The 133548-nt window shown below is 52.9% G+C and overlaps 5 protein-coding genes across 12 annotated transcripts; 4 read left to right on the top strand and 1 right to left on the bottom strand.

Moving 5' to 3' along the window:
- Positions 1–1719: 1719 nt before the first annotated feature.
- On the bottom strand, positions 1720–24416 carry SSC4D (scavenger receptor cysteine rich family member with 4 domains). Of its 3 annotated transcripts, XM_045543078.1 has the most exons (11): positions 24221–24416; positions 21540–21738; positions 19991–20026; positions 19448–19753; positions 18691–18768; positions 17782–18096; positions 16622–16699; positions 15976–16050; positions 15550–15861; positions 14674–14751; positions 12967–14006 (listed from the first exon to the last, which is right to left on the bottom strand). In XM_045543078.1, exons 2-11 carry the CDS (start codon positions 21736–21738, stop codon positions 13690–13692), a joined length of 1794 nt encoding a protein of 597 aa, XP_045399034.1. In that variant the 5' UTR covers positions 24221–24416; the 3' UTR covers positions 12967–13689. The 3 variants fall into 3 exon arrangements, 1 of the variants encoding a protein (XP_045399034.1); XR_006733406.1 differs by lacking the exons at positions 12967–14006; positions 15550–15861; positions 16622–16699; ... (4 more) ...; positions 21540–21738; positions 24221–24416 and adding exons at positions 1720–2611; positions 3447–3574 and having other exon boundaries at positions 15976–16261; XR_006733407.1 differs by lacking the exons at positions 12967–14006; positions 14674–14751; positions 15550–15861; ... (5 more) ...; positions 21540–21738; positions 24221–24416 and adding exons at positions 1720–2611; positions 3447–3574 and having other exon boundaries at positions 15976–16261.
- Positions 24417–35483: 11067 nt separating this feature from the next.
- Positions 35484–46387, top strand: ZP3 (zona pellucida glycoprotein 3). Of its 2 annotated transcripts, none has more exons than XM_045543076.1 (8): positions 35484–35588; positions 40992–41110; positions 42010–42113; positions 42190–42367; positions 42468–42585; positions 45491–45582; positions 45666–45802; positions 46165–46387. In XM_045543076.1, the coding sequence occupies exons 1-8, from the start codon at positions 35532–35534 to the stop codon at positions 46368–46370; spliced, it is 1011 nt and encodes a 336-aa protein (XP_045399032.1). In that variant the 5' UTR covers positions 35484–35531; the 3' UTR covers positions 46371–46387. The 2 variants fall into 2 exon arrangements, with proteins under 2 accessions (XP_045399032.1, XP_045399033.1); XM_045543077.1 differs by lacking the exon at positions 35484–35588 and adding an exon at positions 38772–39182.
- A 25881-nt stretch (positions 46388–72268) lies between these two features.
- On the top strand, positions 72269–105842 carry DTX2 (deltex E3 ubiquitin ligase 2). Of its 5 annotated transcripts, none has more exons than XM_045543069.1 (11): positions 72269–72445; positions 73591–73755; positions 83822–84177; positions 86140–86776; positions 92922–93022; positions 97694–97834; positions 100412–100485; positions 101875–102033; positions 102947–103108; positions 104329–104418; positions 105197–105842. In XM_045543069.1, exons 3-11 carry the CDS (start codon positions 83910–83912, stop codon positions 105422–105424), a joined length of 1860 nt encoding a protein of 619 aa, XP_045399025.1. In that variant the 5' UTR covers positions 72269–72445; positions 73591–73755; positions 83822–83909; the 3' UTR covers positions 105425–105842. The 5 variants fall into 5 exon arrangements, with proteins under 5 accessions (XP_045399025.1, XP_045399028.1, XP_045399030.1 ...); XM_045543070.1 differs by lacking the exon at positions 72269–72445 and adding an exon at positions 72576–72639; XM_045543072.1 differs by lacking the exon at positions 73591–73755.
- A 2186-nt stretch (positions 105843–108028) lies between these two features.
- Positions 108029–113279, top strand: UPK3B (uroplakin 3B). The gene is made up of 6 exons (XM_045543075.1): positions 108029–108533; positions 108709–108858; positions 109142–109367; positions 110492–110571; positions 111386–111515; positions 111973–113279. The coding sequence occupies exons 1-6, from the start codon at positions 108440–108442 to the stop codon at positions 112130–112132; spliced, it is 840 nt and encodes a 279-aa protein (XP_045399031.1). The 5' UTR covers positions 108029–108439; the 3' UTR covers positions 112133–113279.
- Positions 113280–128637: 15358 nt separating this feature from the next.
- On the top strand, positions 128638–132681 carry UPK3BL2 (uroplakin 3B like 2). Its single transcript, XM_045543068.1, has 6 exons — positions 128638–128754; positions 130093–130245; positions 130448–130667; positions 131215–131291; positions 131547–131667; positions 132386–132681. The coding sequence occupies exons 1-6, from the start codon at positions 128673–128675 to the stop codon at positions 132492–132494; spliced, it is 762 nt and encodes a 253-aa protein (XP_045399024.1). The 5' UTR covers positions 128638–128672; the 3' UTR covers positions 132495–132681.
- The last annotated feature ends 867 nt before the right edge of the window (positions 132682–133548 follow it).

Genomic DNA, 133548 nt, shown 5'->3' with positions numbered 1-133548 from the left:
AGGTAGGTAGAGGTGGGAGGGGACACGGAGGAAGTGAGTGATCTGGTCATTCCCGGGAGTGAGAAGGAGTGTGGTCTCTGGGGACAGGGGGTGAGTCAGAGCCAAGGCCCTACCGGAGAAGTTGGAGAGAAAACAGCTTCCAGGTGAACTGCCCAAGGCTGCAGCCATCCATGCTGGATTCAGGAGCCCGGGAGACAGCAGACGGAATACTGGAGACCTGGTTCCACTGATAACTTGCTAAATACCCTTAAACAAATTCCTTCTCTTCTCTGGATCTCTGTCCCTCCTTTGCAAAATGAGGAAACAATGATCCATCAGCCCAAAACAAAGTGCTTGGGTTAGTACTAAAACCTTCACATTTTCTTGGCTTTGGTGAAATTATCTGAACTCTAGTTATCCTGTGCCGATCAGAAGTGTTCAATGAGTTGGACACAGTGCCTCATGCCTGTGATTCCAGCTACTCAGGAAGGTGAGGTGGGAGGATCACCTGAGACCAGGAGTTCGAGACCAGCCTGGGCAACAGAGCAAGACCCCATCTCATATAAAGAAAAAAGAAGAAAGAAAGAGAGAGAGAAAGAAAGAAAGAGGAAAAGAAAAGAAAGAAAGAGGCCGGGCCCAGTGGCTCACGCCTGTAATCACAGCACTCTGGGAGGCCATGGCGGAAGGATCACTTGAGCTCTGGAGTTTGAAACCAGCCTGAGCAAGAGTGAGACCCTGTCTCTACTAAAAATAGAAAAATTAGCCGGGCATGGTGGGAGCACCTGTAGTCCCAGCTACTGGGGAGGCTGAGGCAGAAGGATTGCTTGAGCCCAGGAGTTTGAGGTTGCTGTGAGCTAGGCTGACACCATGGCACTCTAGCCCCGGCAACAGAGCAGGACTCTGTCTCAAAAAAAGAAAAGAAAGAAAGGGCTCAATGACATTTTGGGGATTTCCTAGCCATCAATGACATCATGGGGCTTTCCTGGGTTCCGGGGGTGGGGGAGGGGGGGACAAATAAAAAGCTTCTCAGAAGCACCAAGGTTGGGAACCTGAGGATGGGCTAGATGCTGCCCATCAGATTCTTTAGCCAAGAGGGATTTTAAGCAAAGGAGAGATGGGGTCAGATTTGCATTCTAGAACAGTCACTCCAGCAGTTGGGGTAGAGGGTGAATTAGATGGGGAAGAGACCAGAAAGCTGCGGGGGAGGTTCCTGTAATAGCCTGGGTGAGAGGGGTGGGGGCTGAGTTGGCTGTGGGAGGAAGGCGATGTCCTGATGTCTAGGAAATGCGTGGATGGGACAGTCCCATTCTCTGAGATAGGGCGGGTTTAAGGGAAAGACGAGAGGTTCAGTGTGGGAAGCGCAGAATGTGAAAGAGTACGCCAGAGGGATGCCCAGGTTGGGGCTGGAAACAAGAGCTTGAGTTCTCAGTGGGAGGGAGAATCTTGGGCCCCAGCAGAGTGTAAATGAGAAGGGGGCGGGCATTCGTGGGGGGCAGCAAAGATGGGCCCAGAAGGAGACCTGGGGTCCACGTGTCACAGGGATCATGGGAGGATGTGGCCCACAGCGCCCCACCACAGCACCAAGTGCCCCCAGAAGAGCCACGCAAGGACAGAAGAGAGGGACTTTTCATGCGTTGGGGCATCTTTGTTGACCTTGGCAAGTGCATTTTGGAGGGGCCCAATTATAGTGGTTCAGGGTGGCAGGGGCAGAGAGGTGAAGAATAAAGATTTGGAGACAACTGTTTTCAACCATCATTTAATGGTCAGATGAAGGAGGGAGGAGCTGATATTGTGGTGGCTCAGGGCAGGAGGAAGAGGAGGGTTTCCTTAGGCTGGAAGAGGCCTGGGGTGGTTTAAATGCAGGAGCCTGGGAAGAGGGAGGCCGGAGAGTGAGGGGTGGGGTGGAGGGCACAGGTGGGCACTTGTGGTGAGGGAGGCCAGGGGCACTGGAGGAGGGTCCACTGAGGTGGGAGGTGAGTGGATGGACTTCTGAGCAGAGAGCAGGGAGGTTCCTGGGACCCTGTTTCTCTGACAAGCAGAAGCTGAAGTCATCTGCTGAGTCATGGGAGGAGGAGGGGAACAGGCTGGAGCACAGGCTGGAGCCTTGCAGGAGCCTCCGGAGAGGGTGGGGAAGCGAGCTGGGGAAGGACTGTCTGTCAAGGACCAGCTGGGCCTGGAGGCCACGTGCCTAGGGGCGCCCCCATCTGCCCTGCCCCTCGGGTTTTCTCCCGTGGCTCTCAGCAGCATGGATTGGGAGCAGAGAAGGTCAAAGTCAGACCACCCAGAGCAGGCTGTGTGACCAGGGGATAGGGAGCCCAGGATGTCAACAGAGTGAGTGCCTGGACTGGCCGAGGACCAGGCTGGGGTGGGAAGGGAAGGAAGAAAGGAGGTGGTCAGGGGCTAGAGGCCTTGGAGACACAGGCAGAGGGGACAGCAGAGCAGGGTGCCAAAGGATCAGGAGAGTGGAGTGTCATGGTTCTGGGAGGTCCCCCAAGAGCCACAGACACCCCAGGGATGGGGGTGCCGATGTAGACTGGAGCTGAGCCCCAGGTTCGAAGAGGTTCATGCTGCGATGCTCTGGCGGGGGACACTGTGTCTGTGCATGCTGGACTCCCCCAGGACGAGGAAGGGCCTGGGGAAAGAAGAAAGCCACAGTCAGGGGTCAAAGGCCTTGGGACCAGGCCATTTGGACAAGGGGACAGCTCCCAGACCTGAGCCTGAGAAAGGGGGTTTGCCCAAGGTGTCTGGGAGCAGCAGCTTGGCAGGTAGGCAGCTAGCAGCCTGGGCTTTCACATCTTTCCATTCTGCCTAGGACAGGGGCCCTGCCACCCTCGCATCTTGCTCAGTAACTCTGATCTCTGGGTGGCACTTCCACTTCTGTAAGATGGGGACAATTTGGGACTCTTGGGCTTCATAGTGAGGGAAGAGGAAGCCAAGGGCTTGAACAAATTAGAGCACAACTGTGGTATTCCCCTTGTCATTTTTTCTTTTCCACTCACTCATGCAGGTGACTGAGGAGAGGCACGAGGCAGAGCAGGGGCAACTGTGATTCCCAGAGGTTCAATGTCCTGAGGTTACTCCTGGGACAGGGGAAAGATCAAGGTGGGAAACCGAAGGTAGACAAAAAACAAGAGATGAGAAAAGGGTGATGACAGAGAAACAGACACACGATGGTGGGGACATAGCCCCAGAGACTGAGAGAGAGAGACAAGGATCCGACAGAGGGACAGACAGGGAGGCAGATGCTTGAGACAGAGATGGGGAAAGAAAGTGCTGAGCAGCCTGGCCAGGTGCCCAAGACTCATCCCGGAAGCTGCTGGGCTGGGCCCAATCAGTGCAAGATGGATGGCTGGGCAGGCAGAGGCCACCAGGCCAGGCAGCGGGGCCGTCTGTTCTATCTGCACAACCTGCTGCAGAAAGTCCAACCCAGTGACCCTGTTTCCCCACAGACAGACTGAGGCACGCACCTGAGGGTTTCCTCAAGGGCAGAATGAAGTCATAGAAGGTGCTGCTTTGGAGGCATGGACCCCAGTTCCGCCTCCCACTAGCTGTGAGGTTTGGCAGCCACTGAGCTTCTTGCAGTCTTCATTCTCATCTGTAAAACAGGAACAACCACCCCCCAATCCTCAGTGACCCCGACATGTCCTCACCTACCCCACAGACACATGGACCTAGGTGAGACTGGGGCACAAGGGTGTCTTTTAGGTCCAACAAGAACTTGGAGTTAATAAATGCCTCCTGTACCCAGCATCCTTTGGGGAGAGTTTCAAAAATCCAGCCAAGCAGTTTGAGCTGAGGGTGGTGAGTAGTGAGAGTAGGTTGTGATCCCAGCTCCCAGAGCTGCACAGCTTATAAAGATGCCACCAATTAAGGGCTCCCATCCACCAGTCCTTTGTCCCCAAAGCCCAGGACTGAGCCATTACGCTGGGTGCCAAACCCTTCTGCAATAAGAAAGAACATGTTTCACTGCTGTGTCCTACCCATCCAAGGGATCTGCCCCAGATGGTGGCCCCCCACAAGTGGGCTGGAAGAGACCCTCCTGATCACCAAGGCCACCCGTGACCTGTCTTCATCCTGCCTCTGCACCATTCATTTGCCCGTTCATTCATTCAAGTGTTGAGTGTCTATGAGGTGCACAAAGTCTGGCAGGTGAGACAACTAATGACAATCAATGAGAGAGCAAACCCAGGGAGGGGACATGGCGGGAACCCACCTCCCCATCCCTACCCACCATATCCATGGCCTTCAACCCAAACTAAATGCTCTCTCTTCCAGAAGGCTTCCCAGAACTTCCATTAGGCATGACCTTTCTTCTGCCTCCAAGGCCCACAACATTCCTCCTCTAAAGCCCCCAACTCTGGGGTCTTATACAAGAGCTAGCAATGTATATGCATTATATCCCTATAGACTGTCTCCTCTTTGGGGGCAGAGCCCATATCCTGTCCATCTTGGCATTCTACAGAGCCCAGCACAGCAGCAGGTGATCAGAGTTCCGAGGCTATATACTATATGTCTTTGAACCTCAACGTAGTTCAACAAATGCATTATAATTTTAAGCCTCAAGTTTCTGCACTTGTAAAGTAGGGACAATAATTTTCATTTCCCAGTGTGGCCAGGTGGATCAAATGAGATATTGCATGCAAAGTCTCTTGGCAAGCTGCAGGCTGTTAAGCTCTGCACAAACGTGGGCTGTTACTAATAATATAGCAATCTTGAGACCAGAGCTGGACTCAAAGAGGCAGGGAGCAGGCATCCCTCTGTCTGCAGCTTCTCCTCTCCTGCCTAATAGTGATGCAGGGACTCTTTGAGCCAGAAACAACCCAAATGTGGGCAGCTGGACTGCAGAGGAAGAGAAGCCAGTGAGACCCCAGATACCCAGGTTCCAAGTCTGATTCTAGCTCAGAGTGGGTGACCTTGGGTGGCAGTCCCTTCTCAGAGCATCAGTTTCTCCATCAGCCAAGTAGGAATAATAATGCCTTTCTGGCAGCAATGAGATGAGGCGAGGCCCTGGCGAGAACAGGAACCCCCACGACAATGTCCAAATATCGTGCAGTTATGGAGCCAGAGTGAAGTCTGCAACAACCTCTCTGCAGACATCACACTTTCCCTCCCACCCCCTCACTGGGTCAGGCAGCAGCCCCTCTCCCTGGAAGACTGGGCATAATTTCTGGCCCAGAGTGGTGCTCAAATATTTGTTGAATGAATGAGAGAATAAATGACCAAAGAAACAAATGGGGCCTCAGGGAGGGAGCCTGAGCATTGGAGGTCTCTACGGACAGGCCGATGATTCAACAATTCCTCCTCTTCTTGCTGTCTCTACCACAACCAGCACAGTCGAAACCATCAGCATCTGTCCTTTGCATTATCGCAGCAGCCTCCAAACTGGTTCCCTGCTCCCAACTTATTTCCCTACTATCTCTTCACAGGACGCCTGATCTTTTTAAAATTCAAATATTAAGTCTCTCCTCTGTTTAAACTGTCTAGTCAGTTTCCTAGTGCACCCAGGAATTATCATGCCCATAACGTCTAATGAGCCTACAAGGCTCTCCTCCCATCTCAATCCACGATCTCCCTTGAACTTCTCTTCTAGCCATGTGATTCTTGTTCCATTACTCCAATGAGTCCAGGCTCCATTTTGCATCATTAAAAGTTTACTTTCTTCCAAAAGCAGCCCACTAGACTAAATTAGGGGCCCCTGCGACTTGCCCCTGGTTTAGCACCCTCTGCTCCACTGCAACTTTCATCATCAGGCTTTGATGTAACCATCGGTCTGTTTCCCGGCAGGACATTAAACTCGAGAAGAGCAGGGGCTTGGCTTGCCCTGGGACTGGCACGGGGAAGGGGCTCAAATACAGGTTGAGCAGCTGAGTGAGCTGGAACGTAAGAAAGCCTGTAAGAGTCTTTGAGAATAAGAAAAGCTCAAACTGACCAGGAAACATCATGCGAAGAGGCTGTAGGGATGGGTGGAGAGGGGCAGGGCCCTGTGGAAGGCAGGGCTTCAGGACTAGGCCTCAGAGAGGCACCACCCAGGAGAGCACCTTCATGGATGGCTCAGCAAACCTCTGAAGTCCAGAAACTATTCTCCCTGCCTTCTACGCCTACCTCTCAAAAGCCCTCCCGGCCAACTCCGGAGACCACACAGGCCACATCCTCACTGCGACCCGACCTCGCACCCCCACGCCTCTGCCGGGGTGCCTCTGCGCAGCTGGTCGTTAAACTCTGTCTAGTGCGCATGTCTGCAAGTGTCCAGGGGCCTCTCCCTTTCTAATCCCGGTTTTATTGCAAATTGGCTTTACGATATCAGCAGGCCTCTCTGGGTTAATATTGTCCTCTGAAAACTGGAGTAAAGACCACAGCCCAGCCCTGTGGAGGGGGTGGGAGGAGACAAACGGTCTCTGTAAGCTGCAATGGCCGCACGGACTAATAAGGTCGCCTTCACGCCAGGCTCTAGGGGGCCCTTCCTGACCCTTCCTTCCTGTCCCCGCGTAGGCCGCAGGGCTCCACGCCCAGGGTCCGGCCAGCCCCGCCCCTCCAGTCGCTGGGCCCCGGGTGTCCCCAAAAGCCCCGAGGGGCGCGGCAGGATAGGCGGATTCCTGAGAGGAGGGGGCGTCGCCTTCGCCTTTGGCTCCGCCCCACCCGCGCCCTGCAGCTTGCTGTGATTGGCTCCGCCGATCCCATGCTCCCCAATCAGAAGACAACCTCGGGGCCAGGGGTGGGGCTTCGGTTCCCACGCGGGGCGGGCTCCCCCTCGCCGTCCTTTCCCGAGCCCCGCCCCGCGCCGCGCCGCGCGGAGGCCATGACTCAGCAGGAAGGCGCGGCCGCCTGGGCCGGAAGGGCCGAGTCACGCAGCGCCCTTCCCAGGCTCCGCGGGTCTACGCCATGGGTTGGGGGCGGATTTGTGGGCTGAGGTGGGGGGTCCCGAAACGTGTCCCTGATCTTTTTGTGTGACTCCCCCCAAAGGCCTGACCCTTCTCAGGCCTCTAGTTTCTCTTCCGCACAGAGGAGATAAGAATAAACACTTCGTGGGAGGTCATGAGATAAGACAGTAGGAGGAGCTTTGGAGTTTGACAGTTCAGGGTGCAAATCTCAGCTGTGTGATCCTGGCCAGTCCCTCAAACCTCATCTGTAAAACTGGAGAGTGATTTTGCCTCATCTCTCCGGCGGTGTCAGTGAAATGAGGTGGTGGACACAAACGGAGAGGGGAAACAAACCGACTTCGGTTCACAGGTGGCTGCAGGATGGGGAAAGACAGCTTTGACTAGCGAAATAAACAGGGCAATTTTCAAAGGCTAGTCCTCCCAGGCGCTGGACAAGATAGCTAGACAATTCTGCATTTTGAAAAAAGAGCAAAAGTCCTATGGATAAATCGGCAAAGGACTTGAACAGACCATTTCTCCAAAGAAAATAAACAAATGGCCAATAAGTACATGAAAGGATTCTCAACATAATTAGTCATTGGGAAAATGCAAACTAAAACCAGAGATACCACTTCACACCCACTAGGATGGCTAGAATTTTAAAAAAAAAAAAAAAAGGAAAATAAGTGTTGGTGAGGGTGTTGGAGAAATTAGAACCCTAGTTTACTGCTGGTGGGAATGTAAAATGGTGAAACCACCGTGAAAAACTGTTCGGCATGTCCTCAAAATGTTAAAACAGAATTACTATATGACCCAGCTACTCTACTCCTAGGTATATACCCAAGAGAACTTAAATCAGGTTCTCAGACAGATACTTGCACATGAATGTTCATAGCAGCGTTATTTGTAATAGTCAAAAGTTGGGAATAATCCAGTTGTCCATCAACATATGAATGGATAAAACGATTCCATATGATGGAATATTATTTCACCATAAAAAGGAATGAAGTACTGATACATGCTACAGTGTGGATGAACCTTGAAAGTATTATGCTAAATGAAAGAAGCCAGACACAAAAGACAACATACTGTATGATTCAATTTCTATGATATGTCCAGAATAGGCAAATGCATAGAGACAAAGTAGATTAGTAGTTGCCAGGGGCTGAATGGAGGTGGGGCAGAAAGGGCGAGTGACTGCTAAGAGGCATGAGGGTTTTATTTGAGAAGCGTGATGAAAATGTTCTGGAATTGGTGGTAATGGTTGCACGACCCAATAAATATACACTTGGCTCTTGGTATCCATGGGTTCCACATCCTTGGATCAACCAACCATGGATCAAAAGTTTTAAAAAAAGGCCAGGCACAGTGGCTCATGCCTATGATCCCGGCTCTTTAGAAGGCTGAGATGAGAGGATCACTTGAGGCCATGAGTGTGAGACCAGCCTGGGCAACATAGTGAGACCCTGTCTCTACAATAAATAAAAAAAATTAGTGGGGCATGGTGGCAAGCTATTAACAATACAATAATATAAATAAAAACTACAGTATAACAACTATTTACATAGCATTTACATTGTATTAGATATTGTAAGTAATCTAAAGACAATGTATCCTAGCACTCTGGGAGGCCGAGGCGGGCGGATTGTTTGAGCTCAGGAGTTTGAGACCAGCCTGAGCAAGAGCAAGACCCTGCCTGTCTCTACTAAAAATAGAAAGAAATTATATGGACAGCTAAAAATATATATAGAAAAAATTAGCCGGGCATGGTGGTGCATGCCTGTAGTCCCAGCTACTCGGAAGGCTGAGGCAGGAGGATCGCTTGAGCTCAGGAGTTGGAGGTTGCTGTGAGCTAGGCTGATGCCACAGCACTTTGCCAGGGCAACAGAGTGAGACTCTGTCTCAAAAATAAATAAATAAATAAATAAAGACAATGTAAAGTATACGAGAGGATGTCCATGGGCTATATGCAAACACTATGCCATATTACGTAAGGGACTTGAGCATCCATATATTTTGGTATCTGAGGACGGGATCCTGGAACCAATCTCCTACAGATACCAAGGGACAACTGTACTAAAAAACCACTGAATTTTATGCTTTAAAAGGGTGAACTTTATGGTATGTGAATCATATCTTAATAAAACGTTTTTTTTGTTTTTTTTTTAAAAAAAAGCAATAAGCAAAAATGTGAGAGTCAGAGAGTTTACAAACTAAGGAGGAGAAGCAGGGAGGTTGTAGGAGAGAGGGAGGGTCCCAGCCCTGGGGTAGGCGATTGGGGTAGAGAATAGAGAGGGAAATTACCTGGGAATGTGCATGTACATGCCAGGGTCTGGAGTGGTGATGGTGGTATATGTGTGTGTATGTGAATATACAAGGGCCTTTTAAAAACAATCTCTAATTTTCAATTTTCAGTTATTTGTCGGGCCCTTGTTCCAAATCATCAGCCAAGTGTGCTATACACCCTACCTGGAATTTGTGGTCCTTTCGGAGTAAAGGGCTCAGCTTTTTCCTTGAACAGGAAAAAGGAGAGTGAGAGAGGAGGCAAAAGCAGGCAGGAGACTTAGAAATCAGCAAAAGTCAGGGGTGCGTAGTAGATTCTAAGTTCTCAGAGAATTCCTGAGATTTTTGGTAGGGATGCTGGGTATTTTATTGAGAGATGCCTTCAATTACATCTTCAGGGGCAAGGTACACTCATCAAGTTGAGACATGAGAGATATTTAAGAGGCTGACATTTGAGGTACCTGTATCACCTACTTTCCAATGGATTGTCATCACCTTTAGACTAAAACAACTCCCCCCATAGCCTAGAAAGCCCTGAGTGCTCCAGCCCTTACCAGCTGCCCTGACTCGTCTCTTAACACGTTCCTCTTTGCTCTAATCACAACGCTTTCCTCTCTGGTCCTTCTGCCAGGCTAAGTGTTCACTGAAGGACCTGGAATGGTCCTTTCACAGCCAAAAGGTTCACGGCCAGCTCCCTCTTGCTGCTCAAGCCTGGCTCAAACCTCACCTCCTTCGATGCCTTTCCTGACCACCCAATCCCTACCACAACCATCTGCTTCATTTTCTTTCTAGCACTGATCACTAGCTCAGATTATCTTGTCTGTTTGTTCAGTGGCTTGTCATTCATCTTCTCCTCTTGAAGGTCACCTCTGTGTCATGCAAACAGGAAACCTGGTCTAGATCTCTTCTTGCTCTGTAGCCCCAGAGCCCAACACAGTACTCGGCGTAGTACCCAGGTGCTCCAGAAATATTTACACGTGTAAAGGCAGCAGTCTGATGAGACACAAGGGTGAGTGTGGTCACCAGGGAGGGTCAGGGTGTGGTGGTGACTCCCGGTTCAGACCAGGAGTGGGTGTTCATGAAGGCCTTCTGGAGAAAATGAAAGCTGAGCCTTGAAGCTAAATAAGAGTTGGCCAAGGGGAAGGGGGAGGAGAGAGTGATGTGTATTCCAAGCAGAGAGAACAGCATGTGCAGGGGCCCCATGGGAGGAAGCCCAGACATTAGAGGAATTGAAAGTAGTTCATCCTGGCTAGGGCCTGGAAGCAAGTGGCTGAAAACACAAGCAGAGCCAGACCATGCAGGACATTGTAACCTGAGCTAAAGCGTTGAGGAAGTGCACTGGGGAGCTATGGTAGGGGTTTGAGCAGGGGAGTGGCACCATCAGATTTGGAAACATGAGAAAGCTCACTGTTCCTGTGGTTTGGGGAATGGGTTAGACAAGGAAACAGTGAAGAAGCCATGGTTAGAAATGTAGGAATGGAGAGAAGGGGACAGATTCCAGCAGGGCTTGGGAGACAAAATCATTAGGACTTAGTGATTAATTAGTTGTTGGCGGCAGGGATTATTGAGGCTAACACCCAGGTTCCTGGCTTAAGCTAGTGGTTTGGTAGTGCTACTTAGCAAGCAGGGAAACTCAGGTTTAGGTGTAGGTGACAAAGTTATGAGTGAGACAGGCTGAGCTTCAGGACAGAGCAGGTCACTCAAAGTCAGTATTGGACTAGTAAACAAACCCCAATCTCAGCACCTTAAACAACAAAGATTTATTTGTCCCTCACTCTATCCATCTTGAGTCAATGGAGGCTTTGCGGTGACTTTCACTCTGGGACACAGGTTGATGGAGCTTCCACCGTATGGAATGTCACTTGATTACCTTGAAAGAAGGGAACTTGGCAAATTGTGCATTTCTTTGGCTGAAGCATGTCCTAGGGCCATGCCTCACTCCGCGAGGGCTTGGAAATGCAAATCTGCTACATGCCAGCAGGGACGACTGGTGATACCGGTGACCAGTCTTAATGGGCACCCAGAAGCTTAGGTTCCAGTCCTGCTCCACAGTGCAAACTTAGACAAGTCATTTCTCCTCTCTGAGCCTCAGTTCTCCCTGCCTGTAAAATGGGACAATAATACTTCCTTCACAGGGCTGCCGTGAGGATACACTGAGGGAAAGTTGAAGAAAGTACAGATGGCTTTTTGTGGGTTCTGCATCTGTGGATTCAACCGTGACTGAAAATACTTTTAAAATAAAATGGATGGTTGCATCTGTACTGAAAATGTAGATGTTTTTTCCTTGTCATTATTCCCTAAACTATACAACTATTTATGTAACATTTAAATTGCATTAGGTATTATCAGGAGTCTAGAGATGATTTAAAGTGTATGGGCAGATGTGAGTAGGTTCTGTGCAAATACTACATCGTTGTCTATAAGGGACTTGAGCATCCTTGGAGTTTGGCATCCTCACCAGGCCCTGGAACCAATCAATCATGGATACCAAAGGACAACTGTACTTTGCTTAGGCAGGCAAGGGAGTCCAGGGGTGGGAAGTTGTGATGTTTCTCAGGACAACAGAGAGGCACAGTGGTGGCTGGAGTGGCTATGACCACAGAAGTGGAATCTCTGAGTGCACTGGGGACCATAGGGCAGCTAGAACATCCCTGTCCCCCTGCCCCAACTCTCTGAATTCTTACACTTCCATACCTTTCATCTCTCCAGCCCTCATCCTTTCAATGACTCAGTGAGTCTCAGAGAGCTCCCTGACAAACGGAGACAAAGCTATTACTGCCAGGAGTCCACAGAACTGGGAGCCAAAGTGTCTGCCTCACTCCTTGGCTGAGAACCAACCTCACTCCCAGGTTTGGAGCCTGTTTGAGGCAGAATAATAAACCCCAAAGATGTCCCCGTCCTAATCCCTGGAGCCTGTGAATATGTTACTTGACATGGCTAAAGGGATTGTGCAGATGTGATTAAGTTAAGGACCTTGAGATGGGGGATTATCCAGGATTATCCAGGTGGGCCTAATATAATCCCAAGAGGCCTTAAAAGATGGAAGAGGAAGGCTTAGAGTCCAGATGAGCTGACGGAAGCAGAGGTCAGAGTGACGCAATTCCCGGCTGGATGGAGGTCACGAGTGGGTGTGGGGTGGGACAGCCTCTAGAAGCTAGAAAAGGTAGGGAAATGGATTCCCCCAGATCCCCCAGAAAGAACACTGCCCTCCTAACACTTTGAATCTAGCCCAGGGAGGCCCATTGCCAACTTGTGACCTTGAGAACTGTAAAATGACAAATCTGTGTGGTTGTAAGGCACTAAGTTTGGGGTAATTCGTTACAAGTAACAGGAAACTACGGAGCCTGCAGGCTGGACCTAGTGGGAGGCTTGACACTGGACAGCTGACACTGGCAAGTCATCCAGCCTGGGGCCGGGAGGGAGGATCGATCGCCCACTTCTGGGGTGAGGCCTGAGCAGAGGCAGAGTACGTGTGTGAGGGGCCCCAAGGGCAGCCCTGGACGCCCCAATGCTGGTTTATCCTCCTTCATCTCCCTTTCTAGAAGGCTCCTCTCTGAAATTTTTTCTCTTCAACACCTTGCCATGTGACCTTGAACAAACCCCTTCCTTTTGCTGGCTCCAGATTTCTGTATATGTGAAGGAAAGGGGAGATGGGTTAGGGGACTCTCTGGGGGCCTTGGAGGCCTGACACTGAGTCAGTGTTCCCAGGGAGTGACGAGCCTGCTGAGAGCTCTCGGGTGATGCTAGTGGACTGCCCTCCATTCCAAGCCACCTTCCTCCAGAGAGTCCTGCCCAGAGCCTCTCCTGTTGCCACAGAGAATGCACTTATGCTCAAACACTGACTTCATTTACAAGACAGGGGGACAATGCTTTATTGACTTGGCACCTATGAATGGGTGGCTACAGGCCCCCAGGGTTCTTTGCTACTGCAAAGTGGAGGCTGTGTCATGGGGGCAGCTTAAATCAGAGATGCTGGTTCCAGCTGCAAGGAGGGGCCACTGTCCCTGCTTTGGCCCCTCCAGTCCCCTTGTCCAGCCGAGCACCATCTGAGTCCAGGCCCTCACAGAGCAGGGCAGGGCAATGACCCAGGTTCTTCTGCAGCTCCTAGGAGTCTAAGGTAAGAGCTGTATGCCCCTCCTGCCTTCCCTCTTCTCAGGGATCCCAAAATGGGCTGAGGGCAGGGCAGATACCCCATTTACAAAGAGCTGCTGAGCCTCCTGGAACTGGGTTGAGGAAGGCACTGTCAGGGGTGCTGTAACAGGAGCTCCAACAAAGAGAAGAGTTAGGAGTCATTTTCCCTCCCCTCGTTTTTGTTTTGGCTGAGCAAAACATGGGAGCTTTCACTGAACTGGGCCAACAATAGCTGATGACAGGCTGAGGTCACACAATAGGTTGAAGGGGGTACAGCCAGGCTGTCCCATGCAGGACGATACTGGGCAGGCTCTCTCCCAGGCAAGGGGAGGGAGGGGCAGAGTGGACTGCAGTAGTCACACGAGGAGGGCTTCCTGGAGGAGGAAGGGCAGATCACAGAAGACTCCCGAAGAACAGGTGGTCTGCACAGCAGGCTGGGTCATGATGGCCGGCACAGGACACTGGCATCCTCACTGTGGTCACAGTTGTGGGCATCCCAGCGAATGTGAGAGCAGAGCAACAAGGTACTCTCGTCTCCACGACACTTGACATTGTCCAGGAGGATGGGGCCTCGGCCTGGGCCAAAGTGGGCCTCGCCAGGGGCTGCCAGGGCCTGGCCACAGCCCAGCTGGCGGCACAGGACACCAGCTGCCCGCAGGTCCCAAGCGTCATCACAGACAGTGCCCCACCGTTGCCCTAGGAAGAGTTCTACACGACCTTCACATCGGTGGGCTCCATTGGCCAGACGTAGGTGCCCTGTTGGGGGACAGGGCCTGGGGCTAAAGGGGCTGGCCCATGGTAGGCCACCCCCAAGCTGGGCCAGGACAGGGGTCGATAGAGGAGGCAAAGGGTGGTGGTCTGAGACACAGCATTGCCCTGGGAGCCACTGGATGAGGGCAGACAAATGAGATTAAAATAGGATGGGAGTCAGTCCAGACTACCGTCTCAGGACTGGAAGAAACAGTGCAAACACTTGTTGCGTGACCCGTCTGCTGGGTGCTTTGTGTCTACTCTCTCCTTGGTCCTCTGTTCATAATCCCAGTACCTCAGCCCCAGCCCAGCTGTTTAGAGACTGTGATTATGTCCTGTGTGTCCCCTGAAGGTCATCGTCATCTCCCCCCAACCCAGACTTCCTGAGCTACATTCAGAATTCTTTCATTGCTCTCCTCAGGCCAGGATCCTCATCCCCTCATTCTGATAACTGCCTCTAGAAACCTCTAGATTTCTCTAGCTTAAAGCCCACCTCCTTCTTTCTGGACACCATATTCCTTAATGAGGGCTGAAACCAGCACAAAAGGACAAGGGTTCCAGGACCAGGTACAAATCTGCTTAGCTTCATAACCCAGACTGTGACGCCCCCCCAATCCAGGTCCTTCCTATCCTGGTGCCTCCACCTCACTTTCAGGGAGCTGTGGGCACCTACCGTCCCTGGGCCGAGGAGTGGGCACCCGGGTGGTCTCAGAACCGTCCTGCTGGACTTGCAGTCCCAGCTCCTCTGGGCCTGGCTCAGTAAGAACAGAGAAAAAGAGGCTGTCACACTGGGGAACACGTTGTTAGGGCCAGGTGGCATCCTACCCTCCCCAGGGAAGCCTGTCCCAAGGACTGAAAGGACTTCACAGGATCCTGAACTGCTCCCCGCGCCTTGGGTCAGAAATGGGGTCGTGCTTCTTTGACCCTGGGGCCCAAAGCAGGGCCCTGTGTAGCCTGGCCCTTTGTGGCCAAGCCTACAAGAGGGGAATGTGGGCCTGCTAGGCTGGGGGCTTCAAATAAGGGTGAAGATATCAATTCCCACAGCAATCAATGAACAGGAGCATTAAACATTTTACAACGTCCTGCAGGACTGCAAACACCCCCTTCCCTTTGACTCCTCCCAAAGGTCACACGCTAGCTCTGGGAAGGCAAATCCACTCTCTCTGCTTAGAGCTTTGCGGGGGCCTGGACTCAGCAGGGAGCAAGCGGCCTGGCCCTTTACAGATGCGACCTCAGACTTCATCCCTCCCCAGAGCTGGGCCCGGCTTCAGACTGCGCCTCGGTCCCCACCCCTCACTGCCGCAGCGCGCGGCCCTCCCAGGCCCCGCCCACTCGCCTCTGCAGAGGGCACGCCCTTCCGGCCCCGCCCTGCCGCGCAGCCGCACAGCGCGTCGGCCAGCGGGCGGCTCCTCTGCGGAGTGCGCGTGCTCCCCAAGGCGCGCTCCCGCCGCAGTGCCGCAGAGCGCCTGCCCGTGCGGCGCGGCCCCGCCCGCCCGGGCCAGAGCCCGCCCGGCCCCCGCCGCAGTGCGCGCTCCCGCCGCGGCCCCACCTGCGCAGAGCGCGCCCGCGTCCTCGTGGTGGCCGCAGTTGTGCTGGCCCCAGCCCAGGTGAAAGCAGTCGCTCAGACGGGCCTCGGTGCCTGCACAGCCTACGTTGTCCAGCAGCACCGGGCCGCGGCCGTAGCCGAAGTGGCCGAGGCCCGTGGCACCCAGCGCGGGCCCGCAACCCGCCTCGCGGCAGGCCACGCGCGCGTCCGCGAAGTCCCAGTCATCGTCGCACACGGTGCCCCAGCCCCCGGCGTACAGCACCTCCACGCGGCCGCGGCACGGGCCCGGGCCGCCCACCAGCCGCAGCCGCCCGCCTGCGGGCGCACAGGCCCGCGGCCAGAGGGGCTGGGCTGGGGCGGCCGGCTCCCAGGCAGAGCCCCGGCCCCACCCTCTCCCACCCCCCGCGGGACCCGGGCGCCGCCACTTACTTCGCTTCCCCGCGGGCCCGGCGGCTGTGGTGGACAGGGTCGTCTCCCGGGAAGGCGGGGCGCCAACTCCTGTAGCTGCGGAGACAGGGCATCTGGAGTGTTTGGAGGGGACAAGAGGCCTCGACCCTGCAGCAGGGCACGGGACGCCAACTGAAAGACCGCAACTGTACTACACCCACGCCCACACTCAGCCGCGGTCCCAGAGTCACCACGTTGTCTGGCGTGTGTTGGGATCTCCAGGAAACTTGTTTGGAATGAACGGAATCCTAATTCCAGGTATTATTGTCCTAATTCGATTCCAGTGATAGTTCCAGCCCCAATTCCAAAGGCACTTCGAACCTCAATTCAACCTTCACCTCAATCAGCCCCCTCACAAGGCCTCTCAGCTCCCAATCTCAGCACCATCCCAAGTTTTACTTCATTGCTTTGCAGAAACCTCTGACTACCTCTTCCAACCCCAGTGAACTTTCCAGAGCTCTGGGTTTCATCCTTGCTCCATCTGTTCGTCGTTCCCTCACCCACCCCTGCACCAGCTGGCCAGAGCCCTGGCCTGTTAGTCAAGGTCCCCTCCTGTGGACCAGGGCAGCCTCGCCCAGCCCCGCACATTCCCCTCTACCATTCCAGCCTGGAGGGCTGGGCCCGTTACCTGCTGGCTCTGAGTGCCAGGCCCAGTCCTCTCTTGTGGCCGAGGGTGGCAGTGCTGAGAGAGTTGGGAGCCCCAGGACTAGAGCGGGAGAGAATGGGACAGGGTCAGAGGCTGAGGCTCTGGTTCCCAGTCAGCCCTGTGCTGTCGGGAGAATAGGAGGGTCTCCCTGGAGAAGATACAGATTTTACTTTCAGGGCGAGGGCTCAGCCCCCACTGGGGTCCAAGGAGGTCTGCCCCACTTTGACAGCGGTTGTAATTTACTTGTGCTGCACAGGTGTACACTTGACGGTTTATACAGGGCTCTCACAGACAAGCTTTCATTTGTCTCCAGTGTACAGTGTTCTGAGAATCCCATTGTGTCTAAGACACGGACAAACCAAAGGTCTTGCCCATCAAGGGAGGGCCATGCACAGTCCTGAGGGGCTTGCAAACAAGACTCAGCCCCCTCTTACAGATGAAACAGGGCTAGAAAGGACAAGGCGCACGCTCAAGGCTGTGCAGCAAGGTGGCTCTTCCAGGGATAAGGCTCTGCCTCTCAGGGCCTCGGTTTTCCCACCTGTGAGCTGGGAAGCTAGCCTTGGTTCGCTGTGAGTTAGCGGTCATGGGCAAGCACTTTCTATCTTGTAGAGTGGAGTCCATCTGTGAATTGGTGTTATTGGCTCTATTATTTCTATTTGCCGAGACCTCCGAAATTGGAGAGGACCCAGATGGGAAGAAAATACTATTATTAGAGCATTAGGATTACAGACGGCGGTGCTAGGTAATTCTGCTACAATTCGAGAATTCTGGTGTATTTCTCAGGCAATTCTAGAGTGTTATTTCATTCTGAAATATTCCATGAACAGTACTTGGAAAATTCTTGAGACATTCTTATGGTCCCGCTATGTATTTCTGTATTGGTGGCACTAGTGCAGTATTGTTACATAGCTGTGGCGCGTACCTCAAGGAGTCCTGGGATAGTCTGAGGCACCTCTAGAGCAGTACTGAGATATTATAAGGAATTGTGGAGCCTTCCTGGAGAGCTCTGGGAAGCACCAAGGCAGCCCACTCTCCCCACCCACCACCTGCCTAGGCAGGGCTCAGCCTGCCTTTCCCAGCGCCCGACAGGGCCCGCCCCTCCCGCCTCGGCCCCGCCCCAGCCCCGCCCCCGGAGCCGGCACCTGCGCAGAGCGCGCCCGCGTCCTCGTGGTGGCCGCAGTTGTGCACGCCCCAGCCCAGGCTCAGGCAGGCTGCCAGGTGGGGCTCGCCGCCCTCGCACTGCACGTTGTCCAGCAGGATATGCCCCGTGCCAAAGCCGAAGAAGGCGTTGGTGGTGGCAGCCAAGGCCACCCCGCAGCCCAGCTGACGGCAGACCACGGTGGCGTCCGGCAGCCCCCAGTCATCGTCACACACTGTGCCCCACAGGCCACCATGCAGGATCTCCACTCGGCCCCGACACGGGTTCGCGCCCCCCACCAGGCGCACGCTGCCCTCACCTGGTGACGGGGGCGGGGGCAGGCGTGTCTCCCACAGGGCCTCCCTGTGGGTGCGATGCCACCCACCCCCTCCCAGTGCAGCAGGCCCTCCGCACACCCACAGTGCTCGGTGCCCCAGGACCTAAAACCAGAAGCACCTGCTCGCCACCCTACCCCAGGGCACTGCCTCCTCAATCCAGATTGGGGGAGGTTTATGGGGTCACCCCATCCTAAAACCACTCCCTTCCCATGTCCCTCTCTCCTAGCAGCCTAGGATGTGCTGCTTCCTCTTCTACCACTGCGGACGAAACCCTCACCTTTCAGAGTGCGGCTCCCACAAGTATCAAGCCACCCCCCCGCCCCCCACCCCCGATCTGAAGGCTGGAACGCTCTTCCACCTCTGGACTTCCTTGTTTCTTTAACTGTCCCTCTTTTAGCGCACTTTTCATTTTCTTGTCTACATCATGGTCATTCTTGTGCAGGTCTAACTCTCCGCGAAGATTAAACTCTGGCCCCTGACCCCACCTTGCTCACTTGCTCTAGCCTTCAACTTGCCATCCCTCTCGTCCCACTGCCTAGGGTGGGTGCACGTGGTGCCCACATGACCCTACTTACCTTTCCCATTCTGGGGAGTTGTAGGGGGCGCTCTGCTGGTTAACACCTTCCTTGTTGGGGGCTGCGTGAGCAAGAACTCTGGGAAGGAAACGGGGTGGAAGGGAGGATACAGGGGTATTTCTGTTCTCCATCCTCACACCCATAGGGTGTGTGAGGGCCAGGGTCATAGGACCCTAAAGTGTCTGCCCCCAGGGCCACTAGCCACACAAAGGGTCACAGCCAGGAACCCTGGGGTATGAGAGGGGAAGGGGCCACCAGAGTCCTGAACCCCTCTGAAGCATAGTTCTCAAAGCAGTTGATGTCCGTTGGAAACTGTCAGACATGCATATTCTCAGGCCCCACCCCAGACCTGCAGAATCAGAAACTGGGATGGGGCCACAAGCTGTATTCTCATGAGACCTCCAGGCAATTTTCTTGAAAACTAGAACCACTGCTGTCAAGGTCAGAACTCCTCAGGGTATCTGCTGCAGCTCTGTGACACGTGGAGTTTATGGCCAGTGTGACCCCAATCATCTGGTTTTAGAAATGGCAGGGGGGCCCTGCATGGAAGCAGTGGTGCTGGCTTTCTTGCGCAGTGAGCCAGAGGCACTGCTGCGACCCAGGCTGGGGCTCTTCCCTGCACCAGGCAATGCAGCCTGTGGCTCAGTCTTCTGCACAGAACAACATTACCCCCAGGAAGTCCCTCCCATTATCTACCCTACAGTCCTGCTGCCTGCCACAGTCTACCTGCCCTCCCGGGTCGCAGGTCTCTGCTCACCATCGCACAGGACGGCCACGTCCTCGTAGTGAAAGCAATTGTGGACACCCCAGCCCCGGCTGCCACACTCGCTTAGCGCAGCTTCCTGCCCGCGGCACTCCACATTGTCCAGCAGGATGGGGCCTCGGCCCTGACCAAAGGCGAGGGGCTGCGGCACTGGCAGTGCCAGGCCACAGCCCAGCTGACGACACACCACATTGGCGTCTACCACGTCCCAGTCGTCGTCGCAGACGCTGCCCCAGGAGCCGCCGTGCAGGACCTCCAGGCGCCCTCGGCAGCGGCTTGGGCCCCCCACCAGCCTCAGCTCTGTGAAGAGGGTTGAGCTGGCACCAGGGGAATCGCTGGGCCCAAACCTATGGGATGCCCACTTTGCCATGAAGCCGTGGGAGCCTTGGGATCATCCCTTCTGCAAAATGGGGAGACTGTAGCAGTCCCTCTGAGTGGGGGCATCTAGAGTCATGGAGGGCTGGTGGTCTTCTGTCTGAGCGGCTGGAGCACCTGGGGGGCAGGTGAGGGTGAGGAAGGGCGGGGCGGGGCACCTACCTGGAAAGGGCAGTGCAGTGGGCTGTAGGGCGCTGGCTGAAACAGAGTGAGGAAGAGTGTCCGCCCCTCTGCCCGTGCCCTCGGCTGCCTGGTCCCAGGAACACAGCCTCCCTCCCACGAGGTCCTCACGTCCCTCCCCTTGGACTTCACTGCCCCTGCTTTTCCAAAGCCCCTCTCTTTCCCAGCCTGTCCCGACTGGCCTCCCAGCCTCCCGAGCGTCCGCCTCTCGAGCCCAGGCCACACAGAGAGATTTGCCTGAGACAGAGCTGCATGTCTCACTCTACTGCCAAATCCCTTAATGACTCCCTGTTACCTGCAGGAGTCCCGGCCCCTGAGCTTGCTCTACAAAGCCTTCTAGAATGTTCTGACCAGCTTGGCCTTACTTCTTAATCTCCCGTACATCTTGTCTCCAGGTCTTTAACCAGTTCTGTTCTGGCTTCCCTGCACGTTCCAGCCCTGCTGATTCTTTAAGACCTGGGAAGCCCTCCTGGAGCCCTCAGCCAGATGTGCTCTCTGTTTCCTGTGAGTCCCTGGGCACTAGGTACACGCCTCTTTCAGGGCCTTCTGCCTAGTAATATGGCCATGCCTGTCTCATCTCTGTGTCCACCAGGGCTCCCTGCTCAGAGCTTGGTACCCAGCAGATGGTCAGTAGCTCCGCCTTGAATGTGTATAAATTGGCTTTGGGATTCATTGTGATCCGCCCCCCTTCACAAAGATTTACCTATATGAGTCCTGCATGTGTGTGCTCAGTGCTTTCTGTAGACTAACTTGCTTCATCATTAGGACACTTTATGAGTTAGGTAGGAGTTCGTGGGTGGGGCACCTTCAGGTTTAGGGAGGTTAGGGAACTTGCTCAAGGCCACAAATAAAGTGTAGAGCTGAGAGACCACCCAGACAGCCACACTCTTCCTCACCACAGTTCTGAGCACCAGGCCTGAGAAGGGAGGTGGGGAGGAAACAGGGAAGGTAGCCTAGCAGGGAAAATTGAAAACCCGGAAAAAGCCCCTCACTTGTGCGCAGGGTATTACAATTATCAGACACTTTCACAGACATTACCTCATAGAATCCTTAAACCCACCCTCAGAGGCATGTACTAGTGTACCCATTTTACAGATGAAAAACTAAGACTAAGGCATGTACTAGTGTACCCACTTTACAGATGGAAAAACTAAGACTAAGGCATGTACTAGTTTACCTATTTTACAGATGAAAAAACTAAGACTCCGGTTTTTCTTTCTTAAATTAAGATAGTTCCCTTGGTCAATTGATTTCATCTGTTTTGCCAGCTGCCTTTCCAACGGCCCCTTGGTGAGCCCACCCCGTCCCTCCTTCCCTGTGCCCACTATCCCCTAACTGCCCACTCCCTCCAGTACTGAGCTCTCCACTCCCCAAACTCAGACTCTGAGCTTTCGTCAACCCTGGGCAAATGTCACAGCTGGAAAGAACCTCAGAAACCAGCTCATTCTCAATCCCCCTCCCGCTAGAATTTTACAGCTGGGACAACTGAGCGCCAGGAGGAAGTAGCAGGGACTGGCAGGGGCCCACTCACCCAGTGGCAGGAGGAGGAGGAAGGACAGGGCTGGGGGGAGGGGGGAAGGGGCAATGCTCCCATCTCCCGGTCTCCACCCTCTTCCCTTCTCATCCCGCTGGAGACTGATTGGCATCTCTGCCTCCTTGTGCGTCCAGCCGGTGGAGGGTCTTTCAGATGGTCCCATCAAGGGGCCAGGGAGAAGTAATAGCTGGAACATCTGGAATTAAAGATCCCAAGTGTTTACTTCCAACCAGAGGGGCCAGCTTCAGGGGGAAATGACATTTCCACTTGGGTTTGGCATTCTGAGTGGTGGCAGTGGTGGGGACAACAGCTGGGAGGTGAGAATGATGGCACGTGGACAGAGAGGATTGAGGAGTTGGGTTTGGCTGGAGCTGAGGATATGTGAAAAGACAAGTGGCGTCCAGTTGAGAGCATTGGATGGGCCCAAACCGTGACCGGCTCAAAGGCTCTGGGTTTATCCTCCAGGGCTATGCCAAGGTGGTGTTGGTGACACTGGTAGCAACCCACTTAACTGTGGGGAATACACATACACATTTGTTGTTTTATTTTCATTGATTTTTTTTTATATACTTTCTATTGGGGCAAAGGACTCTGGCTTTCCATTTATTGGAACAATATAAAGTTTCCCTTTAAAATTAATTTAAATCAAAAGAAATGAGTCAATTTAAGGAAACAAAAATCAGAGTTCCCCTGCCTCACCAATATGCAGAAATGGTGCAGGAAGGTTTGAGAGAGTAAATGCCATGTGGGGTGCTCTGCCCTTTTAGGATGATAAGTCCTTGACTTTTTAAAAAAATTTTGGATTGAGGTATAAAAGCAAAAAAGTGGGCAGGGCAAGGGTGGCTCACACCTGTAATCCTAGCACTCTGGGAGGCCGAGGCGGGTGGATCGTTTGAGCTCAGGAGTTCGAGACCAGCCTGAGCAAGAGCAAGACCCCGTCTCTACTAAAAAAATAGAAAGAAATTAGCTGGACAACTAAAAATATATAGAAAAAATTAGCCGGGCACGGTGGCGCATGCCTGTAGTCCCAGCTACTCGGGAGGCTGAGGCAGGAGGATCGCTCAAGCCCAGGAGTTTGGGGTTGCTGTGAGCTAGGCTGATGCCACGACACTCCAGCCCGGGCAACAGAGTGAGACTCTTTCTCAAAAAAAAAGTACATAAATCGTGAGCAAGAGCTCAAAGAACATTCACACCATGCAACCAGCATCCCAGAAGCTCCTGCAGGGGCTGGCATGTCCCCTTCCCTTGCAGACTCTGGCTGGACACTGACACAGGGCGCGGTGGATGGCCACGCCTGGGAGAGATGGGAGGCTGGTTAGAGGCTGATGCAGTTGTTCAGACCCCAGGCCATGAGTGGCAGAGAGGAAGGACAGGTGAGCTGGCAAGACTGGGCTTCCATTGGTGGGGGGCGAGGACAGAGGTACATCCAGTTGCCTCCCAGCCCCCTGATGGGGACTGTAGGAGGAGGCAGTGGAGAGGGTGGTTCTGTTTGGGATACACTGAGAGTGAGGCACCCAGGGACATGGGTGCCCGTCCCAGAAGGAACTCCCCGTTGCCCACCCACCCCCATCTCTCCCTGGCTCTGCCTCTGTCCTGGCATACAAACAGTCTCGTTGGGGAGAGGATGAAAACCTATCTAGATGCAGACACAGGGTTTTCAATACTCCATTCATGTGGCCCAGTACAGCCCCCAGTGGAATAATCAGCTTTTGTCTTGCCTCTGCCTGAACTGGGGACAGCTGGGAGATGGGAGTTGAGCATCGTGAGGAGGGGGAGAGCCATAGTCCAATATTTTCTGGGCGGGGGACACATAGTTATCTGGGCCTCCCCCTACCTCCTGGCTTAGGGGCCACCCACTTCTCAGGCTGCTGGGACACTGGCCCCCCCAGGTCAGATCAGCCCCCACCCTGTGAGTGTGAGGACAGACAGCTCCCAGAGATCCTGCCAGGAATCCTCAGGGTCCCCTACTCCCTTCCCTGCTGCCCTGGCCCAGGAGTGGGGAAGAAGAACCCTGACCCCACAGACCTCCACCAAGCCTGCCTCACCCCCCAGCTCCAAGGTTGAGCCCCTCCAGCCTGCTCCTGCCTCCTGCCTCGGGGACCCTGGCCAAGATGAGACTTCTGCCTTCCCTGCCCTGGGTGACTAGGGCTCTCGAAGCTCTCATGCTCCCTCTCCACCCCTTGTAAGTGCAGCCATCGCCCGCCAGCATGACACAGTGTTTGGAAGCATCAGCTCCACCATTTACCAGCTGTGTGACCTCAGCTCGCTAAGCCTCACTGTTCTCATCTGTAAAGTGGAGTTAGTAATACACCTACCTCTTATAGTTGTTGCTGGGTTAAATGAGCTAATGTTTGTACAAGGTTTAGCCCAGTGTCTGGTGCACCGTAAGTGTGGTGGCGATGGTTATTACTACTGTCTCCCTCTCTAGACTGTGGACCCTTGAGGGCAGAAGCCAGATCTTATTCAGTGGTATCACCTGGCACAGGGTCGGTAATCAGGAAGTGTTTGTTGAATGACTGAATGAAGTTTATGGCTGCAGAATTATAGAATGAAGCAGTCGGGGGGCCCGAGAGATTATGGAGGACAACTTCCGAATTGACCAGTGGGAAATGGTTGTCACACGCACATACACACACACACACACACACACGCCCCCAGCAAAAGTGAAGGATTCATACCTGGGGGGATGTTCTGGGCTCTTTCTGTCCCTTCTTCTATAGTCAATCCAAGGTTGAATCACTTTCTCGGCCCCTGGAAGTTTAGGAGGGGGAGGAATCTTCCAAATACAAATCAACACAGGCTTTTCTTCTTTTCTTTCCAAAGCTGGAAGGTGAGCAGGGGAAAAGTCCCTGTCCATGAAGCTGGCTGGTGGCCCCAGCCTGTCCCCATCCGACCTGAGGGGCAGAGGGAGGCAAAGGGAGAGTGGAGGTGGCCAGCACCACCTAGAGTGGCCCCAGAGAAAGGGCACCCAGGTAGAGGAGGAGTCACATGGCGGGGCAGGGCCTCTCCCTTCCTTCCCCCCAGCCCAGGGCTCAGGTTTCCGAAAGGCCTGGACAGTCTCCACCCCTTTGAAGAACAGCCAAGCATCCTAATTTTCTGAGAGGGCCCTGATCCAACCTGGGGAGTCCCCTTGGTTGTGTCCCGACCGTGCCTTGGCTGGGGGTTTGGAAATGATCACAGGGGCTACAACATATGGGGTGGGCTTCCCACGTAGGCAGGACCTCATGACCTCACTCAAGTGCTGCTGATTTTGCCTTACTATTTGGTTCTTCTTGAGTCCTGGTGCCTCTGAGCTTTTGTAGTTACAGGTGACAGAAAGTGACCGGTGGCTCATTCTGTAGTTTGGAGCTACGGTAAAGTGTTGTGCTGGGATTCCGCCAGCATCTTCTCTCTGGAATCACAAACTCTCTGGGCCTCCCCCCACCTCCCGGCCTAGGGGCCACCCACTTGTCAGGCTGCTGGGACACTGACCCCCCAGGTCAGATCAGCCCCTGTCCTGTGAGTGTAAGGACAGACAGCTCCCAGAGACCCTACCAGGAATGTGGAGTAGGGCCCCTTAGAGCCCTTGCAGGGCAGTTCCCAAACCTGGCTATGCATTCTCGTCATCCCAGGGGGCGGGGGTGATTTTTAAATACACATAGATTCCTGTCCCAGGTATTCCAATCCAGCAATTCAGGGTTTGAGTCCCCCTGAAAGTGTATTTTTGAAAAGTTCCTGGGGGAGATCACACAAGTTTGGGAACAAGTGTGGTCTAGTCTAAGGTGTTTTTTTTTGTTTTTTTTTTTTTTTCAAGACAGGGTCTCGCTCTGTCACTGGGCTAGAGTGCAATGGCATCATCATAGCTCACTGCAACCTCACACTCCTGGGCTTAAGCGATCCTACAGACACACGCCAGCACACTGGCTAATTTTTTCTATTTTTTGCAGAGACCAGGTCTTGCTCTTGCTTAGGTTGGTCTCGAACTCCTGGCCTCAAGCAATGCTCCTGCCTTGGCCTCCCAAAGTGCTAGGATTACAGATGTGAGCCACTGAGGCTGGCCCTAGTCCAAGCTTTTTATGTCTGGTACAGGTGGGAAGACAGAGGCCAAGAGAGGAAAACAAGTGACACAGCCCACGGGCCCTATGGGACTTAGGTTCTCAACTCCCAGGCCTGATCTTCTCTCTTTTTGGAAAAAGAAAACTCCGAAGGGAGGTCGCATCACCCTGACACCAAACCTACACTGTAGGAGCCTCTGTCCTCCCCTAGCCTGGGGAAGCTGCCCCGTGCAGTGCAGACTCCATTCCTTCTCCCCCTTAGGAAGCTTCGCTCCGTCTGCACATCTGTCCCTCATTCAACTGCCTTTTCCCAGCTGGATTTTTCGCATTAGCCTTCTAAGCATGCTCTTGTCTCTCTCAATAAAAGCAAAAAGCAGCAAAAACCCCTCTTCCCCTGTGTCGGCTGGATCCTCAGGGCAGACATGGCCAGGCCCTTGCATCCCTACCCAGTGCTCACCTCCACTCTACCTCTGCCGCCCAGCCCAGGAGCGAGGCAGAAGGCCCCTGCTCCTGCTCCTCATGGACCTCAAATCCCAGCTGACCCCAGAGCCCTCCGAGAGCCTTGTGATACCTGCCTCGGCCCCCAGCTCCAAGGTTGACCCCTCCAGCCTGCACCTACCTCACACCTTGGGGACCTTGGTCAAGATGAGGTTTCATCCTTCCCCGCCTGGCTGGGTTGCCCAGGAAGAAGGTGGCCTTGGCTCGGACGCTGCAGGAGACCCCAAAGGTGCCACAGCTGGAGGCTGCCAGCTGACTGTGCTCCTCACAGATCTTCCACCAGTTCTTTCTGGAAGGGAGATGTGAGCTGGGTATCTCCACGGTTGTCATGAGACTCTGCTTCCCTCTTCGGCGAGTGTCTATCCCTCCTCTGTCCTCCCCATTGCAGCCAAACTTCTCCAAAGAGCTGTCTGCACACACATCCCATTTCCTCTCCCCTGCCCACTACCCAGCCGACCCCAATCTGCCTGCAGTCCTCACCAGGGCATGGTGGCAACTTGCTGAGATCACCAGTGACCTCCATGTCATGAGATTCAAGGGACATTTTTCATTCCTTAGTTTGGTTAGGATACAGGCCCTGATGTTAGAACAGAGGGCACGTGTATTGGTCAGCTTTTGCTGTGAGAACATGCATAACAAACAGCCCCCAAATCACAGTGGTTTACAACAAACACTTTTCTCCCATGGCTCTTCACATTCGCTGGTTGGATCTCTTTCAGGCTCTGGGTGTGGTTTGGGTGTGCTCTATGTGGCTCATATTCTAGGACTCAGGCTAAAGGGGCAGCAGTTACCTGGGGTATAGTCCTTCCATCATGGCAGGCACAAACCCCAAAGACAAAGACAAACCACAGAAGCATACTGAAAGCCTCTGTTTGGGCATGACATGTACTCAATCTGCTCATGTTTCATTGTCTAATTAAAGTCACATGGCCACTCTTGTCTCTCAGTAAGTCAGGGGAAGCATACCCCTCCCACACAGGAGAAGAGGGGAGAGAGTGAATATTTGCTGAACAATAGTATAACCCACCAAAAAATATCCAGGGCTTAAACAAAATCCAAATTTATTTCTCTCTCTGACCCACAAGTCCTGGTAGGAGATCTGGAACTGGTATGACAGTTCATGATTGTTAAGGACCTGCATCCCTTCTCCTTAGTTGCTCAAGCCATCCTTAACACAGGGCTTCCTCCTCATGGGCCAAGATGGCTGCCCCAGCCTCCACCGTCATACTCTTACTTCAGCCCTGGTATTAGTCTGCTCAGGCTACTATACAAAATACCACTGCCTGTGTGGCTTAAACAACAGAAATTTATTTCCTCATGGTTTTGGAGACTGGAAAATCTAAGATCAAGGTTCTGGCAGGGTTCAGTTCCTGATGAGGGTCCTTTTCCTGGCTTGTAGATGGCTGCCTGCTGAGCCCTCACATGGCAGAGGGAGGGAGGGGGAGAGAGAGAGAGAGAACAAGCTAGCTCTCTGATGTCTCTTCTTATAAGGACACTAATCCTACTGGATCAGGGCCCCACCCTTATGGCCTCATTTGACCTTAATTATTTCCTAAAGGCCCTGTTGCCAAATATACTCACAGAATATATATTCAATTCAACATATGAATTTTAGGAGGACACAAACATTCGGCCAATGAAAAGGGAAGGAAGGGAGAAACAGAGGACACACTCCTTCTATTAGAGGTCATAACCACATTCCTTTGCTCATACTTCATGACTATAACTTATTCTTATAACCATAGCCCAGCTACAAATTCTTTTGCTGCCTACAAAGGAAGAACAGATACCAGGGACAACTACAGTTTCTGCCATAGTCCTTGTGTTACTTGATATCTCAGCTGCCTTTGGTACCCTATCAGTTACAATGCTTTGGACTGCAAATAACAGAAAACACAGATCAAAGTGTAAGGTTTTTGGATGGTTGGTGTTAGAGAAAGAAAGATGAGTAGAGTTGAAAGGGTTAAGTAAAGAGGTTTTGTTGGAGTGTTTTAGGGTGAGGGTAATGAGTTTTAAGGGAGAGACCTGGGTGAGGTTTTTGTGTCTTGGGAGAAATTAGGGGTTTGGGAAGTTGTAGTTGTTTGGGACTGCGGTAAGGGTATTTATATGTGGTGAGGGGTATAAGTGGAGGGGGATTTGTTTTTTAGGTGTTTGTTTAAATGGATTATTAAGTTTTTAGTAAGTAGGATGTCTCTGGGGCTGTAATAGGATGTTTTTAGGGTCGGGTAGACAGTGTGGGGGCTGGGTGTGCTGCCAGTCATAGGATGTGGCTGCGCTTGGTGAGGCCAGGTGTTTGTTCAAACAGAAAAGTAGAGCTGACTCACTGTTTAGGGCAGAGGGGTTTGTAGCAGGGGAGGGGGCTACACAGCTCCCCCCAACATTACACAAAGTAGCTCAAAAAGCAGAATTTTTATCACTCTAAACAAGATGCCCAGAGATAAATGGAGTGGTTGATTCATAGAAATGATGATATCATCAGGGACCAGGTCTCTCCTATGGGGCATTTGCCATTGTCGGTCATCAGCAGGTTGGCTTTTCCTCTTGGCTGGCTTCCCTCGTGACTCAAGATGGCAGCCTTGATTCTAAGAAACTCATGTGTATGACAATGGTCAGAGCCAGAAAAGGGAGGACATACCTACTTTGTGTCCTCCCCCCCCCCCTTTTTTTTTTTAGCAACAGGGTCTCACTATATTGCCCAGGCTGGTCTTGAACTCCTGGGCTCAAGTGATTCTCATGCCTCAGCCTCCCATGTAGCTGGGATTATAGGCACACAGAGCTACACATGGCTGTATATCCCTTTTTAAAAGCTAGGAAGACTTTCCCAGAAAACCCCCAACAAACATCGCCTCAAGTCTTTTTTTTTTTAAGACAGAGTTTTGCACTGTCACCCAGGCTAGAGTGCAGTGGCATCATCATAGCTCACTGCAGCCTCAAACTCCTGAGCTCAAGTGATCCTCCTGCCTCAGCCTCCCAAGTAGCTGGGACTACAGGTGTGCACCACCATGCACCCGGCTAATTTTTTCTATTTTTAGTAGAGATGGGGTCTCACTCTTGCTCAGGCTGGTCTGGAACTCCTGAGCTTAAACGATCCCCCACTTTGGACTCCTAGAGTGCTAGGATTACAGGCATGAGCCACCGTGCCTGGCCACCCCTCAAGTGTTCTTGGCCCAAATTCAGTCACTTACCCATTGCAAAGCATCACTGGCAGGTGGAAGGAGCCCTGTGCCCTGTCCTGGGCTGCCCTCTCCATCCCCACACTCCCTTTCTAGGAGACCTGGGACAAGCTCAAAATATGTTGATTTTTAGTATACTCAGAGGGTTGTACAACCAACACCGTTATCTAATTCCAGAATATTTTTATTACCCCCAAAAGAAACCTGTGCCCATTAGTAGTCACTCCCTATTCCCCCTCACCCCAACCTCTGGTAGCCACTAATTTATGTTCTATCTCGGTGGATTTGCCTATTCTGGACATTTCACATAAATGGAATCATACCATATGTGGCCTCTTGTGTCTGGATCCTTTCCCTTAGCATGTTTTCAAGGTTCATCCATGTTGTAGCATGTATTAATACTCTGTTCCTTTTTATAGCTCAGTAATAGATCACTGTATATATAGAACACCTATGTGAATAGATAAATTCCTTCTAGAATATAAAGAACTCTCAAAACTTAACATTAGGCCAGGTGCAGTGGCTCATACCTGTAATCCTAGCACTCTGGGAGGCCGAGGCAGGCAGATCATTTGAGCTCAGGAGTTTGAGACCAGCCTGAGCAAGAGCGAGACCCCATCTCTACTAAAAAAATAGAAAGCAATTAGCTGGACAACTAAAAATATATAAAAAAATGAGCCGGGCATGGTGGTGTGTGCCTGTAGTTCCAGCTACTCGGGAGGCTGAGGCAGGAGGATTACTTGAGCCCAGGAGTTTGAGGTTGCTGTGAGCTAGGTTGATGCCACAGCACTCTAGCCCCGGGCAACAGAGTGAGACTCTGTCTCAAAAAAAAAAAAAAAAAATTTAACATTAAAAAAAAAATCAATACAATTAGTCAATGGGCAAGACATGAAGAAACACTTCATCAAAGGGGACACACAGATGGCAAATGAGCATGAAAAGAAGTTCAACATCATTAACCATGGGGAGATGCAAATTAAGGCCACAATGAGGCCAGGCGTGGTGGCTCCCACCTGTAATCCCAGCACTATGGGAGGCAGAGGAGAGAGGATCGCTTGAGGCCAGGAGTTTGAAACCAGCATGAGCAACATAGCAAGACTCCATCTCTACCAAAAATTGAAAAATTAGCTGGGCGCAGTGGTGCACACCTGTAGTCCCAGCTACTTGGGAGACTGAGGCAGGAGGATTTCTTGAGCCCAAAACATTGAGGCTGCAGTGAGCCATGATGACACCAGTGCACTCTAGCCTGGCCGACAGAGCGAGACCTTGTCTCAAAAAAAAAAAAAAAAAAAAAAGGTGTCACCACACACCTACCAGAATGGTTGTGAGGGAAAATAATGACAATACCAAATACTAATGAAAATGTGGAGAACCTGGACTCCTCATATATCACTGATGGGAGTGCAAAATGGCCCCGTCGCTCTGGAAAATAGTTGGGCAGTTTCTTAAAAAACTAAACAAACACTTACCACATGACCCAGCAGTTGTACTCCTAGGCATTTATCCCAGAGAAATGATAACTTACATGTGCACAAAAACCTGCACATGAATGTTCACAGCAGCTTTCTGTGTAATAGCCAAAACTGCAAACGATCAAAATGTCCTATAGTAGGTAAATGGGTAAACAAGCCACAGCACATAACCCATGCCATGGGTGACTTCTCATAAAAAGGAATAACTATGGGTACATGCAGCAACTTGGATGGATCTCAGGGGCATTATTCTGAGTGAAAAAAGCTAGTCTCTAAAGGTCACTCACTGTTGATTCCATTTATACAATGTCCTTGAAATGATTAAATTGAAGAGATGGAAAACAGATTAGTGATGTGCAGGGTTTAGGGATTGTGGACTGGAATGGGGTAGGTGTGATTATGAAGTGGTAGCACAACAGAGGTCTTCATGATCGTGGAATAGTTTTGTGTCTTGATTGCATATGATAAAATAACAGAGCCATACATACATATTGTATCAATGCCAAGTTCCTGCTTTCGATATTGTAATTATATAAGATGTCATCATTGAGGGAAACTGGGGGGGGGTACCCGGGACTTCCCGATACATTTCCTTGCAACTTCCGGTGAATCTATAATGATTTCAAAATAAAACTTTTTAGCATTTCTCTAAATCACCACCTTGAGGTGTGAAAAATGGATTCTGACAAGTGGCTTTTCCTGGTATGAGAAGCTGCAGGTGCCCAGGGTTGATTTACTGATTTACCTTCTCAAAGATGCTTCAGGAGCAGCTGAGGTTGGCGGGAGAGTGGGGAAATCTGGTGTGTGGTGGGTGAGTTGCCACCGGGCTTCCACATTATGGGATGTGAGCCTCTTCAGCACTTCCGCCCCGGGGGGCCAGTAACACTCAAGTGTTTTGATGACTTCATTTAGGTCAGTGACGAAAAGACCTCCTCCTGCACGACCAGGCACCTTCTAAGCACTCTCCATATCCTTGGGAAATTTGTTTCCATAAATCTGACGAGAGCGCCTCCATCTCCCTTGTTCCATGGTGTGTTTATCTAGGTAAGATGGCGATGTGGTCATTCACTTGAGACCCGGTGTTATAAAATGAAAGTCGCATTGTGAAATTCATTGGCATTACCCATAAATGCAGCTTCCACAGAACACACGAAAGTGAAATCCAGAGGGTAGAAGAAGAGTGCCAAATACTTCCCCTTTGAGTCACAGAAGCTTCCTTCTTTGGCCTTTCTGTAGACAACTGCAAGGAACGTGCTCTGCGAAGCACCGGGGTGAAGGAGAGTTTCCTGGGACCAGAGCCAGGGGCCACTGTGTTTGTCCAGCACTTTCTTTCAGAAGCAGCAGGCCCAAGGGCTGCCAAGGAGGAACCTTCCCAAGGGAAAGAGCTCCCGTGTCCACCAACCAAGACTCAGAGGAACCTTCTGGTAGCATCTGCCACATTCTGAGAACCAGGCAGACCCTTCTGGCCAGAAAATTGCTTTTTTTTTTTTTTGCTTTTTTTTTTTGCTTGACTGCAATGTCTTTATGTTTTTAAATTTTATGTTTGTGGGAAAACATACATACATAACACAAAATTCACCATCTTAACCATTTTAAGTGTATAGTTCAGTGGTGTTAAGTATTTGCATATTGTTGTGCAACTAATATTCAAAAACTTTTCATCGTGTGTCTTAGTTTGTTCAGGCTGCTATAACAAAATACCATAAACTAGGTAGCTTATGAACAATGGAGATTTATTTCTCATGATTCTGGAGGCTGGGCAGTCCAAGATCAAGGCGAATGTATGTTCAGTATCCGGTGAAAGGCGAATGTATGTTCAGTATCCGGTGAGGGCCCGATTTCTGGTTCATAGACTGCCATCCTCTCACTGTGTGCTCACATGGTGGAAGGAGCAAACATGCTCCCTTGGTCCTCGTATCAGGATGCTAATTCCATTTCTGAGGGCTCTGCTCTCAGGACCCAGTCACCTCCTAAAGGCCCACCTTCTAATACCATCGCATTGGTGATTACATTTCAAGATAGGAATTTTAGGGGAACACAAACATTCAGACCATAGCATCTTACAAAGCTAAACTCTGTACCCACTAAACGACTCTCCATTTTCCCCTTCCCCAGCCCCTGGCACCCACCTTTCTACTTTCCGCCTCTGTGAATTAGACAAGTCTAGGAAACTCATATAAATGGAATCATATAAAACAATATTTGTCTTTTCATGACTGGCTTATTTCACTCACCATAATGTCCCCGAGGTTCATCTGTGTTGTACTATGTGTCAGAATTTCCTTCCTTCTTAATGCTGAGTAACATTCCATTGTATGCACGTGCCCCGTTGTTTCTCCATTCAAGTAATTATTAATTCTGCTTTTTCTTGCATCCCACTAGCAGCATCTATTTCATCACCAAGTCTTCTCAGCCCAGCCTTCAAGATACACTCAGAGCCTGACTTCTTTTCTCTCCCGCAATGTCTGTCTAATATAGTAAGACATTTCTCAGTGGGTGATTTTGTCCCCAAGGGGATATTTGGCAACATCTGGGAGCACTTTTGGTTGTCACGACTGGGGAAGGGGCAATGCTACTGGCGTCTAGTGGGTAGATGCTGCTAAACATCCTCTAGGGTACAGAGCAGCCCCCACCACAAAGAATCATCTAGCCTAAAGTGTCAACAGTGCCGGGTTGCGAGACCCTGCTCTAACGCACACCACCGTCATATCCTGCCTGGACCGCCCCCTAACTGGTGTCCTTGTTTCCATGCCTGCCCGTCTAGATGTGTTCTTGTGCAGTGACCAGGGCATGCTTTTGAAAGGTAAGTCACATCCTGTTTCTCACCTGCTCTCAACTTCCCATTAGAGTGAAAGGCCACAAGGCCCTTCGGGAATTGGCCGCAGCTGCCTCTCAGCACTCACCTCCCCCCCTCCCTCTCTCACTCATTCTGCCTCAGCCACACTGGCCTCCTGGCCATTCCTGGAACATACTGAACCTGCTGCTGCCCCAGGGCCTTTGCATTTGCAGTTTCTTGGGCCTGGAGCTCTCTTCCCCCAGATATTTTCATGACTCCCTCCCTTACCTCATTCAAATTTCTGCACAAATATCACCTCCTCAGAATGTCCTTTCCTGGCCACTTTCTCCAAAGTAGCAGTGCCCATCACTCACCACCCCCACAATCCTGTTCAAACAGTCTGATCCTCCTATGGACCCCAGAGCCACAGCCCTGACTGCAGAGGATGAGCAGGTGGTGTAAGCACCAGCCAGTCAAGTGCACACCTAGTCTCCTGCAAAGTGTTCACCTGGCCCTTTCCTTCTGGTTCAAGCAATGCAGTCTGTGCACCTTGACCTCAAGAAAGGCACACGGTCATGGGGCCTTTGTCCCAGGTCTCACTGTGACACGTCCATACCCACAGATGGCAGAGGATATGGCCACATCCTCTTCCCTGAGCCCTCCCGGCCCCATGCCAGCACAGCCCTTCGATCTATTTAGTCCCTGTCACCCCAGCCCCGGGGCCCACACCCTCCTGTGTGCAGTGTACGGTTGAAGCATCAATTGTCCAAGGCTTCAGCTCCTGAGGTTGGAAGAGAGGAAAGTCTTGGGAGAGAAGGAGAAGGCAACCCCACCCTTCCCAGTGGGAAGGTTAACCTTTCGTGCTAACGGGGTGTCATCACCTTCCCAGCCTTGAGTTACATTCCCTAATGTCCCCTTCCACTGGCAGGCAGGGAACATCTCTCCCTCCATCCTGTCATTGCTGAAGACTGATCACACTCTGTCCTTTGGGGTCCCCACCCTCCAGATCAACTACAAATTGTCTGACTTCAGGTCTTGCACCATCTGTCCCTCACTGACTTGGCCCATGTGTCCCTGGCCTGTTTCTGCTTTCTGTTGCAGCCACAGGAAATGTCCTGCTTGCAGTTTCCTCCATGCGCCATCTCTCGTCCCCCTCGGAGGGGTCACTCAGCCGGTCCACCAGGTCAACTGCCGCCTCTCCTCTAGGCTTCAGCTGGGGTTGCCTCCTCCAAGAAGGCTCTCCTGTGCCCCGACTGCACCCGGTGCCGACCCACTGCCACCAAGGCCCTCTGAGAGCGGGCTGCATTTGTCTGATGTCTCTGTGTCCTGTGAGACGGGGAGCGCTTCCAGTCGCTCCGGGCCAAGACGGGGAAGTGTGGTGTAGCCACAGGACCCTGCGAGACTCCAAGGTGTATCACACACCTACTCCGTTCTAAGTCACAGCAGGCACCCAACTTCCACTTACCTCCTCAGAGCTACAGTGTCCTCACATGCAGAATGGAGCTGCTCCTATGGGCTGAATTTTGTTCCCCTAAAATCTGTTTGTTGAAGCCCTAATTCCCAGTACCTCAGAATGTGACTTCTATTTGGGAATAGGGTCATTGTAAATGTAATTAGTTAAGCTAAGGTCATACTAGAATAGGGTGGGCACTTAATCCAATATGACTGGTGTCCTTATAAGAAGAGGAGAAGGAGGCCATTCGCCATGGCTCATGCCTGTAACCCCAGCACTCTGGGAGGCCAAGGTGGGAGGATCGCTTGAAGTCAGGAGTTCGAGACCAGCCTGAGCAAGAGCGAGACCCCGTCTCTACCAAAAATAGAAAAATTAGCCAGGTGTTGTTGTGTACACCTGCAGTCCCAGCTACTCAGGAGACCGAGGCAGGAGGATCACTTGAGCCCAGGAGTTTGAGGTTGCAGTGAGCTATGCTCTACCTGGGTCGACAGAGTAAGATTCTGTCTCAAAAAAAAAAAAGAAGAGGAGAAGAAACACACAGGGAGAAGATGACCGTGTGACAACAGAGGCAGAGACTGGAGTGATGCACCCACAAGCCAAGGAATGCCAGCAAGTGCGGCAAACCCAGACACTAGAAGAGGTAAGGAAGGACTCTCACCTATAGGTTTCAGAGGGAGTGTGGCCCTGGGGCCACCTTGATTCCAGACATTTAGCCTTCAGAACTGTGAGACGATACATTTCTGTTGTTTAAGCCACCGAGTTTGTGGTCTTTGTTATGGCAGGTAACATAGGTAAGGTCCCGTTAGTCTATGAACTTGGTGAGTTAGGGGCCATGTCTGCTTTTTTCGTTAGCGCATACTTGATGCCTGGCAGCTAGTAGTGTATACAAGAGTGACATTTGGAAAGAACGTGCTAGTTGTCCCTATTCTGTCCTCTACCGCAGCCTTCCCTCCCCAGTTCCAGGAGCCAATCAGGGTTGAGCGTTTAGTTGTCACAGTCATGCCACACCCATTTACTTTGATCTTTAGCCTTTTTCTTTCATTCTTCACACTATTGGAGAGTAGAGGCCAGATGCTTTGTAGAATTGCTTGGCTGACGGCTCCCCATGATTAGATTCAGCTTAGGAGTGTTGGCAGGAATCCCACAGAAGTGACTTGGGGTCCTCCCCACTGCCCCCCACCGGGAGTCACATGGTGTCAGTTTATCCCACTAATGGTTATGTTAACTTTGATGACATGGCTTAAGTGGTGTCTGAAAGATTTGGATTCTTATTTTATTCCACGTGTGGTCCATTATTGCCATCATTTATTTTGATGCACAGTTGTCCCCAGTTTGGCCAATGGGACCCCCGCTCCAACTGGCTCCTGTGTTGTCTGGTCATGTCCCGATCACTTTGTGAGCATTTTTTTTTTTTCGGCATAAAAAGATGTTCCAGGTTTACCTTGTACTTTCCTGGTCCTAATTCAAAATCAGCCATTTCTCCAAGGAGCCCTGGGTCCGGCTTTTAGAGGGGAATAGTACGATATTTAGCAATCGATACCTGGGCTCTAAGAAGTTTTTTTTTTTTTGCCCCACCCCGCCCCTCTAAGAAGTTTTAAGGAAAAGGCTTTGGGTGGACTTTCACACTGTTGGTGCATTCTGGCCACCAGGGGCAGCACATTTCAGAAAAATGCAAAAAACCTAGAATCTAGGATGGGCTGGGACTAGACTGGCCACCGCACTTCCACCCAGGGGTCTCTCTCTGGTCCTCCTTCCCAAAAAAGGAGACCACAGGCCCCATCCATACACTCCATGTGCATGCAGACTCTCCCATCCCCACCCCACCGGTACATGCCTTGTTCCTCGGAATCACGCACTGATTTCTTCCCATCTTGTTTGTCTGAAGCCCTCTGGGAGGTTAGAGGGATAGGAGTGATAAGAAGCTTCCAAGAGGCCCTGGTGTCCCATCCACAGCTCAGAGCACTCTATCTCCAGCACTGTCAGCCACACAGCTGTGGGTAACACGCACACAAAGGCCCTGAGCTCTGAGCTCCCACCTGGTTCCCTCTGCCGGCAGGCCTGCCCCACCCACGTCCATCAGAGGAAATTGGGGGAGTCATCTCTTCCCCCCATTTATTTACTTTCCAACAAGTAAACCAGAGTAGTATTCAAAACAAAAATGCCAGGCAACTTAAATGTATGGTTCGATTACTTTAGAAGAAAACATTTGCACATGAAGGTACACAACTGCCCCTAGGAATTAAATGCTATTGATTTTTGTATACTTCCTGCTCTCCCAAAGGAGTTTCACCTGGGCACCGGCACAGAGCAGGCCACCAGTGAGTGCTGTGCCTGTCAGTCCTTCACCATCTCCTGCCTGGACTGTTGCAGTAGACTCCTGACTCTTGTCGTCAGTCCTTCTTCCTGTTAGAGCCGGTTTCCCTCGGCCCCGGGAACAGAATGACAGAGTCACTGAGGCTGCAAAAGGCAAAGGAGTTTTATTTACTAGCTCGAGCTAGGGTCCAAGCCCCGAGCACCAACGCAGTGGTCTCTTTCATGGGCAAGGACCCCACACAGCGGGGGTGCATGTCTTTTATACTCTTTCCTGGAGCCCGTTGTAGATAAGAGATTTCGCCCCCCTCCCCAGGGCTCCAGGAACATACGCATACTCCCTGCGCAAGCTGTTCATGCGCTGGTGACGCCTTGGCCTTGGTCTTTTTATTAGGAAGTTACTTGCAGTTGTTTTTTTTTTACATTGGAGCATGTTTTTAGCTCTTATCATAACCAAGCGTTAAGCAAGCAAGCCTTGTTTACAGAAGCGGAATTTGGCTGTTAGCTAAAAGCAAAAACAAGTCACCATCACATAAACTAAAATATTGTTTTAGTTCTGCCCTACATTTCCAGCCAGAGCTGAGCAGCTCATTCACCTGGTTCCATACCCTTCCCTGGCCACCCTCATCCCCAGGGCAAAGTCCAGCATCTCAGCCTGGCACCTTCAGGACCCTGCCCTGCCCACCTCCCCAGCCTCCTAAACTGCCACTCTAGCCCCCAGGGACCTGAGGCTTCGGCAGTTCTGAGCTCCACGGGCATTGCCCCAGCCCCTCTTCCCCCCAGTACCCTTTCTTCACCTCTGTCCACACAGCTGCCTCTGCCTGAACTGACCTCCCATCCCTCCATCCCCAACCCCCTCTCCCATAATATTGGGCAGAGGCCCATAAAATTCCTCTTGTCTCCTAACGGGTACCTCCTCCTTGTTCTTGCACTTGGAGTGAGCTCCCTGCCATCTCTGATCTAACCCTCCCCGCCCTTCAATAAAATGGCCTTTCTCCTGAACCACAGACCTGTGACCGCTCTCCCAGCGTGGGAGGATGTGCAAGGTGACTGGTGACAGGGAGTGTGGCCACAGAGCCTGTGGGGGGTGGGTTGGACAGGGAGGTGACGTGGCTGAGGCCCAAAGCTGGCCCTGGGGACCTGGGCAGGGGGCAATTCCTGCCTCTGGCTGCTGAAATAGGGCAGGCAGCGTAGAGTCCCGAGGTGTCAGTGTGCATTGAGCCAGACCACACACCGCCACTGTGACTCCTGTGGGTTTATGACACACACAGGTGTGGGCGATAGCACAGCCCTGAGCTGTGAGCTGCCTAAGGGCAGGGCCAGCAAAGGGCGGGCATGGAGGGCAGGACGGACGGGGAAGGGGTGAGAAACTGTCTGGTGAGGCTGCCAGCCCATGCTTTGCAAACTTTAACGTGAATATGGATCACTTGGGGATTTCCAAGTTGAAAACCAGGTCCTGATTCAGTCGGCCTGGGGTAAGGGCTGAAGTTTATATCTCTAACGAGCTCCCAGGTGTCGTTGATGCCGCTGGACTGGGGAAGGGAGGCAGGTGGGGGCATGCCAGGGGGTATAAGATAGCGGAGTGGTGGCTACCCACCACTGCGCAGGCATCATGGGGCTGAGCTACGGGCTCTTCATCTGCTTCCTGCTCTGGGGCGGCACAGAGCTGTGCTACCCCCAGCCCCTCTGGCTCCTGCAGCAGGGAGCCAGCCGCCCTACCCCCTCCGCACCGCCCGTGACTGTGGAGTGTCTGGAGGCCCAGCTGTTGGTCACTGTCAGCAAAGACCTTTTTGGCACCGGGAAGCTGGTCAGACCTGCTGACCTCACCCTGGGCCCTGAGGCCTGTCAGCCCCTGGTCTCTGCGGACACGGATAACGTGGTCAGGTTCGAGGTTGGGCTACACGAGTGTGGCAACAGCCTGCAGGTGAGGCGTGGGGCCCCCAGCTTTGGTGGGAGGATGTTTGAGGTGGCTGGTGACAGGGAGTGTGGCTACGGAGCCTGTGGGAGGTAGGGTTGGGCAGGGAGGTGGCGTGGCTGAGGCCTGAAGCTGGGGACCTGGGCAGGGGACAGTTCCTGTCTCTGGCTGCTGAAATTGGGCAGGCAGCATAGAGTCCTGAGGTGTCAGCGTGCACTGAGCCAGACCAGACACCGCCACTGTGACTCCTGTGGGTTTGTGACACACACAGGTGTGGGCGATAGCACAGCCCTAGAGGGTAGCCCAGGCATTTGCTTGGGGCATCAGAAACTCGTTCTGAAGAGACAGACTTTTGATATCTTAGAAAGCTCAGAAGTAATTATCACAGGAAACACCCTAGGATCTTAGCCTCCCTCATTCATGTTCAATGGCTTGAAGCTTTGACTAAAAGTGGTGTGGGGGGCGCACAACATTAACGTTTGTGTTGAAGACTTTACAGGCTTCAGCTGAGTCCCTTGGGGCAGCTCCAGGGGGTTAACTGGGAAGCAGGTGCAGTAAGAGACCTCGGGCAATCCCGGTCAGACACCCCCTACCAGGCCAGTGAGGAGTGGATACTGAGACTGCAACGAGGCCCTTCCAGCAGTGCAGGGCTAGGCACGCAGCCCCCCAGCTCATCCCTGATCCCCTGAACCACGTTCCTGTTGCTCCATGGAGGGACTGTCTTGTCCCCCGATGTGGAGCCCTGGCTCCTGCTCCCCTGGCAGTAGACTCAGTAGCTTGGCTGGGGCAAGGGCAAATCCAGCCCCAACGCCCTCCAGCTGGAGCTCTGGTCTTAGGTGTGGTCCCTAGAGCTCACCTTGAGGACTCAGGGCCTTTGTTTCCCTAGGGATGGAGGCCAGAGAGCTGCAGGAATTATGTGAAGAATAATTTGAGCTTAGTAACTCCCAAGCCTTATACATTAGAATCACCTGGGGAGCTTCTAAAACATCCTGTCTCAGCTGTACCCCACACTAAATCAGATGGGCGTGGGAGCCAGCCATGGGGATCTTTGAGGATCCCAGGTGACTCCAATGTAGAGCAAAGCCCGGCAAGCCCCCTCTCTGCAGTGGTTCCCGATCTTGCCCAATAAAAATCACCTGGCACCAGGGCAGGCTTCCTAGCCCTGCCGCCTGTGCTGTCCTGCGGGGCGCTGGTCTGAAATCCATACTAACTTTTGAACAGGGGGCTTCACAGACCATGCTGCTGGTCCTGTTTGGCGCATTTGCTAATAGATCTAGGACTGTGCCCTGGAGACTGAATCAGGGCAGGGCCAGGAGACCACCTGGGCCCCAGGTGGGGTCCCCTAGGCAGACCCCTCTGCCTGCAACCAACCGGAAGCTAAGAACCTCTCTCGTTGCCTCACGCAGCCGGTCTCTCCCGTGAAGTGGGCTTCGGAATAGGTCAGAGGGTGATAAATGCTAACTGCTGTGTAATAAGTTAAAGTTCCTGGCACTTTCTGGCTGCTTCTGGGGCTTTCTTGGCCCCAGGCCTCCCTTGAAGCAAATTGTGTATGTACTGGGGGGGGGGTGCGGGAGAAGGGGGTGCACGTCCTGATGCCCCCGGTGTCTGCGTGGCTGAGCTAGACCCCCGTGGTGCTGTCAGCGTCTCGGGCGAGGGCACTGCGGTGCAGAGGGAGGACCTGGCCGGGCCCTCCTCACTGCCAGCAGCACAGCCTGTGCTCTTGCGGCCCCCAGCGGGCTGCTGGTTGTACCCTCTTGCGGGTTGGGCACACCTGGAGCAGGTGACACTGGTAAGGTTAACCTCTCACCTGTCCTCCAGGTGACTGCCGATTCCCTGGTGTACAGCACCTTCCTGCTGCACGACCCCCGCCCCGTGGGGAACCTGTCCATCCTCAGGACCAACCGTGCTGAGATTCCCATCGAGTGCCGCTACCCCAGGTCAGTGGGGGTGGGGGGTACAGCCACTGGTGCAGGGGCCACTCGGCCGTGGCTGTGGGCAGGTGGGTCAGCTAAGGGCAGCAGCTGTGAGGGGTGGAAGTCCCTGTGGCTGTGCTATTCCTCCAGCCCTGGGTGGGGTTAAGGGGGGCCTGCTGAGTCTAGTCTGATCCCCAGAAACGCATCAGGGGCCCAACTGTCTCAGTGGAAGCTGCAGAGCTGCCCAGCCTTGGGTGGTGCTGTGCCAGCCCAGGCCCTCCTGGGAGCTCAGAAGCAGCCTTTCCTTAGTGCTGTGGTAGGTTCTGGGCTCTGAGCTGTGCTGTGGCCACCTGCTCTTTCCTGGTGGCCCTGCAGCCCCGGCACATCAAACATGTGCCTGCGAATTCAGGCACCGAAGTGGAAGGAGAGTGACCGTGTCTCTAAGACAATGCTGGGTCCGGTGCCGGGCACACGCAGGGTGTGTGGGCTTTAGTCCCTGCCCTTGAACCAGTCTGGGAGGAGGTCAGAGAGGCGAAGTGGGTGGCGCTGACCCCAGGACACAAGGCAGGAGCCGGTGTGCCTGGGCAGAGCCACCACACTGCAGGGTGCCGTGCGGGGGCTGCTGCCTCAGACCCCGAATCTGAGCCTCCAGGGCTAAAGTTAACAAGGAACAGGTCTTGGTCTAGAAACCAAACTTCTAACATCAGATGTACTTGTCTTCACGCCGCAGCCCAGATGTCGTCATGGCTGGGCCACGCACAGGTGCAGAAGTTCAGGAGTGCAAAGGGGACTGTCTGTCCAGCTGCCCGGCTGGGGCACAGCTGCAGGCTCTGCAAGGGGGTGGAAAGAGATGCCCCCACCCATGGGGGCCCGGGTGGGGTGTGCCCCGGGGCAGGTGTGGGCAGCTGCGGTTCTCCTCCCAGGCAGGGCAATGTGAGCAGCCAGGCCATCCTGCCCACCTGGGTGCCCTTCAGGACCACGGTGCTCTCGGAGGAGAAGCTGGCTTTCTCCCTGCGCCTGATGGAGGGTAAGCAGGGAGGGCTGGGCCGGGCAGCTTCGGGGGAAGCGCTGGGCAGTCTCGAACCCCTGGCCATCTCTTCCAGAGAACTGGAGCACTGAGAAGCGGTCCCCCACCTTCCACCTGGGAGACACGGCTCACCTCCAGGCAGAAATCGACACCGGCAGCCACGTGCCACTGCGGCTGTTCGTGGACCACTGTGTGGCCACGCCGACACCAGACCGGCACGCCTCCCCTTACCACACCATCGTGGACTTCCACGGGTGAGGGCTGGGCTCCCTTCCTAGGGAACCTTCCTATCCAGGTAGCCCTAGAGCCACCTGCTGGCCTTCTAACACCATCCTTCACTCGTTCTCTTCCAAGTTGTCTTGTCGATGGTCTCTCCGATGGCTCCTCTGCGTTCAAGGCCCCCAGACCCGGGCCAGACACTCTCCAGTTCACAGTGGATGTGTTCAGCTTCGTTAACAACTCCAGAAACGTGGTAAGAGCTCCTTTTAATAACCTGGAATGAGGCTGAGATTTTGGTCGTCTTATCCTACTGGGGTCACTCCCTTGCTCTCTCCTTGAGCAAGTGACTGATGGCTCTGTCCCTGTAACACAGCAAACCTACTTGTAGATAAAGCTTTGGTCTTCAGCGAGGCCTTCAAGGAGAAGGATGAGTGACACAAAACCCCTAAGGGGGTGGGTAGAAAACACAGGGTGGGGAGAATCGGGGGTCCTAGAAACGGGAAAGACCAGGAAAACACGGACCTGGGAGATCTAGCTTGACAGCTCAGATAAGACCAACAACTGCTGGGCTCATGACCAGTTGCTGACCTTGTCCTTGGTGAGGTCAGCAGGGCCAGAACCCGGTTGAGTTGAATGAAGGAATTGACAAAAAGCAGGTGTCAGTCTTCCTAGAAGTTGTCTCCAGGGACAAAGAAAGCAGGTATGAACTTCCTAAACAGGGTAGCCTCTCCCCAACTTGACCATGGGCAAGGCCAGTGATTCTGAAGGCTGCGTCACCTGGAGGGCTTGCTGAAACAGACTGCTGGGCCCCACCCTCAGGTCCAGCGTGGAGCCTAGAATCTGCATTCCTAACAAGCGTCCAGGTGACGTTGGTACTACCGATCCGGGGCCCCACCTTGACAACCACCAAGCTAGAAAGCCCAAGTTGAAACTAAGGGGACTGGAGGAGGAGGGAATAAAATGCAGACTGTTCCTGATGGCTGAGCAGGGGTGGGAAGCACAGGTGGCAGGACTGATTGCTAGCCAGAAAGTGGGTAGGCTCTCGGGAGTAAAAAGTCACTTTTAAACTCTGAGATGGGAGTGGGGGCATAGTGAAGCTGAGAATAGCTGGTCAGAAAGAAGTCACTAAAACAGGTGTCTGTCAATGCTGGCTCTATCTTCATCACCTGGAAAAAATCAACTACTGGTGTTTGTAGATAATCCTATATATTCACTTAATTGGGATACTGGCATCACCTTTTTTCAACACAATAAATCTTGAGTTTTATAGCAAGCACCTATGTGCCTACTATCTGGGTTCTACCATTAGCACTCTATTATCCATCCACTAGACCATTTTGCTTTACTTGGAAATGCATCAAAAGCCACGTAAGCTCCCAGGTGATTCTAGTAAACAGCTGGGTTTGGAAACCCCTGAAGCAGAGGCTTGCATGGCTGGGCAGTGCTAAGAGGTGAAATAGGAGTTTGGAGGAGACTGCATGGACGCAGCCCTACCTCTTCCAGCAGCCTTGTGAGAAGAGAAAATCCAATGCAGATTAGCAGATGGCAGGAGGGGCAAGAATCTAAGATAAGATGGCCCGAAGCTCTTGATGGCAGGTCCTAGGTTGAATGGGGCTGGGGAGAAAGGACAGACTTGGAGAAAGGCCTGGTCCCTGATCAGTGACCTGTGGGTCCTAAGGTAGAAGATCCTGGTGGGGTAGAGTCGATGTTGACTTCAGAGGTGGTCCAGTCGGCAGGAGGATAGGGGTAAGTCTTCATGGAAGAGTAGCCGTCAGTACAGGTGCAAACGGAGCTGCCTTCTGTATCTCCAGGGACCGAGAGGTAACGAGGACCAGAAGACAACACAGCTCGGAAGGTGGTCTGAGCCCTCAGAGGGCTCCCCCCTCGGCAGACTGGCCCGAGGCTCAAAGGAGAAGGAATGATCTTAGTCAAGAGTGACAGGGGAAACACCCAGGGATTTTTAGGTTCCGGTTAGCACAAGAATGTACTGGAAGAAGCTAAAGACAAAAGCCTTCCTCCTTCCTGGGATATGGGCTCTAAAGGGCCTAGACCACTTTCTCTTGCAGGGCAGGTGGACAGAACAGGCAGCCCAAGAACATTCTGGCTTCTTGAAAGGTCTGAATTTAAATGGCTTCGAAAGTGGCTTCCCTGCCGGTACATTTGGCCGCTAGGTGGTAGCCAAAGCTCGTGGCTCTGCAGGAAGCTGCAGCTTTGATGGGATTTCCATGTGCTTCCAGAGTTGAGCAGGGAGACACTGAAGCCCTGCCTAGAACACGAAGGGAAACTGTACCTGGCAACAGGCCAGGACCACACCGAACCCTAGCTCTGCCAAAGTGACCCCTCCCTGGGTGGTCGGATATCGGCCCGTTTGGGACTAGAGGGCTGAGGACAGCTGACAGCCCAGCTGGACACAGGGCCCTGTTTCCAGCAGGGCCTTGTGTCACCTTCCCTTAGCACTTGTTAAATGAGAGTGGGCAGGCAGCATTTCCCAGGACCTGGGGCTGTGCCAGGGCACCAGCCTGGGGTTGTCCTGTTCTCACATCACGGACAGGTGACATAGGAGCCTGATCTGGGACAGACAGACTGATGGGGGCATGTGCCTAAGGAAGAAGAGGGTCAGGGAAGCTTGCCCAAGGAAACAACCAGAAAGCTGACTCCCAAATCTGAGATGGGAGCTCCAAAGGAGCTAGTCTAAAAGACCTCAGTGAGCCTGAGGACCTCAGGTCACAGAACCAACTTGTCCCCTCTCCTCAGCTGAAAGAGGCAATACCCAATAACCACATCTGACAGGAAGAGTGGCTTGTCAACTAGTCAGGTGCAATCTTGGAAGCCCAGCCAAGCTGCCTGCTAGTAAGGTGTCCACCACCTCTGTCACTTGAGGGTAGGTGGGGTCATTTCGCAATGTTCCCTCTAGTTACATCAGAGGTTCTGACTTCACAAGCCCGGGTGGAACATGCTCAGTAATCAGGCAAGTTTGGGAAATGGGATAAAGGTATGGTTTCCAGTCTAGAACGAGACTTGCTGCCTGCTCTGCAACTTTGGGCAAGTAAATGTCTGGACCACTTCAGAGAGCTCTTCCCTCCCTGCCTTCAAAGGGTTATCTGGAAACAAGCTTAAACTCCCTGGCACAGCCTAGAAACAACTGTTATTACTTCCAGGTATATATCACCTGTCATCTGAAGGTCACTCTGGCTGACCAGGACCCGAACCAACTCAACAAAGCCTGTTCCTTCCGCAAGCCTTCCAACAGGTGTGTCTGTTCCCCCCAACATACTGCACCAAACAGCTTCCTGCAGACGACAAAAGCCTAAGCTGCCTGTCTTTCCTTCCCAGCTGGTCCCCAGTAGAAGGCACTGCTGACATCTGTGACTGCTGCAACAAGGGTGACTGTGGCATTCCAGGCCACTCCAGGACACAGCCCCGTGTCATGAGCCCAGGGCCCAAGTCTCCTTCCCGCAAACGCAGGCACGGTATGTCCTAGAACAGCCCCTGCTCAGTCCTGGGTACCTGCTGTCACTTCAGGGTGGTATTCTCTCCCTCTGTCCCCCGTGCAGGCTGTCTACCCCCAGGAGAATGCAGTTTCCGGCCTTCTAAACCCATCTTGGGGCTGGGTAGGAGGGGCTCCAAGCCCCCTACCCAGTGGCAGCCGGGGTAGCTCAGCTATCATCCCAGGCCTCAGACATAATGTGGCACATGGGGAGAATAACGTGTGGCAGTCAGGACAATCCACAACCTCAGCCCCCTGAGGCAGGGTAACTTGATTCCTGGTTAGGGACTAAGGTGACCCTCAGGTGTTCTTTTTTTTTTTTTTTTCTTCCCCCCTCCCCTGCAGTGGCAGATGAAGCAGATGTCACTGTGGGGCCGCTGATCTTCCTGGCAGAAGCTAGTGACCATGACATGGAAGGATGGGCTGCTCCTCGCTCCTCCATGGCGCTGGGTGGAGGCCTGGCTGCGGTGGCATCCCTGACCCTGGCCGCTGTCATCCTGGCTTTCACCAAGCGGGGTTCTCTTTCCCACACTGTGTCTGCTTCCCAATAAAAGAAGAAAGCACTCTCTGGGAGTGGTGCAGTGACTGGATTAGAGGGTCAGAACTGGTAGTGGCGGCCTGGGGACAGGGAAACTGGGCCGGGGACACATGGCATGATCCGGCAAGTCCTGCTTCACCTCAAGCCCACTGTCTGCACAGTGGGGAGGGTGCACTTGCCCAGGGGCAACTGTAAGGAACTAGTGCCTCTACAAGGCCAAGGTGGAAGCTGCTGGAGCCAAAGCAGGCTGGGCCCAGCCAGCCTGACTCCTAGGCTAGCCCAAGAATCTTGTCTCTAGGCCCCACAGATCTGACCCCTTCCCTAGTGGTGGCAGGCAGCAAGCCGTGTGGCCGATACCAGACGCACAAAGGCCGGTGGCGATTGGGTCACTCCAGCAGGGCAGTGATCCAGAGCTCTGCCTCTTGCCTGGTCTTGGGCCATCACCTTGACCTGAAGCTGCCCTTGAGCATGCCTGGGGTGTACACTTGCCACAGCCACGTCACTGGCTCTAAGGTTGGGTGCCTTTTGCTTCCGGGAGTAGGAGGCAGGACGGCTGGGACCTGCTCTGGTCTCAATGTCACAGAGGGGAGCTGCTGCCCAGCCTCCCCTGACCTTCATTCTCCCCCTACAAGCTGCCTGCCCTTGGCCCCAGCCATGCCCCCTAGAAGTATTTAATAAGTGAATGGTGCTCTGGGGATACCCTGGGAGCTATGACCCCTTCTGTAGGGGGAGGTGCTCATGCCAAGCTCCCTTGAAGGGGGTATGAAGGCCCCCCCCAGTCAGGGGGACCCTGAGCTGCTCCAACCTTGCCCCAGACCCATGCCACTCTGCTCTCATCGGGTGAAGTTCACCTTCACTTGTAGCATCGCAGCTTGGCTAGCTGTGGGCCCGCCGGTCCTCATGGGCAACACAGGGCAGGTACCTGGGGGGCAGGGTTGTCGGACATAAACTGACTGAAGCCAGAAAGCATTCAAGTGCAGCGACGTGGATGGCTCTTCGTCTCTGGCCTGGCATCTGGCTGAGGGTAGGGGTTCCAATGTCTTGACTTGAGAAGGCACAGATGTCTATAGTGCATTCGGAGCAAGGTTTGTGGGGTGTGTGTATGTGTTTCTGTGTTGTTTTTTTTTTTTTTCAAGACAGTCTCATGCTGCCACCCAGGCTAGAGTACAGTGGCATCATCATAGCTCATTGCAACCTCAGAGTCCTGGGCTCAAGCGATCCTCTTACCTCAGCCTCCTGAGTAGCTGGGACTATGGGCGCTCACCACCATGCCTGGCTAATTTTTCTATTTTTTTTGTTGGTTTGTTTTTTGTAGAGACAGTGTCTTGCCCTTGCTCAGGCTGGTCTCGAGCTCCTGAGCTCATGTGATCTTCCTGCCTTGGCCTCCCAGGGTGCTCAGAGCAAGGTTTTATGTGGTTTGGGGGTCTACCGAGAACAGGAAGGCCCTGGACATGCTGAGTGTGGTCTGTAAACACTGTTGGCATCACCTGGGAATTTGTTGGAAATGCAGAGTTTTGGGTGCCATTCCAGACCTAAAAATGTCCTAAATCCCTAGATGATTCAGGTGTGTTAAAGTGTGCTGAGAAGGAATTGTTCAGAGCCCATGCAGGTTCTAGTGTGCTGTATAGGGGAGCAAAAGGTTGGGAGGAGGGCTTCCTGGAGGAGGTGGTCCTGGGCCAAATCAGGACTATGGGGGAGATGGGTGTGGGGCCACAAGAGAAAGAGAACCTGTGTCCTGGGGTATGGAGGACCTCAGTCTCCAGTAAAAGATGGGGCTTGGGCTGGGAGGGAGGCTTCCTGGGCTGGATGAGTGAGCTGCTGAGAGTCCCCTGAGCAGACGTGGGCCAGTGGCACGTGTGGACCTTCCCTGTCAGGAAGACAAGCTGGAAGCACAGGGCGTGGCTTGGACGCCAGAAGAAATCCCTGGAGCCAGACTGCTGGGACTCAGTTGGCGCTTCCTGCCACTTCTACCTTGGCAGGTAACTTTATAAAATGGGGACAGAACTTTGGGGGGTTGAATTAGTAGAGCACTTAGTAGAATCATGGTTCATGCATCAGGATGCTGGCAGAGAGCTCCAGGCTTGGAGTCAGGTAGCCAGCCCTACCCGTGACTGAGCCCACCACCTCCTCTATGTGGTGACATCTCACATGGGGACGTTCTTTCCATCAGGGTCATAGAGAGAATTGGTCTTCATGTGTTGCTAGGTATCCAGCATGTGTTCAGTTGGAGCTGTTCTAGAAGCCAGTGCTGCTACTTGAACACACTGTGGGACTATCCCTGTAATGCAGTGGTCCCCAACCTTTTTGGCACCAGGGACCAGTTTCATGGAAGACAATTTTTCCACGGGTTGGGGCAGGCGGAGCTCAGGCGGTGATGGGAGCCATGTGGAGTGGCTGCAAATGCAGCTGAAGCTTCCCTCTCACCTCCTGCTGTGTGGCCCAGTTCCTAAGTTTCATGGAAGACAATTCTGGGTGGGGGAGGGTGTTGGAGGGCAGAGGGGGCACGGAGCTCAGGTGGTAATGCATGTCCCGGTTCCTAACAGGCCACAGACCAGTACAGGGTTGTGGCCTGGAGGTTGGGGACCGCAGCTGTAATAGACAACCATCTGTTCCTTGCCTTCAAGTTCCTGGGTATTGCAACATCCTGGAAACTTGTCCTCCTTTCAACTTTTGTCCTCAGCAGAAAGAGGAAGTGGCTGTGTCTGGGAAGGGGAGGAAGTGACTAGGATGTGACCCCGAATGTTAGCTCCAGCCAGCTCAGATGAGCATCAGCTCAGCAGGAGAGCTTCCCCCACCTCTTGCCAGGAGAGGCAGCCTCCAGCAGTAATGCAAAGCGCCCAGCCTTCCTGCCTCCAGGCGGAGCTAGAATGGAAAGCAGCCAGCAAGCCGTTACTCAAGCCGTCTCTTTCCCTAGTGTTCGTTGCAGCTTCCTATTACACTGGAAACTCCGTGAATCAATACTTTGTGTGTGGGTTTAAAACTTTGCCTTTGTGCTTCCTAGTAGCCAAGGGGAAAAGGGAAATGAAGTATATTAAAGGACAATGAATAAAATTATACAAACATACAATTAAGATGTCAAAGATCTTGTTCCTGTGCCAAATAAAGCTCTTTTCTGTATAAACTACCCAAGCTCAAGTATTCTGTTATAGCAACCCTAAAGGGACTAAGACATAGAGAAGGGCTGGAGAAAGTAGAAGCAAAAAACAGAGTATATTAGTCCTTTCAAAGTCACTTCTGTCATAAGGAAGGGACGGGAGACAGAATAATAGAATAACAGCTGATTAAGCTGGGCCTGGTGGCACATGCCTGTAGTCCCAGCTACTCGGGAGGCTGAGGCAGGAAGATCTCTTGAGGCAAGAACTTTGAGGCTGTGGTGAGCTATGATCCCGCCTCTGAACGGCCACTACACTCCAGCCTGGGCAACACAGTAAGATCCAGTCTTTAAAAAAGAAAAATACCTCATTAGTTAACATCGGGTTATTTCAGGATAGCCTTTCTGTGTAAGGATGAAAGCAAAGAGAACCTCATTATCAAGCTAATTGAAGATTTCAGCTGGCCTGTGTGGGAAATTGACTATCATCTCTCTCATTTCTCAGAAGGGCAGATGACAACTCGGTGTGGGTTTAGGGATGTGGAACTTTAGCATGGGTGACTCTGTTTTGATCTTTAGGCTGGTCTGTTGGAACCTAGTACAGAAGCTTAGTCCAAAAGCCTGGCGCGGTGGCTCACGCCTGTAATCCTAGCACTCTGGGAGGCCGAGGCGGGTGGATCGCTCAAGGTCAGGAGTTTGAGACCAGCCTGAGCAAGAGTGAGACCCCGTCTCTACTAAAAATAGAAAGAAATTATCTGGCCAACTAAAAATATATATAGAAAAAAAATTAGCTGGGCATGGTGGCGCATGCCTGTAGTCCCAGCTACTTGGGAGGCTGAGGCAGTAGGATCGCTTGAGCCCAGGAGTTTGAGGTTGCTGTGAGCTAGGCTGACGCCACGGCACTCACTCCAACCTGGGCAACAGAGCGAGACTCTGTCTAAAAAAAAAAAAAAAAAAAAAAAAATGGCCTCCTGTAATTTTTATTTGACAATTCCCCCGTTGTGGTTAGGCTGTCACCTAGATGAGAGTGTGACCAAAACTTAGGGCATCAGTGCTGTCCTCACATACCGTCGTTCTGGGTTTCTGGGCTCAGCATGCCATCTCGAGGTTACAGGATCCTCACCACCATGCATCTCTTTGAGTTTTGTTCTAGCTGGAGAGAGACCAGTTGATAGATGTCTGTATGGGGACATTTAAAATGTTGAGATACTAATATTATGGCCATCAGGAGGATAACACCAAGAGTTTGGATGGAGTGTGCTCCTTAGCCAGGGTCCCCATGAACTGAACCAACTAAAATTGAACAGCCAGCTGAGGGATCTGTTTTAACCAAGTAATCTGCTCTATGATACACACGGAGTAGATGTGTTTATCTATGTGCAACCGGAAGTGTCAACTGCACAGATTCCTCCCTGTTAGTAGGTAATCTAGCATCCTATGACTGGGTTCAATTAAAGCAGGGAGTGAAAGTTACAGAATCTACTGGTTGGGTAAGCCAGGCACGGTGGCACTCACCTGTAGTCCCAGCTACTGGGGAGGCTGAGGCAGGAGGATTGCTTGAGCCCAGGAGTTAGAAGTTGCAGTGAGCTATGATGATGCCACTGCACTCTACCCAGGGCAACAAAGTGAGACTGTGTTACAAAAAAAAAAAAGAATCTACTGACTGTGAAATTTTAACTTGGCATTATCCTGCCAAGTAAAAGAGGTATGTATAAGTAAGGAAAAATTAAGGGGGTAAGAGTCTTACCGTGATAGGGAGTCTTGTTCTAGCAGTCAGGAAATAGGTGTCCAATGCACGAAGTTGACAACTTCTTGTCCTTGTTTGTAGTATGAATGTCTCGGTTGCAGCATTGGGCATTCTGATGAACTCTGTGTCCCACACATCAGGCGTGAGACTTGTCCCTTGAAATATATATCGAGTTGTTCAGTTTTGGCTTACAGGGCTTCAGGAACTGAATAGTTCTCATTCTTCATTGGAGAGTTGTAGCCAGACATTAGAGAAAACTAGAAGGCTGCAGAACCAGTCCGGTCTGCAGGGAGATAACTAAAACCTCCAACAATGAAGAGGGCTACAATCTAATAACAGGTGTTCTATATTTTCTTTTGAAACATTTTTATTTCTACAGTCAACTACATTTCTTCCAAAGGTAATCGTGGTAAGATGAATTTGCCCAATTATTTACATAAATGCAGCAAGAATAACCACATAGGCTCTTTTTAAATTTGCTAAAAATTTTGACAGGAAATCTCAGATTGGACTTTAAAAACCTCTCGATGCCAGGAAGCCAAACCAAGGCAGACATTAGATTTTGCCTTTGCTTGCTATAATATCTTCATGTTCCTGGGCCTACCAGGAAGTGACGACTTTTTACTTACTGACTATAAGTCTAGGAACCCTTGAAGCCAGGCATTCTATTCACATTCTCAAATATTCCAATCAAAGCCTCGGTAATATAACCAATATTTCCAATTGTATCCTGTTAAAGAGAACAGACTGTTACTGAATTTATACAAATAACCCTATTGCCACAATTTTGCAAATTCTGGAGGGATCAGGTAGAGAGGAAAACCAAATGTTTCAATTTTTGTTTATAAAAGCATATTTCACCAAATTTCTATAAACTATGTAGCTTAAAAGAAAAAAGTTTCCTTAAGTGTGGAAAACGGATCATTTAGAAAAAACAGCAATGTCTCATTCAGTCTCATGTAATTAATTCTTGCTCTCATCTTGGTTAGTGGTTTCACAAATCCATCCATTTTTGCATTAGAGTTTTAGAAATTCAATCTAATGATATGAACTCGAAAGTTATCAGAAACCTGTACTTGTCAGAATGCTTTTCATTCTTCTCCTGAACCCCCTTGAAAACATGACACTTTAGGATTATAATTGCTTGCAAGAAGCTTTCAGAAAGGCATCAGAATAAAGCAGCTGTGGACATCAAGACTTAAAATGGCCATGGTCACAAACCTGATGACAGTCCATTATGGTAATGATGTGATTGTCATTTCTGAAACAAAACTATGACTGATAGCATTTATAGCAAGAAACATTAGATTTCTAGGAACTTTATACAATGTTGGAATACATATTAACATCCACATAATATAACTCAAGGTTAAACACCTTTCCTTATTTTGACAATGTTTCCCATGTAATTTAACATATCAGATAAACACAATTGGTTTGATATGTGTCTTGCAGATCCTTTGAGAGGTTCCAGGGTCCCCTGGAACATCCCAAAGTTAGTTTGAGGTGAAAAAGATTTCATGTTTTTTGAGGAGTTTGTCAAGTGCCAAAAATTTAGAACACTTGGGCCGGGCGCAGTGGCTTAGTACAGAAGCTTAGTCCAAAAGGTCGGGCGCAGTGGCTCACGCCTGTAATCCTAGCACTTGGGAGGCCGAGGTGGGTGGATCATTTGACCAGCCTGAGCAAGAGTGAGACCCCGTCTCTACTAAAAATAGAAACTAATTAGCTGGACAACTAAAAATATATAGAAAAAATTAGCCGGGCATGGTGGCGCATGCCTGTAGTCCCAGCTACTCGGGAGGCTGAGGCAGGAGGATCACTTGAGCCCAGGAGTTTGAGGTTGCTGTGAGCTAGGCTGACGCCACGGCACTCTAGCCTGGGCAACAGAGCGAGACTCTGTCTCAGAAAAACAAAACAAAACAAAATTTAGAACACTTGATCCAAATAGGCTCACAGGTCACTGTGAAATAAAACCAAAGTGACAAAAGATTTCAAAGGCACAAAGCACAAGAAATTATCTTGATGAAACATAGAATCTGTGTTTCCTAGGCTACCTAAATGTTAAACAAAAACCTCTCACAATTTTCTGTTAAAAAGCAGATCAATGATCCAAGAAACCCCTGTTGTTCCAACACAGGAGCCCATACTCTGGCTTTACATCAGTGTATTTTTGATATTAATGCTCAATGTTTAGCAAATCTTATTAATAATCTCCTTCTAATTTTAGCCAACTCTACCACAGACAATATTCCTTTCATGAGATTAATCTTTCACAAACTTTCTACAACTTGCTTAAAACTTCAGTTTTGTCCTATATTTTCTTTTGTTATTTTATTTCAAGATATTACGAGGGTACAAATGTTTGGGTTACATTTTATGTCTTTACCTCACCCAAGTGAGGTTTAGAGGCTTGCCCTTCCCCTCTACAATGCACACTGTGGCCATTAGTTGTGAGTTTACCCCCTCAACCCCCTAATCCCTGGAGAATATTACTACTGTTTTCTTTTTTTATATATTGGCATTCTGCCTTAGGACACAAATTTACTTTCCTTTCCCCATTATCATTCTGACCACATAAATTTCTCTCTTATGCAAAAGAAAAAATTACTCTCTCTTTTCAACTTTCTTTACCAAAAATACATCCTCATAACTTATTTTTCACATCTCTCCTACTTACCAGGTCCTTCCTTCCTTGTTTCTATTTCCTTCCTAAATCCATATTTTGAAACAATCTTCAAATAACCTCCAAATTAAACAAAGTTGCTTTCTTAAAAAAAAAAATCTCATGTCTTTTTACAATTTTTATCACCAAAACCACATCTTTCCTCATACACTTTGCATGCAGAATTGTTTTCCTTATTTCTAGTAGTTTGCTAGTGGAAAAAACTCCAAAGTGTAAGATAATTTAAAGAGGTTTTTTTTTTAATTTTTTTGAGATGGGGTCTCACACTGTTGTCCAGGCTGGAAAAGGAGTGCTGTAGCGTGATCATAGCTCACTGCAACCTCGAACTCCTGGGCTCAAGGGATCCTCCCAACTGAGTGAGAGCAAGACCCCATATCTGGTAAGTAAAACCCCCATCTATTACTTGGCAGCGGTGTATCAGCCACCTGAGATTCCCACCCCTCCTGGAAGAGCCCCATCAGCATAATGCTAACCTATTACCCGACCCATCAACTAATCTATCATGTGGCGCATCAGCATAACACTAAACCTATTACCTGGTGCATCAACATAATACTGACCTATTACCCGACACAACAACTAACCTTAGCCACCTGAGACCCCATCCCCAACTTAATAAAAATGGGAAAAATTGGGTAGAAGGGGCTCAGGATTTTGCTGGCGAATAAACCTTGATTCTCCGACTCTCCCTGTGCTACTCGGTTTGTCCTCGGGACCATCCGGTGTAACACTTGTAACGTTTCAGTTCCCTGACAGGGAAAAAAAACTGCGATGGCCCCTTGAAGCTGGAAGGTGCCTGCCACCAGCCTTACAGAAGCCACCAGTTTCGGGGACGGGCACAGTGACAGGCGGGACCTCGGTGACAGAAGTGAACCGGTGCCAACCACCATTTTGCGGAATATCTTCACTCCTCAGGAGCTCCCGCCAGCTGCGGGGTCCCGAACTCGCTCGGACACGCTGGAGGGACGGACAAGTCAAATCAGGTCTGGAGGCATCGGACCAGGTAAGGTCCCGGGACCCGTCCGAGTCTGGCCCGTCAGATGACGGAAGAGGAGCTTGATCACCTCCTGAGCGCAGGGAAGTCCCAGGGTGGGAATGTGTGACCTCTGCCTGTCTGAGTGAGCGAGTGAAGAGTGACTGTGGTTCCACAGCTACGGCTACGGAACCTGAGTGGGTCCCCACCTGCGGTTCTGTGGCAGTTTGGAGAATTGTGACTGGGACTCCTGGCCACCCCGACCAATTCCCTTACATAGATTCATGGCTAGAGATTGCTCAGACCCTGCCCCCTTGGGTCCGGTTCTGTGCTAATAAGGGACAGAGCAGGATTTTCATGGCCCAAAGGACCAGAGACTCTAAACTGTCCAAACCCATCCATCAGGAAGCTCCTGAGGAGGATCCACCACCGCCGCCCTACAACCCTACCGTGAAACCTCATGAAGTGCCCCCAAATCCACCAGATACCCCGCCAGCATCAGTCTCCCCACCGCCAGTTCTGGACCAACCAGGTACCGGCACTCCCATCACCCACTGGCTATGGTCAGCTCAGGCCCCAACTTCAGCTCTCCAAATGCCTCTGCATAAGGTGTGAGTTCCTGTGCAGGTTACGGACAATGGGTCCGTTCAGCCAGGGCAGCCAGTGCTGTACTACCAGCCCTTCTCCACCACTGACCTTCTGGACTGGAAGCACCACATCCTGCCATACTCCAAAAAACCTCAGGCCCTTGTTGACCTCCTGGAATCCATCTTTCAGACCCACCATCCCACTTGGGAAGACTGCCGCCAGCTCCTTCTGACCCTTTTTAACACGGAAGAGTGATGCCACATTGTAGCTGGGACCTGGAGGTGGCTCCGGGACCAGGCTCCAGCAGGGACCTTGGACTTGGAGCATTGGGCACAGAGAGCAGCACCCGAGATCAACCCAGATTGGGATTTCAACTCCCTGAGTGGACGAGAGGCTCTCAGAAGGTATCGGGAAGCTCTCCTCCACGGGGTCCGGGAGGGAGCCAGAAAACTAACCAACATGAACAAAGTTGCTCTGATCACCCAGAAGCCAAAGGAATCACTGAGTGAATTCTACGAGTGCCTTTGTGAGGCCTATCGCATCTACACACCCTTCGACCAAGAGGCGACCGAAAATCAGCAGCTGGTGAATGCTGCATTTGTTGGGCAGTCCTACACTGACATCCAATGGAAACTCCGGAAACTTGATGCTTTCTTCTGCACATGGCTCGCTCTGAAGAGCCAGCCCCTGTTTGCCTTTGAGTGGGAGATGTAAGGTTTTTGGGATTGGCCAGTGCCAGAGAAAGAAAGATGAGCAGAGTTGAAAGGGATAAGTAAAGGGGCTTTATTGGAGCGCTCCTGGGTGAGGGTAACGGGTCCCAAGAGAGAGGGGCCCGGGCGAGGTTCTCGGGCCCCAGGGGAGAGGGGCCTGAGAAGTCGCATCGCCCAGAAGTCTGAGTGGGTTCATATATGTTTTTAGGGCTGGGGGCTGGGGGTCTCTTCGGCGGGAAGATTTTGGCACCAACAGTGAGGAATTTCTTTGTTGCAGTTTTAGGGCAGGTATTGAGAAATAGGAGGGGCTGGTGGTGTGTGTGGACTCCAGGAACTGTTGACTCTTATCAGGGTAACTATCCAGGTGTGGTCATCCTTTAACTTAGCTGGGCCTTTCAGGCATTGTTCTCGGCAGGTCTCGTGGGCTTCTTCTTTTTCCATTAGGGAGGGGAGGGGTGCCCGCCACCAGCCTTACAGGAGGGTCCTCAGACTAGAAGGAAAACCCAGCTGACCTGGATGCGACTACCACAGGGATCTAAAAAATTCACCAACGCTATTCGGGGAGGCCCTAGCCACTGACCTCAGCTCCTTTCCGCGAGAAAAAACCCACTGCACACTTCTACAGTACGTTGATGACCTCCTTCTAGCGACCCCAACCAAACACTGCCACCGGGGAATGCGGTGCCTGCTCCACCTGCTCCCTGACAAAGAATACAAAGTCTCCTGGAAAAAGGCACAGATCTGCAGGCAACAGGTGAAGTACCTCGGTTTCCACGCCACTCAGGGGCGCCAGACACTGGGACATGAGCGTAAGCACACCACCTGTACAATTCCCAGGCCCGCCAGTCGGAGACAACTCGGGGAATTCCTCGGCGCGCCCAGCATCTGGATCCCAGGTTTCTCCCAAAAGGCCAAGCCTCTGTACGAGGCCGTATGCGGGCCTGAAAACAAAGAATTGGAATGGGCCGAGAGTCAGGAAAGGGCTTTGCAGGAAATAAAAGACTTACTAAAAAGAGCCTCCACACTAGGGCTACCGGACCTCACCAAAGACTTTAACCTGTTTGTACACAAGAGGAAACAAGTGGCTTTGGGGGTTTTGACTCAAACTGTGGGCCCCTGGCAGAGACCAGTGGCTTACTTGTCAAAACAACTGGATCTGGTAGTGGCAGGGTGGCCACCTTGCCTCTGTGTACTGGCGGCCACTGTCCTGCTAGTCAAGGAAGCAAACTCCCCCTGGGACAGAACCTCCATGTGCCAGTCTCTCATATAGTCATATCTCTAATGAACACCTCAGGGCCCTGGTGGCTCTCAAGCAACCGGTTAGCGCAATACCAAGGATGGCTATGTGAAAATCCGCGGGTCACCCTGGAGACTGTGTGGACCTTGAATCCTGCACCCTCCTTCTCACCAAGCCAGGGTCCCCGGACCATGCCTGCACCGAGGCGGTACAGGAGGTCTATGCCAGCCGGCCAGATCTAAAAGATAGTCCTCTACTGGCACTGGACTTAGAACTCTACACGGATGGCAGTAGTTTTATCCAGAATGGGAAACAACTGGCAGGCTTAGCAGTCACCACAGTGGATGAGGTCATCATGTCAGCTCCTTTGCCCCAAGGGTGATCAGCACAAAGGGTGGAGCTATGGGCCCTCATCCAAGCCCTCAGAGATGCCAGGTATAAGAAGGCAAACTCTAAATATGTCTTTGCCACAATGCATATCCATAGGGCAATATACAAGGAGAGGGGACTGCTGAATGCAGGTAGAAAGGAGATCAAAAATTAGGGACAAGGCCGGTTGCGGTGGCTCACGCCTGTAATCCTAGCAATCTGGGAGGCCAAGGCAGGAGGATCACTCGAGGTCAGGAGTTCGAGACCAACCTGAGCAAGAGTGAGACCCCGTCTCTACTAAAAATAGAAAGAAATTATTTGGACAATTAAAAAAAATATATATATATGTATATACATATAGAAAAAATTAGCCAGGCATGGTGGCGCATGCCTGTAGTCCCAGCTACTCCGGAGGCTGAGGCAGGAGGATCGCTTGAGCCCAGGAGCTTGAGGTTGCTGTGAGCTAGGCTGACACTGCGGCACTCTAGCCTGGGCAACAGAGCGAGACTCTGTCCCAAAAAAAAAAAAAATAGGGACAAAATCCTCCAACTGCTGGAGGCAGTTTGGGAACCAAAGACACTGCGGTCATCCACTGTCAAGGGCACCAAGAGGGCACAGATTCAATTGCCACCGGCAATCGCCTGGCAGACCAAGCAGCCAAAAATGCAGCCTACTGGCCACAGAGCTGAAGGAAAGTAGAGCGCATGAACTGGACCCTCAAGACCACTCTAGCGAAGCTATGTCAGGAAACACAATTACCCTGGGTAGACATGCTAAGCCTAGCCCTGTTTAGAATCAGGTGTACACCGGGGCCCACAGGATATTCACCCTTTGAAATCCTGTTCGGTAGACTTCCTCCACTCATCAAGCAATTAAGGGGAGACAGTAGACAACTAGGGGAATTGAATATAAACACACACCTCCAAGCCTTAGCCAAAACTACGTGCCATATCCACCACACTGTCCTAGAAAAAACGCCTATAACCCTGGGTCTCCTTGTCCACCCCCACCAACCTGGGGATCTAGTCTGGGTAAAGGCCTGGAAAAGAACACCCCGAGACCCCATCTGGAAGGGTCCCCATACTGTGATACTAGTTACTCCCACTGCTGTTAAAGTTGCAGGTATCACCTGGTGAATCCATCACTCCTGGGTGAAAAAGGCTGACCCAGACAATGCAACTGATCTCTGGACTGCACATCAGGACCAGCGGAACCCACTGAAGATCCAGCTTAACTGTCTCCCAAGAAGGACAGCCAAACCCAGGACTGAACCCGGAGTAGATGGGACCACTGGCCCTGGCCCTCACCGGGGTTGTAGTGACTTTACTGGCAATTGGACTTTTCTCGGTAGCTCTGGGAGATTGGACTGGACTGCAGAGGGCGTCTCTAACTGTGGTATTTTGGCTCATTATAGGATGTCTACTTCTGCCTCAGTCCCTACCATCCTCCTGGTTGGGGCACTTGCCCTAACAACTATGGCAGAGAAACCCTGCCCTGAGGCTTGTTATGCTAGGACTTGGATCCCTCCACTAACGGGATTACTCGAGGCTTCTGGACCATGGGAGGTTTCACAGTCTGCACCTACACACCAAAGACATGTTATAGTCAGGCCCCAGTATGCCACATCGTGGGAAAGAAATACTAGACTGGCACCGTTACAGGTGAAGTTTGAACCTGTATAGCCCCAAGGGGCAAACCAGCTTGTTGGACTTACTACACCCAATGGGGGATGTCTCATGGGGGAGGAGTCCAAGACCAGGCTGGAATCCAACAGGTGGAAGACACGAAGGCTCAGCTAATTAAGATAGCCTCAGTAACAGAGTCAACTTATAAGAGGCCAGATCTTACGGGCATACGAAAGATCACTGAACCCCTGGAAACCTCTCCCCTAATAACTCGGTTCCTCAATATGACCCTCCAGGCCCTACCCAACCATACTTCATGTTGGGTCTGTTTACCCCTCCAGAAACAAGTCTATATTGGGGTCCCTGTGCCTCCGGGCTGGAACTCCAGCATCTTGATCCCAGGCCCAAACAAAACATCCCTGGTGGACCCAATAGCATACAATGTCTGCTTAGCCATAACTTCCCACCTGAATATCACGTGCATTACTAAAGCAGGAGAGAATGAAATATTGGGATTCACACCAGGTGAACTCTGCACAAATAATCAAACCTTACCCAGTAATGCCACTGCCACCTGCTCTGGGGATGGCATATTCTTTATTTGTGGAGATATTGTCTACCTCTGCCTCCCAGGAAACTGGACCAGGACCTGCACCCAGGTCTTCCTCACCCGAGATGTTTCTTTTTTTCTTTTCTTTACTTTTCTTTTTTTTTTCTTTTTTTGAGACAGAGTCTCACTCTCTTGCCTGGGCTAGAGTGCCGCGGTGCCAGCCTAGCTCACAGCAACCTCAAACTCCTGGGCTCAAGCGATCCTTCTGCCTCAGCCTCCCAAGTAACTGGGACTACAGGCACACGCCACCATGCCCGGCTAATTTTTTTCTATGTATTCTTAGTTGTCCAGCTAATTTCTTTGTATTTTTTTAGTAGAGACGGGGTCTCGCTCTTGCTCAGTCTGGTCTCGAACTTCTGAGCTCAAACAATCCACCCACCTCGGCCTCTCAGAGTGCTAGGATTACAGGCGTGAGCCACTGCGCACGGCCCCCTAGATGTTTCTATCTTTGAAACCCAGCAACTGGAAGCTGCACTAAGCCCCCCACCCAAACAACCTGGAAAAGGTGGGCCTTACTAGCATCGATCCTCACAGCAGGAGGAATTGCTGCTGGGATAGGAGCAGGAGTAGGAGGCCTAGGAACATCCCTGAGTATCTACCACAAGTTATCCCAAGAACTAAATGAAGATTTGGAACAAGTAGCAGATTCCCTACTGTCCCTCCAGAGTCAGCTGAACTCACTAGCAGCAGTGACCTTACAGAACAGACGGGCCTTAGACCTACTCACTGCTGAAAAGGGGGGAACCTGTATGTTCCTAGGAGGAGAGTGCTGCTACTGTATAAACCAGACAGAAATAGTAACCACAAAAGTCAGAGAGCTAAGAGAGAGAATCCAGAAAAGAAACAAGGAATTATTACTATTTTTTTTTTTTGAGACAGAGTCTTGCTCTGTTGCTCGGGCTTAGAGTGCCGTGGCATCAGACTAGCTTACAGCAACCTCAAACTCCTGGGCTCAAGCAATCCTCCTGTCTCAGCCTCCCGAGTAGCTGGGATTACAGGCACGCACCACCATGCCTGGCTAATTTTTTCTATATATTTTTAGTTGTCCAGCTAATTTCTTTCTATTTTTTTAGTAGAGATGGAGTCTCTCTCTTGCTCAGGCTGGTCTTGAACTCCTGAGCTCAAACAATCCTCCCCCCTCAGCTTCCCAGAGTGCTAGGATTACAGGCGGGAGCCACCACGCCCGGCCAGAAACAAGGAATTAGAACAAACCTGGGGTTTCGACTTAGGATAATGGACTTTATGGCTACTACCTCTGACCGGGCCAGTAATAACTATTCCTCTCCTTGTCACTGTAGGCCCCTGCATACTGAGCGCAGTTATAAAATTTATAAAATTTGTAGAGACAACTGTAACCCGAAGAGAAACAGCTCACATAATGGCCTTACAAGGCTATCGCCCACTGGGAAGTGATGCCCTATAGTAGACATATAAGGGCATCAAAGGGGGGAATGATAAGGAAAACCCCCATCTATTACTTGGCCCGTCAGCCACTTGAGACCCCCACTGCTCCTGGAAGACCTGCATCAGCATAACACTAACCTATTACCCGGCCCATCCACTAACCTATTACCTGGTGCATCAGCATAACACTAATCTATTACCTGGCCCATCCACTAACCTATTACCTTAGCCACCTGAGACCCCACCCTTTGGACCACCCCACTGTAAGTGGGAAAAGTTGGGTAGACAGGGCCCTCTTGGCCCGCCAGTGAATAAACCTTGATTCTCCCACTCTCCATGTGCCACTCGATTTGTCCTCGGGACCACCCACTGTAACACTTGCTGTAACATCATAATTTCTGGACACGTGCACTTCTTTTTTTTTTTTTTTTTTTAGAGACAGAGTCTCGCTCTGTTGCCTGGGCTAGAGTGCCATGGCATCAGCCTAGCTCACAGCAACCTCAGACTCCTGGGCTCAAGGGATCCTCCTGCCTCAGCCTCCCAAATAGCTGGGACTACAGGCATGAGCCACCATGCCTGGCTAATTTTTTGTATATATTTTTAATCCAGCTAATTTTTTTTTTTTTGAGACAGAGTCTCGCTCTGTTGCCTGGGCTAGAGTGCCGTGGCGTCAGCCTAGCTCACAGCAACCTCAAACTCCTGGGCTCAAGCATTCCTTCTGCCTCAGCCTCCCAAGTAGCTGGGACTACAGGCATGCGCCACCATGCCCGGCTAATTTTTTCTATATGTTTTTAGTTGTCCAGCTAATTTCTATTTTTTTTTAGTAGAGACAGAGTTCTCACTCTTGCTCAGGCTGGTCTCGAACTCCTGATCTCAAACGATCTGCCCACCTCGGCCTCTCAGAGTGTTAGGATTACAGGCATGAGCCACTTAGCCCAGCCTCACATGTACTTCTTCATAGAACAGATTTTTTATGTTTATGAACACACCCAAATATATTTAGCTTCTCTATTGCTGAGTGAAAAGAAGCCAACTTCTGTAAAATAATTTAAAGAGGCCGGGCGCGGTGGCTCACGCCTGTAATCCTAGCTCTGGGAGGCCGAGGCGGGTGGATCGCTCGAGGTCAGGAGTTCGAGACCAGCCTGAGCAAGAGTGAGACCCCGTCTCTACCAAAAATAGAAAGAAATTATCTGGCCAACTAAAAATATATATACAAAAAAATTAGCCGGGCATGGTGGCTCATGCCTGTAGTCCCAGCTACTCGGGAGGCTGAGGCAGTAGGATCGCTTAAGCCCAGGAGTCTGAGGTTGCTGTGAGCTAGGCTGATGCCACGGCACTCACTCTAGCCCGGGCAACAAAGTGAGACTCTGTCTCAAAAAAAAAAAAAAAAATAATAATTTAAAGAGGTGTATTCTGAGCCAAATGTGTAAACCATGACCCGCAGCCACACCCAAGAAGCTTTGAGCAAGTGGACTGGCTGTGGCTGGGTTACAGTTTGGTTTTATACATTTCAGGGAGACAGAGGTTACAGGTAAAGTCATAAATCAATATGTGGCAGAAGCCGGGCACGGTGGCTCACGCCTGTAATCCTAGCACTCTGGGAGGCCAAGGCAGGAGGATCGCTCGAGGTCAGGAGTTCGAGACCAGCCTGAGCAAGAGCGAGACCCCCGTCTCTACTAAAAAATAGTAAGAAAATTAACCGGACAACTGAAAATATAGAAAAAATTACCTGGTCATGGTGGCGTGTGCCTATAGTCCCAGCTACACAGGAGGCTGAGGCGGTAGGATAGCTTGAGCCCAGGAGTTTGAGGTTGCTGTGAGCTAGGCTGATGCCATGGCACTCTAGCCCGGGCAACAGAGTGAGACTCTGTCTCCAAAAAACAAAAAAAGATTTTATTTTTTTTCACACTATAAAGTTAAATACACAGGTATCTTGCTGATCAGAAGATACAGCTGTTTTCATTAAACCAACAATATTAAACTAGTCTTGTTTTACCAAAGATTTTTCCCAAATCATATGAACTAAAAGTCATTTAAGTTAGGTTTTATTTTTCTCATAAAATATTTGATTTAAGTGCTTTTTCTTTAAGCCAAGTAATCAGAGCTGTGTCATATATGTTGGTAGAGAACTACCCATACACAATAGATATACACATGCATAGACAGAAGTAGATCTTAAACAGCATTCAATACGATCCTTCATTTGCCAGTTTTCAAATACAGTTGTCCCTCATTATCCAGGGGGGGATTGTTTCCAAGAACCCCCTCAGATACAAAAATCTGTGCATACTCAAGACCTGCAATCAGCCCTGTGGAACCTGGGAATACCAAAAGTTGATCCTCTGTATCTGTGGGCTTGCATCCCGTGAATACTGTATTTTCTCTCTTTTAAGGGACAGGGTCTTGCTCTGTTGCCCAGGTTGGAGTGCAGTGGGATGATCATAGCTCACTGCAGCCTCAAACTCCTGGGCTCTAGTGATCCTCCTGCCTCAGCCTCCCATGTAGCTGGAACTACAGGTATGCACCACCACACCTGGGTAATTTTTGGTTTTATAAAATTTTTTGTAGAGATGAGGTCTCACTATGTTTCCCAGGCTGATCTCATACTTAGGCGGCCTCCGGTGATCCTCCCGCCTTGCCTTCCCAAAGTGCTGGGATCACAGGCGTGAGCCACTGTGCCTGGCCAAATACTGTATTTTCCATCCATGTTTGGTTGCAGAGGTGGACAAGGAGAGCCGATTGTATTTGCTCAAAACAAATCTCAGTATAGGTGTACCTACACAGTTCAAATCCATATTGTTCAAGGGCCAACTATAGATTTTTCTCCCCTTTTAACTATCAATCTTCTAATTACTTACTCCATCCCCCTGCAGAACTGCTAGCCAGGTAACTCTAAATTAGCACTTCCAAAGGGATGAGGCCCAGATGAAACAAAGCAAACAATTTACAGAATTTAGATCTGAACACTATTATTTGGCAAAACAAAGAAAGCCCAGTGGAGAGAAGATGGCGAGGAAAAGCACCTTAAACAAAGGTAAGCTTTGTTATTTAATGTATGAACTTTAAGTCAACAACGTCCCCCACAGTAAAAGTTTCTAGTGGTTTAGGTACAGAAAGGGAGACACCCTTACAAACGGGAGATTTCCTTTATAGATGTCAATTTCTTTTACAAAGGGTTTTTAAATAGCTCGCTAAGGGTTGAGAAGTTGTATGTTGGAGATCATTTAGTTTGACAGGCAATCTTTTCAACTTTATTTGTTTCTTAGATTACTGACTTCAGGCGAGGGCCAAGAATAACCAGTAGAAACTTACCAGAGCTTCCCTGGGAGGTCCTGCAGCCCCGGTGGTTTACAAGGAGATTGTTATCACAGGACGGGGAGTCCGTTTTTTAGAAGCTTTCCTGTAAATCTTGGGGGGCAGTCCCTTTTCCTATGTCTTGGCCATTTTCACAAATGGCAACAAATTTTTGGAAACTGCTATTTTAGGCATTGCTTATTGGAGAAGCGGGTTGCCATGGAGCTGAAACACTGGGAATGGCTTTCAAAAGGTCATTTGTGAGCTGTAAGTAGGCCAGGTGGGGCTTGTCACTTGGGTCCTTGATGTCCTTCTCAGGAGAAAACCATTCTGCCGCTTTTATCCATTCTGGGCCTGCCCAGGTCCCAGTGACCTGTGTGTTAGGTGGCAGAAGTCAGGTACCCTGGCCTCATGAGTGACAATAAAGACCTTGATTTCTTCAGAAAACTTTTGAAAATCTTCCCCAGGTTTAGGAAAATTTTAAACTATTCCTCTGAGCCCTGTATTTTGTCCATAGAGTGTAAGTCAATTGGAGACTATCTCCTGAATTTTTGGGTGGTTTCATCTATTATAAGGAAAACGTTTAACTTTTTTTCAGAGAAGAAAGGCAATTTAGACAGTGTTAGTACACCGGCAATATTCAGGCAAAGTGGGACAGAGGGGGGTGGCAGGACTCGTGGTGGTTCTCTCATCCTTGGTGTGGGGAATCTCTTGCCTTTTTAGCCTATGATTAGCTTTCTGCAGTGAATCTTTTTAAAAGCTATTTTAGAATCCTGTTGTCTCTTTGAAGCCAAGAAGAATTCCATTCTCTGTCCTGAATCCAAGAGGCCTGGAATTCAAGTGCACTCATTAGGTGAATGGTCTTATTCATCTGGAATGTTCCACATCATGGCCATTGTAATTCTGAATTGTCTTTAGTAAATATTTGTAGCTTCCGGGGCCAGAAATTTTATACATGTAAAAGGCAGGTCTACCAGAAGGTGGAGTAGGTACGCCGCTTTTTTGTGTTGGATCTTGGCTTTCTCAGAGTGCAGACGGCTTTGGCTCCCAGATCTCCTTGACCAACTTAATCAGTGATTTTCCAGTTTCTGTCTGCCTGAGGCCTCCCTCACCTAAGCGTGCAAGAACACACATGCCTGTGAATTCTGAAATCTGGAGTTCACATGCCCCGTGGTAATAACCACTCACTACAACTGCTGTGTTACCTCTAAGACTGCAGCTCTGGCCAGGCCCAGAAGCTCAAGCCTGTAATTCCAGCACTTTGGGAGGCCAAGGCAGGAGGATCGCTTGAGGCCAGGAGTTTGAGGTTGCAGTGAGCTGTTACCTCTTTCTTTTGATTGCTCAGAAGGTCAGACAACAACTTAGTTTGGGTTTGGGGATGTGGAACTTTAGCATGGTTGACTCCATTTTGATGTTTAGGTTGATCTGTTGGGACCTAGCTCAAAAGCCTGAAACCCCAGCCTCCTATAAAGTTCAGTCGAAAACAATGGGCTCCCGTAATTTTTACTGCATACTTGTAAGGTTTAATGCAAAGCCGGGCCGAGCGTGGTGGCTCATGCCTGTAATCTTAGCACTCTGGGAGGCCGGGGCAGGAGGATGGCTTGAGCTCAAGAGTTCAAGACCAGCCTGAGCAAGAGCGAGACCCCATCTCTACTAAAAATAGGAAAAATTAGCCAGGCAACTAAAAATAGAAACAAAAAATTAGCTGGGTGTGGTGGTGTGCACCTGTAATCCCAGCTACTTGGGAGGCTGAGGCAGGAGGATCACCTGAGCCCAGGAGGTTGAGGTTGCAGTGAGTTATGATCATGCCACTGCACTCTAGCCCAGTGACAGAGCAAGACCCTGTCTCAAGAAACCCACCCTCCCCCCCAAGAAAAACAGAAACAAAAACTCTAGCATGAGTGAGCCGGGTGCTGTGGCTCACATCTGTAATCCAAGCACTTTGGGAGGCTGAGATGGGAGGATTGCTTGAGCCCAGGAGTTTGAGGTTGCTGTGAGTTGTGTACATGCCACTGCATTCTAGCTTCGGCAACTCAGACCTTGTCTCTAAAAACCCTTAGCATAAGCAAGTCCATTTTGGTTTGGTCTGTTGGAGCCTAGTACATGATCTTGGCCCGAAACCCCAGCCTCCTATCAATTTTATTTAGCAATCCCAAGGGGCCTCTTGCCCTCAGCTTTAGGCTAGGAGTCCTGGCTTGTCCACAGGCCACAATTGATCTCTTCTCTTGAGTAACTCAAATATCCCAAACCAGGGCACCAGAGTATTTATTTACAATGAGAATCATAACTGGTGGTGTGGGGTGGGTAGAGTGTTTCTGCCTCCTATTAGAACAAACTTCTCAGATGAATTAACTCTGAGCACACATTCCTTATTGCAGACTTGTCACAAGGGAACCAGTGAAAAGGATGAGCCCTTTCAAAACATGTTCCAAGGGACCAGGACTTACATAAGGTAATGCTTTGGGGGAAAGACTAGTTTGCTCCTTAGGGCTGCAAAGCCCTCATGCTTCTGTGGGCTGTGTAGGTCACACCTGGGTCCCGGGCAGGCACAGTCACTAGGAGATGCCAGGTGCTGTCCATTCATCAGAAATAATGAGCAAAGCAGCTGTAGCTTCTAATCAGACAATCCCTCCAGAGTGTCAGATGGAGGCCAATTAACTGCAGCACCAAGCAACAAAATTCTGCCTTTCCAAGCAAAACATCAGAAAATGCCCGAGCCCCTTAGCATCGATGCTGGGCTACAGTGTTTCCCTCTTTCTTAAGTCTGCGTTGATCTTTTCTTGCTCCTGGGTGAGCTGGGAGCTGGTTCCAGGATTAGAACCTTCAGAAGCAATAAGAGCTGCTATCTGAAGTGGAGTTTAAGGACTTTTTAAAAAAATTTCTTTCATTAACACCAGTCCCCATTCTGTAGTCAACAGTCACATTCTTTCTTGGACCAACTCATTCATTCTCAGTTGCTTGGGAGCACTTGCAGATCCTTGGGCTGGCCACACAAATCCCAGCCTTTGAGGGGTTTAAAAAAAAAAGAGGGATGGGCTCTAGGCAGAAAATTTAGGATGAAGAGCCCCTGCTAGGAACATTTCCCTGTGCCTTTGTCCAAGAGGCAACCTGTGCAAGAAGCAGCCTTCCCTACTGTGTGTTGTGTTTGTGGTATGTTGGGGGGGTTGGGGCGGGTTGCCCTAGAGGAGGGGCCCTTACAAGAATGTAGTAAATTGGCCGGGCGAGGTGGCTCACGCCTGTAATCCTAGCCCTCTGGGAGGCCGAGGCGGGTGGATTGCTCGAGGTCAGGAGTTCGAGACCAGCCTGAGCAAGAGTGAGACCCCGTCTCTACCAAAAATAGAAAGAAATGATTTGGACAGCTAAAAATCTATATAGAAAAAATTAGCCAGGCATGGTGGCGCATGCCTGTAGTCCCAGCTACTCGGGAGGCTGAGGCAGTAGGATCGCTTAAGCCCAGGAGTTTGAGGTTGCTGTGAGCTAGGCTGACGCCACGGCACTCACTCTAGCCAGGGCAACAAAGCGAGACTCTGTCTCAAAAAAAAAAAAAAAAAAAAAAAAAAAAGAATGTAGTAAATTAAAAAAAAAAATCCTTAGTTCATCCCTTACCTTCTGGGAGCTTCTTGGATTTCTTCCCAGACACTTTCTATGTCTGCAAGCCTGTGTATGGCATGCAATTAAACACACACACACACACACACACACACACACACACACACACACACAAATAGGTGCATATTCTATTCTGAAAGTTTCTTTTTTACTTAATAATAGATCCTGGCCACCAGTTCTGATCAGTGCCTAAGCGTTTTCCTCATTGTTCCTAAGGGCTACCTAGTGCTCCAGGCTAATTTAGCTGCTCCCTCCTGCTGCCAGTTCATTGTCTCTGGTCATTTCCTATGTATATTAGTTTAAGGTGCAGTTTGCAAGTGGCCAATCCCATTTCCCTCATTTCCGGGTGCCTGAGGGACATCCTACTGCAGTTTCGGGACTCTGCACACTCAGCCCCTCTCCTACCTAAAAAGTAAAAGTCCAGCCCCCCCCCCTCCCCTTGCCGTTGCCCTATTTTGCTTCTATTCACAACCTGCACTCTTCATTTTTCCCTCATAAAAATAGTCTATCTTTTCAGGTTATAAAAATGGAACCCATTCATTGGGGCATGCTCAAATGAAACAGGAAAAGTACAAAGAAAGTAAAAATCACCTGCGATCCCACCCCTTGGATGTTCCCGTGTTGGCTCGTGTCTGTCCACAGCTAGGGCAGGGCAGCCTGATGGAGGTGGTGACATTATTCCACATGTGTGGGTCTGTCCTCTACCTCTCTTCTCCCACCATATTGTAGAACACGAGGATTTTTTTTTTTTTGGAAGAGTTGTCTCCTCTCCTAGACTTCACTCCTAACCTTCACAACCCACCAACATCTGCCCAAGCCCCTACCTCTCAACGGAAACCACCCTATGGTCACCAATGGCCTCCCTGTAGCTCAGTCAGAAGTTTGGGAACTTTCTTGAAGTCACTTGGCAGACTGAAAGATGAGACAGTCCTGGACTAGGAGGCAGGACCCTGGATTCTGGTATAGGTTCCCCTCTCAGGGGACCAGCTTGCTGGGCCTCTCAGGTGTGTCTGACACCACTGACCACTTTCTTCCTGGGTCACTCCCGTCCTGGGTTCTCTAATATCACGCACACCAGGTGCCTCCCAGTTCAGCCACCCTCCAGCTACCTCTCCTTCCACCTTCTCTGTGCTTCCAGTATCAGTGTTCTTCAGCCCTGGCCTACATTTTCTCACCCTCTGGGGTCTTCTCATGCTATGGACTGGATGTTTGTGTCCCCCACCCCCCAAACTTCATATGTTCATATGTTGAAACCTAACCCTCAATGTGAAGGTCTTTAGAGGTGGGGCCTTTGGAAGGTGATTAGGTCATGAGGGTGGAGCCTTCACGAATGAGATTAGGGCCCTTATAAAAGAGACTCCGGAGAAATCCCTCACCCCTTCTGCCATGTGAGGACACAGCCCAAAGACAGCCATCTGTGAACCAGGAAGCAAGCCCTCACCAGACACTGAATCTGCTGGTAACTTGATCTTGGACTTCCCAGCCCCTGGAACTGTCAGAAATAAATTTCCATTGTCTGTAAGCCACCTAGTCCCTGGTATTTTGGTATAGCAGCCCCAAGGGACTAAGACACCCTGGGTGAGCTCCATCTCATTGCCTGGGACTCCAAACTCCTCATCTCTAGCCCAGATCTCTCCAGAGTTCACACGTGGCTGTCCCCCCACCCCTCACCTCATGGGTCTTGCCCCTGGCACCCACACTGGTCCTCAGTCTTGGCCTCCCCAGCCAACTGGAACTGGAACCAGAGGGCCCCAGCAAGCCTCTCAGAGCTCCAGATCCTTCAGCTCTCTGGGTTGGGAGTCTCCCCACCCTCCCCAGAGCCTAGGTGCCAGAGCTTTTCTAGCCCAGCCTTCCACTGTTGTTCTGTTTGAGTCTCTAGGTGTGTGCACAGTGGAATATTTAGACAATAACCATCATTTCAGCATTTCACTGAGGAAAAAAGAAGCACTTAAGAAAATGCCTTTTGAATGTCTTTTCTACTGCTTCAGACCATTTCATTTACAGCCCCACCCCAGCCCACCCCAAGAGGCCAGTCATCTAGGGGTACTCAAGTCTGGAGTTAGACACCATCTGGATTTAAAAGCCAGCTCTACCAGTTGCCAACTGTGTGAACTAAGATACATTGCTGAAGCTCTGTGCCTCAATGCCCTCATCTTTATAATGGGGATAGCCATAGGCCCTACCCCATTGAGAGGATTCAATGAGGTGATGCATGGCAAGTCCTTGGCATACGTCAAGTGCATTAGGAATGTCATAAATGCTTATGGCCGAGCAAACTGTGGTGTAGAGGGGAAGGGAAATGTCCCCATCCTAATATGTAGCTATTGCAGTTAAAAGACTAAACTTCATTTTTTTTTTTTTTTGAGGGTCTTTCTCCCTTGCCTGGGCAAGTGGTGCAGTGGTGTCATCATAGCTCACTGCAACCTCAAATTCCTGGGTTCAAGCGATCCTCCTTCTTCAGCCTCCCAGGTCAGGTGTGTGCCACCATGTCCAGCTAGTTATTGATTTTTTGTAGTGATGGAGTCTCACTATGTTGCCCAGGCTGGTCTCGAACTCCTGACCTCAAGCAATCCTCCCTCCTCGGCCTCCCAAAGTGCTTACAGGTGTGAGCCACCATGCCTGGCCTACACTTCATTTTTTGATGGAAGGCTAGCTCTGGGCATGACTGGGTAAATCTGATTTTGGTGCCTCCTCAGATGCAAGGCCTGTGTTCCCTAAGTCAGCTCTCAGGTTGTAAAGAATCCCCACCTGGGGCACCAGAGACTGGGCTGTAGGGTTTCCTCTTCCTTCACTAAATTTGGGCAAATTACTCCCCATCTCTAGTCCTTAGTTTCCTCTTCTATAAAATGACGTTTTTGAACTGAATGGGACTGAATGATAGGGAAGATCTCTTCCTCCAAACTCCAACTCCAGATGTCTGAATCTGTCTTAAATCCCTGACAAGGGATCAGTGACATTACAACAATGTCATTGCAGTTACGTATCCTTAACTGGATACTTGGTCCTCCAAGATTCAGCAGCCCCTAATCTCTCTGAAACTGTCTGCAAAATTGTCAGCATAGGTAACGTGTGTGTACACATGTGTGAATATTCACATCTGAGCATTTTTCTGGGAATAGCTTTCTTTACCTTTGCAAAGGAGGTCTGTGATCACACAAGATTAGCCACCAGCCTGGTTCAGGCCCCATCACCTATCTGGACTACAGCAGCTGCCTCTAAACTAGTCTCACCTCCTTTTTCTTTTCCTGTAATGTATTTTCCACTGGGGTATCTTCACAAATTTTGATGCCAACTGTCATTCCCCTGTTTAAATCTGTCCATTGGATCCAGTTGCTCAAATTCTTTGCAGAGCATCTAAAGTCCATCATAATCCTACCCAGCCTTCTTCCATACTCCTCATATCCTGCCATGAGCTGGCCCATTTTCTCCCTCCTCTCCCCCTCTATGTGCCCTCTGTCCTGGCCACACGGAACTTTTCACTGCTTCCAGAACGCATTAGGGTCTTTCACATCTCTCTTCCTTTGAAAGAGCTTCCTTGTACTCCATGTGGCAAACCCCTCAGTAAGCTTCAAATTCCAACCCAGGCAGGTCACCTCCCTTGTGATGTCTTGTCCCCAGCCCCCACCAAGCTAGGCACACCCTTCTTTGCTCTCACTCCTTTAGTACAACAATATCCCCCCCATATAGTAATTGTGTGTTTTAAGTGCCAGTCTTCCCAAGTAGATGGAACGCTCTCCCAGGAAATAAAGTGTCTGATTCACCTTTTAATCCCCAGTACACAGCAGCACAGGGCCTGGCACCAGGTACGTAACCGTGAAAACGATTTTAAATGAGTCAGTAATTAATGAAGGCGTAAGTCGATGAGTGAACAGGCCGAGTAAGAATAGCTACACCTGACCACCCGACGCGTGTTGGGTGCCACACCTCCCCCTTCGCCCCGCCCCCTCTGCTCCGCAGGAACTACATTTCCCAGAAGGCCCCGCGTCCTGGGCATGCGCAGCGGTGCGCTCGGAAGCTGCGACGCGGAGTTTGACTCTGCCTTCTTCAGAGAGTCGGTGCCACAGCCGGAGCCCTCCCCAGGCCAAGCCGGAGCTGTAGCCCGAGCGCGGCGGTGCCGTCAGCCTGTCCTCTCGCCCTCCTCAGCTTCGGTGAGAGGGCGGGCGGGCCACCTGCTCGTCGCCAGGGCTGGGGTCCCGAGCGCGGGGGTGGCGGGGGGAGACCGAGCCGAGCTGGGGCCGGAAGGGGGCGGGCGCGGGAGTGAGGGAGGGCAGGGCCGGGCGGCTGACGAGGCGCGGGGTCCCGGGGGAGTGGGACTGCCGGCTCCGGGCCCGAGGTCCTGGAGGTGGGAGTTGGGCGACTTGGGAGGCGCGGGGAGTTGAGGACAGGACTGGGTGCTGGCTGGCAGGGTGGAAGCTGACTGAATCTCAGGGGGAAGGGCGCCGCTCCTGGGAGTTGGGGTCCGTCGGGAGGCGTGTACCTCTTCCCACAGGACCTGGGGGAGCCGGTGGTGATGCTGCCACCCGGCTACCTGGCGAGGACGTGTGTTCTGCTGGGTCTGCCGCCAGGGGAGGGACTCACTGGGCCGGGGGCTGTACTTTGGAGGAGTTTGCCCGCTAACTCTGCTTCACTCAAGTGGGGTCTGCCATCCCGGAAGCTCTTGTTTCCCGGGGCTCTGCGTCCCTTCGGGGGGTGCGTGATGTGTGCTGAAGAGGATTTACAACTCTTCCTTTTTCTGGAGCTGCGCTCTCATGATCCCGCCTTTCTCAGTCAGCCGCGGTGCTCAGCGCTGGCTCCACTTCCCTAAGCGCGATGGAATTAGGATGTGTACGGACACTTGGGCCCGTGAGAAACTCAATTCAAAAATATTTCTGCATTCCATCGTAGCTTCTCTAGAGTTCTAGAAAGTAGACTTTCTGGTAGCCAAAATCTTACTTAAGCCACCCGGATAACTAGGCCTTTTGTTCATTTGCTGTGTGACCTTGGCCAAATATTTACCCTCTCTGGTGTGTCGATTTCCGAGATGCCTGCACTGCCAGACTGGCTTATGAAGTCCTTTTAGGTCTTTCTGTGAAAGGGCTCGGGTTTTTTTTTTTTTTTTTTTTTTTACCATCTCCTCGATTAAGTAGGCAGAGGAAGGGTATCGTAGCTTCTGCTCTGCCCAGGCTGTTGGAAAATAAATCGGGTGCTTTTCAGTCCCCAGCCACAGCACATGGATCCAACATCTGTGCACTCGTTTTTACTAACTGCTGTTTCTCAATTTAAAATCTGATCATCTTCTTCCTTGTTGGCAAAGGTGCCTTGGAATTTGTGTCGCTGAGTCAGCAAGCCTTTCAGATTTGCCTGGTTTTTGTTGTTTGCGATTTATATCAAGATGGGAACTCAAACAAGTCATTCCTCCTAAAGATCTGCTGTCTCCATCAAGAAGAGACAGTTTGTGCCAGTTCTCCAGAGAGAAAAGGTGAGAGCCATGGGGACTTTCACTTGCTGCCTTGTCCATCTGGTTTTCAGTAGAGAAGATGGGGCCTGGGGAGGGTGGAATTTGAAGTCTCTAGGATGAAAGTGAGCCCTGGGAGTTGATTGTTGATTGCCAACTGTCTCAAATAAATTCAGGTGGCTTCTTGCCAACTGCCTCTCCTGTTTAACCAGTCTTAGAGGTTGCTTTCCACATGGTTTTCACTTTAAGACATGCTCTATGGGATGAAGGACACAGGGCATATTTCCACATTTGAACTGAAAATTTTCACTTCTTTTGTTGCATAAACCTTTACTGGGTGCTAGACAAGATCTGTTTCTTCTGGGAGCTCATCATTTGGTGGAAATGATAGACAAACCATGGCCAGTGACAAGATGTTGTCAGTGTGATATGACTTAGAAAGTGGGGCAAGGTAGCCTGGCGGAGGAGTGAGCATTTGCAAAGTCATGAAGCCACCAGGGCACAGCTGGGCTACTGTAAGTAGCTCAGTGTGGCTGGGGCAACAAGGGGTAGGGTAGTGGAGACCAGTCAGGTAGATAGAGGGCTGAGTGTGGAGGGTTTTGTGGGCCTTACCAAGGTTCTGGGAAGCAGGAGGATTTTAGCAGAATTCCTTGATGAGTGTTTTAAAGGAGCATACTGGCTGCAAAATGTGGAATGGATTAGATTGGATTATTCTCTTTGTGACTGTCCCCTTACACCATGCCAGCTTCTGGTAGAGGAGAAGTAGATGAGAAATTTTGCCCTCAGTTGCTCACAGTCTAATTGAAGAGATCAAATGGACATAGAGAACTGCAAAGGACAGACGGAATGCTGTGGAAGTTAAGAGGGTGTTTTCTTTCTGTGGGGCACATCAAGGCATCACGGTGGTGCTGTTTAAATTGGGCCTTAAAATGTGGGTAAGATAAGGGTAGGGGGCCAAGTGGGTGGGGTGGGAGGTGGAGCAGAGACGTGGAGGTGGGGAAACCCTGGACTTAGATGGGAGTAGCAGGTCTAGTCACTTAACTCTCAGGTGGGGGGTATTGTAGAGAGGCGGGTGTAGGTGAGAGGGATTGGAGGGAAGCGCATTGGCATATATTGTTGGGAGGGAGGGGCCATATTGTGATGGGCTTTGACTTGTTGACCAAAGGAATTGGAACTTTATTCTGGAGAGATATGGAAGAGAGAGGATCAGAACTGTATTTCAGGGAGCTTAGTCTTTTACAACCATGTGTGTGTGAGGTGGACTAGGAGGAGAGATAAGAGTTGGAGAACTCTTGGGGAGGGAGTACTTTATTAACGCAGAAAGGTCCCCATCAAATGCTTGCAGTGGGGGCTGAGGAGGTGAGGAGAGAGCAGGCCAGGCAGCTGCTGGGCTGTGGGGAAGGTTGAGGAGGAGTGGGAATCTCTGGTTTTTCTTCTGGCTGCCTGGGGCAGAGTGGAGCCAGGTAATCAATCCAGGGACAAGGACAATTAGGGAGGAAGGTAAGTTTGGCTTCAGATGTGTTGAAGGTACTTACTTAAGAGGACATTGAAGGTACTTAAGAGGCCATGAGCTAGGGAGAAAAGACATTCATTCCACAAATACCTCTTGAAATTCTGTGTGCCAGGGCTTGTGTTTGGTACTTTCGAGTTCAAAGATGAATTCAACAGTCACTTTGGTGTTTGCTTTATGAAAACTAGATTAATACACACATCAGGGTTCGTGTATGGCCTACTTTTCTTTATTTAATAAGTTATTTTTAATAAATTTAGTAAGCTCTGGCAGTCCAGCCACCCAAAACAAAAGCTATACATCTAATCATTCATTTCATTTGGTTTTTCTTTCTGTTCTCATCCTGAGGGAACCAGTATCCCCTCATGTTCATTTTTACATAGTTTTATCATACCCATGTATTTCTAAGGAAAGTAAAAAATTTTATGTTAAGATTTATCTATATTATTTTATGTCATCATATTCATTTGTTTCGACTACTGAATAACATTCCATGGGGTGAATGTACCACAGTTTATTCATCTGATATCCATGGATGGGCACTTAGTAGTGTCCAGGTTTTTATTCTTGTGAGTGTCCTGCTCTGAACATTTCTATACTTGTCTTGTACATATACAAGAAAATAAACTGAGGGGTGATGTTTTGCTGGATCATAGGGGGGTAAATAAGTATTCAGCTTTCATAGATATTGCCAGGCTGTTTACTGAAGTGCTTGTTCCAATATCCACTTCCCCAGCAGCAATGTATGGGCCTTGCAGCTGCTCCAGTCTTGTCATCATTTGCTATTGGCATATTTTTTGTTTTGGCTAATTGAAGGGATATAAAGTGGGATCTTTGGGATCTTGGTTTCTGGGTTACTGAGCCCTGATATTGAATGTCTTTTCTATGTTTATTGGCATATGTGTTTCTTGTGAAACATTCATGTCTTTTGCCAATTTTTCTGTGTTCTTGGTGCTTTTTATTGATTAGTAGGAGCTCTTTATATATTTATTTTAATCCTTAGTATATATTGTGAATGTCTTCTCCCAGCTCATAACTTATTTTTCCACTTTAAGATGTCTTTTGTTTATCAACTATTCTTAATTTTAACATAGTGAAATGTGTTTTTTCATTTATGCTCAGTGTTCTGTGTCTTTGAAAAATCTTTTTCTGAACGTAATCCTTGCCTTTAAGGAGCTTATGCTTTCACTAGTGGAGGAGTGAGATAGATAATTGCACTCAGATGTCACATGGGCATTGATCGTTAGAAGTGGCCATTTCTGCCTACAGAGCAGGAGTGAATGTAGGAAAGATTTCATAGAGCAGAGAGTCTTAAGCTGGCAATTAAGAGATGAGTAAGTAGATGGGTGGGATGGACATTCTCGGGGGGTTGGTAAAGGGCATGAAATGGCCTTGCCCACTCTGAGCTCTGCTAGGAGGTCCAGATGGCCAGAGCTGAGGGTTTGAGGGGCTCAGGCAGGAACATCATGAAGACAGATTTGGGTGATCTGGGGATTATTGAAGCTATGGTATCAGGTACTGAGAGTCCAGGGGGAGTGTAGAGAGGGAGGAGAAATAGGCGAGGGCCTGAAATCCTGATGCAGAGAAAGTTGTCAGTGCCTGATGTGGCTCCTGGGATCACTTGGGGTTCCTGGGTGTGGGCCCTGATGCCTGCTGTGCTGTTGGATGCTGTATTTCATCCTCGTGTTGGGCAAAGGCTGACCTGTCTGCAGAAGGTAGGGCGTATTATTAGAAGTAAGGCTAGCCAGAGGTGTAAGGGCTCTCTCACTTACTGATAGAGCCATGGGTTCAGAGAAGTATTTTTCAGCTACAGGAGAGTGGAAGCACAGTGATGGGTGTTGGGAGATGGTAGGGCGTGGGCATAGGACATACCCCATGGGCCAAATCCAGCCCACTGCTGTTTTTGTTCATAACGTTTTATTGGAGCACAATCACTCCCATTAGTTTGCACGTTTTGCTTTGTTTTTGAGACAGGGTCTCAACTCTGTTGCCAGGGCTAGAGTGCAGTGACATCATAATGGCTCACTGCAACCTCAAACTCTTGGGCTCAAGTGATCCTCCTGCCTCAGCCTCCTAGATTAGTTGGGACTACAGGCACATGCCGCTCACTATGCCTGGCTAATTTTTCTATTTTTTTGTAGAGATGGGATTTCATTCTTGCTCAGGCTGGTCTCAAACTCCTGACCTCAAGTGATCCTCCTGCCTGGGCCTCACAAAGTGCTAGGAGCACAGATGTGAGCCATGGCATCCTGCCAGTTTACACATTGTTGATGGCTGTCTTTGCGCTATGGTGGCAGAGTTGAGTAGTTGCAAAGACTTTTTTGGCCCTTTATAGGAACAGTTTGCTGGCCCTTTCATAGGGAGTAGTGGTAACTGTAGTTACTCAGAGAGTATGTTCCAGCCACCACTGTGGTTCAGCAGGTTTTTACTGGGTGGATCACAGATCTAGGTCTGGCCTGCAAATATTGCCATCTTTTCTGATTTTCAAGAGAAGCTGGAAATTTAGATTTTTTTTTATGGTAGATATTCCAATTTTTAAATATGAACTCAATTTATTTTTTTGAGACAGGGTCTCGCCGTGTTGCCCAGGCTGGTCTCGAACTCCTGGCTTCAAGTGATCCTCTCGCCTGGGTGTCCCAAAGTGATGGGATTACAGGCATGAACCAACATGCCCAGCCATATCAGCTCAATTTAAAAAAGCAAAACCTGTGTAGGCCAAGCAAAACACACCTGCAGGCTGGTTTGAACACTGATAAGGTACTTAGCACGGTGCCTGACACTTGGTAGCCATTGCTGCTATTACTATATCTACTGCTGCATCCACTAATCCCATTTTGTCCCCTTGGTGGGCCCTTAAACCAGAGCTCCACCCTCTGACTAGCTGCAGGTGGTCAGGTTACTCTTGGCCAAGCAGGAGCCAGCAGGTCTTTGTTCTGGAGGGGGTGATTGCCCAAAAGGGAATTGTAGGTTGCTGGGGCCTGTGCCCTGGCTACCTTGTGGCTTTCTGAACCTCATTTGGAAGGTTCTACTCTGACCTACCCCTAGAGGGCTCAAGTCAGGCCCCAGCCAGAAGAGGAGTTGTCACTTCCCTTCCAGCCATCTAGTGAGCAAGGGACAAATCACATGTTAGTTTCTCACTATCTCTCAGAAACCTAGTAAGGACTGGGTAGCACTGGCTTGAGTGATCTCTTTTCAAGACAGCAACCCCATCTCCCAGTGCTCACAGGACTGCTGTAATAGTTAGGCACCTGGATAGTTTGTTCTTTGCATTTTCTTGGAACTCGGGGTTGGGGGATATGTCTGTTGGCAAGGGGGTGCCATGGTAAGTTGAGAAGGCCTATTAGTGAAACCCCACTGGGGTGGTGGCAGCCATTTAAAGTAATGATGGTTAAGTAACAGAGGGTAGTGGTGCTTTGGTGTATATTTATGATCTTTTAAAAGTGTTTGGCATTTTAAAGAGTTTTTTTCCTGATAACAGAAGTAATGCTTCCTCACTTTAAAAAATATGAAAAGTTCAGATATATAAGGAAGTCAAACAAAAGGTCTCCTATAATTTCTCCACTCAAAGGCAGCCATTGTTAACATTTTGTTACATTTCTATTGAGTTTTCTCTATGCTTCTCTTTCATGTAGTAGAAATAGTGCTATGGTGAATATCTTTATGTTGAAATTTTTCTATAATCTCCTTAAGATAGAATCTTAATTATTAGATCAAAAGAAGTGAACATTTTTAAACCTCTTGATACATATTACCAAATTGTTTTCCGGAAAGGTTTTATTCTTCCCAGCAGTGTGAAGTCTCTAATGTTACTAGCACTGAGTATTGAAATTAAGTTTTTATTAATTTGATAGGCAAAACATAATTGTCCATTGTTTTTTAACTTGTATTTTTTTAAACAAAATTTCTAGTAAAGTAGAACATTTCTTTGATGTGTTTATGCTCAAGATTGGACTTTCCAAGGCCTTGGAGAGGCTTTCTGACAGGGCCACGGGTGGCCGTCTGCACTGTGAGGCCTTTGAAGGTCATTTCTAGTTACAGGTTAAATTCACTATGTCAGCTGGTGGGGTGTGAAGTTTTAGGCCCAGGCTTCTTGGAAAGTTCCCCAAAGAGAAGCAGCTTAGAAAATAGGACTTGAACAGTGAAGTGGATTGAGTTTGAAAAATTCATCCCAGGTTGGTGGAATCAGAGCTGGGAAGAGGTTCTAGAAGTCACCCAGTCTCACTGGTTTCCAAGCCACGTTTCTCAGAACTTTCCTATTCTGTAAAGGAGCTTCGTGGGCCTCTTGAGGAGAAACGAGAAAATAGAGGCTACTTCTGTGTTAAAAAGACACCCCTTGTTTCTGTGTTTTACATATAGTGATGGGCAGTGTATGACCACGTTTGGAAAAGGGTTTCTGCTTCTCAGGAGCTGGAAACCCTGTCCAATCCCCGAGTCCAGAGCCTAGAGAATGGATCATAGCTGCCCCATGGTCACCAAGTGGCCTTCATCTCCACTAGGGACAGCAGAGGGAGGACAGCCACTGTACTAGCGAGGATGGAAGGGTGGCCTGCCAAGCTCATGGCAAGCCGTAACAGATTTCAGTAGGTTTGGAGGGATGAAATGGGTGTCTCACATGTTGGCAAGGTGAAAATGGCTCGGCCTGAGTTGAATACCCATTTAAAATTACACTTAGGGCCTTCTTCCCAAGGCCACAACTGTGGTGGGGTCCATGTGTGTGGCTTTCCCACCCCAAGGTTCACAACTGGGCAGGTTGATTTCCACTCAGATTCTTATGCCAGCTCAGATCTTGTCCTAAAGCTTTTCTAAGTCCTCTGTGAATAAAAAGACCCTTGGATGCATGTCACTTTTTTATTTTGGATGAAAATTTCTCTCCAATAGAACAGCATTCCTCAGTGCCTGAGCCGTGGTGCTGTGGACAGGGATTGGTAGCTAGGTCTGATAAGACAATGCAAGGGCAAAGCAGGATGGTGTTTTCCCTGGTCAAAGTTGTTGATATTTTAAAAAAAACAACAAACTGTGGTCCAATTGTAAAAATGAATATGACCATTGTGGAAGATTTGCAAGTACAGAAAGAGGTGAAGGAAAACAGTCCATAATTCTAGCATTCCAGTTATATTACAGTGTTGTTCTTTCAGCTTCCTTAAAATTAGCTTATAAAGTAGAAAGAACATAGCCTTTGTGGTTTGAGTAAATACTTAGTTTCTTTGGGCCTTAGTTCCCTTGTATGTAAAATAAGGATAATTCCTACCTTTGAGGGTAGTTTAGGATTGAGAGAACTAGATGACAGAAACACCAAGCAGAGTGTCTGTCACTTAGGTGGTGCTTGGTAAGTGGCACACCCACCCACCGGAGAGCTTAGGTAGGATGTGTGTGGCAGTTACATGTCCGTAAGCTTTTCTTAGACATTTTTAAAGACTGATTGGTATTCCATCATTAGGATGTTCCATACTTTATATAAGAATTGCATTATTGTAAGGTGTTTAGATTGCTTCCAGATTGAGGCTTTTTTCCATGGCTAATCATAATAGTAATAATTTTCATAATTAAGCACACCCTAAATAGCCCCCATCATTAGGAGCTGAAACAAATTAGGTTTTTGAACTGCAGCTTAGTAATGGCTGAGGCTGTTGCAGAGAATGGGTACACTGACATGCTGTTGTATTGTGCATAATTGCTGAGTTCAAGTGGAACGCCAGTGGGCGTTTCTGGGCAGCCACTCAAACGTGCCCGTGCCCCTGGAGCAGAAGGTTCTCCCCTCCTTTGTCCTCTGGTGTTTCAGACCCTCTGGGATATTGGGCATCTGAAGAGCTGCAGCCCCAGCTCTCTCTCAGGGAGTTCCTGTTCCAGTGGAACCAGTAAGTGCAGTTGCGTTTGGAGAAGAGGCCTGTGCGTTGAAGACACGCAGGAGGGTGGAGTCAGCCTTCTCCAGTGAGGGTGTGGGGCCCAGGGCTCGGGAGAGGATGGCTGCGGTTGGGTCTGGAAGGATCTGGAAGGATCGGCATGTTTGCTTGGGGCCTTGTATGGAGGGAAGGAATCTGGACCTCTGCACCAGCAGGATCAATGGCTGAGGGGTGGGAAATGGCTTGGAATGTTCTGGGACTTGCTAGAATTGGATGTTGTTGGACATAAGGTACCAAAGGTGGAGGGTTTGGTATGAGTGGGACAGTGGTTGGTCATGAAGGGATTGTGTGTCTTGTTGTTTCCTCTGGGGTCTCCAGTACTCTGACAGGGGCTGGACCCATGGTGGGCCCTCACTCTGTGGAGGCTGCACACCTTCATGGAAAGCTTTAGCTGAAGTTCTTGGCTGTATTTCTCAGGCTGCTTCTTGGAGCTCTGTTAAGTTGGTTGTCTGGGGCTGTATGGACATGCTGGGACACACCCTGTGTGGTGAAGATAAGGGAGGCCCCAGCTGCCTGCAGGCTGAGTGACACCTCAAGAGTAATTGGCTTGGAAACCAGTCCTCTGATTTGTACCTCAGTGTGGTTACAGAAACTTCTAATTGCAGACACTGAGCAAAGCCAGCCAGCCAGCCCACCCGAGGGCACCCCAGGTCTAATCCTCCAGGGCGGGATGTGGGCTTTTGTGGAGGAGTGGGCAGGCCTGGCCCCTGCAGGTGCATGCAGTTACTGCAGGCCTGACTCACCTTTGTTCTCCTGCTGTGTACTCAGCGCTGCCCTTTGCCATTGTTCCTCACCCAGACTGGAGGGATGGGTGGGTGCTGTACGTGAGGGGGTGGGAAAGGAAGGGAGGCCAACGTTTGTGGAGTGTCTGCTGTGTGCCTGATGCTGTGTGGGTGCTTTCTACATACCTGTCTGCCTTAATCCCCGTGAAAAGCACTTAGGAGAAATGTTGATATCTCCATTTTCTGAAAGAAAGTGAGCTGGGGGAGCTTGGGTACTTTGATTAAGCTGGTAGGAAGAGTATGCAGCATGTTGATGCCAGAGCCCACGCCTGCTCCATTTCACCGGCTGCTGCAGATCTGTCTGCCTTCTAGGGCAGCTGGCCTTGCCCTTATCATTGAACCTTCATGGTGTAGTGCAGTCTAAGGGACAGCAGCAGAAGCCCAGGGCCCCAGCCTTGTCACTAGCCTTATGATTGTGAGCAAGTCACTGCAGCTACTGGGTCTCAGTTTCCACACCTGCCAAATAGGCATAAAATGTATGTGTACTTATAGGGGTGGTTGTAGGAATGAGAAGATCATATGAGTGGGGCCCCCATTAGCCCATAGCCCTGCATAGACAGGCGTGCTATAGCAACCGAGGATGGGTAGTGCTAGAGACGTGGTCCCTCTCTCCCTTCCTCCCTCCTCCCTAAGTAAGGCCTGTGAGTGAAGCCCAAGGCAGAGGTCAGGCCGAGCCTTCCTCTCTCAGAAAATGGGCCTCAGAGCCACATAGATCTGGGTTTGTTTTCTGTGCCACCACTTTTAGTATATGTATGACCTTAAATAAGTCCCTTGACCTCTTTGAGTCTTGGTTTCTTGTCCATAAAGTGGGAGAAGTGTCACCTTGTCAGTCTGTTAGGCTTAAAAAGAGACAAGTATGTTTGGTGTTGGTCACCAAGTGTCAGACCCTGTTCTTGTACTCTAAGAGCTAGTGCACCGGGGTATGATCTGGCGCGTTTGCAGACCTTCTCGTTCAGACACTGCGGTGCGGAGTAGAATCATCATCTATGCTCATCAGCCATGTTCTGAAGTTGTCTGTAAGGGGACTCGCCCAAGGGCATGTCCTCTGCTGGGCGCTGACGTTACAGCTGTGAACAAGGGTGGCTTGCAGGTTGCTGCCATCTGGTGGGACAAAGACACGGAACCCACACGTGTGTGTAGGTGGTCTTTGGAGTTCTGGTTGGTGCTGGGAAGAGTGCAGAGGGCCACGAGCGTGTGTGATGGGTGCTCGGGACAAGCCTTCCTGAGGTCACAGGCTGAGTCTAAGGATGGAGTGTTCACGAGAGAGAAGGGGGGCTGCAGGGAGCCCTGGATGTGGGGAAGAGCTCTCCCGACCTGGTGGTTGGTCAGCAAGGCCCAGGCATAGGGAATGGAGTGCAGAGGGGCCGGAGGGGGGTGTTCATTGTTTATCTAGGGGTCATGAGGCTTACAGGGTACCCAGGAGACACAGAGGAGCCAGGCCCTGTGTGTCAAGGCCAGCTCTGCCACTGTCCCTTGGGTGTCCTTAAGCCCCTGGTCCTTTCTGAGACACAGTGTTTTCTCCTCTATAGGAGAGTAGGTGTTAATACTACAAACCTCACAAACAAACCTGCTTTAGAAATTGGAGAGTGTGAAAGGATGAACTAGGTAGCTGGGTCAGAGGGAAATTATTGGTAATGAGATAGAAGCTGGGCTAATGATTAGCACCCGGAATTTACTACATCATCCTGAACATTTGCAGAGGTAGGTAGGCTGCAGGATTGACTTTGAACTCTTCCTGGCTGCCAGAGCAAAGAGACAGGATCAGGTGCTTGGTTCGTGATGCCCTTAAGGTATTGCGGAAAAATGGCTGTGGAAAGCATGACTCCCCTGCACAGAGGCTGCCTCTGGCAGGGCTGCTGGTGCGCATGGCTGACTGCTGGCCTCTGTCCTGTTCACAGGTCTGCCGGAGGTGCTGGGCAATGAACCTGAGACTCCAGGCCAGAGTGGTCTGAGCCATTCAAGAAAGTGGAGGGAGTCCTGGGGAAGATGGCCATGGCCCCCAGCCCTTCCCTGGCGCAGGTGTACACCAGTCCTGTGGCGGTGGCCGTGTGGGAATGGCAGGACGCACTGGGCATCTGGCACCCCTACAGTGCCCCTGTCTGCAGCTACATCGAGCAGCAGTTTGTCCAGCAGAAGGGCCAGCGCTTTGGGTTCGGGAGCCTGGCCCACAGCATCCCCTTAGGCCAGGCTGACCCCTCACTGGCCCCGTACATCATTGACCTCCCCAGCTGGACCCAGTTCCGCCAGGACACTGGTAAGACACTTTCTGCCTCTAGCACACATTGAGCGCCTGCTTTGGGCCAGGCGGTGTGAGAGGTGTTGGAGTTACTGGAGTGACTTGCAAAGCTTCCTCCCTGCCCCTGAAACACGTGGTGGGAGGTGGGTGCTGTGAGTGAGAACAGCCACCATGCAGGGTAAGCGTACTGTGTAGTAGGAGCGGTGCTGTGGGAGCACATTGCAAAGGTCCTGCCACCCCTTTCCCCTTGTCTCCCAAACCAAAAATGCCTGCCTCAACCTGCAGAGATTCAAAGGTCTCTTTGGCAGGCAGGCTGGCACAGAGGTGGCACCGTGGTCATTCAGAGGGTCTGGCTCCACTGCTCAACAGCTGTGTGACCTGGGCAGGCTACTGCACTCTTCCGTGCATTGGTGTGTTTGGTTTTTTGTTCTGCACTGTGTTTTGATCAGTATTATCGAGAATGGGCCACCAACTTCCTACTGTAATCTACCAGCAGCATCCTAGAGTCTATGAAAACTGGTTCCCAGTCAGCTGGATGCAGATGAAATTCCTTGCCTTCATGGTGTGTGCAGTTAGCTGAGAAAGACAGCATACGGGATACACAGAAATTGTGTCTTGGGTGGAGAACAATAAGTGTCAATTAGGGAAGGGAAGCGTCAAGTGGTGGTAGGGGTTGATTGGAAGGTTGAGCTCAGGTGACAAGATCACTGAGAAGGGACGATGACAGACCTGATAGAAGGGTTTGTCATTGACAGAAGACCAGGTTCTTTGGGGGTGGGGTTTAGTCAATAGAAGGAGCTTTGGCTTTTATTCTGAAAGGGGCACTATAGAAAGAGTTGGGCGGAGAAGTGCCGTCATCTGTTCTAAGGGCTAAGAGTGTCCCCCTGGCTGCTGTGGGTGGAGGCAAGGGCTGAGGTTGGGAGAGCAGTGAGAAGGTAATTGCAGTAATTCATCTTTTGGTAAGCACTACTGAAAGCATAGACCAAATTGATTTTTTTCTTTTTCTCCTTAATCTTTAGATTTGGTTTTTTAAGCTTAGGACCGGATGCAGTGGCTCATGCCTGTAATCCCAGCACTCGGGGAGGCCAAGGCAGGAGTTTAAGACCAGCCTGAGCCAAGAGTGAAACCCCATGTGTACAAAAAACAGAAAAATTAGCTGGGCGTGGTGGTGCACGCCTGTACTTCTAGCTACTTGGAGGCTGAGGCAGGAGAATCCCTGAGCCGAGGAGTTATGAGGTTGCAGTGAGCTATGATCGCACCACTGCGCTCTAGCCCAGGCAACTGAGTGACACCCTGTCTCAAAAATAAGTAAACAAATAAATAAAAGACTATAAGGTAAAGATACGGTGTTCCGCAATAGTTGCAACTTGAGAAGTCAAAGAGGCTGGTACATCCATATAAGAGAATTATGTAACAATAAAGAGTTTTATTTTTGCTTATGGCATCATATAAGAAAATAGCAGGAAACACTTTCATTCTGTCAGCTCCTTAAGTACACATGGCTGGAAGACTAGGTGGGAAGAAATGTATCACAATGTAAATTGTGTGCTTTCCTCTTGGTGGCTGGATTGAGATCATTTAATTTTCTTTATACTTTTTTGTTTTCAATTTTTTAAAGTAAGGCTACATAGAGATTATTATTAGAGATATTATTATTAGAGATATTATTTGAAAAGCCTCTTCAAGTCTGAGCCATATTCTTTGTCCTAAGCTTCTGACATCCCCTCCTGCCAAGCAGTGTGGGTCCCCCTCTGCCACTCCATCCTTTTGGACCACAGTTTCTTTGCCTAGAGTGCCTATACTTTACCCCCAAATCTGGACAGAAGAGCCAGTGCTAGCCCTTAGATGAAATAGCAGCATGACCATAGACCTACAGTGATCATATTTGCTTATTTTTGTTGTTGAAAAAAGAATTTGAAAGTCTCCTGTGTTTGGGGGGGTCTAGTAGATTAACTATGTGAAACACTCCTTTTGAAACAGGCACCATGCGGGCTGTGCGGAGGCACTTGTTCCCCCAGCACTCCGCCCCTGGCCACGGCATCGTCTGGGAGTGGCTGAGTGATGATGGTACCTGGACCGCCTATGAAGCCAGCATCTGTGATTATCTGGAGCAGCAAGTGGCCAGGGGCAACCAGCTCGTGGACTTGGCTCCCCTGGGGTACAACTACACCGTCAACTACGCCACACAAACGCAAACCAACAAGACTTCCAGCTTCTGCCGTAGCGTACGGCGCCAGACAGGGCCCCCTTACCCAGTGACCACTGTCATCGCTCCACCGGGCCACATGGGAGTTGCCTGCTCTTGCCACCAGTGCCTCAGCGGCAGCGGAACTGGCCCTGTGTCAGGCCGCTACCGCCACTCCATGACCAACCTCCCTGCGTACCCTGTCCCTCAGCCCCTCCACAGGACTGCTGTTGTCTATGGGGCCCACCAGGCCTTTGCCCCATACAACAAACCCTCCCTCTCTGGGGCTAGGTCTGCACCCAGGCTGAACACCACCAACCCCTGGGGCGGAGTCCCTCCCGCCTTGGGGAGCCAGCCCCTCTACCGCTCCAGCCTCTCCCACCTGGGACTGCAGCACCTGCCCCCAGGACCATCCACTTCCAGTGCAGCCAGGTATTGTGTGTCCCTGTTGGGCATCTTGTCTGCTCAGGTGCCCTGTCAGTAGACTGGGCTTTCTGCTCTTATGCAGCTGGGAGGACTCATCCAAATACCTGCAGCCTGGGCACCTGTCCCCTTGGTTGTTCCTGCCATGTCGTCTCATTTGTTGTGCCTCGTGGGTGCTGAGGTGTCCTGGCTATCCCCAGCCCTGTGTCCCCCAGAGTCTTACTTGACCTCTGGTACTCGAGTCCTGGTAGTCACCACACAGGTTAAAATGTACAATCCTGGCTGGGCGCGGTAGCTCACTCCTGTAATCCTAGCACTCTGGGAGGCCGAGGCGGGAGGATCGCTTGAGGTCAGGAGTTCGAGACCAGCCTGAGCAAGAGTGAGACCCCCGTCTCTACTGAAAAAAAAAAATAGAAATGATCTGGACAACTAAAAATACATAAAAAAAATTAGCCGGGCATGGTGGTGCATGCCTGTGGTCCCAGCCACTCAGGAGGCTGAGGCAGTAGGATTGCTTGAGCCCAGGAGTTTGAGGTTGCTGTGAGCTAGGCTGACACCACGGCACTCACTCTAGCCCGGGCAACAGAGCGAGACTGTCTCAAAAAAAAAAAATATGTACAATGCTTTCGTTCCTTATGATGATGGGGACCTCTGTGTGCAGCAGAGTTAAAGACTTTTTGCCTGTGCATGTGGCTGGTGCTGTACCTGATAACACGTCACTGACTCCTGCTCTGTGCAAGGCACTGAAGATGCAGAGATGAAAGCTACAGCTCCTACCCCTAAGCCCACGGTCTAGTACAGAAGAGGGCTGTGAATACTGTGTGGGGACAGTGCAAAATGTTGGGTCTGTGGCAAGTGGCCACAGGTAGCACAGGTGACCTAGCCCAGCCCAGAGTGTCTTGTAGAGCTCTCGGCTCCTTGAGAAAGATGATGAAATCATGGGCCCAGTCCAGACCAGGTGGCATTTAAAGTGAGAAAATACCCTGGATTTGGCCAGTGGGTGAACATCCCCAGCTTGGTCACAGACCTGCAACTGGTCCAGCTGACCAGGGGACTTCATTGTTCCTCATCTTTGAGGGTGTTGGGCTTGGAGAGCATTTTAAGAATTCAGAGTGGTAGCTGGGACGGGAGTGTTTTCTGGGAGTACCCTGAGGGGTCATGATGGAGCGTGTTGGCAGGTGGCTGCCCTGGTTTCCAGGGAGGAGAACGTCTTGTTGATTGGGACTGACATCGGCCAGTCAGACTCTCACTGCTGCCTTGCTCTCCTGTCCCTTCATGCCCACTGCCCCATGTTGAGGGCTGAAGCTTCCCACTGTGACTGAGACCTCCCTGGCAGCTTCTTGGGCCTCTAGTATTTGTTCAAATTGGGTTTCCGAGGACTCTGCCAGCTTGTTGAAGACACAGAGCAACTCCCATTCTTGAGCACACATTATGTGCCAGGCCCTATTGAGTGGGCGCGTGAGTGCTTTCACTAATGCTCCTGTGGTCTTAAGGTGGGTAGTGTCCTCAACTTACAGGTGAGACACTGAGGTGGCCATGCAGCCAACAAGTGGCAGAGCTGGGATTAAACCCAGGCCCCAAGAGTGGGACATGTGATGGTATCTTGAGGGACTCTGGAGGATTCTGGTAGATGTGGGGTGATGGGCCTTGGATGGATCAGGGTTTTTCCTGGGTATATTCTCCTTCCAGGAGTCAGGACATGTGGATCTGAGGTCTTTCAGGGAATTGGGAGTACGGGGAAGTGTCATTTGGTGCCTCTGCGGACTTTCACGTAGACATAAGCAAGCAGGGCTCAGGGAGGTGCTCTCCCCACCTCCCATCCTCAGTATGGGGGTCCAGATTGTTCTCGTCCGGAGAGCAGTGTGCTGTCTGCCAGCCCAGAATGGTTATTGGCAGTGCTGGAACTTCTGTGGGCTCTGCTTCACCCAGCCTCCTGGGGCTTCTTAAGTTTATGAATTATTTTGAGACACATTTCTAGATAGTGCTAGAGCTGGGATTCTGAGATTAAGTCAAGTGATTTAGCTGGGCACAGTGGGTGAGGCAGGAGGTGAGCTGTGATCACACTACTGCCTTCCAGCCTGGGCAACAGAGTGAGACTCTTGTCTCACAAAAAAAAAGGGGGGGGCGTTTAAGGGGGCTTTGTTTCTTTTTCCTGGTATGAGGCTTCCATTGGTCTCCCCTAAACCATCTCTCCCCAGAGTATTTCTCTGGGGTCTCTCTTCCCCAGCCTGATGCAGGCACTACTGGTGCAGGCCTGGCAAGTTACAGAAAAGAAGGTGGCTGGGCCCCACGCGTGCTGCTGCTTGCCCCTGCCCTTGCCCTGCGTGTGAGCCAGCAGGGAACCGGGCCAGCCGGCTTTGTTAGTTAAAACAACCTCAAAGAGGCTTGCCTCCTGGGCTGGGTGTGAGGTCCTATTCCTCTGGCTTTTCTGGAGCTAGTGTAATTCATTTGCATGGGTCTAGCCAGGGTTTTCCCACGCCTGATTTGAAGTGTGGCCCTCCCAAGTTAACCCTCCTCTGGTGGTTGTAGAGCCAGAGGGGGCTTAATAAATACCTGACCTTTTAACCCTGCAGGTGCTGGGAGAGTTGAAAACACTTGGCACCTTGTTCTCCCTAGGGGCTGTGGTAAAGTCCTGAAAGCCAAATGAATGTCAACATCATTAGGTGAAAGTTAGCATGTATGCGAGGGAGAAAGCTGGGGCCAGGCAGTGCAGGTCTGAGGAAGCCCAAGAACCAGCTCCCTTTACTGGTAGCCATGGGAAATAGCATTCGAGCAAGTGAAATTGAGAAGTTTTGGGGAACCCACGTGTGTTTGGTTTTGCTTTTGGAAAGCGCGTGGTTTTAAATGACTTCTTGCTCAGTCTGGGTAAAACATTGGCTGAGTGATTTCCTTGTGCCCCCTGGGAATAGGCAGTAACACTTCGAGGAAGTGTGTCATCTGTGACTGAGCTGCTGGGTGCAGGTAGCTTTCCTAGTAGCTGAAATTTATCCCTTAAGCACCCAAACTGGTGTTTTAATGATGTTGGATGGAAAACGTTCCAAAACGTGGCATGCACACCCTTGTCCTCTTTAATAGAGGGTGTGACACCTGGCTTAACATTTTAATGACTTGGGGTGGTGGTTAATACCAGCTGTCTGTCACAGCTCAGTGCTGTGGTTAGGCCTGTGGACACTTTGCCCCTGCACTACATGGCCCCACAACGTGTTTCTCCTTGGTGGCTTTCATCCACTGTGCTCTTGCTGCTGCTCTTCTCACCTCTAGAAGGACCCCACCTCCTCTTCCTCCTGCTGTGTGCCAGGCTGGCTTGGCGGCCAGCTGTCTTTTAGCTTGTGAGACTGGAATCACGGTTCCAGGCAGGGCCTTGGTCAGCCCTGGTCCTTTTCCTCTCTTGGGATGAGGGAGTTGGACTGGTCAGTTTCTGAAGATGCCATTTGCTGTAATATTGCTGTGGTTTTGAGGATGTCATGAGGGCCCTGCAGGAAGGTACCTGGTGGCCCATAGGGCCTCCCTTTGCCTCCATCTGCTCCTCTGAGACTGGGTCCCAATGGAAATTTGTACTGGGCCTCACCACCACTCTGGGGCCTTTGGGAATTATCATCATCTTAGAAGTTGAGGCTCAGGAAAGGGAGGGGCTTGCTCCAAATGAAACAGGGTTTGGTAGAGCCAAGACCTTAGTCCAGGTGTCCGGGGCTCCCAGCCCTTCTTTGTGGCATTATCAGGGACCCCTAGGTCCACTGCCATCCTTCACTTTGGGCTGGGAGTAGATGAAGAGGGCAAGAAGCTGCTTTTTGAGTAGCACAGCCACATAGGTGAACCTGTTTGGGAAGAACAATCAAGAAACTCAAACGAAACAACCTCTTTCTTCACCCAAGCAAATGTTGGGGCACCTGTTCTCCATACCCTATACGAGGCCCTGGCTGCCTCAGCCCCACTGGGTGTGAGGTTTCCTGGTTCAGATGGGAACCAGCTAGCTCCTCTGCACCAGCGGGATCTGTGACCTGTGGCTGGTGGCGGGCAAGGGTCTGCTGCAGCCCAGGGAGGCATCATAGGCAGTGACTGGTTTGCAACAGCTGTGAGGGTAACACAGTAGCCTGGAGCTGTCCGCACCTCCCAAGTACCTCCCCTGCTCCTGGTCTGGCCTAGGCCCTGTCTTGGGGAGTGCCAGTGCTGGGCCTATGTGGGAGGGTTTCATAACCTTCACAGTCCATCATTTAAAATGGGCAGGGATGGATGGGAGGACCCAGGAACTGGAAGGAGGAGGAGCTGGCAGGATCTTGGCCACCTACACCAACTGTTTTCAACACAGGGCTCCCTCCCAAACCATAATGGCATGCATTTGTTATCATTTAAAAATACATGATGATGTAAAACCTAAGGGCTGGCTTGAACATACATAGTCACTATGGGAAGCAAAACCCTCATTTAAAAAAAAAAAAAAAAGGCCAGTACAGTGGCTCAGGCCTATAATCCCAGCACTTTGGGAGGCCAAGGCAGGAAGACCCCTTGAGGCCAGGAGTTCACGACCAGCCTGGGCAACATACCAAGACCTCATCTTCACACACAAAAAAAATTAGCCAGGAATGGTGGTGGGTGCCTATAGTCTCAGCTACTCAGGAAGCTGAGGTGGGAGGATCGCTTGAGTCCAGGGGTTCAAGGCTAAGTGAGCTTTGATCCTGTGCTCCAGCCTGGGCAATAGAGCGAGACCCTGTCTCTAAAAAAACAAAACAAAACCAAAAAAGACCTTTTATTTTGTACTAATTTTAGATTTCCAGAAAAGTTATAAGAATAGTAGAGTTACCATTATCTCCCTTACGTGACTTCTTCTAATGTTAACATCTTTCATGCAACGTGGTACAACTGTCAAAACCAGAAAATTACCGTTGGTACAATACTGTTAACTAGAGACTTTTTTTTTATTTTTCACCGTTTTTCTATTCCTGTCCTCTTTTGTGTTACAGGATCCTGTCCAGGGCCCCACTTTACATCCAATTGTCATTTCTTCCTTCTCCTCCAGGTGGTAACAGTTTGTCAGTCTGTCTTCCTCTTTCATAATCTTGCCACTTTTTTTTTTGTTTGTTTTTGAGACAGAGTCTTACTCTGTTGCCCAGGCTAGAGTGCCGTGGTGTCAGCCTAGCTCACAGCAACCTCAAACTCCTGGGCTCAAGCAATCCTACTGCCTCAGCCTCCTGAGTAGCTGGGATTGCAGGCATGTACTACCATGCCCGGCTAATTTTTTCTATATATATTTCTATATATAATTCCATATAATTTCTTTCTATTTTTAGTAGAGACAGGATCTTGCTCTTGCTCAGGCTGGTTTCGAACTCCTGAGCAATCCTCCTGCCTCGGCCTCCCAGAGTGCTAGGATTACAGGCATAAGCCACCGCGCCCGGCCCATAATCTTGCCACTTTTGAAGAGGTCCTTTGTTAAATAATATCCCTTAATTTGGGTCTTTCTGATGGTTTCCCATGATTGGAATGAGATAATGCCTTTTTTTTTTTTTTTCTTTTGAGACAGAATCTTGCTCTGTTTCCCCAGGTGGAGTGCAGTGGCATCATCCATAGCTCACTGCAGCCTAAAATTCCTGGGCTCCAGTGATCCTTCTGCCTCAGCCTCCCCAGTAGCTATGACTACTATAGGAGCGTGTCACCACACTCAGCTGATTTTTTCTATTTTTTGTAGAACCAGGGTCTCACTCTTGCTCAGGCTGGTCTCAAACTCTTGATGTCAGTCGTTTTGAACTCTTAACATCAAGTGATCCTCCTGCCTTAGCCTCCCAGAGGGCTAGGATTACAGGCGTGAGCCACTGTGCCCAGCGAGATAATGCATTTTTGACATAAATCCCACAAAATGCCTGTCTCAGAGCACCATATCATGGGGTTCAGGATGTTGATTTGTCCTGTTACCAGTGATGTTGGTCTTGACCACTTTGTTAAAGTGGTTTCTGCCAGATTTCTTCTCTGCACAGGTACTATGGGAGCCTTTGTTTTAGAATTGTATTCAGGGTCTCTTTGAATTGCCCAGGAAAACAAAACAAAAGGCCTCCTTCACACAGGCAGCCGTGGAAAGTGAAAGTGAGAAGGAGCCTCAGGGGCACCGTGTTTCTCGGTCTTCTCTCATTTCTGCTAAGCTGTGCTCTCTTCTTTCCCCAAGTGCCTCCCTCCCCAGCGGTCCCTCCAGCAGCCCCGGGAGCATCCCTGCCACTGTGCCTGTGCAGATGCCAAAGCCCAGCAGGGTCCAGCAAGCACTCGCAGGTAGGTGCCCTGCTCTTGGGTTCCAGAACAGATTATGCCCCGTGGGACTCGGTGGGAAGGAGACTGGGGAGTGGGGGCCTTGTCACCCTCTGACCTCAGGGAAACCCCAAGGTGCTCCTTGGGAGGAGCTGTACCTCTTTTCGGTGATGGTGTCCCCTTGGAGTGAGCCTGGGTGCCCCTTCCTTTGGCTCTGGGGAAGTCGGGCCTGATGACTGGGGGGGCCTGGGTGTGGTTCTTTGACAACCTTTTAGATTTTTGCATCAAATTGAATTAAAGAGTCACTTCTCTGTCCTTAAAGCATTTCCATAAAGGGCCCCTCTGAGGAATTCCTAGAACTGTTGTGGCTGTGGTTGACATCTTGTCTTGTATAAGCATCTTTGGGTCCAGCTAGACCTTTTGCTGCCCATAGGTTTTGGAACTGTTTTTTTTTTTGAGACAGAGTCTCGCTTTGTTGCCCGGGCTAGAGTGAGTGCCATGGCGTCAGCCTAGCTCACAGCAACCTCAAACTCCTGGGCTTAAGCGATCCTACTGCCTCAGCCTCCCGAGTAGCTGGGACTACAGGCATGTGCCACCATGCCCGGCTAATTTTTTCTATGTATATTTTAGTTGGCCAGATAATTTCTTTCTATTTTTTTAGTAGAGATGGGGTCTCACTCTTGCTTAGGCTGGTCTCGAACTCCTGACCTCAATTGATCCACCCGCCTTGGCCTCCCAGAGTGCTAGGGTTACAGGCGTGAGCCACCGCGCCCGGCCTGGAACTGTTTTTAAAAGTCCTTTTACAGGTGTTGCGGAGCCACTGGGTTTACACTGCTGCTGGGGTAGGGGTGGGAGTGGAGAGTGGGAGCCACCGAGGCTGCGGAGCCACCCGGGTGAGCTTTGGGAAATGCAGAGTGTATAAAAAGGTGGACAGAACAGGGTAGTGTGCCTGCATCAGTCACAGGTTGAGGCAGAGGACTTTACATAGCCAGAGTTGGTGTTTTAAGTGAGTCACTGTCATAGGGCAGGATGGCTTAGAGAGAACAGCTCTGGAGGCAGGGAGGCCCGTGCAGGGCCTGACCTCACACTTCAGTGGAGCGACTAGGTTCATGGCAGTGGGATGGAGCTGGGGGCTTGGCTTGAGACATTCAGAGGTGAAAGCCTTCTGCCATGGCAGCCGGGTTGGCTGTGAGAGAGGATGAGGGTCAGGGTGAGGCCTGCTGTGATCTTGACCTGGTGCTTTCACAGCATGGAAATCACCCAGGGCTCTGCAAATGTGTTGATTCATTTCATCCCTAAATAACTGTGAGGTGAGGGCTTTTGTTCCCATTTTAAATTGGAGGAAGCTGAGGCTAAAATTCTCTGGCAGCCACATGGTAGAGCTGGGACACAGCCCAGGCATCCTGGCCTCAGATCTAGCTCTTCCTCATCACTGTTGGGTGCTTCTGAGTCGGGTGCGAGCATTGGAAGGGGGCGATGGCTGTGATGTGGCAGGTGTAGCTGTCCCAGGGCAGTGGGCATTGGATGTGCATCTCAAAGGAGCATCTGGGGGAACGGGTGCCCTTGGCACCCCGGGGGAGTGTGTGAGCCTCCAGAGACCACGGCAGCGTGCTGGGAAGAGGAGCTTGTGAGGTTCAGGGAAGGATCAGCCAGAGAGGGTGGGAGTGGGAAGCCTGGGAGGGAGACCCTGCCCAGCAGGCCTTCTCCAACCTGCTTCAGCTGCCTGGGCCGAGAGAACAGAGTGAGCAAAGATGTGCTGACTGGCAAGTTCCTGCCCAGTTGAGGTTGCCTCGTGGCATTGGGAGTCACAGGGAAGTCAGACTGTGTGTGTGTACGTGTGCAGTGGTGTTGGAGAAAGGTTTGCCGGTAAATAGGCGGGGCTCCCCATGGCCCAGCCCCTTCCAGCTCTGGGCTCTGGGGCTTTCTTGAGCCTTTGTGGGCCTGACGTGGGTAACCTCTGAGGCTTTATGCAGATGTTGCAGTGACCTCTCTTAAGGGAAATAGCTCCTCTCTCGGGGTGCCCTGGGTAGTGGGTAGTGAGTGGCACCTGCTCCTTTTGCTCAGAGGTTGAGGACCCTCTCCAGGCTGCCTCCCACATTGTCCTTCATGGCCCCTGTCACCCTGGCTCTCAGGGCAATCCTGGAGCTAGGCAGGTATCTTAACCTCCTTTTACTCAAGGGAGAAACAGCCCCCAAAAGTTCAGGAACTTGATCCCAGCTAGGAGATTAAGAGAGAATAGAGCCGTGGCCAGACTGTTGTCTCCCTGAAATTCGAGGCTCAGTGATTGGGACCTATTGATGGGACCGAAGTCTGGGGCCCCAGGGAATGAGAGGAGCCTGGCCAGCCCCTGGGAAGCCAGAGCTGGACAGTGTCCTGGGGCTGTGACCTCAGGGAGGTGAGCATTTGGGTTTACGCTGCTGCAGGGGTGGGGTGGGAGCGGGGCTGGGGGTGGGGGGTTAGCAGTCTGCCTGAGACAGGGTGAGGCCGGCTGCCTGAGCCCAGGTCGGGGAGGCCAGAGTGGAAGGAGGGTAGGCTTGGATCTCAGCCCTGGTCACTAAATGAAAGACATGGCCCTTCGTGTCAGAAAGGGGGTGCTTGCAAATTGGGAGATGAGAGTCTGAGTGGGGCTTGCCTCTTGGGGCTCTAACAGTGGGAGTCCTGCCCAATAAGTGGAGAAAAAGCTGTGGCTGTCCCAGCTATTTAGGTGATTTGGGGGTGTTAGGAGTTTGGGGCTGTCCCTGAGCCCTTGCTGTTGAGGAAGATGATGGCGAACCCTTGGCTCCCACCCGTCCTGCTTATCCGATGCTGCTTTGTGGGTGTGGGTGATGTTCGGGCTTGTTTGCAGAGGCAACCCTCAGCGGAGGGGCTGCTTTCCCTCCAGTCTGCTGGGTTGGAACTTGTGTATCTGTGGCTTGAATTCCGGGGAGTGGGTCCTGTGTTGAAAAGGGTAGGAGTGGTGCTCGTGCTGGCCTCTTGGGGGCTGCTGATGGTGGCCTCGGGGACGTCTTCGCTCCTCACCACACACAGACCATGGGCCTCAGCAGACCAGGCACTGGGCGCTGGAGACGCAGCCGTGGGCAGAGTCCTCACCTCTTAGAGCTCGTGCTGAGGGAAGACGGCAAGAACAGATGTGCAAGTGACTCGGGCGAGATGAGGGCAGAGGGGCTGGCGAGGCGGAGGGAAGTGGCCATTAGAGAGGGTGTTCTCACAAGCTCGGGGTAGAGCGGTTGACTGCAGAGCGTGTTCAGGGAAGGCCTGCCCAGCAAGGTGACGCTGGAGGAGAGATCAGGGGACAGTTGGTGGGAAAGGTGCATTCCAGTCAGAGGATGTGGGCAGTACAAAGGCTCCAGGTTCTTGGAAAGAAAATCGCACCTGTTCCTGTTCTCTCCCATCTTTCTGCCACCTGTGCCTGCTTGTCCTTCTGTCCACCTGACATTTAGTTTCCAAGAGAACTGCATTTGAGCCCAGGAACAACCTTGGGATGTTGGTGGGATTGTGTTAACTGACGCGGAGTCCGGGCTGGAACCTCAGTCTTCTGACATGTGCTTCAGTGACTCATGCTGAGCGGCCACTGCACTCACCCTGTGTGACTTGGCTGTGCTACCCAGGTTGGTGGCTGGCCTCTGCTTCTGTCCCCTTCTGGGCACATTTGCCAGAATGAGTGGCTTTGTTCTTCTAGTGGAGGCCTAGTGGCTAGCCTGGCTGCCTCCCACCCCTCTGAGTCACCTCTGAGGATGTCCAGCAGGAGGACATGCTGTGTCCCAGGGAGTGTTCGATCATCAGTGAGTGTGGAGGGGTCCAGCCAGGACACCTGTGGGGCACCAGGCTGAGGAGCCAGGCCTGCCCCCGCGGGCACCAGGCAGTAGTGAGCTCTGGAAGCAGAGGCTGTCTGTCTCGGCACAGCTGCCTGCTGTGGGTCCACCCTCACTTGAGGGCACCAGAGAAGGAAGCCACAGCCTGGGGCCTTTGCTGCCCCAGCAGAGCCTCCCAGGGACTGTGGGGGGCACCTCAGCATGGCAGCCATCTCAAGAGGCAGTGGCCCTGCTCGGCCACCCCGGTGCTGTCCCTGTAGGCGTGGCACCTAGATGAGCCAGATGGGGCGTGGAAAGCAGACAGTGCCCCATTGGAGGCAGAGCGACCTGGAGCCAAGAGGGCATGGTCAGGCCAGGGGGCTCTAGGGGCCTGGGGAAGGCTGAGCCCTTGAAGCCAGCCCTGCGCAGGTGACCCCATCTATGCTTCCGGAGCTTGGCTGTGCCCTTCCACGTTGCCCCTTCTGCTCCCTTCCCTGCAGCTGGCACAGGGGACGCCACCTTGAACTTCACAGGCAGCTTCCTGGGAGTGGTGTTCTGCCCTCTGCTCTCTGCTCTCCTGAAGCAAATGACCACTACCACCTGCACGCTCTGGGCCTGGGCTGATCCGTTACTTGTACAGACACTTGTGCAACCTGGGGCCGGGTGCAGATGAACCAGGCCATTTCACGGGCCTTCTGGTTCCTGGCCTGGAGCTCCATCCTGCCAGCCTAGGCCGGCCCTGGCAGCCTCCAGAGGCCAGATTCCCCAGGGAGCTTCGTGGGTCCCAGTGGCCATTCACAGAGCTACCTCCTGGTCTCAGCAGAGTTTGTTGAAGTCGCGTGCCAAATGACTCCTTCTAATGTTTCTCCCCATCTCTGCATGTCTGATCTCGCACCCTGTGTAGGCATGACGAGTATTCTGATGTCAGCCATTGGACTCCCTGTGTGTCTTAGCCGCGCACCCCAGCCCGCCAGCCCTCCCGCCTCCTGTCTGGCCTCTAAAAGTCACAACTCAGTTAAGAGATTGAGGAAAATGTCCATGAAAGGTAGTTCCTATTCACAAATGCTCTCTGGCCTTTGCTAAGCCTCTTCCAAGTCTTGCTGCCTCTGACTGTCCATGTGGATGGCTCTTCCTTCTCTGCTTCCTGTCCCCTGGGGGGATGGGCTCTGTGGCCCTTGCTCAGCAGCAGAGGTGGTGCCTGGGAGCTGACTTGCCACTCAAGACCCAGAGTTCAGCTTCTCCCTGGCACAGCTGGGATGAGAGGGGCTTGTTCTTCAGACCTTGTGGCTTTGTAAACACCAAAGAATAGGCAAGGGGCAGGGCCTGGCTCGGGATGGGGACAACTGTCCCTTCCAGTGGGGCCAGTGTCTCAGGAAAGACCCCCAATGAGCAGCTCAGTCCTGTTGCCCTGGCCTCCAGCCCTGTCTGGCTGCACACGTGGGCTACTTGAGAGGGGTCCTCCAGTGACCGCTGCCCTGCCTGTCGTGTGGCCAGGGAAGAAGAGATTTCAGAACCACTGCAGGTGTTAGCAGTTTTAACAAGACTTGTGTGGAGGGGCCTGTGGCAGTAAGTTCTGGACCTTTCTTAAGCTAGTAGTGGCTGTGCCTCCATCACTGGGCTATAGAAGCACGGACTGTGGTGAGCCTAGTGTGGTGGCAGGGAGGGGGCCATGGCTCCACCAGCACTCCCTGCTTTGTGATCTTATGCAGGTCCTCTCCGTTCATGAACCAGTGCCTCCTACTTAGCAGATTGCCTGGTGAGGAGTAGGAAATAGACACATGAAGGGCCTGGCCCGTGGTGACAATGGCTGTTCCAATTGTGCCCGTTGTCTGGTCCAGCCCCTGCCCCACAGGCAAGGAGCTGGGCTCAGGGAGGGGCGGGCCTGGGAGCCCCTGACCCCAGCAGGGCTCTGCATGCTCTGCTCTTACCCTGCCCTGGAGGGTAGAGGTGGATCTGTGGCAGGCCAGGCTGGCAGCTGCCTCTGGCACTTGAGTTTGCCTGGGAAAGACACAGGCTCTTGGCCTGCCTGGGCTCAGATGTCCCTTTTGTGTGAGTCCCTTTTGATGTTTACCTGGCCAACTCCCTTCAAGAAATGTGGCTAATGAAAAGCTCCCTTGGTTCTGAAAGGCTGCCTGGGCTGGGACGGGCAGGGGAAACGGATGCTGAGCCAGCCGTGGCGGGGCAGCGGTCCCAGGCTCACCTGGCGACGGGCCTAGAGCCAACAGGCTTTTCAAAAGAGGCTCCCTCAGCCTGAGTAAGGTGTCCCAGCCATCAGGACGGCCACCTGTGCCAGTGGTCAGTGTTCTGGTCTGGCTTTCTCCCCATAGCCCCCAGGGTGTGGGGCCTGGAAGTCTGTTGGTATATATGGGTGTGGGTGGGTGTGGGGCTGTGTGTGGTCTTCCTTTGCTGACAGCTGCCTTTCGGGTGATAGCAGCTAATGCCATTACAGCAGTGACAGCTTTGTTAGGTATTAAGCTTTCATTTTTGGTGGTGTGATTTGGTCATAGCAGCAGCCAGAATCAAACTCGACGTCCCTCTCCTCCCTTGAGCCACATCCCCGGGTCACTGGCCGCCTCTGATCTAGAAGGAGTTCAGCTGTACACGTCTCTACAGCCCCAGGCTGATGGCTGTGAGCTCAGATTCAAACCAGAGCCCCCCTGGTCTCAGAGGCAGGGTCCAGCAGCCCATGGTGACCTGAACTGGAGCCCTTGCCACAGTCGCTCTCTCAGAGCTGCCCTGTTCTTCCTGGTCCCTCCTTTTGCTCCCCCATGGGCTTGGCCGCAATTCTCCAATTCTCTGATTCTGCTGCTTCTGCTGCCTGGAGAAACCCCCAGGCCTTGCCAGTTCTCTCTCACTAGTGCCAGGAGTTTCTTGTCTTTAGGTAGGACCTCTTTGGTGCAGAGTTTGGTGTTTATAGAGACACAGCGCCTGCCCCCCCAGCTAGCTGTGCGCATGTGTGCCTAGACAGGAATAGGGCAGCCAGGGGGTACTCCTGCATCTCGGCCCCTCCCCAGAGTCGCTCGGCTTAGGAACCGGTAGGCATGTGACTGAGGCCCCCACGGTCAGAGACAGGCTGTTTACCACAACAGGGTCAGTGTGGCCGGTGTCTGCAGTTGGCATGCATGCAGGTGCCGGCATGGAGTAGGTTCCCGATGCACATTAGACTCAAAACTTTCTTCTCTTGCTGAGAATAATGAAAGTTGGATAAAATAATGTGACCAGAACATCCTCTGGAGTAGTTTGTTCTCGAAACTGCTCTCTGACTCTCCTGGGCGTCGTCAGAGCCCAGAGCCTGGGCCAGGCTTCCTGACTGAGTGTGCTGGGATGCAGCTCCTTAGAGACGTGCGCCTCTGTTTCTGCCCTCTTCTGCCTCCTCCAGGGCTCCTGGGGCTGAGCCGGGCCCCCACGTGGTTGGGCCTGGACGGGGCTTTGCCTGGCAGAGCTCTTGGAGTGTTCTGTGCCTGGCGCTGAGGCTCTCCTGTCTTGCACGCTAACCTTCCCTGTCTCAGCCCTTCTAACGTTTCCTCCTGGCAGCTTGGACTCTCCCTTGTCTTCTTTCCTCTCTGGCATCCTCTGCAGTTCATACTCTTCGGGACACTGCTTATGTTCTTCTCTCTTCTAGGAGGGTCTCCAAAGCCAGAGCCAGAGCAGGTGATAAAAAACTACACTGAAGAGCTAAAAACACCCCCGGATGAGGTACGTGTCCTGGGAGCCAGGCTGCTTTTATTTTTGTTTGGGAAAAGGGCTGGCTCCAGATGGAAAGGACATCAGCCCCTTCTCTGCTTGAAGGGCACTTCCCAGGCATCCCTGGGTGCCAGGGCCGTGCTCCAGGCCCTTTGGCTGAGTTTTCCAGCCTCCTGCAGGTGGCAGCCGCAGCTCCTGAGCCCACATCATTCTGTTCTGAGCCCACATTGTTCTGTTCTGAGCTTTGCCACTAAGGAGCTGTGGTCGTGAGCTGAGCTCTCCCCTCCTGGCTCAGGCCTCTGTGTAGCCTGAGGGCCATCCCGGGCCTGGGCGTCCTGGAGACAAGAGTGGGGTATGTCTACTCTACCCCTGGGCTGACGGTGGTATAGAAGTGAGGTGGCCTTGTCCAGGTGGCAGCCCTGCCTCTCTGGCTGTTAGGAGAGCTGGACGTGGTTCCTGTGATTAATAGGCCCCGCCAAACTGCCATAGCTTCAGTAGAACCCAAACGCCTCTGTCAAGCCATGTTTTGGGGGCTGCAGCACCACTTCTCCCCATTTGAACGGGGAGTCCTAGAGATACCGGAGGGGTGGGTTAAAGGTGAGGCGTACCCATGCAGAACCGAGGACCCCGTTCACTTGCATCTTTCTCCTGCAAGCTGAGTCCATGCAAAGAATCTGGCTAGCACAGCTTTGGACAGAAGCCTGAAAGTCCCCGTGGTATGTCCCACCCTTCCTCAAGCCCTCACCATATTCCTCCCCGCCAGCACTCAGATCTGTCTCTTTGTCCTTGTGCCCGTCTGGCATAACCGGGCTGTTTGGCCCAGGTTTCCCTCCAAGCTGCCATCTGCGCAGCCAGCACGCAGCCCGGCTCGTGGGTGTGCTCCCTGAACAGTGCTCCTCAGCAAGGTCCCTTGACTCCCAAAGGCCCCAGCTCCTGAGCGTGACCGTCAGAACCTTCCAGGATCCCGTCCTCTGTCAGCCCTTGTCTCATCTCCCACCCCCATTCAGGCCTTGCACCCTTTAGGTGTCCACGAGTTGATTTCGTGTTTCAGAACATTCTCTCCCTCTTCCTGGAACGGCCGTTCTCTGCTCATCCACCTGGCAGTTCTGCCTCCCTTGTAAGGCCTGGCTCGGGGGCCTCTCCCCTGAGGAGCCTGCTCTCTTCCACCCTCCCCCTTTGGCTGTTCCTGCTGCTGTCTCAGGCCTGCGCTTCTGGTAAACCCTTCCTTCGAGGGCACAGGCCCTGGTGACTCATCTGTGTTCCCAGCCTATGGAACAAATGACTACTGAATTGACTTTGACCGTAACTCTAGCATCTCAGCAGATGAAGGCCTTTTTCTACAAGACTGGCCTGCTTCAGCTCAGCCGACATTGGCGAGCGCGCCCTGTGTTCTGTCTCCAGGACTGCATCATCTGTATGGAGAAGCTGTCTGTGGTATCTGGGTACAGTGACGTGACTGACAGCAAGGCCATCGGGCCCACGGCTGTGGGCCGCCTCACCAAGTGCAGCCATGCCTTCCACCTGCTGTGCCTGCTGGCCATGTACTGCAACGGCAACAAGGTGCCCACACTGCACTGGGGGTGGGGAGCACGGTGGCCTGCTCAGGTGTTGTCCTCAGTCCTGGCCCTGCAGTGGGGTGAGGGTCCTGAGGGGTAGCTGCCGGGCTCTGGGGACAGCTGCAAGATGACTCCTCCAGCAAAAGATGAGTGTGGGCATGTAGAGCCAGTGTGGAGACCTTGGTGGCCCAGCTGGCTGTCTTAGGTCTGCCTTGTGCTGTAGGAAGGGAGGCCAATGGGGCCGGTTCCCCCGACGCCTCTAGCCAGGCCTGGGTCTCCTGGGCTCCTGAGGAGCAGGGCACCGTCTTGCCCTTGCCACTTGCACGCGGTCACTCCTTCCTTATAATGTCCCTGTGCCGTCAGCATGGTACTGACAAAGAGGAAGCCCCGTGCCACCCTCCACAGGGAGAGTTCCACTCGAGCCCTCAGCAGTTGACATCAGCTGCTCTTCCTCCAGTGGAGTTTAGCCAGAATGGACAGAGTTTGGGAGGATGAGAGAACCAAGTCACATTACAGCCATTCCGGCCTGGCTTGGCCTCTCTCCAGTACCCCTTGCTGTCCTGTACCAGCCAGAGGCCAGCACCAGCAGGTCAAGTGCAGGAGTTTCTGTTTGATGTTTAACATGATTCGACTGTGGAGACTGGCTCATGAACCCACTTTCCTACTTGATGTCAGTCTGCTGATGTCTCACCCCCGCTGATGAACATTGCATAACTAGTTTCTGGTGCAAAACTTAGCTTTCTAAGGAAGCTGTTGGAATCCAGTTCTGAGAGGGGAGGCTGCCTCGGAGCCAGGCAATCTGCCAGCAACTCTGTAATGGGGTTGGCCTGGTCCTCTTCCCATCTAGACAGGGAGGTGACTGTCCAGGCATTCTCTCAGGGCCACTGGCTCAGTCTGTCGCATCTGCCTTATCCCAGGATGGGAGCTTGCAGTGTCCTTCCTGCAAAACCATCTATGGGGAGAAAACTGGGACCCAGCCCCAGGGGAAGATGGAGGTGATGAGGTTCCAGATGTCGCTCCCAGGCCATGAGGACTGCGGGACAATACTTATCGTTTACAACATTCCTCACGGCATCCAGGTAAGGGGGACCCTGCACAAGAGGAACCACCTGGGACCTTTCTGGAATCTGTCACTCCTGGGCACTCCTTTTCCTAGCCCACCCCTCTCTCAGCAGTCTGCACCCTGGATCAGGGGCGAGGACGCCTATGCTGCCACACTCAGGATCCCAGTTCCCCTTCCAGCCGGAGCTGGGGAGGGCCAGGAACCCGGGGCAGTAGTGCTGGGGGTTGGGGCAGGCTCTTAGGCTGTAGAAGCGAAGAGGTGGCCTCAACCCTTGCCTGAGCCAGGGAGCCTTCCTAGAGGAGGCAGCTGGACTTATACTGGGCAGCTGGGGACCCACAGGCAGCGTGTGCAGTGAGGAGCCCCCTGGGTGGTAGAGTGTGGGCGGGAGGGGCTGAGGAGCCCAGCAGGACGCTTGTTCTTGAGACCCAGGCCTGGGTTGGCAGCGGCAGGGCCTGGTCTGGGTGTCAGGAGCCGAAACACAGGTCCAGGGTCCTGGTGGAGACTGAGGTAGGAGCCCTGACCCTCTTGGTCCCATGCCTGGGGCTAGAAGGGAGGACAGGGTGGCAACGGGCACCAGGTGCCAGATGGGGTCTGACTGTCTATTGAACAACATGCCTTTTCCCTGGTTTCCCTTCTCCACGGCTCAGGGAAATTTAGAAACACTCCAGATGGGCTAGCACTAGCACCTCAGGGCAGAGGAGAATTTCCAGTGTACACAGACCTGTCCCTGAGTGGCAGAGGGCAGGGAGCAGAGGCCATGGGCTGTCCCAGTCCCTCACCTGTCCAGTGAGCCACTGCTGTTCCAGGGCCCCTCCAGCCTGTTCTCAGGGTTCTCAGGGCTGTGCAGCCCAACATGAGAGCAGAGGGTGTGGCCTGTGGTGTGTGTGGGGTCACAAGGAAGGTCCTTCCATTCAGGCCAGAGAACCCTGTGCCTGGAGAGTCGACAAAGAAGTAGGAGAGTCTGTCCCTGCCTCTGAAGGGTTCCCAATGTCATCAGGGAAAGAGAAAGTTAGCAGGAGGTGTCTCGTGCCAGGTGGAGTGGCGCAGATTTGAGGGAGGGTGCTTGTGGGTTGGGGGGCCATGTGCACTTTAGGTCTCTGAGGGGCGGGACTTATTTGGTCACTTCAGCACAGGAATGGAACGCAGCCAGGAAGGCCGAGGGGGGAGGCTGGGTGTCCGTGTCCTGCACGCCTCTGCAGCCGGTCACTCCCATCCTCGTGCCTGTTCCCCTTGCAGGGCCCCGAGCACCCCAACCCTGGAAAGCCATTCACCGCCAGAGGCTTTCCCCGCCAGTGCTACCTTCCGGACAACGCCCAGGGCCGCAAGGTAAAGTGCCCTCCACCCATTCAGGGCAGGGAAGGGCCCTGACGGGCAGTCACACTCGGCCCTGCCTGTGTAGCGGGAGGACAAGACACAAGGGCTGGTGTTTGCTGCTCCTTCCTGAGGACCCGCTGTGGGTACAGGGAGAGAAGCCTGCTAGGCCAGGTCACGAGCTCTTCAAAGTCAGATTTTAAGGGGGCGACTAGGTGACCCAGGATTGCCTGAGGAGTCATGTCCATACTGAGACCTGGATGGGGACTTTGCTGCTGCAGGAAGGTCAGGGACAAGCTGCCCTGCAGTGAGGGCTTGTGAAGGCAAGGCCAGCCCCCAGGCCCACCCTAGGAGTGGGGTGAAGCTGAGCACGCACGGAGACTTGGGGTGGTGGAGCTGCTGACCTGAGGTTGGGCAAGCTCCCAGCTGGCCAGGCCTGGAGGCAGGGAGGGGAGGGAGCTCGCCCAGCATGGACTTGGGAAGCAGGAGGACTCAGGGACAGCACCAAGGTGTTGGCCTGGCGACTGGTCACATGGCGGTGCTGGGCACTGAGGCAGGGCCAGGCTCCTGTGGGATGATTTTGGGCTGCCCAGTTGGGAGTGCTGGGGTCCCTGTGGGTGGAGGACCAGAGCTGGGTGAGCCCACCGGGAGGGAGCCCACACGTGCTCACTTGGCCTTCCCTCCCTCCTCTACTGCCTTCTTCCTTCCTCTTCCTCCTGCTGTCTCCTCCTCTCCCCTTCCCTGGTCTCTCCTCTTCCTCCCCTCCCTCCTCTTCCTCCCCCTCCTTGGGCAGGTCTTGGAGCTCCTAAAGGTGGCCTGGAAGAGGCGCCTCATCTTCACCGTAGGGACGTCCAGCACCACGGGCGAGACCGACACGGTGGTGTGGAACGAGATCCACCACAAGACGGAGATGGACCGCAACGTGACAGGCCACGGCTACCCTGACCCCAACTACCTGCACAACGTGTTGGCTGAGCTGGCCGCCCAGGGGGTGACTGAGGACTGCTTGGAGCAACAGTGACCTGCCAGCCTCCCACACCTGCCTCTGGTGGCCGCCCCATCCGCCCTGCTGGCTGGGCTGCCCCTGGGTGGGCAGGTGGGAAGGTGCCCATCCTGATAGGCTAGAATGTGTGTTGGGGCGCAGGGTAGGGTGTGCGCCACCTGAAGCCAGGGCCTCTCCCACCTGCCTCTTGCCTCCCCTCCGCACGGATCTGTGTGGGAATTGGGTGTCCCTGGGGAGTTGTACTCATGGGGGCTTAAGATGCAGCTACCTCAGTGCACAGGACTCTTCTGTCCTCCGGGGGCTGCTTTGGGCCCACAGGACCCAGGGCCTGGTGTGGGGTGAGTGAAGACTGCCCCAGCCTGGGCGGGCGTGGGTTCTGGATCAGCTTCTTATACCTCAGATTTTGTTTGCAATAAATAAATATTCTGTAGCCAAAGCCAAAAGGCCCTGGTGTGTCGTCAGTGCAGAGCGTGTGATCTGAGCCCCGTGCAGAGGCAGCACACCCGTCCAGCTGCGTCAGGGCAGGAAGCCCCCATCGCACCCCCGTGTGATGAATACAGAAACAGGCCTCGGTGGGGCTGAAGCCCACGTGCTGGTCTGTGCTGCTTCTGCGCCCTCTCGCGGATCCTGCCGTGTGCAATCACCAGCCTGGGCCAGGCCTGGCCCCCCTCGCACTCGTGTCCCCAGGGTTCTGCTTTCCAAATGCCTTTCACACAGGGTGAGTGCTGCTGTCTCCATTTTACAGATGAGGAAACTGAGGCTCAAAGGTGCAGTGAGTGGCCTGAGGTCCCAGGCTAGTTAAGTGGTAGAGCCAGGGCTGGAATCTGGGGCAGGGTTGGTCTGTTGCTAACCCTCCAAGTTCTAATTCTAGACCCTCTTAAAAGGAGGACTGGATACCCCCAGTCAAGATGTTGCTGCCTGCCCTGTAGGAGTTCTGGCCTGGGGCAGGAGGGAGCAGAGCCACATGGCCAGAGGCACCTTTGCCTTTGTGAGCCTGTTTCTCCATTGAAAAACAAATTTTGTTTACCATATGTTGGTATAAGGATAAACGGGGCTGGGTTTGGTTGCTCACGCCTGTCATCCTAGCACTCTGGGAGGCTGAGGCAGGAGGATCGCTTGAGCTCGGGAGTTTGAGACCAGCATGAGCAAGAGCAGACCCAGTCTCTACTAAAAATAGACAAATTAGGGACCTTGTCTACTAAAAATCTACAGATTAGCCAGGTGTGGTGGGGTGCACTTGTAGTCCCAGCTACTCGGGAGGCTGAGGCAGGAGGATGGCTGGAGCCCAGGAGTTTGAGGTTGCTGTGAGCTATCGTGACACCACTGCACTTTAGCGGGTGACAGAGCGAGATTGTCTCAAAAAAAAAAAAAAAAATATATATATATATATAGGGCCATTTTCTTTCATGTAAAAGTTCATTCTTTTCCTTCTCACCTTAAATCAAAAACATTTTTGTGGGCTCCTATAAGTATTGCGGGCCTGCGGCGCTGTGTCTAGTGTTAAATTGGAAAGGGGAGTGAGGCCTTGATAGAGAACCCCAGCTTGGCTGGACCCCACACTGTCCGCTTCCACATTGGAGACTCGCCCGCTGGCTCACACGGCCTCTGAGCGTGACAGGCTGCTGCCCTTCTAGGCCCCCCAGACCTCAGGTGCGTCCCCATTAGAGGGTACTGAGACTCAGGATGGGAGAAAATCCTCGAAAGTCATATACCTGGTAAAGGTCTAGGATCCAGAACACACGTATATTTTAGAGATAGGCTCTCGCTGTCACCCAGGCTAGAGTGCACTGGTGTCAGTCATCAGCCTCGAACTCCTGGCTTCAAGCGATAAAATAACCACTGTGGAGAGGAAGTGGAGAGATTGGGCCCTCAACCACTGCTGATGGGAGTGTAAGATGCAGCCCGCAGCCGCTTCGGAAATGGTTCCTCAGAAAACAGAGGTAGCAGGTGACTCAGCAGCTCCACTGCTAGGTATACACCCAAGAGAACGGGAAACTTGTCCACACGCAAACCTGTACACAGGTGCTCCTGGCGACATCATTCATCATAGCCCAAAGGTGGAAACCACCCCAATATCTGTGGGCCCATGGCTCAAAAGTGTGGTCTGTCCACAGGGTGGAACGTTACTCAGGCGTTAAGGAGAATGAAGCACTGACAAGCTACAACGTGGACCCACCTTGAACACGTGCTGAGTAAAAGCCCAGCCACAAAAGCTTCCATCGTGTGATTCCTTTCAACGAAATGCCCTAGTTACAGGCAAACCCATGGAGACAGTAGATTGCAGTTGCTGAAGGGTGCAGGGGATGGGAGTGACTGTAATGGGTGCAGGGCTTCCTTTGGGGGGGATGGAATGAATTAGTGGTGATGGTTGCACAATGATGTACTAAAATCCACTGAGCTATGAATTTTATGGTGTGGGAGTTATATCTCAAAAGTCCACATACTCCATAGTGATAGTGTGCGTGGAGGGCTGGTTGGCTCTCAGGGCTCTGCAGTCCTTCCTCTGAGTCCTCGTTCTTCCTTTGTACAAGGGAGCAGGCTATGAGCTGGGAGGATGTGGCCTGGTGGGGGCAGGGCCGGCAGGGCTGGAGCTGGCAGGGTGGGGCTGCCCTGGGTGGGGAGGGAAGGCCAGGGGGAGGCTCCTGGCACCTGGGGGGCAGGAATCCCAGGCATGTGGCCCTGAGCCTGTGTTTCCAGAGGCTGGGCCTCCTCCCCGCGGCTGGGAGGCTGGGAGGACCCCAATCCAGACGTGGGACCCTGGGGTGGCCTGATGGGCATCTGAGGGTCCAGTGGCTGCTCTCCCTCAGCCCTGGCTCTGGCGGTGGAGCCAGGCACGGGCCTGCCCCACACCAGAGCCCACCCAGCCCCCTCCCTGTGATGGGCTGGACCGCTGGGAGGGTGGAGGGAAAGGTGGCGGGAGCGTTTACAGGTCTTTCCAGCTGGCAGCCTGACTAACCAGCTCCTCCAGGCTGGGGGTGGGGTGCAGCCCCAGGCGCAGACCAGCCCCTGACCTCTGGGGTACAGGCTGGTGGCATGGGGCTCCTCCGGAGGCAGCCTCCCCTGGGGCCGGTGCCGCTCCTCATCCTCCTCTCGGTGCTGAGCTGTCTTGGGCCCAGCCTGAGCCTGGGTGAGTGGGGTCCAGGATGGATGTGCCTGGCCAGACCCAAGGGACTCCGGCACCCGCTGGAGTGGGTGGGAGCCCTCCCCCTGCCACATGGGGAGGCAGCCCCAGAGGCAGTGGCCGGCCCCTCATGCCTGTCTCCAGGGCCCCCACCGCTCACCCTCGTGCCTCGTGCCTGCAGATCTGATCCCCTACACGCCGCGGGTAACAGCCTGGGACCTGGAAGGGAAGGTCACGGCCACGACCTTCTCCCTGGAGCAGCCTCGCTGTGTCCTCGACGGACATGCCAGTGCCGGAGACACCGTGTGGCTGGTGGTGGCCCTCAGCAATGGTAAGGGGCTGCTCTAGGGCCTGGTGAGTGTGGGGGCCCAGGGGCGCGGTGGCCCGAGAGTCCCTCACTAGAACCTGCCGTTGTTAGGCCTGCTGGGGGCTGCTGGGTGGCTGTGGATTGGGCTCCAACCCGACGGGGCTCTTAGAGGGTGACCAAGTCTGATTTGTGTCTGGACTGCCTCTGGGGGTCCGGGCTGGAGGGTGGCGAACACAGGCCCCCGGTCGGCATGACGAGGCCCATCTCTCCCCCCACATCCCCATCTCTCTGCTCCTCCATCCTGCAGCCTCCAGAGGCTTCCAGAACCCACAGACCCTGGCCGAGATCCCGGCCTCCCCACAGCTGCTGACTGACGGCTACTACATGACGCTGCCCCTGTCCCTGGACCAGCTGCCCTGTGAGGACCCCGCTGGGGACAGTGGAGGTGTCCCTCTGCTGCGGGTGGGCAATGACCATGGCTGCCACCAGCCGCTCTACTGCAACACCCCCCTCCCCAGCCCTGGACCTTACCGGTGGGTCGTCCCTCCAGGGCCCTGGGAGTGGGCTGTGCATGGTGGGAGGGGGCTCTGGGACCCGGGCTGCCCGCCCCCCAGCATCTTCCCAGGGTCAGCGGAGCAAGCACGGGCTCCTTCCTTGCAGTGTGGGCAACAGTGCTCATCCCAGTGGGGGCCCAGGAAGAGGGGGCACCAGGAGAGGTGGGGACTTAGTCAAGGTGGGAGGGGGCTTAAGGCTGCAGTAAGGGCAGGAAATGGCCTGGGGGCTGGGTTCAGACCTAGTCCAGGGGGTGTGAGGCAGAGAGCAGGAGAGATGGCTCCCACCACCTTTTACAGATGGAGAAACTGAGGCAGAGAGTGCCAAGTGGCCTGTCAAGGTCGGGGTGGAGCCGGGAGGGGAAAGCAGGTGTCTCCCCAGTGTCCAGATCACAACTGTCCGGCCACAGGGGGAGGGCAGGAGTCCTCAGGGCGACAGGGCCTAGGGGGAGCAAGAATGCAGGGTAGGTGTGGCTGGAACCTCAGAGCCCCAGCCCCCTCTGCCCTCTCACCCACCCTCCGTGTCCCTGTCCCCTCCTGCGCCGCGCCCTGGCTCTGCTCCAGCCCCGCCCCACCCTGTCCACGGCAGCCTCCAGCACCAGTGCCAGCCTGCTGCGTCCCTCACTGTGCTCAGACCTCCCAGGGCTCCCGCCTCCCACGCTCTTGGTGCAGGGCCCTGCCTCCCTCCCTGTCCCCCCGACCCCCCACTGGGCCTCTGCCGGTGTCCTTCCCCATCGGGGGGCCCTCACTCTCCTTCCGTGGTCTCGAAGACCCCTCTGGGCCAGTGCTGCTTGTCTGGGAGGCCTGGGCCCCCCCCCTGAGCCACGTGCCCTACAGGGCTACCTCACCCTGCTCATTGTGTATGTGACATTTAGTAACAGGGGCCACTAAACCAGCATGCCCAGCCCAGACTGAGTGTCTGGAGAGGGACTGCCCTGGTGGGCGGGGGCTGCTGGTGCAGGTCACCTGGCTGGAGGGGTCTCAGAGGGTCTCAGAGCAGGACTGGCAGGTCTTTCTCTGGGGCCTGGCCGCAGGGAGGGGCGCCTGCCTGGGGCAGTTGAGTGTCTGAGCCTCACCCCACCTCCCCGACCGCCTCCTGCCTCCAGCGTGAAGTTCCTCGTGATGGACATCAGGGGCTCACCCAAGGCCCAGACCAGGTGGTCGGACCACATCACTCTCCACCAAGGTAGCGCTGGGGGGAGGGGCGCCCTGGCTTCCATGGGCCGTGGACTCACCTGCCTCTCTCCGCACAACCGTCATGCGTGGCTGCCTGCCCCTCCCCTGCTCGGTGTCCAACCCCCAACAGAGCCTGGTGCTGGGGTGGACCACTGGGTCAGGCCCATCGCCAGGGGTACCAGCTCCACCCATCCCCAGTGCTCACCAAGGCTCGGGTGTGCTGTCCCCTGTCCCGGGCAGAAACACGTGGGCCCTCCCACGGGGGACCAGCCCCGTGCCAGCCCCTGCTGGGTGGGAGGAGAAGGGCATGGAGGCCAGAGTCAGGGTCTGGGCTGGCTGGGAGGACAGCGGGTTCTGGAGGCTTCTCTGAGCAGAGAGGTGAGCACGAGTCACCAGGCCGAGGAAACTGCACGTACCAAGGCCAGAGTGTTGGGTGCGGGGGTTGCCTGGGAGACGGACCAGGGGTATGGGGTGGGGGTCTTGTCATCGAAGGCCTTGACTGCTGGGCTCCGGGGAGCCAGGCGGTGCCCCGCTCAGCCCTGAAGCCTGCAGCACCCTGCCCGCCACGTGCCAGCAGCGGGTTGGTGGGTGGGCGCATGGTGGGAACAGCCTAGAAGGCGAGACCCGCTGTGGCCGAGGGTGGCCCAGGCCGGCAGAGCACAGATGCTGTGCCATCCTGAGAGGGACAAATGAGTGGGTTCAGGGACCTGTCTGGGGACATGAATCGGCCAGGCCTTGAGGTATGAGCATGGGTGGGGAGGGCAGGAGGTGACAGCCAGCCTTGGGGTCCAGGGGCAGCCTCCCAGCAGCTGCTGTGTGTGCAGGGAAGGCCCCAGGCTCCATCGACACGTGGCCAGGACGGCGAAGTGGCGGCATGATCGTCATCACCTCCGTCCTCTCTTCTCTGGCCGGCCTCCTGCTCTTGGCCTTCCTGGCAGCCTCCACTGTGCGCTTGTGAGTGGCGACACCCCCAGGGCCCCTTCCCGACCCAGAACGCCTTCCCTCTCCCAGGCCCCAGCCCTCCACTCACGCTGCCATTAGAGCTGGGCGGTGCCCTTCCCAGAGACTGTGTCCCCCTTTGGGGGTCAGTGAGGTGGTCCCACAGCCCTGCTGAGGGCAGGTTCAGGGAGGAGCCGCCTCAATCCAGCCTGTCCTCTGTGTGTCCTCGGCCAGGGCCCTTCTCCTCCCAGGCCTTGTCTTCTCCCCATGGGCCCTCTGGCAAGTTATTGACCTGACACCAGGGTAATCAGGGTGGCCACCTGGAGGAGGCAGGCCTCCAGCTGGTTCTAGAAGGGAAGAAGGTGGGATCAGAGGCTGCAGGTAAGGGAGCTGGGAAGGGCAGCTGGCCCTGACCTGGCAGCTTCCCCACCTGGCAGGGACATACACCTCCTCTCTTCCTCTCCCGGTCCAGCTCCAGCCTGTGGTGGCCCGAGGAGGCCCCCGAGCAGCTGCGGATCGGCTCCTTCATGGGGAAGCGCTACATGACGCACCACATCCCGCCCAGCGAGGCTGCTACCCTGCCCGTGGGCTGCGAGCCTGGCCTGGACCCCCTCCCCAGCCTCAGCCCCTAGCCTGGCCCGGGACACAGCACTCATTCCCTGCCCTGCGCCCATGTCCCCCAGCCCTGTGCCTCTCCCCCCAGCACAGCCCTGTCCTGCCTGGACCCGCCCCAACCCCCTCTTAGCAGCCCTGCTTCGGCCTGGCCGTTTCTCTCCCTCTCCAGCACCTGTAAGTTGCATTCGGGAGAGTTCTGGGGAGGGCCGTCCCCACCTCTGCTCTGCCTGACCTCCTGCGAGCAAGGCTGGAGCAGTGGACGGAAGCTTCCAGACCCCAGGAGGAGGCCTACCCAGGACGTGGTCTGCCCAGTGCAGGGGGCTGGCTCATCATGAGACATATGAGGCCTGAGCCACCCTCTGTCCCTCTGTCCCCATCAGTGGCTGAGGCCGGAGTGAGGTCTTCAGAGGCACCTCCTCTGTCCCTGGCACAGCCCCTCACGAGGGGGACCCGCCTGCCAGAAGGTCAGACAGTGCTACCGATTCTGGCCACCACTTCCAACCCCCTCGTGTACACGGGTGGCTCACGCGCTTATCCACTCACTTCACAAGCATTGATTGAGCACCTGCTGTATGCCACACAGTGTTAGCCATGGGGCTTCAAGCATAGCCAGTCCTGACCTTGGGTGGCTCACCACTCTGGACCTCAGATGACCACACGTCCAGATGTGACCTGTTACTGTTGGGGGGCTGTCGCACCCTGGACTGTCAGCCCAATGCGTTCGCTGGGGCCAAGCGTCCGTCTGTCCGCAAGGCCGGGGGTTCCCACCATCGCCACACGGGGGCGCCGGGGCGCCGCAGTCAGGCCGCCGCACGGCCCGCGAGCATGCGCACTGCTATTCCTGGCCCTTCCCTCCCGGGGCTACCTGGAGTCCGGAGCCGGCGCCGCTGCGCGGGGTCTGCGGAAGACAAGAGTCCAGGCCACCTTCTGCCGAGCCAGAGAGGGGTGAGCAGTCACGCTCCCGCCTGAAAGCCAACTGTGTACCGTCTGATCCATACAGCCACAGCGATTTTGTAGGTGGAGAAACTGAGGCTCGGCGACTTGCCCACCGCACCCCGTGCCCCTCTGGGCCGCCCTCCCAGGTCCTCTGGTCTGACCACACCCCGGTGGGGGCCCTTGGGCTGCAGCCCCGTTTGGAGGTGAATAAAGGTGGTCTGGCTCCTCCACCGTGGCCCGACTGGTGCCCGCACTAGGACAGGGGCGTTGCACTGAGAAGCCAAGCCGCCCTGTTCAGCCTCTGCCCCCAGCCCCGGGGCTGCCCTGAACCTGTCCCTTGATTGGTGTCCTTGCTTACTTTGGAGTGTCCCCATCTCCTAACTGCCCCCAGAGAAACCCACTCACACGTTCTGGGGCTGGGAAGCCCATGACCAACACAGTGTATGTGGATTCAGGGGTGCTCCCTCCCACGCAAGCACTTTACTTTCGAGCCTTTGAACCTCTCCTCCCAGGAGGTCTCTCCCTGATCCTGCCTGCACCCCTCCCAGCCAAAGTACCCCTTCCAGGAGTAGACAGAAGCAGATTCAGTCATATGCTCTGGTGTCCGGGGTGGCATCTGGCCATGGGAGCCAGCCCTTTGGGCAGCCACTTTTAAATTCCTTTATGGAGCCCAGGCCCCTCTCTGCCTCTTGGAATTGGGGGAGGGTTAAATCCCCACCCCCATCAGCTGCCCCGAGCAGAGCCTTCTCACATTGTCTTGTCCACACCCCAGACACCCAGCTAGGGGCCTGGCCTGGGAAGGGTATGACAGGGAGGATGAGGGGCCACTGGTGTTTGCTGAATGCAAAGGTGAATGAATCCTCCCAGCGCCCAGGATCAGCTAGGAGCAGACATTGCTACAGACTTTTGCGTGACCTGGGGCCCTCCTGCACTTGCTCTTAGTGCCAGAATCTATGGTGATCCCAGGCACAGCCCCAGTGGCTTCCCCTGTGGCTGTCCCTCCCTTTTGCACAGCCTCTTGACCTCCCTGGGGAGCTGCTCTCACCCCCTGGGGCCTCCTGGGGCCTGGCCTTGGAAACTGCCTCCAAATAGACATGGCAACACTATGGTGCGAAGAATGAACCATAGCCCAGGGGGCACGGGGGCCCAGGGGAGGCTCCTGCCCCCAACCGAGGGTCATGGGGGTGATTTCCAAGCTGATTCTGGAAGGGCGAGGGGAAGTCAGTCAGTAGAGGAGGAAAGAAGGAGACAGGAGAGGGAGCTCCTCAGAGAGACCAGGTGTGTTACCAAATCCACAAAGGGGTCCTGGTCCAGGTCTGTTTGCTCACCACACAGAAAGCCAGTTACTGAGACAACGAGGATTGCCAAGGAAGAAAGGGAATTTATTATGGTTGATGTCAGCCACGAGACAGAATTGCCTCAAATCTGTCTTGTCAACCAAGGGCAGGAGTTGTTATAAGGGGTTCAGGAAGGCAACTACATGCTTTGGGACAGGTTGTGTTGAAATCAAGTTGTGCAGGAATCTAATCCAGAAGTCACAAGTTAAAAGATGAATGGTGAGTCTCAACATTGTTACCTGTGAAGAATCTGCCAATTCTTGGAAATAACTCAAAAGGTAAAAAGTTTAGCTAAACAGAAAGATTATAATGTTTTGGCCATCCAGCCCTACTGGCCTGGGAATCTCCAAACATAAGAAAGCTACAGGGACAACATATATGGGAGGGTCATTGTGTTTGTTCATGGATCTGATTACAACCCCCGCCTTCTTTTTGTTCCTTCCTCAATCTTGGGGAATCAGATCTGTCTGTCTGCTTCCTGCTGAGATGGGGCGCAGTTGGGGCATGAGGAGTGAAAATGCTGTTGAAAGTACTCATGAGTCCTAAGTCGATGGTTGGATGTCTCCAACATCATTACTTGCATGCTTTCATCTATTGTTTTATAGCAACATTTTTAACTCACATTGGATTAATATATTTACTACCAGGTAAATTAGAAAAATAATTAGTAAAAGGGAGAGACCAAATTGTAGGATCCCAGAAAGAAAAGAGCAAATTCCCTGAGGAATGTGAGTGAATAGTCCTGTGAACCAGTCTCCCAGCCCTGGTCCATCCTCTCCTGCATGTTGCATGCAAGAAGCCTGCAGTCTGATTTCATCAGTATGCGCTTTTACTTCTGCTGAAGTATGTATATACCTGTAGCATGAGGAGTTAGCAATAACACAAACACCCCTTTGTTCTGCTAAGATATAAGCAAGAGCTATGCGATTATCAAGAACCATTCAGTCTAAAGAGTCTAATGACTTGCTGGGCAGCTGTCGTAGCTGCAGTTTCATTAGCAGTTGTCCTCAAGGTCACAGATAGGTTGTTGATTGGCCACCACCCACCAGGGCAGTAAGGTAAACTGAAAGAAATATCCATTCCCATCTGGTATCCCTCCCGGGAGATACTGTCCTGGTGTTCCCCAGATGGAATCTCCATCCAAAATTCCCCTAGTTGCCCATGAAAACAATTTAATGGAAGGGGCCCAGTTGGTATCTGAGTCATCATGTACAGAGAAAGGAGCAATACAGTGGCTTAATAAACATGGACCTGCGTCTCCCTCTTTAATGCACATGTAGGCCCAAGGCTCTCCTTCTTGTTGAAATAAAAAAGCACATCCCTCTGGGGCACAAGTCATAAATTCATGTGACTGATAAGCTTGCAGAGCTAACCAAGGGTCTGTGGTGGCCAAGTCACAGCCCTCTATGGGAGATCTGTCCCAGGAGGCTGGGCAGGGTCCAACATTTGGCTACAGAGCATGTTATCTGGGTCCCTATTAGGGGAATGTACTTGTTTCCCACCACTCTGATTCTGAGGGTTTGTAGGGACTGGATGTCCCCATCAGGAGGCCAAGAAGAAATGAGGGGGCTTTTGAGTCCTAGTCGTTGACCAAGTGAGTCTTACTCAGCATTCAGTTCTTTTAGGATTTCAAACATGTTCAAAGGTGCATTTGGGGACATCAGAAAAGTTGTACACTAATTGAGTGAGGGGATCATGGTGGTGTAGGACCAACTGGGGTTTCAGGTGGCGTATCCAGCATGTGGGTAGATTAGCCAAGGAGGCAAGGATCTGAGAGATTCAAACTAATTAACTGTCCTTCCAAGCAAAGGAGGTCAGGACTGGCAGAATAATTACAATTCCATGTTCAGGGTTCCAGTGTATCCTACCTGCTAGTGGGCTTAGCCTGAAATAATAATCTGAGATCACTCGGGCACTCACCCACCCAATCTGACTCCATCCTTGGTTTAAGTTCAGGGGGAGCAAGTTTTTTTTTTTTTTTTTGAGACAGAGTCTCGCTTTGTCACCCGGGCTAGAGTGAGTGCCATGGCGTCAGCCTAGCTCACAGCAACCTCAAATTCCTGGGCTTAAGCGATCCTACTGCCTCAGCCTCCCGAGTAGCTGGGACTACAGGTATGCGCCACCATGCCCAGCTAATTTTTTCTATATAGATTTTTAGCTGTCCAGATCATTTATTTCTATTTTGGAAGAGATGGGGTCTCACTCTTGCTCAGGCTGGTCTCGAACTCCTGACCTTGAGCGATCCACCCGCCTCGGCCTCCCAGAGTGCTAGGATTACAGGCGTGAGCCACCGTGCCCGGCCTAAGTTCCTTATTTTCAGAGGCAGGGTACCCTGACTCCTTGTGGATAGCTCCACGAACATGCATGCACCACTGTAAAAGCATATTGGGGTCAGTATAAATATGGATACACTCATTTTCCCACAACACAGGGCTCTCTCTAGTCAGTGCAATCAATTCAGCTTTCTGGGCAGACGTTCGAGGGGTAGGGCGTATGCCTTAATCGCCTTTGGGTTGGTGACCACGGCATACACAGCTTCATTGTCCTTGTTCCATAAAGCTGCTGCTATCCATAAAGATCCTCATCTGGGTCTGGCAAGGGCTGATTGGTCAAATCTGGGCGACTGTAATGTACTTGATATAAATCCGGTCCACACATGCCCTTAAGGGTCGTCCGCTAGCCCACACCTCAGGGTCGACTTGATCGAGAGCTTCAGCGGGCAGAGCCACTTGCGAAGCATATGTGTGTTCTGGAGGAACTCCAGTATGTACTTGCTTATTCTGGAAGGTCACTTGTGCCTGCAATTTATTTTTTAATTTTAATTTTAATTAATTTATTATATAATTTATTTTGAGACAGGGTCGCACTCTGTCACCTGGGCTAGAGTGCAGTGGCATCATCATAGCTCACTGCAACCTCAAACTCCGGGGCTGAAGCGATCCTCCCACGTTGGCCTCCCAGAGTGCTGGGACTCCAGGCCAGCGTGAGCCACCGTGCCCGGCCAAACCTGCAATTTAGAGAGAAGATCTTTACCCAGAAATGGGAGAGGGCACTGGGCCGTGGTAGAGAAAGCTCTGTTTAAGGAAAGAATTTCCAATAGCACAATCCAGGGGGTGGAGAAAATATTTGCGGGAGGGTTCTCCGGGCACTCTGGTCACCAGCACTGAGTCTTTAGTAAGCCTGGCCAATTTAAGACTGAATACTAAGCCATGCCAGCGAGGGTCAGGAAATCAACTGATGTTTTTCCTCCTACCTTTGTTACCCTGGGCTCCCGGTGGGCGATGTTGATCACGGACCGTAATTCCCACAGATTTTGGGCGGCCCTCGGGTCCTGTCATTCTCTATCTTTTTGATCTACTCCCAGCAACCGCAGAGTGGGTTCCCTGTCGCCCTTCTGCTTTAGGGCAGTCCTTCTTCCAGTGACCTTCCTCCTGTGCTGGGCACATTGATTCTTCCCTAAGGGAATCCTTTCATTATTTTTTCTTCCTCTTTGGGGCTGTGGTCCCCTTTGGGTGGGCCCCTTAGAGTTTTGCATCGAAGCCTGTTGCTTCATTTTATGTAATTTTTCTCTTTTCCTTCTGCTGTTCTTTAGTCTGTTCACAGTTTATGGTAATATTAATAAAAACCTTATAAGCCACTTCAACCAAATGGGATGGGGGCGGGATTGGAGGACCCAGTAGGTTCTGTAACTTTGCTGCTACCCGGCTTGCTCTGGCCAATGACGGTCATGTTAGTCAACCTTGAATTTTCAGGGTTCTTTGGATCTACAGCAGTATCCTTCTGATACGCTTCGAGAACTCGTTCTAAAGAGGCTGATAGATTTTCATCGATCTCCTGTCCTGTCTGATTTCCTGAACCTTGTTCAGGCTTTTAGATTTGGGAACACCCTTTTTCTAAGCCCGACCAGGAAACAGTCTCGGGAGTGTTGAGTCTTAACCTGGTCCCCGTTGCTTGGGTCCCAGCTAGATCGTGAGTTGGGACAGGTAGATCAGCTCCAGTCCTCACCCGGGTATCTGGGTCCTCCACGTGCGATGGGTCAGCCTCCTCTCGTGCCTTCTCCAGGACAGTGTGACGTTCCTCCGAGGCTGGAAGAATGTCAAGCAGGCTCTGGACATCTGGCCCGGCGGGGTGATGAGAGGTGAAAAGAGACCCCAGCAGATCACTTGTACACTTTGGGTCACCCCTATGGGCAGGATTCTTCTGTGTCCAGTTCCATAAGTCAGAAGTGGCGGATGGGCTGGAAACCCACATCAATCCAGCCGGTTGTCCTTTTTCATTCTGTCCTCCTAGAGGACCCTGTCTCAGAGAAAATCGCCCTGCTGGGAGGGAGGGAAGAGCCCGGCCAAACCGTGTACCCCGATGGTGACACCTCCCAGGACTGTCCTCAGAAAAGGGAGCGTGAAGGAGAGACGGCTGGAGAAGCAACCGGGGTGAAATAGGGGTCCCCGCTCACAGGAGAGCTAAGAAAGGGATGCCTGGAAGGAGTGACGTGCTGGGGCTGGCGCCGGGTGGCAGCCTCTTGGCAATAAGAACGCTCCTCCAGTGGCGGGGCGGGGTTCTTGAGTTTGGATTCTCCTCTCCGACCTTTTTGAAGGCTTCTGTCCTCCGTGCTATTAATATAATAGAATCTCGCATCGAATCTGGCCTGGCTTGTTTGGATAAAGAAACACAAAAGACCGTACGTGAGGGATTTTGTGCCACTTCCCAGAGCGATGACAGAATAAATATCAGTGGAGAACAGTGTTATAGTTTCGTGATCCCTTAAGGGGCTAAGTTTCCCCAGTCCCATGAGAGTACTGCGGCCAGACGGTATTACTGAAAAATACCATTTCCTTCTTCTTCGTGGGCTCCTAACTCTATTCAGCCCAAAGGGCTGCCCTCAGGGATTGAATTCTGGTTTCCCAGGGCCACACACACACCCACTCACACAACCATGCGACACCCACAAAACGACAAACAAGTGGGAGCAGTTCCAACAAATGTGCCTGGGGCGTGTCAGGTGGCAACATCAGAGCGGTTCCCACTCTTTCGAACAGCTGGGGCTTTTCCAACCCCAAATCCAACAGGAATCGCCTTGGAGTCCCTTAGATTGAGAGGGGTGTTGTGCAGTGCATCACATGGCACTCGCCCACCTGGACGCAGATGCCAAGACCCTGGGATCCATGCTTCCAAGGCAGTCAGGGACGCGCTGCAAGCTGGCGATGGCTGGCCACCGAGCCGCAAGCAACCAACCCCATACAGGCCACCAAGATTTGTTACCAATCCCACAAGGGGGGTCTGGCCTAGGGCAGATTGCTCTCCACACAGAAAGCCAATTACTGAGACAATGAGGATTGCCAAGGAAGGAAGGGAATTTATTACAGATTACGCCAGCCAGATAGGAGAACTGCCTCAAATCCATATCTGATCAACGGAGCATAGGGGTGTCTTTTCTTTTCTTTTCTTTCTTTTTCTTTCTTTCTTTCTTTCTTTCTTTCTTTCTTTCTTTCTTTCTTTCTTTCTTTCTTTCTTTCCTTCCTTCCTTCCTTCCTTCCTTCCTTCCTTCCTTCCTTCCTTCCTTCCTTCCTTCCTTCCTTTTCTTTCCTTCTCTCTTTCTTTTTTGAGACAGGGTCTCATTCTGTCATCCCGGCTAGAGTGCAGTGGTGCCATCACAGCCCACTGCAACCTTGAACTCCTGGGCTCAAGTGATCCTCCTGCCTCACCCTCCCAAGTAGCTGGGACTCCAGGCATGTGCCACCACACGTGGCTAATTTTTACTATTTTTAGTAGAGACAGGGTCTCACTCTTGCTCAGGCTGGTCTCAAACTCTTGGCCTCCAGCAATCCTCCTACCTCGGCCTCCCAGAGTGTTAGGATTACAGGCGTGAGCCACCGCACCCATGCTAGAGGGTAGGAGGTTTTATAAGGGGTTCAGGAAGGCAGATCCATGCTTTGGGGCAGGTTGTGTTGAAATCAAGGCGCTCAAGTCTAATCCAGAGGTCACAAGTTAGAGATGAATGGCAAGTCTCAGCATTGTTACCTGTGAAGAATTTGCCAATTCTTGGAAATAACTCAAAAGGTAAAAAGTTTAGTTAAACAGGAAGATTGTAATGTTCTGACCAACCGCCCCTCCTGGCCTGGGAATTCCAAACATAGGAAAGCTACAAAGGAGAATATGCATAGAGGGGTCACTTTGTGTTTGTTCATGGATCTGATTACAACTCCCCCTTCTTTGTCCATTCCTCAATCTTGGGGAATCAGAGCGTTGATCTGTCTGGCTGCTTCCCACTGAGATCGGGTACAGGTGGGGTACGAGGAGTGCAAATGCTGAGCCTGCTGTGGAAAGTACTCGCGAGTCCTAAGTTGATGGTTAGATGTCTCTAACATCAGCACTTGGGTGCTTTTGGGTGGCACAGTGGCTGACCAGGGGGCTGGGAGGAACCAGGCCTGGACCGGGGCAGACAACAGGAGTGGGAGAGGAAGGGGTGGGTTCCAGAAATATTCGGGAGGCCACCGTAGGATTGAGGGATGGGGCTTCTGCTGCAGGCCTGGGTAGAAACGTGAAATCCAGGCCCCCTCGCTGGCTTTACTGCAGATCCCCAGGAAAAGGGGCTCTGGGGACGTCACCTTAACAGCTGGCGTGTTCCAAAGAATGTTAATGAATTGTTAATATTCTATGAAGCCTACCCTGGGTCAGCCAGAGTCACCTTGCGAGGTGCCTGGCTGTGGCTTCTGCCCTGGGCTGTGCTGGTCACCATGCCAAGGTGTCATAGAATCCACAGTCACCACCCCACATAGGCACGGTCACACTGGGCCCGTGACAGGGCATTCTGCCCCAGCGTCACACTCAAGACAGTCATCAGCCAGCCCCCAGCCCCACGTGGGCCGGCTTGTGACAGCCCTGAGGAGCTCGGGGAGAGAAGCACCGTGTGAAGAATCTTTTATTAAATGGTGTTTTAAAATTTCCCCAGGACTGTAAATGGGGAAGTGCCATGAAATTCACTGGCCCGTAAAATAATGGCTCGGTGGTTAAAAACAAGTTCATTGTTAAAAGGGAAAACCAGCACCGTTGTGGGGGTGATGACTTGCGGGTGATTCATCAGCCCAGAAATCAGCCGAATCGGGTTGGCAGCAGGTGGAAACAGGCGGCCGGCAACGCCCGCCCTCGCTCTCACTTCTGCATTCACTTCGCCTCCCGGTGTCTCTGACCACCGCTTCTCGCCACCATCCCTGGGACCCCAAAGCCCACCGCCTTGGCCTCTCGCTGGGATGGCAGCAGCTGCCTCTCGCTGGGTCCCCCCTTTCGTTCCTGATTCCCATCCCGAGGGACCAGGTTATAAACCTGATCACGTCACACCTCTGCTCACAACTCTGAGGGCTTTCATGATGCAAGAACAGAATCTAAATACTTCCATGATCCACCCGTTGCTCTCTGTATTCCAGCCACACAGACTCTTGTTTACCCTCCTGCCACAGGGCCTTTGCACTTGCTCTGTCCCCTATGCTGTCACTCTGCAGAGCTCAGCCCTCCTCACTGTCCATGTGGGGTCACAGCTAGAGCACAGAGTGGGTGTCTCCAGCTCCTGGCCACGCTGCTGGGCAGTGGACACCGACAGCCCAGCTGGTGGCCTCCCTGGAGCCCCTCCTGTCCCTGCCCGCAGGGGCCTGGGAAGCTGCCCAGCCTGTGGTTGAGGGCGGGTGGCACCACCTTCTGGGGGGAGGAGGGGCTGGCAGGAAACGGGAGCCGAGGGCCACGCCTGACTGCTCACGCTGCAGCCTGCGCCCGCGCCCTCCCCCGCAGCACCTGCTACTGGCAGGATGGCAGGCCTGGACCCCCCGCCCCGAGACCCCATGGGCCCAGCAGAGCGCTCGGAATCCTGTCCCTGTCCTTAGAGAGCATCCTGCTCATGGGGAGGCACCCCCACTATTACAGCCTGGATCGTGTCCCCTCAAAACCCCTGTGTCACAGACCTCACCCCAGAAGCTCGGAATGTGGCTGTTTGGAGACAGGGCCTTTGAAGGGGTGACCGAGTTAAAATGAGGCCATCAGGGTGGGGGGTCCTCATCCAATCCGGGGTCGTGGTTAAGAAGAGACACGGACACACGTGCACAGAGGAAGGGCCACAGGTAGAGGCAGCAAGAGGGTGGCCGTCTACAAACCAACCATAGGAGATTGGCCTCAGGAGGAACCAGACCTGCTGGTACCTTGATCTGGGACCTCCTGTCTCCAGACCTGGGAGGACATAAACGTCTTTTGTAGCCGGCCCGTCTGTCATAGTTTGCTATGGTGGCCGGAGCTGACTAACGTACCCCCATGACTGCCTGGTGGGGAATGAGTGGTCTTGGAGGTGGATGCACAGGGCGGGTGTCGGTGGTGGAGACTGCGGTTAACTGAGAGCCACAGGCAAAGAGGAGGGCCAGGACCTTCCAGGCAGAAGGAACCCCGTTCGCAAAAGCTGAGAGGCAGGAGAACAGGGCCTGGGGTGACAGCTGAGCAGGTTGAGGCCTTCGGGATGAACTTGGGCAAGTGCAGGCCAGAGCCTGCCTGCTCTCTGGCCCTGGCCTCCTCCCCCTGCCTCCTCCCTGCATGTCCTAGAGGAGCCAGAAGCCACAGGCCCTGCCCTGGCACTGCCCGTCCCCTTCCACCCCCATTACTGCTCCCAGCCTGGGTGTCCCTCCCTGCTGGGAGCCCAGGGTCCTCCCTTAGCTTCATTTGCCATGTGAGCCCCACCAGGCTGTCTGCCTGTCCCCCTGGCCTCAGTTTCCCCTCAGTAAAGCAAGTGTTGATCCTAGAAGATCTCAGAGCTCCCTTTGGGCTCACACTCTGCTCCAACCTCCCTGGAACCCCCTCCCTGTGGGTGAAGTAGCCCCACGTTGGCCACGGGGAAGAATGTGTTGCCCTTGACAACCATTCTTCCCCCTGGCTTCTCCCCCTGAGGGACAGAGAGACTGTCCCATTAATCATCCCATTAATCATCTGCCTCGCCCTCCCTCCTCCTGCCCCGCCCTCCCTTCCCCTGCGGAGGTCGCCCAAAGGCCCCAAGAAGCTTCGTGGAACCTCGGGGCTCAGATCATCAGACTTCTCTGGGCGGGGGGCCGTGGGGGGGCCTCTGCCAGGCAGAACTGAGGGCCCTGGCGGGACCTGGCCTAGAAAGTGCAGTGCGGGGGGAGGAGCTGTGACGGGGCTACACGGGCGGGGTGGGGGGCCCAGGGGAGAAACTGGGGCATCTGAGCTGCAGCCCGGGTCGAGGGTGGGAGAGGAAGGCAGGGAGTCGGACATCGCAGAGGGTTTATCGAGCAGCTCAGCTGGCCGGGGTGAGGGGGGTGTGGGACTGGGGTTCAAGAGGGTGAGGTTGGCCGGCATGGTGGCTCATGCCTGTAATCCCAGCACTCTGTGAGGCCAAGGCGGGCGGATCACTTGAGGCCAGAAGTTCAAGACCAGCCTAAGCAAGAGCGAGACCCCATCTCTACAAAAAATATAAAAATTAGCCGGGCATGGAAAGCGGATCACTCACTGGAGGATGCTGGCTGCCATGTCATGTAGACAAGTGGATGGCCAAGAGCCACCTGAATGAGCCATCATAGAAATGCCCCCTCCAGCCCCACGCGAGCCTTCAGATGACCTGGCCCTGACCGACCGTTTGACTGCAACCTCATGAGAGCCCTTGAGCGACCACCCAGCCAACCTGCCCCCAGCTTCCTGACCCTCAGAATCACTGAGATGACAAATGTGTATTATTTTAAGCTGCCAGTTCTGAGATAATTTGTCATGAAGCCACAGGTGACTGATACAAGCACATATACCTGGCTGGAGGACAGAGCATGAGTGGGATGGAGATGAAGACAAAAAACAAAATAAATCCTGGCTGGGTACAGTGGCTCACGCCTGTAATTCCAGCACTTTGGGAGGCTGAGGCAGGAGTATCATTTGAGGCCAGGGGTTCAAGACCAGCCTGGGCAAATTCGAAGGGATTCCATTGCTACAAAAAGTAAAAAAAAAAAAATGAGCTGGGCATGGTGGTGCTCGCCTGTAGTCCCAGCTACTCAGGGGGTGGGGGGGAGGCTGAGGCAGGGGGATCATTTGAGCCTGGGAGTTGGAGGCTGCGATGAGCTATGATGATACCACTGCACTCTAGCCTGGGCGACAGAGTGAGCCCCTGTTGGGAAGAAAGGAAGGAAGGAAGGGAGGGAGGGAGGAAGGGCCTTGTGCAGAGTGGGGAGGGGGCTTGTACAGAGCCGTCATGAAATGTGCCACAAACTGAGAAGTCAAACGAATCCGTTGCTCCCCCAGACCCCAAATTCAACACAGATTAGTAAAAAGGAAAAGAGAGAGAGTCCTGCTTGTTGGTAGGGGGCCTGGGGCTGCTGCCCAGCTCTGCCACTGACCCCGACGGGGCTGCAGGGAGTTCCTCTCTCTGCTGGGCCCAGTTTTCTGGTGTGCCTGAGATGAGTCACATGCCCGCCCTGCCCACGTCTGAGGACCGGTGGAGGTGATGAGTCGATGAGCGAGAACGCACTTTCAGAAGGGGAAACAAGCTCTTCCCATGTTCCCCGGCGTCTGCTTTCACCTGACTTTCAAGAGGGAGAGAAAGGAAAAAAGTATGTTGTATATATGTGTGTGTGTGTGTGTATACATGTACAGTCATGTGTTGCTTAGCAACAGGGATACATTCTGAGAAATGCATCGTTAGGCGATTTTGTCATCAGTCAGCACATCGTATGGTGCACTTACTGCAAGCTACACGGTGTAGCCTCCCACACACCCAGGCTCTCCGGGCTGCCTGTTGCTCCCAGGCTACAAACCTGCACAGCGCCTTACTGCACTGAATGCTGTAGGCGGCTGTAACACAAACCGCTAGGCGAGAGGGATGTTCCAGCTCCTTTCTGATCTTACGGGACCACCGTTGTATGCGTGGTCTGATGGTGGCTCAAACGTCGTTATGTGGTGCATGACTGTACACGCACACACACAAATATTATATCTCTATCTATCTTATCCATGTATATGAAGGAGAGGCCAGAGAGCAAGTACAGCAAACTGTCAACAGCCGTCAAGCCGGGTGGAGACTGTATCTAGGTGTGCATTGCTCTAGTCTCTCGCCTTTTCTGTAGCTACGAGCGTCTGTAGAATAAAAAGTCGAGGAGAAGCAAAGAAAGCCTTTGCAAGGCCCAGCCCGGCCCGGACTTGCCCCAGCCAGACCCACTGCCACTCACGTCCCCCCTCTTCTGCCTTCGTGCCTGCGCCCGGGCCCAGGAGCTCTGCTCTCTGAGGCCACCTGGCCCGCTTAAAACTCTGCCTGTCTGACCTCTGCGTCCTGTGACCAAATGCTGATTGCAGATGACCTGCGTCTGAAGCTGCCGGCAACTGCCAGGGAGCTGCAATACCCACTTTGTGGGGGGGGCCCCAGGCTGGAAAGGCCAGTTCCTGCCTTGACGGGGCTTTCAGGGGGAGGAGGGGGCAGACGTCGGATGTGCATGGAGTGAACTTGATGTATTAACAATACATTAAGCATATTACAACAGTTATAAGCTGGAGGTGCCTGCGGGGTGCTGGGGGGCATTTGAGGACGTGGACACGAAGGCCAACTAGGGGATGACTTCAGGCAGTGCCACCTCCTGGGGTGTAACCAGAGGAGGAAAGGTAGCTGTGTGTTGAAGGATAGCGAGGTGGCAAAGGGACAGAGGTGCGAAGCAGCGTGTGCGCTGTGACAGGCCGTCTGGTGGCCTCTGGCCGGGGCTCACCCAGGCACACTGGGCCTCACCTGCCCTGCTCAGCGTCCCCGCAGGCCCAGCCCTGACCTCACCTGCCTTCCTGAACCTCGGCTCTCGTTTCAGCCTCCACTACCCTTGGGGCTGAGTCAGTCACTGATGAAGCAGAGTCATTTTAAAACTTGGAAAATCTGAAACGTTCTGCTACCATGTCTGAGTACAGAGCTGGTCACGAAAAACCTGCTGGGTAATTATGCCATGTTGATTCACATCCAGTATTTTTCATTTTTGAAGTTCACTGTAATAAACAATTGGCACAGCTCAAGTATTTTTGGAAAGAAAAATAGCGTGTGTGGGCTGGCCATCAAACAGAGCGTAAACGCATCATACGAACCAGAGGACGTTTGTGGTTGTTTGGAAATTTTAAAACAAAGGACTCCCCAAAGGAGGGAATTGGTGCTCAGCCGGCGTGGGTGCCGGGACCAGAGCCACTGCGACCTTGATGAGACCCTGAGACCCAGGCCAGGGGAGCTGACGGTGGGAACAGACGGAGGCGAGGCCAGAAGGTGTAGCAGGTGATGAGCAGGTGTGGAGGGAGGCTGGGCCTGAGGGCTCCTCAAAGCCCGGTCACACAGGAAGATGGCGTCGCTCTCTGGCCGGGGATGTGTGTTGTCATGGCGATGGGTGCTCGTGAACCAGAAAAGGACTGTGAACTGTTGCCACGGGGAAGGGCTCTTTGACCACCTAGTTGTAACTAGCTTGGTCACGATGAGTCATGCGACATTTGAAACCAGGCCGGGGGCACGGATGGTCCACTCCTGTGAAGAGCACAGTGCTCAGCTGGAAACCACGCTGCCTTGTCTGTGCTAACTCAGGGCTTGGACAAGACAGGGCTCCCAGGTCCTACGACAAGGACAACTCTCTGACAGTGGTCAGCAGTAGGGCCGGAATGTTTGTGTCCCCCTGACCAAATCCATACACTGAAACCTAATTCCAATGTCATAGTATTAAGAGGCCTTTCGGAGGTGTTTAGCTCATACCTGGGATTAGTGCCCCTGCACACGGGACCCCAGAGAGCTTCCTCGCCCCTTCCGTTATGTGAGGACCAGAAATCAGGTCCTCACTAGACACCAACTCTTCCAGTGTCTTGATCTACAACATCTCGGCCTCCAGAGCTATGAGAAAAAATATCTGTGATTTATAAGCAGTCCATGGTGTTTTGTTACAGCAGCCTGAATAAACTAAGCAATCAGCCTCCCACCTGCCCCAGAGCAGGCTGGGCCCCAAGAAGGTGGACGGCGTGTGGCTGACCAGTCCTTGAGCAGCAGGAAGGACACTGGTCTGTACAAAGTGCCAGGGCAACACTGAGAAAGAAGGGAGTCACTCTGGGGGTCAGGGAAGAGTCTGGGTAGAGTGTCTGGGAAGACTTTACGGAGGAGGTGACATTTGAACTGGGTTTTGCAGTAGCGGTAGAAGTTTTCTCCTTGGGGAGGAGGGGATCCCAGGCAGGGGAACAGCACATGCAAAGGCTCAGAGGTGTGAGGGAGTACTGGGTGTTCCGAAAAGGAAGCCAGGAGCAGTGAGGGAGCCTGATTGGGAAGATCTTGAACTTTAAGTACCTGGGGGCCAGCGATTCTCAACCTCTTCCCACTGTGATGCACTTGAGTTTTCCAGCCTGTCCTGCTTATAACAGAAGTTTCTTCCAGAAGTTTTTCCTGTGAGTTGGGGTGGACATCTGAATCTCCCCGGGGAACTAAGATGTGTCTTATTCAGGGGAAGCCCCCTCTTCACCCAGGAATGGGGGCCACAGGTGACAACAATCTTGGATTTTCAGCAGAGGAGACACCTGGCGTGATTGGAGTGTTAGGAGGCTGGCTGTGTCCAGGCGTGGGGGCTGGGCTGAGGGGGGCAGGTGCTGCAATCCAGGTGAGAGGCTGTCACCATGCTCTGCCCACCTGCCCTGGGCCCCATCTGGTAACTTTCTGTCTGGAGGAGGGACTGCCCTGCCCTGGCAGGGGCTGGGGATGGGGCAGGAAGAGAGGGCAGGTCACCTGGGTAGAGAGATGAGGGAGGGAGCCCCCTCCCGGGGCCAGGCCACATGGTGGGGGGGTGGGCTCTGCCCTGGCAGCCTGGGTGCTCTGGGACAGTCCCCCTTCCCTATCCATGCTAGGAAGTGGCGGTAACTCCCTTCCCCACAGGGGCCTGCGAGGAGCCCCAGTTGCCAGGCTGGGGACTGTTTGGATGAGGAGATGCCATGGAGTGGGTGGGTGTGGCAGGATTGTCACTGGGCAGCCTCTGCCTTCCTCAGTCCCTCCCTGGCCGGGCCCTCCTGGGTGGGGGTGGGAGTGTCCAGGCTCATCTTGCAAGAATTGTTCTGTTCAGACCCTCCCTGGTGATGCTGAATCCACGGGGACTGAAGATTCTGCCCCAAACCTGTCTGACCAGTTGTTTGGGAGGAGGGGGCACCTGGGAGGGGCACCAGGAGATGCCAGGAGCAGCCTCCCCCAGCCCAGCACAGGCGGAGAAGTCTCAGGGCAGCGGACACTGCAGACAGACTCTTGGACAGACCGACAGACTGCTGGGTGCTTGGCCTGGCCATGGGACACAGCCGGGGACAGTCCCAGCTGCTCATGCTGCTGTTGGTGCTGTTGACCCACGTCCAGCCCCGGCAGGGCCTGGGTGAGTGCGGGTGGGCGCTGGCACAGGGCTGGGGGCCGGGCCCAGGGCGGTCAGAGAGACAGCCCACCACAAGCTGCCACAAGACAGACACCTATCTCCCCGCAAGCCTGGGGAGCCATAGTGCCACCTCTCCCTCCTTGGGGTTCTCACCCCCAGTTCTCACACGTGCCTGCCCTCCCTCCCCCCTCATTCCCTGAGGAGAGGGTTAAAGAAGTCCCGGAGGTCAGGGCTCGCCCAGGAAGCTCTCTCGTGAGGGCTGCGGGCATCATCAGCTCTTAACTAGATGGGCTGAGAGGTACGGCACCCCCATCTCTGCTGCTCCCCTCCTCTTTCCAAACATTGAGTACCTACCGCATGCAGAGTGCCCTGGGCCTCGGAGACAGGACTGAGCCACCCATGACCCGCAGGAAGGTTCTAGCCTGAACCTTTGGGGTTGAGCTGAATTCAGTGGGAACGAATAGGGCTGAACTGAAGGGGAGAGTGTGCCTGACCCCAGTATTGGGGACTGGGGAGAGGAGGACACTGTGGCCCTGTTCCTGCCCTCAGGGGGCTCAAGGAGGACGTAGGGGGTCCGAGTGCCCTCTGGCATATGGCCCCGGCTGCTTGTTCCTGCCCCGTACCCTTTCCCAGGGGAGGCTGTGAGGACCTGAGCAGGGACAGGGTCCTGAAGGGGAAGATGTTTGGGGGCTGGGGTGGGAGGTGGCCCCAGAGCCCACGGCCCCCTCTGGGTGGTCCATGTCTGGGCCTGGGGTCTCAGTCAGGGGACCTTCCTGTGTCATCCCCCACACCCCTCCCAAGCGACTCATTCCTCTCATTAAGCAAACCAACCTCACGCAGGTGCGGCGGTGGGGGGAGGTGCAGAGGGACTCAAGCTCAAGGTCACTGGGCATGTCAGGGACAGAGTCCAGCCAAAGGTTCAGGCTCCTCCTAGATTCAAGTCCTATCCCAGCAAGGTCCAGAAGAAGGTGCCTGGCACCAGGGCAGGGCCTCCCCTGCCTCCACGCCTGCCCTGCCCTGGGAGACCCCAGTGACATGGGGGAGCAGGGCAAGGCCTCCCCCTGACCTCACACAGTGCCCACCCCAGCAGCCTCCCAGGAGAGGGCCAAGGTCTGGACTCAGGCCACCCACCATGCCCCATGGGGCACAGAGTCACCAGGGAGATGTCCGATAACGCCTGACCCGACTTCCCAGGAAGTGCCCCTAACGCCTCCCTCAGACTGGGGCCTCCAAGATGGGTCTATGTCTCCCCGCTCAGACTGGGCTGGGGGGGACCAGAGCCTGCAGGAGCTTGTTGCCCTGTTCAGCCTCTGCCTCTGCCCTTCCCCTCCCGCCCCCCAGAGCGCATGGATTATGTGCCCCGGCTCTGGAGCGCCACCCTGGCGGGGAGGCTCACCCAGTCCACTTTCACCCTGGAGCAGCCGCGGGGCCTGTTCAGCAGCCCCAACATCTCCGACCGGGACACCATCTGGCTGGTGGTGGCCCGCAGCAACGGTGGGTGCTGCTGGGGCCGGGCCTCGGTCTTCCCTCTGTGAAATGGGCAGACAGGCCTGAGAGGAGCAGCAGGCTGGGGGGAGGTCAGGGAGGGGGCGGTGCTGCAGGGGTTGGGGCCCCAGGAGGGCTGTCAGGCCTGGTGGGGTGGGGATGGGGTCCCGCCCTCGCGTCCCCCACCGTCCGACTGCAGTGCCACCCTCAGCCACCCAGAGCTTCAGGGCCCCAGAGAGTGTAGAGGACAGCCCTGCCCCTGCCGACTTCCCCCAGAGTGGCTACTACCTCACCCTGATGGCCTACCGGGCGCTCTACCCCGGGGGCCAGGCCAGCAGCCAGCTCCATGTCCTCCGTGTGGGCAACGACACCCGCTGTGCCACGACGACTAGGGGCTGCAACCACCCCCTGCCGGACTCAGGCCCCTACAGGTGAGCGGCTCTGCCAGGCCCTGGCCCAGGTGGGGGTGCTCCTGCCCACACCCAGACCTGAACCTGGGGCAGCTCCTAGGAGGTTCCCCGCGGCCCAAGCAGGGCGCCTGGGTTCCGCTCCAGCTCCAACAAAGGGAGGGGGAGGAGGGGGCAGGGCTGGGGCGGCCTCCCTGCATTATCCCACTTTTCTTGGGCAGGGGGCCCCACCTCAAGCTGCAGTCCCCACGGCCATCTGGACCACTCAGGTCGAGTGTCCTCATCTAGACTAGGTGTCCCCCAGGCAGTGACTGGACTCTGCTCCTGTCTCCTTCCCTAAGGGCTTTACTCACTTGTGTTTGGTGCTGGGAGATCTAATCCCCTCCCCCTATTTTCCAAATCAGGGCACTAAGGCCCAGAGAGGGTGAGGGATGCACCCAAGGTCACACAGCTGGAAATGTCACATCTGAGCCCCTTCTGTTGGGAGTCAAGGGGACAGACCACAGGCACCAGGGCCTGATGATTTCAGGATCTGGGGGACCCCACCCCCAATGCTGGGTGTCCTGTTCAGGGTGAAGTTCCTGGTGATGAATGACAGGGGACCCGTAGCTGAGACAGAGTGGTCCACGGAGACCCGACTGCCCCAAGGTAGGGAGCCAGAGGCGCAGGTCAAGGGGAGCCTGAGGGCTGCGTGGGCTGGGGGGACAGGCCGGCCTGTCAATCAGAGGCACATGACCATTCCGGATCCGCCGGTGCCCTCCCCCAGCCTCGCCCCTTCGCCCCTACCCCATCTCCTGGCCTGGGGTGGTGGGCGTTGGCCTGGAGGCTGCCCAAGGTCCCCTTTTCGGATCAAATAAAATCTCCTCTCCTGCCGGGCTGTGCGGCCCCCATCACCGCCCTCAGCCCAGGCGCTCCAGGTTGTTCGGGGGGCCCAGAGCGCGGGCACCGTTGTCATCATCGCCATCCTGTCGATCCTCCTCGCTCTCCTCCTCACCGCCCTCGTCGCTGTGCTCACATACACCTGGTGAGTGGACAGCGCTGGGCTCACCGGGGGCCCGGGGGTGGGGGCGCCTGGGCCTGCACCCTCCGTCCCCGCCCCGCTTCCAAGCGGGCACCGCCCGCCCCCTGGTGGCGGCAGCTGGGATCGCACGTGGGGGCGGGCAGGGACGCCCCAGGTGGAGGTGAACCGTCTTTGGGCCAAGCTCTATGTGTTGCCCCGAGACGTCAGACAGAACTCAGGTGCTGGGGCCTGGCGCACAGCGGGGGTCCACGGACTTCCTAGAGGAGAAGGGAAGCCCGGCCCCGGGTGGGGTTTGCGGAGGAGGGGAGAGAAGCATGGTTCCAGGAAGGGCGTGGCAGGGAGGTGGGCAACTGGGGCGCTCCTGGGGCAGAAGGGCTGCAGGAAGCCGGGCAAGGCCGGGGAGGCCAGGTGCCCAGCGAGGACCTGGGCCGTGTCCTGCAGCCCATGTGAACCAATGGTGGGTTTTTATCAGGGGAGACAGGTAATGTTTTAGAGGGATCATGGGGAGCTGGGGCAGAGGGAGAGAGTGTAGGGGCCTGGCCGTGACCATGGACCGGAAGTGAGAGGTGGGATCGGCAACGTCTCCCTTTGGTTAATTCTGCCCGACCCATGGAGCCTCAGTTTCCCCTGTGCAGTGGGCTGGGGAACTAGGCAGTGGCTGCGGGACCTCTTCCCGGCCCTTCCTTCACTCTCCATGCCTCTCCTCTCCTCCCCACCCAAGCTTCGACAGCTGCAGGAGCACGCCCATCTCGGGCCCAAGGGAGACAGTGAGTGTCAGGAGATACACCACCCATGATGCGTTCAGCACTCCCGCCGTGGGGGGCTCCTGAGGGCCTCCGGGGGACGCCATCTGCCCCACAGCCTCTCTCTGGCCCGGGTTCTGCAGCCTGGGCTGGGAAACAGCCTGAAGCTTCCAGAGCCCTGGAAGAGATTGTTTCTAGATGAGGCTGGGGGAAGGTGTCCTTAGCCCAAAGCTTGGGCCAGTCCCTGTAAGAAATAAATGTCCCCAACACCTCCTTGCTTTTGTGTGACCTCGTACACCTGGACAGTCTTCCTGCACCACTGCTCCCAGCTCTGGGGAGGGTCTCAAGGGGACGCAGGCCCAGGGGCGAGGCTCAGGATCCTAGGCCAGCAGTCACCTGGGGCAGGACCCACCTCTCTGTGAGCCTCAATGTCCCTGTCTGTGAAATGAGATGGTAACCCCGGCCCCCTGGGCCGCCGTGAAGCTAAACCAAGGTGAACATGTCTTGGGAGCTGTGAAGATTACAGACCCATGAGAGATGCTCCCCTGTCCTGCCCAGCCAGCCTCCTCTTACCCAAAGGCCACGTGTCTGGCACTTGCCATCCATCCCACCCAAGCTGGCCCCTCCTCCCAGCTGGAGGACTCTGGCCCTCTGCCTCCCTTCCTCCACCTCCTCCCTGGAGTACACAAGGTGCAGCTTCTAGCCCTCACACCATGTGTGTCCACACTTCCGGGTGGGGCAGCCCAGGCTGCGGGGGCAGGAAGTATGTGTGAAGCTGCAGCTCCTGACAGCAGCCTGGACTCAGCCCCGGGCAGACCCCAGCCCCAAACCTAACGCAGGGCACGCAGCGTTGATCAACAGCCCTGCTCTGTGCCAGGCCTGACGATGGCCGAGGCAAGGTGCCACCACTGCAGGGAGAGGACAATACAAGGGAAGGAGGGGACAGGCACCGAAGGGCTGGAGTGTTTGGGGCTTCAGAAGGGGCTTCTTGGGGAGATGTGGCTTTGGAGAAGGAGCAGGACACCTGGGCAGGGTGGACGTGGGAAGGGTGCCCAGGCAGGAGCAGCGACCAGTTGCTGGTGGGCAGGTTGGGGAGGGTGGGTGAGGGATGGAAGAGAGGCTGGGAGACACCCGTGCCACA

The sequence above is a fragment of the Lemur catta genome, chromosome 2 (genome assembly GCF_020740605.2).
Source record: "Lemur catta isolate mLemCat1 chromosome 2, mLemCat1.pri, whole genome shotgun sequence".
Classification (NCBI taxonomy): Eukaryota; Metazoa; Chordata; class Mammalia; order Primates; family Lemuridae; genus Lemur; species Lemur catta.
Note: the sequence above shows the minus strand (reverse complement) of the source record. Positions and strands in the feature narration are given on the sequence as shown.

Bases quoted from the DNA above. Each gene is read 5' to 3' on its own strand.
- SSC4D (XM_045543078.1), bottom strand. From the start codon at position 21,738: ATGTTCCAGCTATTACTTCTCCCTGGCCCCTTGATGGGACCATCTGAA. The intron at 19,754-19,990 runs GTAGGTGCCCCG...CCCTCTTCACAG, and splicing joins CACTGCACTGCCCTTTCCAG to AGCTGAGGCTGGTGGGGGGC. The intron at 14,007-14,673 runs GTAGGTGCCCAC...GTCCCCCAACAG, and splicing joins CACTCCTCGGCCCAGGGACG to GGCACCTACGTCTGGCCAAT.
- ZP3 (XM_045543077.1), top strand. From the start codon at position 38,871: ATGGGGCTGAGCTACGGGCTCTTCATCTGCTTCCTGCTCTGGGGCGGC. The intron at 42,586-45,490 runs GTAAGAGCTCCT...TATTACTTCCAG, and splicing joins TTAACAACTCCAGAAACGTG to GTATATATCACCTGTCATCT. The intron at 45,583-45,665 runs GTGTGTCTGTTC...TTTCCTTCCCAG, and splicing joins TTCCGCAAGCCTTCCAACAG to CTGGTCCCCAGTAGAAGGCA.
- DTX2 (XM_045543072.1), top strand. From the start codon at position 83,910: ATGGCCATGGCCCCCAGCCCTTCCCTGGCGCAGGTGTACACCAGTCCT. The intron at 93,023-97,693 runs GTAGGTGCCCTG...CACCCTGTGTAG, and splicing joins GGTCCAGCAAGCACTCGCAG to GCATGACGAGTATTCTGATG. The intron at 100,486-101,874 runs GTACGTGTCCTG...TTCTGTCTCCAG, and splicing joins TAAAAACACCCCCGGATGAG to GACTGCATCATCTGTATGGA.
- UPK3B (XM_045543075.1), top strand. From the start codon at position 108,440: ATGGGGCTCCTCCGGAGGCAGCCTCCCCTGGGGCCGGTGCCGCTCCTC. The intron at 108,859-109,141 runs GTAAGGGGCTGC...TCCATCCTGCAG, and splicing joins GGTGGTGGCCCTCAGCAATG to CCTCCAGAGGCTTCCAGAAC. The intron at 111,516-111,972 runs GTGAGTGGCGAC...CTCCCGGTCCAG, and splicing joins GCAGCCTCCACTGTGCGCTT to CTCCAGCCTGTGGTGGCCCG.
- UPK3BL2 (XM_045543068.1), top strand. From the start codon at position 128,673: ATGGGACACAGCCGGGGACAGTCCCAGCTGCTCATGCTGCTGTTGGTG. The intron at 130,668-131,214 runs GTGAGCGGCTCT...TGTCCTGTTCAG, and splicing joins CCGGACTCAGGCCCCTACAG to GGTGAAGTTCCTGGTGATGA. The intron at 131,292-131,546 runs GTAGGGAGCCAG...CACCGCCCTCAG, and splicing joins GGAGACCCGACTGCCCCAAG to CCCAGGCGCTCCAGGTTGTT.